This window comes from Lithobates pipiens, unplaced genomic scaffold (assembly GCF_037356315.1).
Source record: "Lithobates pipiens isolate NorthernLeopardFrog02 unplaced genomic scaffold, aLitPip1_a1.2 Scaffold_10, whole genome shotgun sequence".
Lineage (NCBI taxonomy): Eukaryota > Metazoa > Chordata > Amphibia > Anura > Ranidae > Lithobates > Lithobates pipiens.
The window spans coordinates 76,875,261-77,019,439 of record NW_027507686.1 but is presented as its reverse complement, the minus strand read 5'-3'; the positions used below and the strand labels follow the sequence as shown (position 1 = coordinate 77,019,439).

General features: G+C 44.0%; 1 protein-coding gene and 1 long non-coding RNA gene across 3 annotated transcripts; one reads left to right on the top strand and one right to left on the bottom strand.

Moving 5' to 3' along the window:
- Window positions 1-28,888: 28,888 nt before the first annotated feature.
- On the bottom strand, window positions 28,889-84,590 carry CHKA (choline kinase alpha). Of its 2 annotated transcripts, XM_077455951.1 has the most exons (13): window positions 84,165-84,590; window positions 63,065-63,173; window positions 55,278-55,331; window positions 52,104-52,130; window positions 51,718-51,831; window positions 47,656-47,789; window positions 45,886-45,990; window positions 44,932-44,990; window positions 43,580-43,667; window positions 39,654-39,762; window positions 39,122-39,228; window positions 37,067-37,148; window positions 28,889-34,746 (listed from the first exon to the last, which is right to left on the bottom strand). In XM_077455951.1, exons 1-13 carry the CDS (start codon window positions 84,422-84,424, stop codon window positions 34,687-34,689), a joined length of 1,308 nt encoding a protein of 435 aa, XP_077312077.1. In that variant the 5' UTR covers window positions 84,425-84,590; the 3' UTR covers window positions 28,889-34,686. The 2 variants fall into 2 exon arrangements, with proteins under 2 accessions (XP_077312077.1, XP_077312085.1); XM_077455959.1 differs by lacking the exon at window positions 52,104-52,130.
- LOC143933039 (uncharacterized) lies at window positions 48,914-55,878 on the top strand. Its single transcript, XR_013262987.1, has 2 exons — window positions 48,914-49,137; window positions 54,006-55,878. It is a non-coding gene; the product is annotated as an uncharacterized LOC143933039 (long non-coding RNA).
- Window positions 84,591-144,179: the final 59,589 nt, after the last annotated feature.

Genomic DNA, 144,179 nt, shown 5'->3' with positions numbered 1-144,179 from the left:
CATGTGAGGTATCGCCGAGAATGTTAGAGCGAGAGCAATAATTCTAGTCCTAGACCTCCTCTGCAACTCAAAACATGTAACCAGTAAAAAAATATTTAAAGCGTCGCCTATGGGGATTTTTTAAGTAGCGACGTTTGGCGCCATTCCACGGGCATGTGCAATTTTGAAGAGTGACATGTTTGATATCTATTTACTCAGCATAACTTCATCTTTCACTTTATGCAAACATTGGGCTAACAAGTGGTTAATAATAGAGCTTGCAGTCAGTAGTGTTAGGAGTGCGTGCTGTCTGCGTGCTCTGTACCCAGTACATACCGCTATAATATAGGGCAGGCCCCTACTTTCAAACATCCAACTTACAAACATCTCCTACTTGCAAACGCAAGGAGACAGCAGCAAGTGAGATGAAAAAAGATGGACGACAAAACAAATTATACAGGGGTGATAACCCTTCCCTATGTTTTCCAAAAAGCTTAAAGATAGTTTTTTTGACTGGAGCTACACTTTAAAATGTACCGGTTGAAAATGACAAACAGATTCAACTTAACACAACAAACCTACACAGTCCCTGTCTTGTTTGCACCGCCTGTATACTGCTGTTCTGAGTATATAAGGCCTGGGGGCCACACGCATTTCCTTTTTTTAATATGGGTACGGGGTTCCCCTTAATATGCGTACAAGACCCAAATAGGCTGGTAATGGGCAGGGAGGGCTACCCATGCCATGTTTCTCAATGATTTTCAACCATATTGCAGGAACCAGATATAACATTAAAACCGCAAGCAGTTTTAAATGGTGTTATTTCCGTTTAATGTCATTTTGTGCAGGGACTGTTCTAAACACGGGAAACACGTGGCACTTCACAGGCATACTACAGACACCCCGCAGGCACCATATTTAAAGGAATATTTCACTTTTTTTTTTCACTTTAATCGTCATTAAAATCAGTGCTCCCGCCAAAACGGTAGTTTTTAAAACTTTTTTTTGCAGTGACCCATGTCCCCTGAGGCAGGAGGCAGGTCGCCAAACCCTTTTTAGGACACTATCTTGCATATTAGCCGTTAAAATGAGCACTTTCCAATTCGAACGTTCGAGTCCCATAGACTTCAATGGGGTTCTAACGTTCGTACCGAACGCGGGGGTCGTTCGCAAGTTCTGGTGCGAACCGAACCGGGGGGTGTTCGGCTCATCCCTACTCTCCACCCTTTCTCCCCCTCTCCCCCTTCCCCCTCTACCCTACCCCTTACATCCTCCACCTGAGGGCTAGACGCTTCTATTTTTCCTTTAGTCCCGGTCTTAAGTCAAATCTCCACTATTCCACTGATGGAGCGCCATACCCACGGCCTTTCTGCACATTCTCTCCACCTTATAATCTCTTAGGGTAGTATCATGGAATGTGAAGGGTCTCCGTTCTCCTCATAAGAGAATGAAGATCCTTCGCCACCTTAAACGGTTAAAGACTGACATAGCCTTATTACAAGAAACCCACCTCCCAGCATCTGACTTCCATCGTATGCAGAAACTTTGGGTGGGCTCGGTCCTTGGACGAAAGGCTGGTGTCCTCCTCTTGATTCATAGGAGCCTCCCATGTTCCGTACTCTCCACTCACACACACAGACGACCAAGGGCGGTTTCTCTCGACACGAGTTAAAATAGGCTCCAAGGAATTTATGGTCTCCAATATATACGCCCCCAACAGTCCGTCCAAATCCTTTTACTGTCAGCTATCCACTTGGCTCCTTAATACCACCCATATTCCCCATCTAATTGGGGGAGATTTTAACGATATCATGGACCCCGCAGTTGACAGGTCCTCCCCAAAACTCCTTCCTTTGAATCCTCTCCATGCCACCCCCTCCCTGTTTGCCTCCACTATGGAATCCCTTCATCTTACGGACATTTGGCGGCTATCCCATCCGATACATAGGGAATTCACCTTTTATTCCAACCCCCACAAAGTCCTGACCAGGATTGATTATTTTTTGGATCCGATAATCTTCTTCCTCTGATCTCGTATTCAGGGGTAGAAGACATAGCCATTTCTGATCATGCCCCCATAACACTCACACTGGACCATTTAGACCTCCCGCCACACCCTAACATTTGGCTTTTCCCCTCCTTCCTCCACAACAATACTGACTTCAGGGCCTATATGGAACACTCCTGGGAGGAGTTCTCCTCGGCCAATTCCCCTCATTTGAGTGATCCGAACCTCCTGTGGGATGCTGGTAAAGCATTCCTACGGAGCCGGATCATATCCTATGCCTCCACGTTTAAAAGGAATGCCTTGGCCAAGTTCAAGTAAGCTAGTACCAGACTTTATAGAGCTCAACTCTCCATTGCCACCTCCACCTCCTCTGCGGACAGAGATGAATGGTTGGCCGCTAAATCTTCCTTTGACTCCTGGGCATCTACCCTTGAACTCACCAAAAAAGCTTACTTCGACGCCACCCTACACAAATTTGGGAACAAGTCTGGCAAGCTTCTTTTCAGGCTTTGCAAAGGCCCTTCCCGGCCAACTCACATTACCTCCCTTTGTGACAACTCAGGGGCCATCCATTCCACCCCCACTGGCATAAACAAGACTATGCTGGATTTTTACATAGCCCAGACCCAATTGACAAGAACGCAGCCCGCTCTTTTCCTAGACAAAGTGCAAATACCACGCATCTCTCCCACCCAGTTAGAATCCCTGAACTCCCCTATCACAGCCGACGAAATAGAATGCACCATTAGAAGCCTTCCCCCTTCTAAAGCTCCCGGCCTGGATGGTTTTAACGGCGAGTTCTACAAAACTCTCCTTAATATCACGGTACCCATACTCCATTTGGTTTTCTCTGGCATCTGGTCAGGTGGTCCATATCTTCCCACGGGCAATCAAGCTATCATCAAACTCCTCGCCAAGAAGGGAAAGGATCCACTGGAACCAGGTTCCTACAGGCCTATCTCTTTGCTCAACCTGGATGTTAAAATCCTGTCAAAAATTGCAGCCTCCAGGCTAGCGGCCATCCTCCCTGATCTCATACACCCTGCCCAATCGCCCTGGAACCTCTCTCCAGATTTCTTTCCCAGACTGCTCCCCTACGAGGCATCACTGTAGGGTCTATGGAACTCCGTACATCTCTCTTCGCAGACGATGTCCTCATTTTCACATCCAATCCCTCTACTGACATCCTGCACATTAAAAGTATATTTGACGACTTAAGGGTATGTTCAGGACTCCGCATTAATTACTCCAAAATTACTCCAGCAAAATCTTTCCTAATGGCAAACACTCCTCTCCCCCTTGGACGCAATACTCCCTCTTTCAGGTTGTTCTGTCTCACATCACCTACCTAGGGATAAAGATAGGGAAACTACCCTCCTCCCTCTACCATCTCAATTTCCCCCCTCTTTTTACTAAACTTAATCAAACCACAACCTTTCCCGCCATTTTGACGAGTTCCACAGAAGAGATCCTTCCGGATTAATCTTTTATGGGATTGATTGCATTAAAGGCAATTGGAGGGGAGGGAATAAGACCACCCTCATCTCGCAAAATGAAACTGCATGGATATACAGGTTGGGGTCTCTTGCGCCATGGGGCCTCAACCTGGATATAGACCTAAACTGTTTGAGAGCTAATCCGTAAACCTCTCTTCTCTGATGGTTTCTTGACTGTTGTTTTATAGGAGATGTGTGTTACTTACCAATCTGCCATAGATTGGGATCTACATATTCATTTATATTAAGTTAGTAGAATGGTGTTTGGTATTATTACACTTTTCTCTTATTTATTATGTAATATTATAAGACAAGGTTCCTTCTTATATATATCGACTTGTTTTGAAGGCCTTATATTCATTTGGGATTATCCTAAGTGTTGCTGATTGATGATTGCATATGCCAACTTTGATACGTATGGGCATGATTTGGTTCTCCCCTCTTTGAAACATCTAGATAAATGCGGATCCACTAAATATAGGTTGATATAATTACTATTCTTTATTTATATTCATTTTTATTATTTTTTGTTTGGATATGATATACCACTTCTAGTCCTGTTCGCTTTCCTTATAGTCCACCATATAAACTGTGGAGAGATGAAAACTTCTACTAGATTGATATGAGTACTTTTACTAGGTAATAGCTGGATTGCAATGAAGCAAATAGGATGGTTCTTTTTCTTTTGTTAGTGAAATCCATTGCATTCAGCTATCTCAGTTAGTAGTGACCGATTTCTGGCAGTTTTTCAATTTTTTATTTTTAAAAACACTCATTTTTATACCTTTGTTTATGATAACTTGTTATAAGGGTCATTAATGTTATTAATGTTTCTAACATAAAATTATTGTTATCATGTATACAGTCTTTTTGAGTTCCCCTTGGGATAGATCACCCTTATGTGCTGTGTACCCAATAGGTGGACGATAGATGGTTCTTGAATTTATCGATTATTTATTATAAGCTAAGTTTTGAAATCCTTTTTTTGGATATCCTCCCCTCGCCTTCTGGCTTGGAACTGGGTGGTAACAACATGCGGATTGGATACGGTGGTTGTCACTCCTTCAGACACAGGGTACAGCCCATTGTTGTTTGTTTGGGTGTCAATTACGAACGTTGGCCAATCAGATGCTGCTTAATCTGGGCTTTTTCCTATTTGAGTTGTAAGACGTAGTAGCGTGACACCGCCGCTGAAGACGTCAATGACGAAACGCGTTCGACGGAGTTACGCTTATCACGTCAGTTCCGTTCGTTGGAGCGCAGTTGGAGTGCAAGCCGTAGCTGCGTATCCACCGAGCGGCTTCCACGTTCGGATTAATTTTCGCGCTAGAAGGGCTCTATCCCTGGGGGACTTACAAACACTGGAGTGACCATAGACAACAGGTTATATCCTGGGACATTGTTTTTTGGTTTTTAGTCCTTTGTGTTTTTTGGGATAAAGTGCCATTAGCGTATGGTTATTATCTTTCTCTCAGCTTTGTTCTAGGATTTTCTATCTGTTTTCCTGGAACGTTACCATTTATTTATATATGGAGGCTGAGTGATTTTTTAATGGACTGTGGTTCCACATCTTGTCTCAATATATGAGATTTGTTTGTTTTTTTCGTTTTTATCATTTTTTATGTTTTTATTGGTTTATATTTTTGTGGCAATAAATTGATTTTTTATACAAATCACACTATGGAGACCACAATTTTTTTCTTATGAGGATATATGAAATCTCCCCTTGGTTGCGATTGAGGAGCTGGACATCAGCAGGGATTGAGAAAACTCTCTCTGGATGCGAATGAAGAGCTGGATATCGGCAGACTTTGATTTCAAGGCGAATTACCCCTGCAGGGGTGTATTCTTCTGGTGAGTGGGGTACCTTGTGGGGGAACACAGAAGTCACGTTGAAGATTGCACAAGAAGCACTATAGTCACATTTGAACTTTCTGTAATTGCACCATTGAAGATTTTTTTGGAAAATTGGACACTATTTTTGCACTTTTGGTTATTATGGATTGTTTATTTAATTTGGGGGTTAATTGACTCTTTGCTTTTTTATATATTTTTTTGCTTTTTTGTTTTTTATATTTTTTGTTTTTTGTGTTTTCACTTGCACTTTTTTGATACAATTTTGATATAATTTTTATATACTATTAATATTTTGGTCTTTCATATATATGCTTATATTAGCATTTTGCATTTATAGGTTGTATATTTTGAATTTTAATTTCATTAAGCACATTTATATACACCTCCTACTGGCATTTTTGCATATCTTGGCGATAATGCGATTTTAGGCAACAAATTCTTTTATATATATGTCTATATTAGCGTTTTGCACTTATAGTTTGTATATTTGGGATTATAATTTCACTAGCACATTCACACACGCCTCCTACTGGGAATTTGCTTATTTAACCATATTTTGGCGATAATGCGATTTTAGGGAATATTGCTTTTTAGCGATACAGATACAAATCTTTTGTTTTTTTGTTTGTTGTTGTTTGGTTTTTGGTTCTTTCCTTTTCCTTCGTTTACTGGAACTATTTGTCAATCTCAGGAATTAATCTACAGTAGGAATTTTGCTGTTTTTTGGGACATCTGAGTAGCTTGTAAATTAAAAATCACAGAATAGCAGCTTTTTTGGGGTTATACCCCTTTTTATTATATATATATTCTTTAGGATGAATACATGATATATTCGGGATTATATATTTATATACATACATGTAAGGAGTTTTATTTGTAGGTAGCGCCAATTACCCCGCTTACCATATTGTTTTAATCAAGAGTTATCACCTGGATGGATCTCCCCCTGTCACTCATGGGAAGGTGCCACCTTGTTAAAATGATAAGCTTTGCCAGACTGCTGTACCCTCTGCAAACTATTCCTTTATTGCTAAAACATAAAGATGTTTCGGCCCTAAACCCGCGAATCTCTAAATTTATCTGGCATGGCAAAAAGCCTTGTATAGTGTTCAAGAAACTACACCTTCCTAGAAGTGAGGGGGGTATTAGTCTACCTCATATCAGAATGTATAACCTTGCTTGTCTGCTAAGGACCAGTCTAGATTGGTTAACTCAACAATCACGTCACTCGAACTATGATATGGAATCTGCTATGGCCCACCCTTATTCTTTGGTGGCCCTCCTTCACTGCAAATGGAAAGCTGTCCCTCCCCCACATCAACACAATCTTCTGTTGCGGGACACGGCCCTGGCCTGGAGAGAGATCAGAAAAATCCTCAAGCTCCCGCCTTTCATCTCGTCTCACTTGCCCATCCAAGGGAACCCTGGATTCCTCCCTGATCTCCACTACAAATCCTGTGAACTATGGCAGCAACGTGGCCTCTCAAAATTCTCCACACTGTGTAAGCCCTCTACTGGAAAGCCGCTGCCCTTTTCGACTGTATCAACCCTGTTCTCCCTACCTACTTCTCACGCCTTTTATTACAAGCAATGCATCAGTTTTCTTTCCAGCACATGCAAAGTGGAATCTCTGAGATTTAAACCTAGCTTTTTAGACCGCCTATTTCAGAATGGCCAATACTCAATCTCGGATATATACAAACCTCTTTTAAGGGACTTCTCACCACCGCTCTCGTCATCGTCTGTGGCCAACTGGTGTAAAGACTTCCCAGATTCCGACCTAGTTGAAAAACTCCTCTTTTGCCTCCGGGAGGTTCTCCGCCTTACCCTGAATGAAACCTGGAGAGAAACTCAGCTCAAAATTGCTCACCGGACCTATGTCCCTTTCCTCTCCCCCAAATCTAACAAGGATGGAGCCCTTTGCCCTTTATGCTCGGCCCCTAGACCCTCTCTTTCACACCGTTTATGGTCATGCTCCTTCATCTCCTCATTCTGGGATCAAGTTATATCCTTCATACTGGAGGTCACCTTGCTGAAACTGCCCAAGGACCCCCTCCTTTTGATTTTTGGCTACTGGGACCCCTACTGTTACCCTGGTCCTTATCTTCCAAGGCCTCTACCCCTACAAGACCGGTCGTTTACCCTCCCTCCAGCGACTGGATCCTGATTTGCCTACTCATTGCTAGAAGACTTATCCTCAGGAATTGGATTTCTTCCCAAAGCCTGCCCATCTCCCAACTCAAGCAAGAAAATCTTACCCTTTTATTCAGAGAACGTCTCCTCACAGACTTTAAAGATCCCAAATCCAGATCTCGCTTCTTTTTTAGATGGCAAGCTTTCATCTCCTCAGCTCTCTCTTCAGATGACCAACTGCCACTACATACACTCTCCTTCTCCTTTGATGAGCCAATCCCTGAGGAATGGCAATCCAAAATTTTACCCTCCACCCGTCATCGCCTCTGGTTGGTACAATACCCAATGGACATCCTCGGGACTACCTCATCAGGTTTCATTCATTTTTCAGCCCCCCCACCCCCCCTCCTTCACCTGTCTCCCCGGTTATAACCCCTCTCCATCTCATTGACCATTTTTCAGGGGTTAATACACAGATCCATCCAGTTTCCTCTCTTTCTTCATTTGTCTAGCTACTGTATTCTAGCATTAGTTTACGAGAGGACTTACCATTAAATGAGATTTCGTGTGTTAAACAGGCTGTCTACATCCCCACAACGTTAGTTGTTTTGGCTTGTATACCTATCATGCCATTTGTTATCATATGCTTTGTTTGAATGATACATGTTATTTCTTCCTAAGTCTCATTTGCTCTAATGCAGTATTGCCAGAAAAATGACTGATGGTAACCTGTACAAATGTCTTTTGGATTCCCAATAAAAACATTTTGAAAAAAAAAACAAAAAACAGAATTACGCTATTTGGAGCTGTCTTCTCTTTATCCGAGTACATGGTGGAGACGATTTGCAGCGCTGACACTATCCACGTAGGAGGTTGACGGTCATTTAAAAACATTCCAACGGTTGATGTTTTTAACTCTCTGGTGAGTTTGAATCCCAAGGGGGATGCACATTTTGAGGATCTCTGGTGTGAGGTGCACTTCAACAAACTTCACATTTATATCACCACCAGTGTCTTGGACTATCACCCTTTGTTTTACATCTTTTCTCATATGGGAATACATTATGAAAGCTGTTCATAATAATTAATGACAGTAGCTCTGCTATGGCATATATAGGTACCTATTGAGGTGCCAGTGGACATTTACTTTACGTCTATTGGGTGGTCTGGATGACCTCTTTCACGGCGGCATCGATTGGGTGATTACGGACAGGACATGGATACAAATGGACGCTGCAGTAGCAACTCTAGCTGTTATCACCCCCCTGGATGGCTCTGGAGTAGTGATGGACGAACTTCCGACGGGACGTTTCGCGAACGCGAAACGCGAACGGACACAAACGTTCGCGAAAACGACCGTTCGCCGCGGGCTCCATTGACTTCAATGGGAGGCGAATTTCGCAAACCTTTAGGTCGAATTTGCGGCCACGGGGTAATTATTAGGGGGTAGCACGTAGTCCCACCACCTGGACAATAGCATAATACATGTATGAGGTGAATTTGGGATCGATAACTACAAGCATTTTTTTTTTATTTGGGAAATTGTTCTGACAATTCAGGACTATGGAGCTAATGAAGGCAATGGAGGAGAGGGAAGGTCAGGGACCAGGGTAGGCAAACAAGAGGGTGCAGGAGATACAGAGCACTGACAGCAGCACCGTAATACAGAGCACTGACATCAGCACCGTGACATACAGCGCTGACAGCAGCTCCGTGACATACAGCGCTGACAGCAGCTCCGTGACATACAGCGCTGACAGCATCTCCGTGACATACAGCGCTGACAGCAGCTCCGTGACATACAGCGCTGACAGCAGCTCCGTGACATACAGCGCTGACAGCAGCACCGTGACATACAGCGCTGACAGCAGCTCCGTGACATACAGCGCTGACAGCAGCTCCGTGACATACAGCGCTGACAGCAGCTCCGTGACATACAGCACTGACAGCAGCTCCGTGACATACAGCGCTGACAGCAGCTCCGTGACATACAGCGCTGACAGCAGCACCGTGACATACAGCGCTGACAGCAGCTCCGTGACATACAGCGCTGACAGCAGCTCCGTGACATACAGCACTGACAGCAGCTCCGTGACATACAGCGCTGACAGCAGCTCCGTGACATACAGCGCTGACAGCAGCTCCGTGACATACAGCGCTGACAGCATCTCCGTGACATACAGCGCTGACAGCAGCACCGTGACATACAGCGCTGACAGCAGCTCCGTGACATACAGCGCTGACAGCAGCTCCGTGACATACAGCACTGACAGCAGCTCCGTGACATACAGCGCTGACAGCAGCTCCGTGACATACAGCGCTGACAGCAGCACCGTGACATACAGCGCTGACAGCAGCTCCGTGACATACAGCGCTGACAGCAGCTCCGTGACATACAGCGCTGACAGCAGCTCCGTGACATACAGCGCTGACAGCAGCTCCGTGACATACAGCGCTGACAGCAGCTCCGTGACATACAGCGCTGACAGCAGCTCCGTGACATACAGCGCTGACAGCAGCTCCGTGACATACAGCGCTGACAGCAGCACCGTGACATACAGCGCTGACAGCAGCTCCGTGACATACAGCGCTGACAGCAGCTCCGTGACATACAGCGCTGACAGCAGCACCGTGACATACAGCGCTGACAGCAGCTCCGTGACATACAGCGCTGACAGCAGCTCCGTGACATACAGCGCTGACAGCAGCTCCGTGACATACAGCGCTGACAGCAGCTCCGTGACATACAGCGCTGACAGCAGCTCCGTGACATACAGCGCTGACAGCAGCTCCGTGACATACAGCGCTGACAGCAGCTCCGTGACATACAGCGCTGACAGCAGCACCGTAAGCAGCCCCAGGAGGAAGTCAGCACAGCACAGGGATGGTGTGATCCCCTCATAATAAGAACCCCCAGGAGGAAGTCAGCACAGCACAGGGATGGTGGGAGCCCCTCATAATAAGAACACCCAGGAGGAAGTCAGCACAGCACAGGGATGGTGGGAACCCCTCATAATAAGCAGCCCCAGTAGAAATATGACACCGCTCAACCTCTTCAAAGAGGAGGGTAGGGGCATATAGTACGGTGTGCTTTTTTGGGTCAGGGAAGTGAGCCAAATGAATTAAGAAGGTCTGTGTGCTTGATTCCAAAAATTGTTTATAGACATATACATGGTCTACTGATCACATGTGTTGAATTCCTCCGAGATCCATGCCTCATTCATTTTTAGAAATGTGAGGTAGTTAACACTGTGGTGAGCTAGGCGAGTACGCTTATCGGTCACAATCCCCCCTGCTGCGCTGAACGTCCTTTCGGACAGGACACTGGATGAGGGGCAAGCCAACAGTTCGATTGCAAATTGGGCAAGCTCTGGCCAGAGGTCAAGCCTGCCCACCCAGTAGTCTAGGGGTTCATCACTCCTCAGAGCGTCCACATCGGCCGTTAACCCAATGTAGTCGGACACCTGACGGTCTAGGCGTTCCCTGATGCTGGATCCGGATGACACCTGTCGATGGGTCGGCTGAAAGAATGACCTCATATCCGAAGTCACCAACACATCTTCAAACCGGCCTCTTCTTGCAGGCGCTGTTGGATTGGTACCCGCAAATCCTTCTCTGGGAGTGGGAATTGCTCCTCTGCCAGCGCACGCAAAAGCAGAATGCAGCATTTCTCGAAGCAAGGCCTGGAAGTGCTGCATTCTGACAGCCCTCTGCGACGGCGGTAACATTTCCGCCATTTTGTGTTTGTACCGGGGGTCTAAGTACGTTGCCACCCAGTACTGGTCCTTGACCCTCATGCTTTTTATACGGGGGTCCCTATTAAAACACTGGAGCATGAAGGCCCCCATTTGCACTAAAGTGGAAGCGGTGTGGTGGCCTGGCTCCTGCTCATCATCCAGGATAATGTCGTCCTCTTCATTCTCCTCTCCCCATCCTCGCACAACAGGGATCCCAGAAAGGTTTAAAGCATGCTCTTCTTGCTCCTGCTCATCCGCCCCGGCACCATCCTCCTCTGACTCCTCATCAGACTCCTGTTGTTGACTTGTCTCAGATAGAGTAGCCCCCCCTGGGAATTCATCCAGCATTGCGACTTCCTCATCTTCCCGCTCCTGCTCCTCCACAGCCTGATCAATGACACGACGCAATGCACGCTCCAGAAAGAAGGCATAAGGTACCATGTCACTGATGGCGCCATGGCTGCGACTGACCAGTTTGGTGATCTCCTCAAATGGCCGCAGAAGTCTGCATGTGTCGCGCATGAGCAGCCACTGGCGCGGTGAAAAAAAACCCAGCTCCCCAGAACCGTTTCTTTCGCAGAGTTCATACAGGTAGACGTTAACTGCACGTTTCTGCTGGAGCAGCCTATCAAGCATATAGAAGGTTGAGTTCCATCGCGTCGGGCAATCGCAAATAAGACGTCTGACCGGCAGATGGTGTCGCCGCTGAATGTCAGCAAGGCGAGCCATGGCCGTGTAAGATCTTCTGAAATGGGCCGAGATTTTCCTTGCCTGCCGCAAGATGTCCTGGACCCCAGGGTATTTGACAAGGAATCGCTGCACGACCAAGTTTAAGACGTGTGCCATGCACGGCACGTGCGTGATTTTGCCCTGTTTCAATGCGCTAAGCAGATTGGCACCGTTGTCACACACCACTTTACCAACTGTCAAATTGAGCGGTGTTAGCCACTCATCTGCCTGTGAACGCAAAGCTGAAAGGAGTGCCGGGCCAGTGTGGCTCTTTGCTTCCAGGCACAACAGACGCAGCACGGCATGGCAACGTCTCACCTGGCATGTGGAATAGGTTCTGGGGAGCTTGGGCGGTGCAGTGGAAGAGACGCTAGCAGCGGAAAAGGAGGAGGCAGCTGAGGAGGAGAGGGAGGAGGATGGAGTAGGAGGAGGAGAAGAAGAGTCAGGCCTGCATGCAATCCGTGGCGGTAAAACCAAATCTACACGGGTGCCACGGGTTACATGCTTGACGGCCGTCAGAAGGTTCACCCAGTGGGCAGTAAAACTGATATACCTTCCCTGCCCGTGTTTGCTAGACCACGTGTCTGTGGTCAGATGTATCTTGGCACCGACACTGTGTGCCAGAGATACATTCACTTGCCGCTGAACATGGCCATATAGCTCTGGGATGCCCTTCTCTGAGAAATACTTCCTTCCTGGGACCTTCCATTGTGGTGTTCCAATGGCCACAAATTTGCGAAAGGCCTCCGAGTCCACCAGTTTATATGGCAGTAGTTGGCGGGCTATGAGTTCTGACAAGCCAGCCGCCAACCGTTGGGCAAGAGGGTTATCCGGCGTCATCATTTTTTTACGCTCAAACATTAGGCCCACGGAAGCCTGCCTTTTTGCAGAAAAATGTGAGCTTGGCGTGATGGAAGGTGGAGTGGAGGACAATTGTGAGGAGAGAGGAGAAGGAGAAGTAGAAGACGAGGCTGGACGGTGAGAGCCTGCAGTGTGGCTTTGTGTGTTCCGTTGCTCCCACTGGGCTCGGTGATGGCTGCTCATGTGCCTTCTTAAGGCGGTCGTCCCTAGGTGAGTATTGGGCTTACCGCGACTAACGCGTTGACTGCAAAGATTGCAGATGGCAACGCTATTGTCAGCAGCGGACACGTTAAAAAAAGCCCACACTGCGGAGCCATGTGCCGGTGTCCTGGGAGCGCCAGATGTGACCGTACATGGTCGATGACTCGCTCCTGATACATTTGCAGTCTGCTTTGTCCCTGCTGTGCAATGTAAGTCATTGCTGCTTCTCCTCCCTATCTGCTGGTCCATATCTCCCTCTGAACTCCCCTCCTCTTCCTCTCTTGTGGGCACCCACGTGACATCACTAGACACGTCATCATCAACGTCACCTTCCCCACCGCTATAAGTAGAGTAGGCAGCAACACCGGGGACCAACCTCCTCCTTGGGCTGATCTGGGTACTGGCGTCAGACTGCTGAGTAGCGCTTGTTGCTACCTCCTCTTCCTGATCCAATACCAAGAGTGGCTGCGCATCAGAAATGTCCTCTTGATATGGATCGGAAAATAATTCCAGTGACTCAAGCGGAAGGTATGTGGTGGTGGTGGTGGTGGTCGTGTTGTTGGTGGTAGTGTCTTTGGGGGTGCACATAGCAGAGAGTGAAGAAGAGGGTGCAGATCGAGAGGATGAGGAGGGTGCAGAAGAGTAAGGCTGAGCGAGCCACTCAACCAAGTCTGGTGCATCCTTTAAAGTAATTGAACGCACCTTCTGCAACTTCCCACTTTGGCTCAAGCCTGTTGCTCCTGCCCTACCCCTACCACCCCTGCGGAAGGGCCTGCCTCTTCCTCTGCATGTCATTTTTTAAATGACCCTGTGACAAAACTCTTAGTCCCTATACCGCTGAAGGACTGCTGCAGTATAGGTGAGCGGTCAGCAGTGGTGCACGTCAACCCTATCTATTGTGGACCTATAGCGGTCCTTACAGAACAGCAGACTGTACCGCACTCAAGCCTATGTACCGTAGCACCCTATACCAAGTTACCAGTCCTTATAAGAACTTTTGTGGACCAAGCAGGTTGTGTATTAGTGTTTAGCAGACTGTACGTCAGTCCCTATACCGCTGAAGGACTGCTGCAGTATAGGGCAGCGGTCAGCAGTGGTGCACGTCAACCCTATCTATTGTGGACCGATAGCGGTCCTTACAGAACAGCAGACTGTACCGCACTCAAGCCTATGTACCGTAGCACCCTATACCAAGTTACCAGTCCTTATAAGAACTTTTGTGGACCAAGCAGGTTGTGTATTAGTGTTTAGCAGACTGTACGTCAGTCCCTATACCGCTGAAGGACTGCTGCAGTATAGGGCAGCGGTCAGCAGTGGTGCACGTCAACCCTATCTATTGTGGACCGATAGCGGTCCTTACAGAACAGCAGACTGTACCGCACTCAAGCCTATGTACCGTAGCACCCTATACCAAGTTACCAGTCCTTATAAGAACTTTTGTGGAACAAGCAGGTTGTGTGTTAGTGATTAGCAGACTGTACGTCAGTCCCTATACCAATGAAGGACTGCTGCAGTATAGGGCAGCGGTCAGCAGTAGTGCACGGCAACCCTATGTATTGTGGACCGATAGCGGTCCTTACAGAACAGCAGACTGTACCGCACTCAAGCCTATGTACCGTAGCACCCTATACCAAGTTACCAGTCCTTATAAGAACTTTTGTGGACCAAGCAGGTTGTGTATTAGTGTTTAGCAGACTGTACGTCAGTCCCTATACCGCTGAAGGACTGCTGCAGTATAGGGCAGCGGTCAGCAGTGGTGCACGTCAACCCTATGTATTGTGGACCGATAGCGGTCCTTACAGAACAGCAGACTGTAACGCACTCAGGCCTATGTACCGTAGCACCCTATACCAAGTTACCAGTCCTTATAAGAACTTTTGTGGACCAAGCAGGTTGTGTGTTAGTGATTAGCAGACTGTACGTCAGTCCCTATACCAATGAAGGACTGCTGCAGTATAGGGCAGCGGTCAGCAGTAGTGCACGGCAACCCTATGTATTGTGGACCGATAGCGGTCCTTACAGAACAGCAGACTGTAACGCACTCAGGCCTATGTACCGTAGCACCCTATACCAAGTTACCAGTCCTTATAAAAACTTTTGTGGACCAAGCAGGTTGTGTGTTAGTGTTTAGCAGACTGTGCGTCAGTCCCTATACCGCTGAAGGACTGCTGCAGTATAGGGCAGCGGTCAGCAGTGGTGCACGTCAACCCTATCTATTGTGGACCGATAGCGGTCCTTACAGAACAGCAGACTGTACCGCACTCAAGCCTATGTACCGTAGCACCCTATACCAAGTTACCAGTCCTTATAAGAACTTTTGTGGACCAAGCAGGTTGTGTATTAGTGTTTAGCAGACTGTACGTCAGTCCCTATACCGCTGAAGGACTGCTGCAGTATAGGGCAGCGGTCAGCAGTGGTGCACGTCAACCCTATCTATTGTGGACCGATAGCGGTCCTTACAGAACAGCAGACTGTACCGCACTCAAGCCTATGTACCGTAGCACCCTATACCAAGTTACCAGTCCTTATAAGAACTTTTGTGGACCAAGCAGGTTGTGTATTAGTGTTTAGCAGACTGTACGTCAGTCCCTATACCGCTGAAGGACTGCTGCAGTATAGGGCAGCGGTCAGCAGTGGTGCACGTCAACCCTATCTATTGTGGACCGATAGCGGTCCTTACAGAACAGCAGACTGTACCGCACTCAAGCCTATGTACCGTAGCACCCTATACCAAGTTACCAGTCCTTATAAGAACTTTTGTGGAACAAGCAGGTTGTGTGTTAGTGATTAGCAGACTGTACGTCAGTCCCTATACCAATGAAGGACTGCTGCAGTATAGGGCAGCGGTCAGCAGTAGTGCACGGCAACCCTATGTATTGTGGACCGATAGCGGTCCTTACAGAACAGCAGACTGTACCGCACTCAAGCCTATGTACCGTAGCACCCTATACCAAGTTACCAGTCCTTATAAGAACTTTTGTGGACCAAGCAGGTTGTGTGTTAGTGATTAGCAGACTGTACGTCAGTCCCTATACCAATGAAGGACTGCTGCAGTATAGGGCAGCGGTCAGCAGTAGTGCACGGCAACCCTATGTATTGTGGACCGATAGCGGTCCTTACAGAACAGCAGACTGTACCGCACCCAAGCCTATGTACCGTAGCACCCTAGACAGACCAAGTTACCAGTCCTGATAAAGAGCTTTGTGGAACAAGTGAGTTGTGAATGATTAGCAGACTGCAGCAGAAGGGCAGCAGTCAAGTATAATATTCTTTCTATATTTGGAAGAAAGAATATTATACGTGTACAAGCCTATTACCGTACCACTGATACCAGTCCTGAAAAGAACCTTTGTGGAACTAATAGTAACAGCAAGTCTTTAAAATTATCCTCACTGCCTGACACACTGCTTCCTGCCTGTCCCTATACAAATTGGCAAAAAAGAGTAGGCTGGAACGATTAGCTGGAACAGCTCTTTTGTGGACCTGATAGTAACAGCTAATGATGATGATGATGATGATGATGAAGAAAGACTAATCTGGCTGAGCTGTCCCTAAAATAGCAGCATACAGCGCTCTGTCCCTTTATCTAAACTGACAAAAGAAACTCAGGCTGCTGACCTAACACCTATACCAGTCCTGAAAAGAACTTTTGTGTACCAAATAGCTAGCGTTTTCTCTGTCCCTACTCCACACAGGATCCTTTCCCTACAGTGACAGAAGAAAGAATGTAAAATGGCCACCGGATCGGGTGTATTTATAGGTTAGGGGGAATGTCCAAGTGTCCATGAGCTGTCATGTCTCAATTGGTTGTCCTGTAACACATGATAAACGTGTCACGAAAGGTTAAAGTTCTTGTATACATTAAACACGTAAGTCCGCCGGGGCGAACGACGGAAAAAGGCGTTCGAACCCGCGGACGGCGAAAGTCGGAAATTCGCCGCGAAACGACCGCCGGGCGAACCGTTCGGCCATCACTACTCTGGAGTTGGCGGCTGCTTGTTTTTGATGGTTTCCCTGTCAGGTATGGTCCATTCTCTATGTAACAACTCTATTGATGTCTTTTGAATGCTGCCTGTGTTTTGGTGGTCACTTACCAGCATCTGTGGTATTTCCCCCTTTTCTCTTTCTAGATTATATAGTGCCTAACGATTGATTGAGGAGTGCTCGCCTAACATTTTGTGCCCCCTGCTTCTCTGTATTATCAATATGTGAAGGTTATGGGAATGATGCCATTGGTTATTATTTTTTGGATGTGCTTTTGGATGTCAATACCCTCTTTTATAGATATTACTGGCTGCTTAACTAGGTGAGTTTTTATTATTTGGTCTTCTTCATACTTAGACCATCTCAATAATTATCAACAATTTATTACCATGCATTATTTTGTTCCATCTTTATGTAAATATTTTGTAGATCTCTGCACCTGTATACATTTGCTGAGGGGGTTTTACCTGATCACCAAGAAGCCGCTTTGTCGCACTTGTTTTTAATCACATTGCCGCCATTTTGACTATACAGTAAGTTTGGCCTTGATATCTTGCTTCATATACTTATACAGTGCCTTGAAAAAGTATTCACACCCCTTGAAATTTTCTACATTTTGTCATGTTACAACCAAAATCATAAATGTATTATATTGGGATTTTATGTGATAGACCAACACAAAGTGGCACATAATTGTGAAGTGGAAGGAAAATTATAAATGTTTTTCAAACTTTGTTACTGGTGTGCATTTGTATTCAGCCCCCTTTACTCTGATACCCTTAACTAAAATCTAGTAGAACCAATTGCCTTCAGAAGTCCCCCTATTAGTAAATAGAGTCCACCTTTGTGTAATTTAATCTCAGTGTAAATATAGCTTTTTTGTGAAGCCCCCAGGAGGTTTGTTGAGGAACCTTAGTAAACAAACAGCATCATGAAGACCAAGGAACACACCAGATCACCAGATCGGGGATAAAGTTGTAGAGAAGTTTAAAGCAGGGTTAGGTTATAAAAAAAATATCCCAAACTTTGAACATCTCACAGAGCACTGTTCAATCCTTCCAGCAGGACAACGACCCAAAGCATACAACCGGAGCCACAGATGCTCTCCATCCAATTTGACAGAGCTTGAGCTATTTTTCAAAGAAGAATAGGCAGATGTTTCTCTTTCTAGATGTGCAAAGCTGGTAGAGAGATACCCAAAAAGACTTGCAGCTGTAATTGCAGCAAAAGGTGGTTCTACAAAGTATTGAGGGGGGCTGAATACAAATGCACGCCACACTTTTCAACTATTTATTTGTAAAGAATGTTGAAAACCATTTATCGTTTTTCCTTACACTTCACAATTATGTGCCACTTTGTACTGGTCTATAACCTAAAATCCCAATAAAATACATTTATGTTTTTGGTTGTAACATGACAAAATGTGGAATATTTCAAGGGGTATGAATACTTTTCCAAGGCACTGTATATGTATGTGTACACATATATATATATATATATATATGTATATATATATATATATATATATATATATATATATATATATATACACACACACACACACAGGTGGTCCCCAAGTTACAAACATCCGACTTACAAATGCCCTAGTTACAAATGGAGGGAGACAACAGGAAGCGAGAGGAAATCTACCCCTAGGAAGGGAAATTCACTCTTGTAAGAGTTATTATGGGAAAAAGGTACCTCCCCTGATGCTTTATCACCAAGGCTTTGTTTCCACAACAACCCAAAAACGTTCAAAATCCAATTGTCATTGGGACAGAAAGTGAGATGGAATCTTCTGAACAGGTGCACAGACAGCAAAACAAATGCTACAGGGATGTTCCCTTCCCTATGCTACAAATGCTACAGGGATGTTTCCCTATCCAACAGGCTTAAAAATATTTTTTTTTGGGCTGGAGCTACATATACAAAATATAAAATATGAAAAATATAAAATATGTACCTGCTCCTACTTACAAACAGATTCAACTTAAGAACAAACCTACAGACCCTATCTTTTTTGTAACCTGGGGACCGAAGCCTGTGGATGTTTGATACTCCCAGTTGAAGCAATATTAGCTTACTGTGGCTTGTGTTCCAACCTTATATACTGTATATACAATGCTATCTTAAACTACACTATGTTATGCACGCCCCCATAGTTGTTGGCTTGCTCCTCTCACTTGGATTGGGTACTCATCTTGTGGGCCCATTGGGGTTAGATAACTGGAATACATTCTTATTTATATTTATGTGTTTAGCATTTCTACGATGTTTTATATGTTAAATGTATCTGTTTATATACATGTTGCTTATGTTCTTTCTTTTCACGCATAATAGTTCCCTTAATCTCCTGAAGAAGCACTTGGCACGTAACATGTAGAGTGATCTACGCCACAACTCTACTACACATCAAGCACTCTGGAATTAACTTTATCGTATAGAATTCTTTCTCTATGCAGTGCACCAAGTTGATGTGACGTTTATGCACTTTACAGGCAGTATATTCAGCGTGAATTTTAAGCTTAACTGTTTGTGTAATTGTTTATGTATTAGACCCCTTTCACACAGGAGGCATTTTTCAGGCGCTTTAGCGATAAAAATAGCGACTGTAAAGCGCCTGAAAAAATGGCTCATCTGCAGTCCTAGTGTGAAAGCCCGAGTGCTTTCACACTGGGGAACTGCGCTGGCAGGATGTCAAAAAAGTCCTTAGGCCGCGTACACACGCGGGGACTGTTCGCCCAACTTTGTCCGTCAAACAGTTTCGGCAAACAGTCCGCTCAAAATTAGCATGGACGGACATGGCCACACACGACGGACGAACAGTTTGCTGAAACCGTGCGCGATGACGTGAACGGCACGTACGACGGGACGAAAAATACGACGTCCTATACACTGCATTATAACTTTCGGCGTGTAAATCCTTTCTGAGCATGCGCGGAACTTAGTTTGACGAACAAGCCTACACACGAGCGGACTGTTCGCTGAAACAAGGTTTCAGCGGACAGTTTTTCGGAAATTCCGAAAAACCTTGTTCGTCAAACTGTCCGCTGAAACTGTCCGCTGAAAGCCCACACACGAGCGGACTGTCCGCCCAAACACTGTTCAGCGGACAAAGTTGGGCGAACAGTCCGCCCGTGTGTACGCGGCCTAAAAGATGTTTTTTACTATACATTGTGTACTGGTGTGCCTAAAAAGTCCAAGTTCGATGTTCTATTATCTATAGGTGAAACTAAGCATTTGTCTCGTTATTTTTGAAGAACAGGGTGCAAACCAGTGAACCTTTACAAGCCACACTTTGTGGAGATAGATCCTACTCAGACCCAGTTATTTGCAGATGAAATTTATAAGCTGACCCACCAAGTCCAAGCTGCACCCAGCCCCTACAGTTGCTGTTGCATCAGAGGCCCCTGAACCTGATCCAAGGATTCCCTTTCCAGAACATTTCCGCAGCTGGGATTTTTCACACTTTAAAAATTCCTGCAAGTTGTAATGTTGGCTTCATCCTTGGTACTCAGCAATAAGTAAAGACTGCAATGATTCTACTCCAAGAGGATCCATTGTCCTGGGCTGTCAGTTTACTGTCCTGTGACCCTGCCCTGGCTTTTGTGGACATGTTCTTCAATGCTCTAGGGCTGCCTACAGCAGAGAGTAATATATATATATATATATATATATATATATATATATATATATACTCTATTCTGTCCTCTTTGTACCTGTACAGTATGTGAAAGCTGAAGCTTGACCTTTTCCACACACTAAACCTGTGATTACAAACTGGGAGTCCTGTTTTCTGAGATATCCATACCTGCTGGAGGTGTTTGATTTGGAGTCTGAATACCTGTTTTTTAGCTTAACCACTTGCCGCCCGCCAATTGTCAAATGATGGCTGCAAAGTGGTTTCAAAATCCTGACCGGACGTCATAGACCGTCCTCAGGGGCACGCATCGCAGAGATCATTGTTGCGGGGTGTCAGTCTGACACCCCGCAACTACAATCTCGGTAAAGAGTCTCCGATGGAGACTCTTTACCACGTGATCAGCCATGTCCAATCACGGCTGATCACAGTGTAAATAGGAAGAGCTGGTGATCGGCTTTTCCTCACTCGCGCCTGTCAGACGCGAGTAGAGGAGAGCTGATCGGATGCTCCTCTGACGGGGGTCTGTGCTGATTGATTATCAGCACAGCCCCCCCCCCCCCAAAGATGCACACACTGGACCACCAGGGATGCCCAGCACCAGGTATGCCACCCTAGAGCACCAGGGATGCCAGTCAGTGCCACAATGGATGCCAATCAGTGCCCACAATGGGCATCACTGATTGGCATGCATTATTGTTTGGCACTGATTGGCATCCATCAGCACAAAACCATACAATATAATATCGCCTATCAGTGCCCATCCATGCCACCTATCAGTGCCCATCCATGCCAACTATCAGTGCCCATCCATGCCCATCTGTGCCGCCTATCCATGCCCATCTGTGCCGCCTATCCATGCCCATCCATGCTGCCTATACATGCCAATCCGTGCCAACTATCAGTGCCAATTTGTGCCACCTATCAGTGTCCATCCGTGTTGCCCATAAGTGCCACCTATCAGTGCCACATATCAGTGCCCATCAATGCCACCTCATCAGTGCTACTGAATTGGTGCCAGCTCATCAGTGCCCATCAGTGCTGCCTTATCAGTGCCCGTCAGTGCAGCCCCATCAGTGAAGGAGAAAATGTACTTATTTACAAAGTTTTGAAACAAAAAAACATATTTTTTTTCAAAATTTTCGGTGTTTTTTTATTTGTTTAGCAAAAAAATAAAAACCGTAGAGGTGATCAAATACCACCAAAAGAAAGCTCTATTTGTGGGAAAAAAATGATAATAATTTCACTTGGGTACAGTGTAGCATGACCGCGCAATTGTCATTCAAAGTGCAACAGCGCTGAAAGCTCAAAATTGGTCTGGGCAGGAAGGTGTTTAAGTGCCCAGTATTGAAGTGGTTAAAGGCACACGCTATGTGATCTTTATGATGAGGGTCAGATATTAACCTCTTCGCACCCGCCCTATAGCCGAAAGATAGCTACAGGGCGGACGCTAACTGCTGGGAGGCCGCCCCTGGACAACCTCCTGTTTACTCCCACAATGCACGCCGCCGCAGGCACGCATCGGGGAAGTTCTGTGTTTGCTGTGTCCCTTGGACACAGGCAATCACAGATCACTGTAAAGGGCCAATCAATGCGGCCGTTTACAGTGCGATCGTAGCTGCCAATGTGAGATGATCTCAAATGTAAACATATGAGATCATCTCTCATTGCCCTGTCTCTCCCTCCTTACACAGAGACAGCGTGTGAGGAGGGAGAGCGATCTGTGAGTGTTATAGTGTCTAAATCTGTCAGCCCCAGTGCCATCTACCAGTGCCATCTGCCAGCCCCATCTGCCAGTGACATCTGCCAGTGCCATCTGCCAGCCCCAGTGCCATCTGCCAGAGCCATTTGCCAGCGCCATCTGCCAGTGTCACGTGTCAGTGCCACGTATCAGTGTCACGTATCAGTGCCACGTGTCATCAGTGCCACATGTCGTCAGTGCCATCTGCCACATCAGTGTCACCTGTGATCAGTGCTACCTGTTAGTGTCACCTGCTAGTGTCACTTGCCACATCAGCGTCACCTGTGATCAGTGCTACCGGTTAGTGTCACCTGCTAGTGTCACTTGCCACATCAGCGTCACCTGTCAGTGTCATCTGCCACATCAGTGTCACCTGTCAGTGCCATTTGTGATCACTAAAATTGTCACAAAGGTTATATTCAGCCGAGGAGGCATACAATATTCTTGTGGCCGACGAGAGCAACGGGGAGCTCTCCGCTTCGGATTCCTCCTCATATTCAGATTCTGAGTCTGACGTGGACTACGAGCCTGTCCTCAGCAGCAGTACAATGACAGCCTCAGAGGAGGAAGATGAGAGTCCGCCCGTCAGACGAAGGCGTACTGGTGAGGAGGTAGTACCATCCACCAGCAACGCAGTGACATCCACCAGCACCACAATACCTCGGCAAAGGCCAAGTACCAGTGTGTCAACTCAGCCCCAAAGGGTTAGGTCCCATGCCAGCCTTCCCTATTCCCTCCAGAACCCCTTGAGGCTTCATTCTAACTCAGGAGAAGCTATCGTTCCCCCTTTCACTGCCCACCCAGGAGTCCAGGTGGACACACACAATTTTTCCCTGATAGACTTTTTCCACTTAATTTTTACTGAGGACATGCTTGAAATGATTGTGGTACAGTCCAACCTATATGCCCAACAATTTATTGCAAGCAACCCAACATCCTATTATGCCCGTTCCTACGAGTGGAGAGCCCTAACAGTGGAGGAGTTAAAAAAAAATGTGGGCCTCACATTCTGTATGGGACTAAACTGAAAAAATGAATTACGTTCATATTGGTCATCCCGCCCCATCTACCACATGCCCATCTTTTCCTCAATAATGCCCAGGACCAGATATCTCATGATTATGAGATTCCTACACTATAACGACAATACCCAGTGCCTTCCCCGAAATGACCCAAATTTTGATAAATTTTACAAAATTCGGCCGCTAATAAATTATTTTTATGAGATCTTCCCCCAGTTGTTTACCCCAGACCAACACATATGTGTGGATGAGTCCCTGATCAAATTTTCTGGCAGGCTGGGCCTAAAAAAATGTATTCCCTCCAAAAGGGCCCGCTATGGGGTGAAGATGTATAAATTGTGTGACCGAGCCACAGGGTATACATATTCCTTCATGGTATACAAAGGGAAGGACATCCAGCTACATCCCCCTAATTGCCCCGAATACATCGGATCGAGTGGGAAAGTCGTTTGGGAACTCATAAACCCACTCCTGGAGAAAGGCTACCATCTCTATTTGGACAATTTTTACACAAGTTTACCCCTGTTCCGCAACCTTCATAGAAAGAAAACTGCAGCATGTGGCACCGTAAGGATGAACCGGAAGGGCTTTCCTCAAAGCGTCGTCAACAAAAAGTTAAGAAAAGGCGAAGCAGCGAGTTTACGGAACGAGGAAATTTTGTCTGTGAAGTGGAGGGACAGAAGTGATGTGTACATGCTTTCTTCGATCCACAACAATACATTTGTTGAGATCACCAGGAGGAATGGCCCAATACAAAAGCCAACTTGTATCCATGAGTACAACATGTTCATGGGGGGTGTCGACTTCAACGACCAGATGCTCGAACCCTACCTTTCCACAAGAAGAACATACCAGTGGTATAAAAAAGTTTCAATTTATTTCTTTAATTTGGCCATGTACAACACATATGTCGAAAATCCACTGAAAGACCCATACCCTTCCTTGGCTACCAGGAGGAAATCACCACTGCCCTTATATACCCGAATGGCCCACCAGAAAACATTCGATCCGATGTGATTAGCAGACTCTCTGAACGCCACTTTCCTGATAAAATCCCTCCCAGACCAACAGGCCGAAAACGTCAGAAAAAACTTTCGGGTGTGCAGCAAACAAGGATTGAGAAGAGACACCACTTATCATTGTGCCCAATGCCCTTCCCAACCAGGCCTCTGCATAGGTCAGTGTTTCCGCCGTTACCATACTTCAGTGAATTATTAGTGAAGTATGGTAACCATAACCCTCACTTCCTGCCATTTACCTTCACACCCCTTATGCCTCTGCTTGCTCTGTAACTGACCCTGGCTTGTTATTCGACCACGCCTTCTGCCTACTGATTCTGTTTATGCCTCTGCCTGATCTGGAACTGACCCTGAACTGTTATTTGACCACGCTTCTGCCTACCGATTCTGTACATACCTCTGCCTGATCTGGAACTGACCCTGGACTGTTTGACCATGCCTCTTGCCTGCCTCTTGGACTGATCTTGTACCCTCCCAGTGGACTAGTGGGATTCATAACAGGGGTCTCACATATGTGAGGGGCTCCAGAATAGTTTTTCTGGATGAAGAAGACAATTTCATTTGTTTTCTCATTCCTAGTTTAGGGTCTGGAGACTCGGAGGCTTCAAAGAGATTTGGGTGGGAGAAGCCTCTACCCCTATCCCCATTCTGTTCTGAACGAGGCCCTACTTCTGCCTGCTGCTTGTTGGACCTATGCAATCATGCCTCTGCCTGTCGCATGAACTGACCACACCACATGAATGGACCATGTTCCTGCCTACTACCAGGACCAATATCTTGGCACTGCTGACAATCTCTGCCTGCACTGACCTTGGACTGTATATGGACAGTATCCCTGCCTGCTGCCTATATTGACTATGGACAGTATACCTGCCTGTTGCCTGGAAAATTGTGTTCGCTTTTGCTGACCAAGTCCCTGCCTGCTGCCTGGACCAGTGCTATCATCCTGTGGACAACTGCTGCTAAAACCACAGGTAATCCTTTGTTTACTCTTTGCTCAGCAGAATGTATTTTGGGATGTAATTCTTGGTATGTGCATGCTATGTGTCCCTGGAACACCTAATGGTGTTCCTTGCATGTTGGGCCTCTGTATGTGGCCAAGCTCTGTAAAAGTCTCACACATTTGGTATTGCCATACTCAGGAGGAGTAGCAGAACGTATTTTGGGGTGTCATTTTTGCTATGTACATGCAATGTGTTGGAAATATCTTAGAAATTGACAACTTTGCGTAAAAAAAAAAATGCGTTTTCATTTTTTTCCACATTTTCCCAAAACTTCTGGAAAAAAATGAACCGTTCAAAAGACTCATTATGCATCATAGATTATACGTTGAGGTGTTATCTTTCCAAAATGGGGTCACTTTGTGGGCGTTTCCATTGTCCTGGTGCTCCAGGGCCTTCAAAAATGTAATAGGTGGTTGAGAAATGAGATGTGTAATTTATGCTCCTAGAACGCCTGATGGTGCTATTTCAATATTGGGCCTCTGTATGTGGCCAGGCTGTGTAAAAGTCTCAGACATGTGATATCGTAATACTCAGAAGGAGTAGCAGAATGTATTTTGGGGCATCATTTGTGGTATACACATGCCATGTGAGAGAAATAAACTATTACATTGAAAATTTTGTGAGAAAAAAAAAAAATCTTCATTTTGCAAAGAATTGTGGGAAAGAAATGACATAAAAAACCTCACCATGCATCTTAGTAAATACCTTGGAATGTCTACTTTCAAAAAAGGGGTAATTTGGGGGGTATTTTTTACTTTCCTGGCTTGTTCGGGTCGCAAGAAATGAGATAGGCCGCCAGTACATCAGGTGTGATCAATTTTTTATGATTCGCACCACAGCTTGTGGACTCTCTAACTTTCACAAAGACCAAATAATATCCACTAATTTGGGTTATTTTTACCAAAGATATACAGTGGTGTGAAAAAGTGTTTGCCCCCTTCCTCATTTCCTGTTCCTTTGCATGTTTGTCACACTTAAGTGTTTTGGAACATCAAACCAATTTAAACAATAGTCAAGGACAACACAAGTAAACACAAAATGCAATTTGTAAATGAAGGTGTTTATTATTAAAGGTGAAAAAAAATCCAAACCATCATGGCCCTGTGTGAAAAAGTGATTGCCCCCCTTGTTAAAACATACTATAACTGTGGTTGTCCACACCTGAGTTCAATTTCTCTAGCCACACCCAGGCCTGATTATTGCCACACCTGTTCACAATCAAGGCATCACTTAAATAGGAGCTGCTTGACACAGTAAGGTCCACCAGAAGATCCTTAAAAGCTACACATCATGCCGAGACCCAAAGAAATTCAGGAACAATTGAGAAAGAAAGTAATTGAGATCTATCAGTCTGGAAAGGGTTATAAAGCCATTTCCAAAGCTTTGGGAATCCAGCGAACCACAGTGAGAGCCATTATCCACAAATGGCGAAGACATGGAACAGTGGTGAACCTACCCAGGAGTGTCCGGCCGCCCAAAATTACCCCAAGAGCGCAGCGACGACTCATCCAAGAGGTCACAAAAGACCCCACAACAACGTCCAAGGAACTGCAGGCCTCACTTGCCTCAGTTAAGGTCAGCGTTCATGCCTCCACCATCAGGAAAAGACTGGGCAAAAATGGCCTGCATGGCAGAGTTCCAAGGAGAAAACCACTGCTGAGCAAAAAGAACATCAAAGCTCGTCTCAATTTCTCCACAACACATCTTGATGATCCCCAAGACTTTTGGGACAACATTCTGTGGCCCGATGAGATAAAAGTGGAACTCTTTGGAAGGTGTGTGTCCAAGTATATCTGGCGTAGAAGGAACACTGCATTTCATAAAAAGAACATTATACCAACAGTAAAATATGGTGGTGGTAGTGTGATGGTCTGGGGCTGTTTTGCTGCTTCAGGACCTGGAAGACTTGCCGTGATAAAAGGAACTATGAATTCTGCTGTCTACCAAGAGATCCTGAAGGAGAATGTCCGACCATCTGTTCGTGTACTCAAGCTGAAACGAACTTGGGTTCTGCAGCAGGACAATGATCCTAAACACACCAGCAAGTCCACCACTGAATGGCTGAAGAAAAACAAAATGAAGACTTTGGAGTGGCCTAGCCAAAGTCCTGACCTGAATCCTATTGAGATGTTGTGGTATGACCTTAAAAAGGCCGTTCATGCTCGAAAACCCTCTAATGTAACTGAATTAGGACAATTCTGCAAAGATGAGTGGGCCAAAATTCCTCCAGGACGCTGTAAAAGCCTCATTGCACATTATCGCAAACGCTTGGTTGCAGTTGTTGCAGCTAAGGGTGGCCCAACCAGTTATTAGGTTTAGGGGGCAATCACTTTTTCACACAGGGCCATGATGGTTTGGATTTTTTTTCACCTTTAATAATAAACACCTTCATTTACAAATTGCATTTTGTGTTTACTTGTGTTGTCCTTGACTATTGTTTAAATTGGTTTGATGTTCCGAAACACTTAAGTGTGACAAACATGCAAAGGAACAGGAAATGAGGAAGGGGGCAAACACTTTTTCACACCACTGTATAGCAGTATAAATTGTGGCCAAAATTTATGAAGAAAAATTAATAATTTGCAAAATGTTATCACATAAACTAAGAAAAATTAGTTTTTTCCAAATTTTCGGTCTTTTTTAATTTATAGCGCAAAAAATAAAAAACCCAGAGGTGGTCAAATACCACCAAAAGAAAGCTCTATGTGTGGGAAAAAAAGGACAAAAAATTCATTTGGGTACAGTGTTACATGACTGAGTAATTGTCATTCAAAGTGTGAGAGCGCCGAAAGCTGAAAATTGGTCTGTGCAGGAAGGGTGTTTAAGTGCCTAGTAGGCAAGTGGTTAAAAGGTGAGAGAACACTCAGGAAAGCAGGTGAAGGGTCCACATGGAGAGCACCTAATAAGCAAAGTGTCTACACAAGGGATTTTGGACAGTTTTGCACTTTGTATTTTGTGCACCATTTGATTTATTGCACTTATTGTTTAAGCACCTTAAACAGATGGTGTAAATTAGACTGTTCTTGGAGTTTACATTTTTTTACACTGCATTAGTATTAATTATATAGTAGGTAATTTTGTTTTCATGACTGTTTTTTATATTGTATTATCTTTAGCACAACACAGTTTTATCAAATTTTTACAATTGTTTATTGGAGCAGCTCATAGTAAGACCACTTCCTGCAAAACAGTTAGCTGAACATTATTGATTATTATGGAAGCAAACCATTATCTTTTTCTAAAACTCCACTTTGTTAAAGAATATATAACATTACGGGAGCTGTAGGTTTGTTAATTAGTATATATCTAAAATCCATTTGCATGAATTCTATTCACCATCTGTGGTCAAAGTACTTTGATTGCAATCAATGTTACTGTTCTAAAACACTAATGAACAAGGTGTCATTAATCTGAATATTTAAATAGATGCTCAGATAAAATATATTGAAAACATGAAAAAAAAACACAAGACAGATATTTACCATCCACATTTTAATATAAAAATACAGCTTTGCATTTACATTAAAATAAAAAAAGTGCAAGGTAATTTTGATATGCATAACAGATGCAGGAAATACATAGGGAATACAAAAAAAACTTTTGTATATAATGTCAAGTTTTCTAAAACCTGCCTTAGATAAAAATCAAAAAACACTGGTGTTAAAAGAATAGTTAGCAAATAGTGTCATAGCATTTCACAGTATAATTTCTAATGTCACATTATCATTTCTATAGATAAAATACCCCCAGTTAGAAGGAAGGCAGCAAGCCTGGAGTGAGCTATCAACAGCATGATTACATGAAAGTCAAATTGCTGCAATTGGCCTTTATTTGTGGCACTATTTTAGGTCTGTGGATACCCATTGCTTAGCTAGCATGATACCCAATATGGCAGTGCCCTACAGCAATAACACACCCACATTTTGTGTAGATTTTCTTTAATGGCAACCTCTTCTGTGAGGGAAGGTTAAAGTGTTACTAAACCCAGGACCCTGCATTCACTGTATCTGGTCTCCCACAGAACATGGAAATCCAATTATTTTAGTAAATATAAACTGCTAAAAACCTTTTTATCAATACCTGTATATAGTCTTGTGACTTCTATCAGTGTCTGGTTAAAGATTGAAGGAGGACTTTTCATTCTATTCTGACTGTCCTATGAGGCTGCAGGACCCCTGACCCTGTCTGGACAGTGCCTATTGGCCCTGTGCTGATCACATGCACCCTCCCAAGAAAAAAAAAACTCTCTAGCAATACACATCAAACTGGGAATTAGCAGAGTGCCCCTAAGGCTCTGTCTTATCAGGAGATGGATTGTGGACAGTGGAAGAAGGGGAGGATCAGAGAAGATGGGATCCAGACTTTTTTCACAATTAGGCCCTTTCACACAGGCGTATCCCGGGAGGATCCATTTTTGGACATCCGCTTGCTCAGCGGGGATCGCTCCATTGATCCCCGCTGAGCCGGTGGATGACTAGCCTGTCTCTGCACACTGTGCAAAGATGGACTGGTCAGATCTCGGCTTTCCTCTATGGGGGGATCTGATGAAAATGGACCGTCTGTCCATTTTCATCCGATGACGGATGGAAAAATAGGGTTTTCCTCCGGCATCAGTTTCGGAGCATAGCGGAGATTGATGTAATCCGTGGATACCCGCTATCCTGTAGGGATCTATATAGCATCAACAGTTTACGCAGTGCTTTACAACATGAGGGCAGACAGTACAGTTACAATAGAATTCAATATAGGAGGAATCAGAGGGCCCTGCTCGTAAGAGCTTACAATGCAGAGGATTAACTCCTTAGGTGCATGCTTTACTGTATTTACAGACTGAGTTTACTGTTGTGGGTTTAGTAACACTTTAAGGAATACTACCGCTATTAACTCCATACATGTTAATTACAGTGCTTTTAGCACTAGTCAACTGCTGCACCTCCATTCACAACAAGGATTATCTTTCTATAGTTACAAGCAAAACCATATTAACAATATGTGCTTTATAGAAGGAATGCTAAAGTGTAACCCCACACCATTTTATAATATAGGCATGATTAATTGGTTGATCTAGAGAAATTGCCTGAAAAGCTGCAGCAAAAGCATATCTGTTAATCATGCTACTCAAAATGCAGCAATTCAACCTTTGCAAAAAGAAAACCTTTTTTTGTTTTAACATTTTAACATTCTGCTAAAATTTTTGTGAACCAGTACTCAATTTTCTCTGAAAGAAACATAAGAGCTGCCATTTCAGATGTCTGTGATGCCGACTCTCACTTGCTTTAGTACACCGATTCACTAATCCAGAACAGGTACCCATGAGTTCACATATTTTATCCTTATCCACATACTTGTTCCAGGTCAGCAACACACAAGGCGCTAAAAGCCAGTTCAGTTTAATAATGAGATGACTCAAGAAAATAAAATGCTTGGCAGCCTTCAGGTTTCTAATAGGAAAGGTTCAAATTTTCATAACTAACCCTGCAGTCTTCAGCATGCCGAATTGCCTAAGGATATACTTCAAAGTAGGCGACAGGATGAAGCAGGGGCCAAGCCTACTGCATTACTCAGTCCTGTGCAGACAGAAATGTAAATTTAAGCAAAGCCTATACACTCTGACTAGCGAATGCACAAATCATTCTATGCAGAGAGCCAATGTTTGCAATATATCCTTTTACAATCACTGTTAATGGTAAATTGGAGTCACACTGTAATACTATTCCTGAATTGTGTTTAATATCCCTATTGAAGATATTACACACATTTTTTCCATTTAGTTCACTTAGTTAATATTAATACACAGTATTAGTGTAATTAGATCATAAAAACCCACTACAAGACTCATTATAAAATGATTATCAAGCAAAGAATAATGAGCTTACAAATATTGTTTCCATTATTTTATATACACATACAAGAAAAGAAGGATACTTTGCCGGGGCCATGTAATACTGATATACTGCATATCAACCTAACTTGTGTCAGGTCCAGCATAGCACAAGCCATGGCAGTGATCTTTTTTTCAGATCACAGTATAACATTTTCTTTTCTTAAGTAATCTCCTTCTCCCATTTGGCAGTGAAGTAAACCATATCACACTGGTTTTTCCTTCTAGTGCTTATGAAATAACAGGAGAAATATTTAGGTTTGCCTCAAAAGCATTTATGATGGCATATACTACAAATGGTTACTACAGTGATTTTATCAAAAGAAAATGTACTTTAAAATGTTGCTTACAAGAAAAATTATAACATGTAAAATGTAATACAGTGCTAAATAAATAAAGATCACAACTGCTTAAAGAGGACTTACACGTCATCTGAGCACCACAAACCAAAAATGCTATTTAATTCATTTTCAATATTCAATGCTTTCTTTTGATGAGAAGTCACTTTTGAAAAAAAAAATCCTAGCATTTCTGGCTGTGGCCCTCTTGAGTAAGGGCAGATGATTCATGTAGCTTTAACTTCCTGGAATCCATCTGCCATTAGCCCAGGCATGCAAGCAGGAGAGGGTGTGCTTGCCTGAGAAAGCCCCTCTTCCCCTCTGACGGCTCTTGGGATGTATAGCATCATTTGCCTAGGCATGAAAAACAGGAAGTAACTGAAGAAATGTAAAAAAAAAAAAAAAAAAAAAAAAGTTTAACAAGCAATTATGATATACTTTCCTATACATTTACCAATGCCAGCAGCATAAGGATTAAAAATAGTCAATGTTGCTTGAGAGACTTAAGTTACGCTTTAACAACAACTGACATTTTTTATTACAACACAAGATTAACCTCTTGTTGACAATGTCATCATTTGCAATAGAGTAATGCAAACATGGCATCTGTAGAGAAGATGTCAGTCACACCAAGGGCTGGTTTACACCTGCAGGTGTGGGGACAGTAAAAAACAGGCGATCAAGCTTTTGTAGGAGTTCTACTAGTTTTTTCTGGCCAGGTACTGACACGTAAAAGCAATAATCTGTCAGAAAAATCACCTAAAATACAGCAAGAAGCCTCCAATAGTCAGGGTATTTAGCAATTAAATGACTGGCAGATACTGGATATCTTAATGTACTTGATCTGCCAGCGTTTCTGAGACAAATTTGATTCAGCAATATATATTGCTTTCAATACATCAAATACATATCTCCTAGATGTCCTATTTTCCTTGTACACATACAGCTTGCACTGTGGGTTGAATACATACCAAAGATACATATATTCTGCAAGCATCTGGCAACTTTAGTGTTTTTAGAAAGCAAAATGGATGGATAATGGCTAAAGGTGTCATAATGCATAAAGTTTATGCTGCTAAAGACAATACTCCAAATAAAGCATTGGCCATGGGCTAGGAACTGTCATCTAAAAAAAAACAAAAAACGTAATTTAAGCCAACACTAGGATCAACACAAACTAGCCTAGTGTACTAAAATTAAATATTTCACGCTTAAGATGTATTGCCATACACGTCCTGACACGAGACCATGACCCTAATAACTCAGCAATGTCAGGGTAGAATTCCTTTTCACATGCTTACAGTTTTGCTTAACTGGCTTTTAAATTGAGCAATAGGCTAACCAAGTCCTGACTTCAACTTTCATGGCTGGGAATACAAGAACTGACATATTGAAGTGGGTAACAAATAGCTGAATCAGATCAAAAAGGATAGCAAAGCTATAAACAAAATGTAAATCCAGGTAAGTGTAAATCCAGGTAAAAATATATACAAGAATAACATTGTCTCTACTCTACAGAATGTCAATTGCGTATTATACATAAAAAATGACTGCGACTGTGTTGCATTTGCATGGATATTGCACTTTTTTTCTTGCAATGAAATGTATGACAATGTGGCTGCTTGCTGTAGGCAATGGCACCTTTCCTTTGTGCATGAAAGTAGTGTTCAGCTTAAGTGCCTTTGGTTGAATATAAAAACTCATCTATACAGTTCTCCCAAAACACTGCAAACATGTACGTCAGTTTGGGCATTACCTTATTGAAATTGCATTTGAAGTGAAATGCATTTGAAGCCTTGCCCAACATTGGTCTATTGTAATAAACAAGAAACTGTATGTGTTATCTAGTTACTCTGCTTACTGGAATGTGAGTAAAAACTCTCAGTGTAAAAGCCAAAATCAGTTAACCATTTTTACATTTTTAAATTCATATTACACCTTTAAAAAAACATTATACAATATTTACAATTACAATAATAAACCACTTCACATTACCAACTTGGTTTTAGATCGGGGTTGCAAATTATTTTGCACTGGTTTACAGTTATGAGAAAACAGCCCATCTATTTGATAATGTCATATCAAAAATGAGTTAACACTGGAAAATTTGCATGTGATCATATTAAGAAGAATTTCCCACTTAGCACACTCTGTTGAAATAATATGAATGATTGCATTCATTTGGATTGCACAATGCATGCTAAAGTCTTTCCTGTGTAAATAGTTGCCCTGAAGGATTTTTTTCCAACAAAACTGGAGTTTCTCTGATAGACTCCAGTGTATAAAAAATACACTAAAAACACACTATACATGCACAGTGTGGAGCTCTACGGAGAAGTGATCACCTCCAATCAGATAAACACACATTCTAAATTTATCATGCCTAATTAAATCTAACTTTGTGTGCATGAAGAGAAGCATTTGAAAAATGCAGCATAAAAGCCATACAACTTTATCAATCACTAGAGAGGTATCAGGATACTTAAATATTAATGGTTAGAGGATTTCTTCCTTACCGTAAGTAATAAAAATTGGACAACATAAATCTCTCTGATTGGATCAGCACAACCGCTCTCCCCACAAATTAAAAAATATATATTTTTTTTAATGTGGAGCTTGCATGCTGTGGTTTAGTAATCACCAAACATTAAAGTTTTCAATATAAATAGGTTGCATTCTCATATCTGCTCCAGGAGCAAAATGGTGATCTCCCCAGAATGGAGGTATCTGTACAGTTTTGACACAAAAGAAAAATGACTCCATCATTGCAGAAACAAAACTCTGTAAACGTTCACAGTTATATTACATTCAATCTTACAAGAAATGTCCTAAAGAACATTAGAAAAAGTGTTTGAAAGTAGAACTTTGCTGAGCAGAGCAACCAGAACCTGTTTCATTTTCTGATCTGCATAGGAAGAATGAAAGGGAGAGTCTAACTGATTGCTATACAAAATGCATAGTTCTGACACCGATAAAGTCCCCTCATATCTAAGATCTTAACCGCAGTAACAATAGAGATGGGAGAACATCCAGACAAGTGTCCATGCAGAATGGAATTAAAGACCAAGCTTCTTCTTCTGCAGGAAGTAGGCATCAAATCTTGCTGTAGCATAGTCCTTAAAAAAAGAAATCATGTAAAGTGATTACTCAAACAATACACGTGTAAGATGACCACTTCAACATTCCCTGTATCCTATTTTGGTATGTGTTACATTTAAAGATATTACCTCCATCCGTGGTACTACTCTGTACTATTATATGGAAATCAAAAAAATAATAAAACATAACACTCATCTTCCTCACCATGCCCACTCTGCAAAGTAAAATGTTACAAGTGCTGTAGCACAACACAAGGTAGTTACCCAGATAGCAAGAAATTGTGCTGCAAGTGTGAAAATGACTTGGCAAGCTATTGCTAAACTTTACAAGTTTAATGCACAATTGCAGCAAATATGCATTGTATGACTCCAGATCAACTTTCTTTGCAAGCATTCTGCAAGTCGGCTGCAAGTACTGGTTCAGTTATGTTGTGCAATAGTAATCCCACCAAAGGGGTCACTGTGGCTGAATTTTTATGTTGTAGACTTGCAGAGCTCTTGCTGTAGACTCACCGCTGCAACTTTGCTCTTGGTAGAGACTTGCCACACAAATTTGCTACAAATTGAAAAATTGTCAACTAGAACTTGTGCTTCAAGTGCTCTGCAAGTGTACAACTTTCCAGTGAAAATGTGCAGCAAATTAACAGACTTACAATTCAACACTGCCAGAAATTTGTGGCAAGTTATCCTTGCTATCTAGGTATACACCTTTTAGCAAAGACTCCAAACTTGGCTGAAAAATTATGCTTACCAGCAGAAATACTGAGAGTATATAGTGTGTGTTAGGGGCTGCCAAAGCTGACCAACAGTGTTCAACAGTAGGTACAGGCTTCCCATTCATGTCTGAAAGCCTTGCTGTACTCGCTATTTATTTTCTTTCTATGTGATAAAACTGGACTCTAATGCATTCACAATAAACCAATCATTCCTTTTCTGTTGTGGAAGATTTTGGATTGTCAATTGGTCACTTTTTAGTCAAAACCAAATGCTGACAGTAGCCCATGAGAGATACATCTACCTACACTCCTGAAAATGGCTAATTGGTATTACACAGAACTTTAAAAAAAAAAAACCAATATGGTGGTGTCCATCCCATTGAGAGAGACGTCACCAACTTACAAAATTCCTTCCCATAATCTATTTTATATTCACTTGCAAGTTGCCTTTGAACTTGCTAAATAAAATAAAAACGTAACTTCTTTGGGAAGAGTTAGTTCCCTAGCACAGATTTTTCTCTCCTTGCATGTAAGCCTTTCTCTTCTAGGAGTGTTTCACCCCTCACCTCCTCCCATAACATTATTCCATATGTATCTTCCAAAAAGGAGGAAAAAAAGAATACTATGGAGCAGGGGTGCACAACCTTTTGAAGAATGAGGGCCACTTAAGCGACTTGTTAACTGTTAGCGGGCCACAATAAGTGGAACAGATGGATGACAGGTCTGTGTGCACTCCGCATATGCAGAGCGGACACAGACACTGCCCACTCTACTCTATGGGCCCTCCAGATGGAAGGGCATGGCTTCCCTTCTGATTTTTTTAGTGGATCAGATTGGAGGTAGACGGGTGTAAAAGGCCACAAGTCCATTTACATCTGTCGCTCCATAGTTGAGGGTCCAATTGGGTCAGACCGATCGCGTCAAAGGGTCCTAAGGCTGCTTTTAAACTGATGCACTGTGGTTTACCACACCAAGGGTGCAGCGCAGTTCATCTGTGGCTTTCCTGAGGATTAGCTACACTTTGCCATAGACTTCTATTATATCCTGCAGGTGTGGTGCGCTTTCTAAAAGTGCACCAAACCTGCAGATAAAACCAGAAGTCTATGGCTCAGTGCAGGTAATATGCAGGTGCACCTGCGGCTCAGTTTAAAAAGCAGCCCAGTAACCACTGCAGAGCAGATATGCACATGTATACACTGTGATTTTAGTAATAAACTTACCTTTAATAACAGTCTTTCATTCGGGTATCGCTGGCTGTTGTTGTCCCAGGTAGAATACATTTGGTATCACCCCGCCTGTGACAGGAGTTGGCGCTATGCAGAAAGCATCAGCTTATGCAGCTCTGCTCTGCAGCCACTTGCTTCCTCCACCACCAGCTTCATTCACAACACTGATGCTCTGGGATGGCATGCCAACTCTCCACCCTAGAGCAGGAGGTCATGGGCCACAACACAGGGCTCTGCGGGCCACATGTGGCCCCCCGGGCCGCTGGTTGGGAATCCCTGCTATAGAGTGTCATTAAGTGACAGGTCCAAGTCTACGGGGTTGCTGACATCACATCTAAGATAGTGCATGCTTCGGCAGTGTGCAAACAAAAGAAATTATCTAAAAGTATTACTCACCATATAACCAAATTCAATTGAAGAGATTTTTGCCTGTATAATAGACCAGAGGCCCCAGAATAAATGTGATGCAAGGGCGAACCTAAGTTAGAAGCAGAAGCAAAACAATGAATATAATTTAGCAGATTATAGGAAAGCACTTTCTACCATCCCTTGCTGTGGTGTTAAAGATGCCCATGAAAAAAATTCTACTAAAAACATGAGGAAAATGAAATGGCGATTTAGATCTGCAAAAATCTTTAAGTTTAATCGTGGTCTTACATTTCTCATTGCTCTTTAGTCAGAATTCTTTAAATATTATGCACTAGCTCATGTAGTGAGGACACTGTAATACAACAGCAGCAATTCAGCTACTTTTGCTGAAGTGTGCACTGGAGGCCAAATTGTTTTTGGAGGTTTGCCTGTAGTTTAGCTTTAAACTACTTATGTTACTATAGCATTACAAAGTTATTTAAGGGTTTAAAATATGTCCATCAAGTTAACTTCTCAAACTCTAGAAGTTTTGGCCCAGAGGAAGACAAAAAAAACAAAACAAAAGAAACAGCCAACTATGATCATTTTGTTTTAGGGGAAAAAAAATCCTCTCTGACCCTAGAAGAACTTGTGTACTTAAAGAGGTTGTAAAGCCAGAAGTTTTTTTTACCTTAATGCATTCTATGCATTAAGATAAAAAGCCTTCTGTGTGTTGCAGCCCCCCTAATACTTACTTGAGCCCCATCTCTATCCAGCAATGTCCTCGAGTCCCTTGGACGTCCGGGACTCTCCCTCCTGATTGGCTAAGACACAGCAGTGGAACCATTGGCTCCTGCTGCTGTCAAAGTCAGTTAGCCAATCAGGACAGAGAAGGGGCAGGGCTGAACCACAGCTCCATGTCTGAATGAACATGGAGCTGCAGCTCAGCGCGGGTGCCCCATAGCAAGCTGCTTGCTGTGGGAGCACTCGACAGGAGAGAGGGGCCAAGAGCAGCGAAGAGGGACTCAAGAAGAGGAGAATATAGGCTGCCCTGTGCAAATCCACTGCACAGAGCAGGTAAGTATAATATGTTTGTTATTAAAAAAATAAAATAAAATACGAGGAACAACAGTCCTTAAAAAAGGGAAATTTTTATCTTGAAATGTAATGATTTAAAGTTCACATCGATGTTGGTAGCAGAAGAGCATCTAGCTCCTGTTTCCTATAGGTCTGTTTTTCCCATGCCATAGGTAGAGTGAACAAAGACTCATAAGTCAAGAGTTATGGGATATCTCAGTATATGAGTGAACTATCGCACTTAAAAGATAACTTTTTTTTTCTCCATAGCTGGATCGAAATTTGTCACGTTCAGCGGGAATTTCGATCTGACAATGGAAGTCCCCATTCGAGCTGACCTAGTGATCAACTTCTGTTGGAAAATTTGTGCTGCGGCGCTGATCAGTGTATTTCGGCAACGGAGGAATCCCGCTGTAAGCCCTTGTACACACGGTCGGAGAATCCGTCGGAATGTGTCCTATCGGACCGTGTCGTCGGATAATCCGACTGTGTGTGGTATGCATCGGACTGATTCAGTCGGAATATCCGTCGGACCCAATTTTCCAACATGCTGGAAATATTTCCCGACCAACTGGGCCGGTCGGACCTAATCCTATCATGTGTAGAGCATTTTCATCGGACCAAGTGCCACGCCTGCTCAGATCAAATTCCTACATCAAAGCTATTGGCTACTAGCCTGAATGTAGTCCCATCATAACGAAATTGTCATCATGTTCTGAAAGATCGGATTTTTCGCCAACTTTGTCCGACCGTGTGTATGCAACAGTTTCGGACAAGATCCGACAGATAAAATCCGACGGGCAAAATCCGACGGATTTGGTTGTGGAAATCTCCGACCGTGTGTACAGGGGCTTCGAATACAATGATAAAGCATGGAGGATTGCTTCAACCACCTTGAATGAGGGTGGGGAATCCATTTGTTTTCTTTTGATCAGCTGGCTGATGAAATAAAAAAAGAATAATCTATGGCTAGCTTTTCTTACAGTAAGGAAAAAAACATGAACTATAAATTCTAACTTCACTAACCTGTTAACTTCAATTAACATTTCATTCTCGATTTTACTTCTTTCTTCATTGCTCAGGTTCTCAAACCCTGGCTGAAACTCTGCCATGTAGCTGGAAATGAAGTGAAGCTGAAAGACAGAAGAACGCCAAATGGCTGTCAGACACTCAACTCTGGTAATATTCAGACACACAAGAGCCATCAGCTGCTAAAGTATTTCAAGAGAACTATGGGACTTGCAGCTGTCACCATGCCATGTTACATAGGATGCAGATTGGCCGGGATTTTCATGCAACAGCCGTAGACCCAATTGGCCACCTGATATGACCAAAAAGCCAACTTCTGTTCTCCTTCCAAATAATTAAATATCACCCTGTTAATGACATCAGTGGTCTGAGCTCATGAAATAGATAACTGTGCGGCTTATAGTTTATTTTCCCAAATGATAAAGAGATGGTTTTGAAAGAGATAATGAGACTAAATGATAAAAAAACGAATCTCAACTAAGCTAAGTAAAGTTATTTCGAGAACTCACATATTAAATTAAGCCAATACCTGTTGTTTCTTTGAGGGATAATTTGAGAAGCTGGCTTTGAAGAATGGAAACTTCTCGTAGGTGTAATCATACATCCATTCACAGAAGTGATTACCGATATCAAAACCCCTGGAGGAAGAGAATCATGTTAAGGGAAAACTCCAAGTATAAATACAGTTTTAGGATTTAGGCTGTGTCCATAGACATTAACTGAGATGACAAATCAACAGCTGCAGATTTATAGGTTTGCTGATCCAGCATGTTAACAATTTATAATCCTTTCAAGAAGACAAACGTGCATATCTGTAATCTGATCTGCGGCATACCAGGCTCTAACCCACACAACAGATGATCATAAAGCTAAGCAGCTTACAGCAGAGCCTACCTTTAACCTCATCATCATTAGAAACTGATGTGAATGGTTCTTTGTGTGCTGCAAAGTAATATACACTATATTGCCTTTGCATGCATATGAATTTTGCAATCCCAGTCTTAGTCCATAGGGTTCAATATTGAGTTGGCCGACCCTTTGCAACTATAACGGCTTCAACTCTTCTGAGAAGGTTTGTCCACAAGGTATAGAAATGTGTCTATGGGAATTCTTATAGCAGTGCATTTGTGAAGTCAGGTATTGATGTTAAATGAGAAGGCCTGGCACGCAGTCTCCGCTCTAATTCATAATTCATCCCAAAGGTGTTCCATCAGGCTGAGGTCAGGAGTCTGTGCAGACCAGTCAAGTTCCTCTACCCCAAATTTGCTAATCTAAGTCTTTATGAAGCTTGTTTTGTGCACTGCTCCAAATAATTTGGTGGAGGGGGATTATGGTGTGGGGTTGTTTTTCAGAGGTTAGGTTTGGCTTCTTAGTTCCAGTTAAGGGAACTCTTAAGGCGTCAGCATACCAAGACATTTTGGACAATTTCATGCTCCCAACTTTGTGAGAACAATTTGGGGGCAGCCCCTTCCTGTTCCAACATGACTGGGCACCAGTGCACAAAGCAAGGTCCATAAAGACATGGATGAGCAAGTTTGGGGTGGAGGAACTTGACTGGCCTGAACAGAGTCCTTATCTCAACCTGACAGGATCAATTAGAGCAGAGACTGTGAGCTAGGCCTTCTCCTCCAACATTAGTGCCTGACCTCACAAATGTGCTTCTGGAAGAATGGGCAAACATTCCCATAGACACCTTCCTAAACCTTGTGGACAGCCTTCCCAGAAGAGATGAAGCTATTATAGCTGCAAAGGGTGCGCTAACTCAACATTGAATCCTACGGACTAAGACTGAGATGCCATTAAAGTTCACGTGCATATAAAGGCAGGTGTCACAATACTTTTGACAACACAGTGTATATATAGTTTGTGTTATTTCTTAGGGCACAGTCACATTGCCCAAATTTAAATTTAAAGTTGAAGTGTATGTTAGCCCCAACACCTTATCTTCTGTTCAGTATAGCATTGCAAGAGTTGATATATGTGCTTGAAGAGTGCAAAAATACCCACTGATTCTGCTAGAAATCCAGTGAGTTGACAAGTAATGGTGCTCACTGCAGTGTTACGATCCGTGGCCAATTCAAACTATAGACCACCACCCCATTCTATGGGGTTGAGGAAAGAGGTGGCTTTTTGTAGTCCTACACCTCCTGTCTTTAGTTGAAAAACACTGCTCCTTCATGAATCTACTACACTGAATGAATGTTGTCACCCTAGGTGTTACTGGCAGGATTACCAGGTGAAAACAGAATGACACCTAAAAAAATAAAGTAAGAGAACTAATACAGCCAAGACATCTAAGGACTGGTAAGCTCTATATAAGCTCTATATTAGCTCTTTGGTTTAAAGTGCGTCTTCAAGAGGATACAGTATATATGAGCCTGCTACCAGTAGTCTCTTCTGCTGTGAAATGTTGTCATTGTCTTCTCATTATACAATAAGCAATGAATCTAAATATTGTTGCCAAAACAGTCTACAAATTCTAATGCCACGTACACACGATCGGACTTTCCGCCAACAAAACCGTGGATTTTTGTTCGAAGGTTGTTGGCTCAAACTTGTCTTGCATACACACGGCCACACAAATGTTGGCCAACAATTTCGAACGTGGGAATGCATTGGCATACAAGACGTACGATGAGCCGAGAAAAAGGACATTCAATAGCCAGTGCGGCTCCTTCTGCTTGATTCCAAGCATGCGTGAAATTTTGTGTGACACACGATCCGACTTTCCGACAACAGCGTTTTTTTGGTGGAAAATTTGAGAACCTGCTATCAAACATTTGTTGGCAGAAAGTCAGACAGCAAATGTTCGATGGAGCATACACACCATCGGACTTCCCGACAACAAGCTCACATCCAACATTTCCCGTCGGAAAACCCGACCGTGTGTATGCGACATTAGGGAAAATAAGAGTTGGACTCTGTAACTAAATTATGTCACAATCCAACCCATGTTTAACCGCTTCAGCCCCGGAAGATTTTACCCCCTTCCTGACCAGAGCCCTTTTGACAATTTGGCTCTGCGTCACTTTAACTGACAATTGCACAACTGTGCGACACTGTAACCAAACGAAATTTGCATCCTTTTTTCCCCACAAATAGAGCTTTCTTTTTGGTGGTATTTGATCACTTTTGCAGTTTTTATTTTTTGCGCTATAAACCAAAAAATAGCAACAAGTAAAAACAAAAAACATAATATTTTTAACTGTTTGCTTTAATAAATATCCCCAAAATTTTTTAAAAAAAAACGAATTTCTTCATCAGTTTAGGCCAATATATATTCTTCTACATATTTTTGGTTTAAAAAAAAAAAAATCACAATAAGTGTATAATAGTTAGTTTGCGCAAAATATGTGTCATTCTGCCGACATATCGGTATAGGCCGGTCGGCAAGTGGTTAACCACTTCAATACAGGGCACTTTCGCACCTTCCTGCCCAGGCCAAATTTCAGCTTTCAGTGCTGTCACTTTTTAAATGACAATTGCATGGTCATGCTACACTGTACCCAGACAAAATTTTTATTATTTTGTTCCCACAAATAGAGATTTCTTTTGGTGGTATTTGATCACCTATGCGGTTTTAATTTTTTGCTAAACAAATTAAAAAAAGATCAAAAATGTTGAAAAAAAAGTTCTTGGTTTTTGTTATACATTTTTGTAAATAAGTAAGTTTTCTCCTTCACTGATGGGCACTGCTAAGCTACACTGATGGGCACTGATAAGGCGGCACCAATGAGGTGGCACCGATAGGCATAACTGATGAGCATTGATAGGCGGCACTGATGGACACTCATAGGTGGCACTGGTGGGCACTGATAGGCAACACTGATGGGCACTGAAAGGCTGCACTGATGGGTACTTATGGGTGGCACTGCTGGGCACTGAAAGGCATTGATGGCTGGCACTGGATTTCACTGATAGGCATCACTGGCAGGCATTGGGGATGGGCACTGATTGGCAGCTGCCTGGTGGTCTAGGATGGCATACCTGGTGGTCCAGTGTGATGGCCATCCCTGGTGGTCCTGGTGGCATCCTGGTGGTCCTGGGCGGGCATCCGAGGGGGGGCTCAGCTCAGACTCCCCCCCCCCATCAGGAGAGCAGTCGATCGGCTCTCCTCTACTTACGTCTGTCAGACGCGAGTGAGGAAAAGCCGATCAACGGCTCTTCCTGTTTACATTGTGATCAGCCATGATTGGACACAGCTGATCACGTGGTAAAGAGTCTCTGTCGGAGACTCTTTACCTAGATCAGAGTTGCGGTGTGTCAGACTGAAACACAGCAACAACGATTGCCATGATGTGCGCCTCCGGGGGTGCGCATCGGCTTTGTAGCCTGGCAACGTCATATCATGTCTGGTCAGGATGTCACAGCCACTTTGCTGACATCATATTGCTATATGGCGGGTGGCAAATGGTTAAAGAAGCTACCCAACCCAGACTTTATGTGATATCTTACCTGTAATTGTAGCTGCTGTATTCAAAGTCTATAAGCATAAGCTTCTGTTTTTCAGAATTCTCTCTTCCTTCCAGTAATAGGACGTTACCTGCAAGGACAAGCAAGGCAAAGTAATTCCTCAGTAGGTAACAATGAACAATTACATTGGATTGTGAAGTCTTAGGCCGCGTACACACGGGCGGACTGTTCGCCCAACTTAGTTCGTCAGACAATCCGACAAACAGTCCGTTCAAAATTTGCATGAACGGACTTGACCACACACGATGAGCAGACAGTCCGCCGAAAGCGTGCGCGATGACGTGAACGGCACGTACGACGGGACGAGAAATTCGACGTCCAATACACTGCAATGCAACCTTCGCCGTGTAAATCCTTTCTGAGCATGCGCCAAACTTAGTCTGTCGAACTAGCCTACACACGAGCGGACTGTCTGCTGAAACCAAGTTTGGACGGACTGTCTTACGGAAATTCCGTAAGACTTCGTTCGTCAGACTGTCCGCTGAAACAGTCCGCTGAAGCCCACACACGAGCGGATTGTCCGCTGAAACACTGTTCAGCGGACTAAGTTGGGCGAACAGTCCGCCCGTGTGTACGCGGCCTAAGTTAACAAAGTTGAAGTTTCACAGTCAATAGTACAAAGGCAAGTATATGAGCACAGAATTTTGCACATTGTAGTATTCAGAAAGGCTTGTTAGGTTATCTGTGGACTTCAACAATGACTCCCTTTTTTCTACAGAAAAGCTTATTTGTTTTTCTTGCACTTTGAATAGCATTAATGTATGTCACTCATTCTTTTTTGTGAGAGATTTGTTAGTGAAGTAGAGGCTGTATGTAGACAATGCTGCAAAAACCAACACTACCACTGTGCAATGCTGCATTCATTAGATCCCCCACATTGAGGCTATGTTCAAATATATGCAAATTAGATGCATTTTTACCCACATCGAATTTGCATAACATGTGAACGTGAACGGTTTTCACATGATGTCCGGGGCGGCTGCAGTGCGGTTTAAAAAAGGGTCCTGCGCTTTCGTTGGGTCTGGTTCAGGTGCAAATTCGGGGAAAAAATTGTCCCTGAATCGCACCTGAACCACTGAACAGAAATGCGGCAGACTCTGGACTGAAAACCACAGCCGGAGATATGTGAACCAAGCCTAATACATTTCAATGCCAGCAGCAAAGCTAAGGGTGGCCATACATGGATGGAAATGTGTCTGGTCCAGCAGGAATCAGACGAATTTCAATCCAGGTATGGGCAGGCTGGTTGTAGAGAAATTGATCTACCAAGTGACGTCTGTACAACTAGCATGTCTGTTTTTTTGAGGATAATGTATAGCCAGCTTTATTCTTACCTTCCTGGCAGTCATTGTGACAGAATACAACGGGTGATGGGGTTGATTCCAGCAAAGACCTACAAAAAAAAAAAAAAGACCATGCTTTTACATCCTCGCTGATTTAGGAGAGCATAATTATGCCGTCCATATTCTAAGGGATATTTATCCATTACAACATTTACATTTTCCACAAAGTAACACCATATATGCACGAAATATCTTTCTTTCAGCATAACTAATTATATAATAGACGTTTAACAGACAGACCTAAATGACACGTGCACGTTTGGTGCATTTATTCTTGAAGGGGTTTATCCCCATGGCCCAGTGATTTTGAACTATATTTCCCACTAAAGCAGCTCCCTGTCAAATCATTACCGCATGGCCTGTTTCCTCACTGTAACTCTTCAAAACTTCTGTACAGATTGCCTTCTATTCATTTCAATGGAAAGGCTGTATTGCAACTTCCTTAGCTGTTGACAGGCTTGTGAAGTGAATGGAATATTGGCCATGAGTCCATCAGGAATGAGGTGCAAAAGTGGGAAGATATGAAATATTTGCTGATATTAAACTATTTTAGTTAAGTATATAATAAAACACACTGTTAAGAGAGGATAAAAGCCCCTATATCTAAATATTTTCATTCTCTCAGTTTTCATTCTAACTGCTCACACTTTATTATAACATTTTTGTAAGTCAATAAACTCCACCTTATACCTAACATTTTAGTTCCAAAAGGAACCCAAAAAGAGTTTGGAACCCAGGGGTACATGTTCAAGCCTACACAGTGCTGTCCATGATAATACCCTGTTTATTATATGTTAATGCAAACATAGGAATTGCTCTAGCTGTCTCCTCTTTATCTCTATGCCTGGAATTTAACAGATCTACAGGACTGCATGACTTGTTAATGCTTAGATGCTATTTATAAAAATCTGTAACAAACAAGTCTAGTATCAGAACAGGTCTTACCTCAGTGTGTCCATCTCTTTGGGAAGATTGTAGCTTAAAAACTTATTGAGTTTCCTGATATGAGATTCTCTAGTGAATTTGATTTTCAATACTTGCTTTAAGTACCTAAAGGAAAAGAATCAAGTAAATGAGCATACTATGCTAAATTCACTGTACGTTATGTGAATAAACTCTCTACATTCAAAACTGGTGAAACTGTCCTCTATGTTTGCAAGGTTAAATTTTATGGGGTTACCACTACCCATACATCCCTACTTTGGCAAAGTAACATACCACAGCAGAGAGCTTGTAACCCTACTTCTAATCAAAGCTGTTGAATTAAGGAGACCCATTAACTGTGATCCTGCTCTAATACAAAATCTGTTTTATCAAGAAAAAATTGGTGTAAGCCAGCCTGCATATATTTGAACAAACACTTTAGGGCAGCAATTCTCAACCAGGGCTCTGTGGGTTCCTCCAGCGGTTGCCAGGGCTTCCTTGAACTCTGGCTGACTGATTTATGGTAAAATAAAAAAAAGTGTTTGCAATGTCATATAAATGGTGCAGTAATCCTTACAAATAGTTCATTTAATGAAAGTCCAAAAAAGTTAATTCATTTGTTAAGTGTCTAAAACACACCAAAAAAAAAAAAACAGAAGACGTTTATTCAGACAAAATGTATGTAAGGCAAGGCAAGGAAATAGTGGTTTATTGGACGCTGCACAATACGTTTTTCTCTTCTCGTTGGTATACTGTATGACCAGGTCCGAGGATTCCTTAAGGGTATTTGTCTGTGGTGACTTCCATCATTGGTATACACAAGGAGGCTTAAAAACAGAGGTGGCCTATACCTAATGTGAGGGGTAAAGCTCACTGATGTGAATACAGACCTGGATAGGTCTAGTGACCTGGCAAGAGGATATACTTGCCCTGATTTCCTATGGGGAGCACCGGGTGTTGCACCTAATATGAACCGGAGGACACTTGTACATTTGTGTTTATCATTTTTTGGGGTTTCTGGACACTAAACGAATCAATTAACTTTTTTGGACTTTCGATTTATTAAATAGCACTATTTGTGAAGATTATTGCACCATTTATATGACAGTGCAACACATTTTTTAATTTTATTTTGGTATTTTGCTGTGTACAATATTGTGAGTGCTGCTTCAATTGTAATTATTTTAGTTTCACACTGTATACACCGAGTGCGTGTTTTTTTTTATATATATTCCCATTTGATGGTGCCTGCATAACTGTAGGACCACTGCCATTTGGCAAAGCCAATACCATGACACCAGTGTTTTTTTTTTTTTTTAGCTAATTGTGGCCAACTGAACACCCTATAAAGAGAGCATTATTCCTACTGACCACTAATATGAGCGACATTTTTGTCATTTACTCCTTATAAATAAATTTTCGCAAAGGGTTCCTCAAGACCTGACAATTATTTTAGGGATCATAGGCAACATAGGCTCACCCCACCTCTTACAATGCAATACCATTGCCTTTTGGAGAACAGGGGCATTATGCTCAAATTTTTTGAAAAAAGAAGTTTGAGGTGCAGGAGCATTGTGGTGGTCTGGAATAAAACACAGATGGCAAAAAGGTCTGCAATAAGGTTATTTATAAATTGCTTGAGCTGATCAATCAAAAAATGTATGTATGTATGTACGAAATAATTACATATTCTGGGATCATCAGAGAAATCAAATGCATGCAAAAGATAAAACAATATATTAAAATAATAGAAAACAAGATAAGAAATAGAAAAGAGAAATATCAACCTACTTGTCCATTGTCCCAAAAAGCCACTTGGGTTCCTTGTTGAACGGCATGCTCATTCCATGAAATCGAGCCATTTTCTCAGCTATTTCAGCAGATATCTCTGGCAAACCTAACTCATTAGTCTCAAGCTTTCGACTCTATAAAAGGAGGAAACGGTTATAACGAAAATGTTAGCAGGCTTATTTATTGTTTTTAGCACTGGTGTTCCTATTTTTATTTTAGGGGCAAGCATTAAGCCCAGTTACACACTGATGTGGGTTAGAAATCGTGCGAGTTCAGCTGAACTCGCACTATTTCAAACCAGCAATGCAGTCCGATTTTAGGGACGATTTTACAGACATCTGTGTGGGTTCATGCACAGATGTCTATTCAAATCCCACCATGAAGTAGCCAAAAGTAGTACAGGAACTACTTTTGGTAATCGGTGCGGTGCCGCAAACTCATCGTTGCACCGATTCGGCAATTTTGCTGGCAATTTTACATGTCAAATCGGCCCAATGTAAATGTGGACTGAATCTCAAATCTAGGTCTTTATAATTTTAGGTATCCTACTACTTTTATTATTGCACTTTCTGCTTATACTGCTTTTCTATTACATACACAATCTTTCTTCCCATGGTCATTTTCTAATTCTTCAGTTTAGGAGAATAATTGAAAAATGTTTAAACTGGTCAAACTGCTTGCATGTAGTAAATACAAAAACTTGAGAAACGAAACGCCGTTGAATAAGCTTCAAATATTTTTGATTTAAAGATCCACAAAATGTTTAGCTGTTCATATTCAAATTATACACTAGATATTGAGAGTGAGAGAGAAAAGCCCTGAAGAAGTAAACTAATAATTTTTCTCTCAAAAGCAAAACATGTAATAGAGTGAAACTAAACCCTCCTATTCTTTACAACCAAGGAAGCTGCCATCTTTGCCTGTTTGACAACAGTTCGGTTGAAAGTTGACATAAGCACACTAGTGAAAGTAACAGTGATTATCTTATGCATGTCTCGAATGGTAACTGTTTTGTGAAAATCACAATGGCTTGTCAATTGACAAGATTAGTTAAAAGTAGTTCTAGTTAAAGTAGTTCTAAAGGCCTAAGATTTTTTTTTTCCACCTTAATGCATTCTCTGCATGAAGGTAAAAAACATTCTGTGATCATTCCACCCCCCCCCCCCCCCCCGTCTCCAAATACTTACCTGGCTCCTATTTCAAACCCATACTTTTCCCATATGCAGTAACACTGCTCTTTCTTTCTGTAATCAGGAGACACAGTGACAGCAGACGGAGCTCCTGAGCTCCTGTTGCTGTCAATCAAATCCTGTGAGGAGATAGTCGCACTGTGTGTGTGTCTTTGCATGCACACAGCCTGGCTTGGAAGCATGCCCGTAAAGTGTCCCTATAGCACAAAGCTTGCTATGCCCGGGGGCCTTTGAAAAAGTTAACAGCACCAGGATGTATTGACAACACCAGTGGGAGACTCCAGAAAAGGAGGTAAGGAGACGCTCTGCGCAGTTAGCATACCATGTTTGTTTAGAAGATGACAGAAGGAGGGCACCGCTCATAGGTTGACCCGTGAGATCCTGTGCCACTGTATAAAAGCGGGTGCGCGTCTGGTTCGCAAACCAAATCAACAATGCAAAGTAAGGAGAGATGGCAGCACTTCCAGCATGTAAAATCCTTGTCTTTATTAAGAATCCATTAAAAGCCAAGACATGACATGCACATGCAGCACATGGAAAGTCAGAAAACGCATTTCACACTCCTGTACAATGATTAAGCACAAAAGTGTGAAATGCGCTGGCTTTCCATGGGCTGCATGTGCATGTTATGTTTTTGCTTTTAATGGATTCTTAATAATGACACCGATTTTACATGCTGGAAGTGTGCCATTTACATTGCTAGAAGTGCCCCCACATTTAATGTTTTCTTATTTTAATTAAAAAAATACAGCCTTTACATACACTTTCAATCTTGATAAAACATCCACATGTTCTGGAAGGTCAACAATGCCTACATTATACACAAAACATGTATTGTTTAGCTTTTGCTTCTTTAAAAGTATATATATGTGGAATGAAAGTTTAAACTGTTAGGGATCCTACATAAAATTCTCTGTATCCCATTTTTTTGCATTCCAGGCTGTCTCAACTGAGAAGTGTTATGAGAAAACCAATATGCTTTCTTTATTAAGCTGGCCATAGATGGAATGCAATTCAGCTGGTACAGCAAGAACCTCACCAATTTCAGACGATTTATGGCCAAATGTTTGACTTCTCTTGAACTGGATTGTTGCAAACTTTTTCTCAAATCTGTGTTGCAGCTGCTGATTGCATTAGTGTATTCTGACAGCAAAGGAGTCCCCGCTGTCAGAATACAATAGCACAGTGGGGAGGATTCCTCTATTCAACTTGCTTGTGTGGATGGGGAAATCCATTCATGTAAGGCCACCCTTAAACTTCTCCATCAAAAATCATGCACCTTTTAATGCAAGTCGCTAGAGACAATACCAGAATACCGGAAGGGCATATAACCAGTCACTGCTCTTCTTGCCTTTAGTTTGGACAGAAGTGGTGCTGAACCAGAGGGATTTTTGGAATCCTGATAATAAAAAGGATTGTAAGCCTTCCAAGTGTTAGCATAGCAATTAAGGGGGTAAACACGGAGTGAAAATCGTCTGGTTTAGCAGGGACCGGCTGAATTTCGATCTGTGTGTGGCCCTCCCTGTTTGACAGAATTTGATTAGTAGCTCAAATTCTGATGGCCGGGGCTATTGTAAAACTTTAATTCAGTGGCTACAGTATATCCGGGAGGATTCCTCCATCCATCTACCCTTGTGTGAAAGGGGGAATCCGTTCATCAAAAAAGTGTGAAGACCCAGCGTTAGGCTTCTCCGGACCAATAGTTGCATGTCACCAGTTCAGAGACCTTTGGGTAAAAACACAGTACTGACAAAATCCCCCCTTAAACCTCCCCAGATACCCCCTACTGCACCCCAATTTTTTAATACAGTTTCCCATATAATAGAAAAAAATTGGGACAAATACCTGGACCCGTAACTGATGACATTTTTGTTGTTATATTTTTGGTTATAGCAGCCTAGGAGCTCTCTCTCAGAGGGTTTGTTTTCTTTCGTACTAGACAGACTAGCTTTTTTGAATCTATGAGCCAAGTATTTTTATTCTCCTAATCCAAAGATTTTAGCAAAGTGCCTAAAGAATATCTAAACTCTAAAAACAAACATTTATTTTACTGCAACTTGCCAGTCCATATACACTGTATTGCCAGAAGTATTGGGCCGTCTGCCCTTACATGTACATGAACCTTAATGGCATCCCAGTCTTAGTCTGTTGGGTTCAATATTGAGTTGGCCCACCCTTTGCAGCTCTAACAGCTTCAACTCTTCTGGGAAGGCTGTCCACAAGGTTTAGCAGTGTCTCTATGGGACTGTATGACCATTCTTTCAGAAGGGCATTTGTGAGGTCAGGCACTGATGTCCTGAAGGCCTGGCCCATAGTCTCCGATCTAATTCATCCCAAAGGTGTTCTATTGGGTTTAGGTCAGCACTCTGAAGGCCAGTCAATTTCCTCCACCCCAAACTCTCTCATCCCTGTCCTTTTGCACCTCTCTGTGCATTGGTGCCCAGTCATGTTGGAACAGGAAGGGGACATCCCCAAATTGTTCCCACAAAGTTGGGAGCATGCAATGATATGTCAGTGTTTGAAGCCAACCATCTGTATTATTTAACTTGGATAAAAATTGTTGGTGTTGCCAAAAGCAGAGAAAATTCAACATTTCATACCAAGCAACTGGGAAGATGAGATGTCACATCTAGTGGGCTTTATGGTCAATCTTTATCTTTTTATCTACCTAGAAATTTAGTTAAAGTCTACTGATCCTAAAGATTCCACTCCTGAAACCAAACTGTTCTTATTCAGCCAGTTTTTGGCACTTGTTCACTAGAAACCAAGAGGATGATCCAGAAGCCAATGGCATTTACATAATCAGGCATTCCAATACTTCATAATGCTGATTCATATAATGCAAGACCCAAAAAATTCTGTCCCTGCTTACTGGAATGAATTCTTCAAGACGTCCTTGTGGCAAGATCCCATACAGCTTGGGACCAAGGGATCTCTCTGCCAAGATTGCGAACATGACACTCTCCATTACCATGGCTGCAGCACCCTGTGAAGAAGAAATTTGACAATGGTATTATACTGATAAACATTACCAGGAACATGGAAAAAGGATTTGACAGCCTTATGACTAAAAGGCCACATGCTTTAGCTGTAAACCAGGTTAAAGTAAAGTCACTGATGTATCAGGTTAACTGCATGCAGACAGTAGACTAAGTCAATGAAGCATCTAGTCTGCTTATCTTAATCCAGACAGCAACAGAGCAGCCCATTAAAGAAAAACAGCAGACAAGTCAGATTATTGATGCAGGAGGTATTTACCCTTCTTATAGCTTGCAGGGAGGTTACCTGGAGATAAAGGATGTTCTCTAATCAACATTGTATACTCAGCATGTATACACAGTCTAGAAATAACCCTTGAATAGTCTGTACATAAGGACTCAGAAAGTTGAAGGTAAAATGCAGATAAAATAATACATCTGTGTGTACAGAGGGTAAAGCTATTCATACGGAAACCAACCTGTAGAGTGATAAAGATTTAAGAGAAATCAACCATCAAAAACAGCCTGACTGGTTTCACCTTTTTGGGGACAAGCTATCAAATGATCAGAAAAGATTTCTCATTGTAATTCCTCAATGTAAACCTACAACACTATCCTCCTTGAGCTGCATTCTTATAGAATATATGGAGGCAAAGTCTTTGTCTCCATGGAGGAGATTCAACCCTCTACTTGTACTGGTGACCACTGTGACATGGGGAAAAAAATTAGAGGAAATTCAACATTTTAATCTTGTCCCCATAACAAGGAGGTAGGGGGAATCATCTAATGAGGACATTGCTTCTAAGGACAAAGGTCTAAAAAAAAAATTCCACTGAATGGTGGAGTTTTCTTTTAAAAGAGAATGTATGTTTTTCTTTTTTTTTTGCATAATCATATTTACCTAGGTGGATGCAGCATCAAGCCGATGCTGCAGCTGTCACCCGCCATCTCTGCACTGAGAATCGAGCCACCGAACACTGCCGATGGCTCGGTTCTCACTCCTCCCTGAGCAGAGTGGCGCTGTCAGTCAGCATTGCTCCTGCTCTGATCCTCCACGATCATTGGAGCGATGAGCTGTGGAGGGGCTGAGACGCTGAGGCTGCCATCAATCAAGGTTCCAGACTTGGAAAGTCGGGATGACACACTGTCTCAATTGATGGCAGTGACATCAGCGGAGAGCGGACTTCAGACCGCTCTCCACTGAAAACAGGTCACAGGAGTGCAAAACTAATTGCACTCCTGTGACCCATAGGTGAAGCCCAGCCTAAAAAGCTCAGGCTGAACTTCTCCTTTAAGTTTTGTTGCGTTTCTGGAACAAGAAGTGAAGAAATTTCTCCAATGGCACAGACAGCAAAAAAAAAAATCCAGCAGGGAGTTTAATTCTTTCCAACCCTAGTCTAAGCTACGAAAAAATGTAAAAACAGCATTAAACAGTAAACACTTTAAAAAGTAACTATATTAAAGTGCAAAAATCTTATACATAACATCTTACTGCTCATTAGATGTGGCAGTTGCATAATTTTCTTTTTTTTTTCAGGCTAAAAAACACATCAAGCGAGTACAAAAAATACCTGTTGATCTTGCCAGAAATGCAGTGACCTTGTCACATTCAGTGAGATAAAATCAAAAGATTATATTCCTTCTGTAAACTACTGATCTCACCATCTCTCATATAAAGGAGATGAACAAAAGTAAATATGGCTGTATTCCAGCCTGGACAGTTTCCTCTAAAGATACACAGGTGGATTGAGCGCAGCCACCCAGGAAGTGTGTTACTCCCATGTTCACCAGGTGACAATAAAAAAAAATCCTGAAATAAGAAAATCAAATGCATCCACCAAATCCAAGAACTGGTAACCTGAAATATAAATGTTGTTTTTTTAGGGTTCAGAAGTCAAGGTAGAAAGTGCACAACCCCAACACTGGACAGAAATTAGTTATAGCTTGACTATACTAAGAATATAGGAAGGATGTCCCCATTCATGACAATTCCAACTCACTGCTAAAGATAAATAGATTGATATGGGTAACAATCTTGTGGTAGGTCCTGTCTACACAACAAGCCAGCTTCCAGCATTCAATTGCAGGTAAAATTCCTACCATCCAAAATGGGGTCAATTAGTATGAGATGCACACCTGATGATACCTGTAAAACACAGAATATTTTTTTTTTCTCCACCAGGACCTGGTGAAATCAAGACATGTCTTTTCATCCATCACTTCCCTACTGGTCAATGGAGCACACAAACAACATTCAGTATAATTTCCAGCTTCCATGGCATTGAGCCAAAAACCGATGAAGCACAGTTCAAGAGTTCAAGTCAAAAGAAAAACACAGGAGCCTTTGATGCATAATGAATCCAACAAAATAATGCATATAAACTTCAAATCAACTGTATCACATGAATTATGCAACTCATGTGTCTGGGTATTGAAGCACAAAATCAATGGCTGTATGCCTTACGGAAGTTTAATTTGAAGTACTCATACATGCTTTTCCCTAACCAACAAACTGAGAGACCCTAAATGGCAAACTCAGAGCCCCTAAACGGCTAACTCAGAGCCCCTAAACATGCAGTACCATCTGACCAAATTTTAGCCCCAATTTCCAAAGCTTTACTAATTATTCCCCAAGCTGAATTTATCATATAGCTCAGAAAATTATGTCAGAGATCCAATCTCTGTACTTGGGCTTCAAATGGGCCACTTAGGCCACAACTTGGGCAACTTAAGGGGAAAGGCTAATGGACCAAGCTGCACATGCTTCAAAGTTTCCTCATAGTCAGGTGGATAAGCAAAGAAATTCTTAATTTTGTATATAAAATAAAATGGTGAAATATTAGTAATTAATTTACCTTTGACTGTTTTTTACAAAAAGTATGCACTGAATTGAGATATCTGGTCAAAGCCCAATAGATCTAGTGACCAATATTAGCATATGATACCTTTTGTTTAAAAGAAGTAATAACTCTGATAACCTAAATCTGAATTTCAAACAAGAACACAACACAAATGCAAGTTATTAAACCGTGCAAGGTTAGAGCTCAAGTAAAACGAACAAAAGGTGGCCAACACCCTATAGTCCAGTTTTATACATCAAAGACCATACACCTCTGAATTATTAGTGCTGAATCAAGGTAGTCAAGGTGTCAATGGTCAGACTAGAAAATATCAAAATACACTGAGCTAAACAAAATATGACAGATATAGCACACCTATAATCCTTTCCCCCCTAGCCTAAGTGTCTTGAACCGTCCCGTTCTTCCATCACTCAGGAAAGGGTGACAAGCACACTAGTGTACAGATTATTATTTTTGTTATAGTATTTTTAGATCCCTTCCTGATCAAATTATTTCCAGCTAACTGAAGTCATGACGTTTACTACACATGATCTATGACACATTGTATCTGATTTCAGAGTAGAGCATTTGACTCTGATACAAAAAGTACTTACTTGAAAAAAATTCTCCCTCTGCATCTCTTGATTTTCACCCTTGTTACAGGACATCTGTTGAGATCATAAAAAAGCTGTTATTTTAACCATAAAAAAAACCCACCACAATCCAGGTTAGTGCAGAAAGAAATAAAGACACAGAAATTTCACATATATATATACTTGCGCGTATCTTAACAGAAAATACCAGATTTAGCTGCTTAAATTGACAGAAAAATACTGCTAAAGCATTTTGCAAGGGACATAAACTTATCTTTGAGATAAAAGCTTTCACAAATGCACACAAAACATTTTTCTTGAGTACATGTCTAAAAAGGATCAACTAATAATAAGATTTTTACACATTTTTTTTTTTGCTTGTTGCCAAGTACTTAGCAAGGCTGACTTCTACAAGTATTTTAAATGATCACTGTAAATGCTAATTTACAAATGTTTAAAACATTTTAGCTGTCAGTGGCCTGTTTGAGATGCACTGCATTTTACTGGAAACCCTTGACGCAAACCGCTGCATTTACAAAATATACTAGGCAAATAATCCTTATTTAAAAAATAATAATAATTACAGTTATTTTTAGCTGAGTCCAAAGAGATTTGAAAATTACAGTCATATGGGTAAAAAGATATTTAGTATTTGTGTAAAAGCTTTGTGAATTGAGCCTAATGCGTTTCATGCATTTCCCTTCAGACCATAAAAAAGCAGAAGGTGTGTAGAAAACTAAGCCAAAGATTAGAATATCGTGCAATGCGGTACTGTCTGAAGATCCTAAATGATTAAAGTAGTGCTGTAGTAAGGATAAGTTGCCATTTAAGCAGTTTTCCTACACTTCATTTTTAACAGCAATTGAGGACTCGATCATTAGGAATTAAGTTTTGCTTATGACCATACTGTATAAAATCTTGTGTCCATTAATCTGAGTCCTGCTGACTACTTAAAGCTAATCTTGTAGGTTATTTTTCCAATTATGACACAATTCCTCCTTGCAATATTAACTTATTAAATTCTAAATAGTTATCAAAATTCCTAGAACATAAGATAAAGAATGAAGCAGAAAACAGCAGGTCATATTTATAACCCAGAAAGCCATTTATTGAACCAACCATAAGAAATATCAGAAATCAGGTATCAGAAGAAAAAATATATTTCTTTTTTTTTTACATGCAACAGAAGTTGCAAATAAACTGCCCCATGTAAAAAAGATTTTTCATTCAGATAATAAATTGGAGTCAATCATCAATTCTGTTCAATAAACTTGCAAGTTAATCAGCACTAGGGCACTTCTTATAATTAAAGAAAATATGCCCTTTTATGTGCACTTAAAAAAAAGCATTACATATTAACCTATGCATTAAGAATATTTGCAAAGGTAATCAGAATGCTTAAGCAAAACAGATAATTAATTGCCTGTGATCAACTTTGGCTACGATAAGACTCCATGTTCTTGATTAATCAAATGCTACACATTGCCCATTATAAAAACCTGGTTTCTGATGGCAGGTGGTATCAATCACCTCATGGGGGGATGTAGGACACCAAAATAAACTAGGCAATTTCAGAGGTATACCAATAGAGTGTATTTATTTGTGTGAGATTGTAATACATGTATAATATAATCTATTATAAATGATATAATCCATTATTAACACATTAAAATCTCTATACGGTCTAGATCATTTTTTGTAATTTTAACTAGTTCCTATTTGATGTTTGTATAATTCGCAATCAAAAGATGTTAGTATATTGAAATGCATTATGTATTTTTCTCCCCTCCAACATTTAAAGCTAAAATAAGGAATATTTAGGTTTATGTAATAAAAATGAGCAAACCGTTCGGGTGGGGTGGTTGGAGGAATGCGTCTCATTATACGTGACATGCTACTGTATCTTCAGGACCAGGGTTCCTCACTTTCAGCTGCCTTTGGGCTCATCCAGGAGTTTGGGGACTATTCTGGTTTTCACATTAACTGAGCTAAATCATCCCTTTTTCCTATTGATGATAATGTGATGGTTTCCGAAGAATGCCCCATCCCATTATCCAGGACTTTCAAATATTTGGGGATCCACGTTCAGCTCCCCATCTATAAGTTCTAGAAGGTCAACTTGACACCGATGAGGAGCATTTTGCGAGAAGGTACAAAAATGGCAGGCTCTACCGCTTATGGTAATGGGCCAAATAAATATATTTTAAATCAGTTTTTCTTCCTAATTTTTTTGTACATTCTTTCGAATTGTTCTGTTTTTGTGCCGAAGAGAGTCTTCCGGGCATAGACTCTATTGTGGTGTTTTTTTGTTTTTGATCTCACTCTCCTAGGGTATCTTTAGCTGTATTGAAATGACCCATTAATATGCCCTCCCGGATTTACGGATTCAAGGCACATGAAATATTTTAGAATTAAGGTCACCTCACTAGCTCATTTTGGTCCTGCAGCTCCCCATTAAAGGCATTTCAAAATAGACTAAGACATGCATCATAAACCAATGCATATGAACATTAATATGTAAATCTTAAAAGAATGCTCCAATTTCAGAGGTCGCATACTATACCGTGTATCGTGTCTGTCACCTGGTAACCAGTGTGTGCAAGGCACGATCGCAAGGGCACGCCTGCAGCAAAGAACACATGCACATACAACTAAAGAGGTATAACACCCCACCCCATCCATAATCATCATTCCCCCATAATAACCCACCCAGTAAGACTTAAAAAAGAAGCCATAAAACCAAGAAAGTATTTTTTAGAATATATAAAATATGATGTTGCACCTTATAATGTGAACTTTAACATGTTGGAACATTAGTAGGTAATTAGTATAAGGCAAAGATATCAAGATTTCCAACACCTTAAGGTCAATAAAATAGTTGGTAAATATTTTATCCTAAACTTCAATAAGTAACAAAGATGACAGTGTTACATAGATATTAAGTATAAAAATCAGGCTTTATATTGACTAACCAATCAGATGACTGGACCACTATCAAAGGATTTAAACTTCAAGTTACCAACCAGAATAGTGTGCAATGCCGGTGTCTTGTGCTTAAGTCCATATTCTTATCCTTACCTAAATTCCTAGTACAAAAAAGAAATAGATAGTTGCCTGCTCTCTTAATAAAACAGGATAGAAACATGGTCTTTTGCCACGGAAGCAGTAAAAAACAGGCCAATATTAAAATAAAATTTTTAAAAAAAGCTGTTGGAAATTGAAGATAGGCTATGTTGATACAAAGCCAAAGCATTGAATGTGCATGGTTTAATGTAACACTTTATCTGTACAGAATATATTACATAGCAAAGGGCAAACTATACTGAAAATACAATTCTATTTCATAAATTCAATTTTCTGAATGTTTACTTTTTGCATTTGGTTTATAACCATCTCACCCACAATACATATAAATTAAAGTTGTTCTAAAGGCTGAAGGATCTTTATCTTAATGGATTCTCTGCAATTAGGTAATAATCTCAATCCAGCACTATGCACGAGAGCAGTGGCTCTCTCCCTCTTCATAGGCCGAGAGAGAGCCATTGGCTTCTGCTGCTGTCAATCATAGTCAGTGAGGAGGAGGGGCAGTGCCAAGCTGTGCTCTGTGTGACAAGCAATACACAGAGCGCAGCTCGGGAGCAAGCCTACGCGATTGCCCCCACAGAAACAGCTTAGGCACTCAGCAGGGGGAAGGTGCCAAGAGCGCTAGTGGGAGAGATGAGAAGAGGATTGGGGCTTGCACAGAGCAGGTAAATGTGACAGGTTTGTTATTAAAAAATTGGGGTTTTCAGTCACTTTGAAAATAGCTACCATATATATATATGGGGGTTTTAAGTCGTTTACACTTTGGAAAACAAATTGGATGTGAATTTAACAACAGATTTAAAAAAAAAAAAAATACAGGGGCGTTTTCTGAAGCCCCAGTCCCTTTCTTGACTGTTTAATTAGCTCATGCTACCAAAAAATAAACAATTGTTTTGAGGTTAATAGCTAAATGAAAAGAAGAGCAAGAAATACATAATTTTGAACAATAAGCTTGTCATAGAGAAGGAGAAATCTTCCCCAGAGTGCGGAACATCTGGCTGTCCTTGGTTGTGCTGGGACCCATCTGTGACTACTATTCAATTCACCCAGTGAGAAGAGGTGATGCTTGCATGGACACTACCTTCATTCAATCTTGAAAAAGGATTGGCTACTTAGAAAATGTCTGTCGGGACAGAGCGAAGATTTACAGCATTAAAGTGGAACTTTAGGCCGAAAATTAAGTCCAGCTAGATCAGTTCAGGGTGGCTCCTTTTGAAGGTATAGCTATGTACAACATTAAAAAGTGCCTATACTGTAATACACTGTGTAGACAAAAAATAAACTCAGCGCTTGTTTGAGGAGAGACCCTGGAGATGTACACAGATCAAATAAATGTAATTAAAAGAGTCTCTCAATAGGAGGGACAAAGTCCATAGCAACAGTCTCTAAGATGAAGAGGGAAAGGAATCCATGTACCAGCACTAAGGGCAGCCAGTGTAAGGGCCGGTTCACACTGCGGGCGATGCGAGGCGACACCGACTTGCCTCGCCGCGACCTGCCGCGACCTGAGCGGCGATTTGCAAATGACTTCTGTATAGAAGTCAATGCAAGTCGCCCCGAGGTCGCCCAAAAGTAGTACAGGAACCTTTTTTCTGAGTCGGAGCGACTCGAGTCGCTCCTCTCAGAACGGTTCCATTGTACAGAACGGGGGCGACTTGTCAGATTGCGGCGAGGCAAGTCGTGTCGCCTCGCATCGCCCGCAGTGTGAACCGGCCCTAAAGAGCTAGAAGCAGTCTCTGCAATGCAACAAAGGAAAAGAAACACAGCACATCTCTAAGTGCAGTATTGGTAAACCATTTAATGATAAGTCAAAAGTGAAACTACTCACAAAGGGAGCATAAACACAAGCATGATAGTAATCCTACAGCAAAATCCGGTGATGGTTTTCTCCTAAACGTTTGTGTCCCTGAAGTGCAGCTGACAGCTCATGCAGGTGGATTACAGCATTCGCAACCTATGAGAACAGCAGGGAACACAGGGGCAATCGGAGATGACATCATTCTGGGTGCAGGGTGAGAGGAGGTGGCTTCACATTCGGATCATGTTTGCTCCTTCCTCAGGCCTTCTCACTCTGCACCGGGAAGTGAAGTCATCTCCGATCGCCCCTGTGTTCCCTGCTGTTCTCATAGGCTGTGAATGCTGGAATCCACCTGCATGAGCTGTCAGCTGCACTTAAGAGACACAAACGTTTAGAAGAAAACCACCTCTGGACTTTGCTGCAGGATTACTATCATGCTTGTGTTTATGCTCCCTTTGTGAGTAGTTTCACCTTTGACTTATCATTAAATGGTTTACCAATACTGCACTTAGAAGAGCTGTGTTTCTTTTCCTTTGTAATACACTGTGTCACCCTGATCTGCACATGCACAGTTGCTCTCCATTATTAGGAACTGCTGAGTTTATAGAGGCAATCTGCTGACAGACTTAAAGTGAAATTAAACCCCCCTAACCTTTACAGCTAAGGAAGCCGCTTCTGTAACTGCCATGGTGATCAGTTATGACACCAGCCGTTTGATGGTTTGACAAGAATGTAACTGTATTTTTAAACTGTTAAATCAATGTGTTTAGTTCCGCTTTATGATTTACTGCTGTTGCAGGGGCTCTGGGCTTCAACAAAATGGTAGCTTCCAGCAAGAAGAAGCAGGAGCACTGCTGGAGGCAATTTACAGCACACATTAATTTTAGTAGAATAATTATTAATGTGGAATATACCGTATGTACTTTTCTAAAGAACGTTATTTTTTTTTATCAAGTTGTTATGGGTAAAGTTCTGCATTAAAGTCTTCCCAAACTGCCTGATCTTCATGGGTGCGCTGCATCAGGCAGTTGGATCAGGGGTGGAATGGAGCCAATTTTAAGATGCAGCCGGCATTGGCCCTAAAGACATTGTATACTATACATTTTGGCCATAGAGTTATAGAGTTATTATACAGTTAAATATACATATTTCCTTCTACAATTAAACAAATAAAGGTGTTGTAGATCAGCTCTATATTGGCAATAATGTGTATTGGGGAAGATGTTATCTGGTATCTCAAACAAAAGCTTGACCCATGAGTACTAAGCAGGTAAACCAGTTATGCCAGTCTTTAGTATTGTAATATGTCTACCAGGGAGAGAGGAATGAAACTGTAAGCCTGCCCTGACTTTACACGGGTGTGGCAATCAAAGGAAAAATACCAGAAATCCTAGGAGAGTTATGCATCTGTGTGAAACTTTTTTTTACAAAGTCAAAGTCCATGCCACACTGCTCAGTTATTCTAGACTTTGACCTGTGACTAAAATGGAAAAATACAGAGCCATAAATACAGGTGCTGGCAAAGTCACTTACAGCTATAAATACTCCAGTGTAGCATTAAAGCAGAGTCAAACTTAGGTAAAAACAATGACTACTTGTCATTCATAAAAGCATGACGTGAGCACCCTGGAATGTTCTGACTAATGGAAACGTGATTCTTTCGACCAGCCTAAATTTTATCTCTGTATGATAATTTACAGTCTAACTGGCCCCTAAGCTGCAAGTACTGCACTGTATATTCTCTTGGCACAAAGATTTATGGCTGTCATTTAATGGTACAAAGTTTGAAGTTTATATTTTAAAAAGTTTGATTTGGACTATTCAGAAACCCAACGCGTTGCATTAAGACAATTAGGCCTATAGGGAATTGCACAATTTACAATGAAACTTACCGAGGGTGAAAAGCCTAACTTAATATGTTAAAGCACCTTTACCTCTAAACCTGGCATGACCAATCTACGCATTCCAGACATTTCTTCCGAACTACAACTCCAGACATCCACAGCCAGTATGACTGAATCTGGAAAGCACAGGATCATCACCTTTGCAAATCATAGTCAGGCAGGCAGTTCACATGTTGGTAAGCACGAACATTATACACACACTGTGCATTGGTAGGCTCAGCACAAGTTAATGATGTATCAGTCACAACTTGTGTTTACGTTGGTCATGTGCCTATTACGCAATATTATTATTATTATGGATTTATATAGCGCAACAGTTTACGCAGCACTTTACAACGTGATGGTAGAAAGTACAAATACAATACACTTTAATACAGTAGGAATAAGTGAGCAATACACTCATCTGATATTAAAACAGTGTACTTTATGCAGTACAAGTTGATTCACCGGATATTTAGTAAGTTCAGTAATGCAGTTTATAGTTCCATGAAAGTTCTACAAGTGACAATTACATGTGCCTAAAAAGATAATACTATAGTAATGCCACCTTTTTGCCGAAACAACTTCTGTATGTTCGGTTTGTCTTACTTTTCTTTACTACTCATCACAGTGCATTATATGTCTATACATGATCAGCCAACAAACTGAACATTCGGGATATGAGCATATCCAGATAAAGGGTTTCATTTCCTCAATAAATATCCTTGCAAAGATATGTTTTTCTTTAGCATGCATTTTGGGCTGTTTGATAACAGAGATATGATCTATAATACGGTAATAATCTAAAGTCAAACACAAAAGTGTGTGATACAGTACATTACAATCTAAGGCGGAAGCACACAATTTGTGCTACAAGTATCCAAACAGCGAAGACACTGAATGGCCTATATATCCTATTTGTTTTAGAAATCTAACACCTACCGACAATGGGCACAGACAAAGGGCTAAGCATTATACTTACCCTACAAAATTCCTCCTTACCTAAAAGAATACAGTTAGGTTTTTGGTCAGTTTTCACCCACCTGTAGAATAGCGCCGTATAGCCGCAGTAGTACACTCCTCGGCTCATTGCCTAAGCACTTTTCGTCATCCGGTAAAGAGCAATGAAAGAGCATGTTGCTTAGGCCACCACTGTAGGAAAAAAGATGATTTGATTAAACATAATGACACCTCTGAGAATGAAATTTGTATTTCTACATAGAAATTTTGAACAAAGTCAGTTGTGGACCGTCCAAAACAAAGATAAGGCATGCAATTATGTGGACAGCATCGGTGCCCACTTTGGAGTGGAAAAACATGTGCATTGATTAAATGAAAGCATTACAAAGCAAACTACATGACACAAAAATAGAAAATTATTGTCAAAACTAAATATAACTACAATTCCCTATGGAAGGGCTTAGGCCGGCCATACACGGTTCGAATCTCGTCCGGTTCAGCAGGAACCAGCTGAGATTCAAACCATTAATAGGAGGCTGAATGTACCAAGTTGATTGATTGACTTGGGTACAATCAGCCTGCAAGATTTTCCTGTGATTATCGCAAGTGGCTGCTATAGCCGCTAGCGATGATTACCGTCTTTCTCCAGCAGGGCCCGCTTCCCATCCTCTCACCAGGAGAAGACAATTGCTCAGCAGGAGGGATTCCCCTGCCAGCACTGTCTGTGTCGATGGGAGAATGGAGTGAATTTCTTTCCTGCAACCTATGGTTGCAGGAAAGAAATTCACTTAGTGTATGGCTGGCCTTAGTTTCCGTTCAGACCTTTGTGATAAGGGAACGCATTAATGTGCAATAGAACAGTGCGTAGCAATGCATTCCACTTTTGTTTGTGCAATGTGATGCAATTCTAATGTGCACTAATGTGTGCTGTACTGCCAGAAAAAGTACATAGCAACTGGTGAGCGATTTATGTAGACGTGGTAAGGGATAATGTAATCCACTGTTACAATTAATGGCACTGTACTTTTTAAATAGGATCATAAGTGAACCTTTTATCCTGTTTAGTGGGTCAACTTTACAAAAGAACATTGTGACCTTGTGACAGTAACTTTGTTGTCAGGCCAAAAGACCTAACTCCATGTATAACTAGATAATCATATTCCCTGACCTGTTTAATAAGTTACTACAAAGGTAGTTTACAATGTCACAGAAGTATATATAGGGAAAATCTGTTTATCTCAGGCTGGGAATTGATTAATTGAGAATTCATTTGAGTAACAAAAATGCATAAGTGATTGCAGTGATGTTATACTTTTTGAGACTTTTACATTCTCTGCAGCACAGGAGAATGTCAAAGTGACTTAGGATGCACAGGGTCACCTGTATACCAATAGTCGACCTGGTAACAGAATATACAATATACATACATTTCCAGCAGCAAATGTCTTATAGTACAGCTGCTTCACTGCTCCCTGACTGTGGCATGTATTCTACAATTCTGTGAGTGTAATTCCCAGTTTCCTCTTGTAATATCACCTTTCCTCCTCTAGTGTTACGGCCTTTCCTACTCCTGTAATACTTCCTTTCATGCTACCTGACTGCAGTATGTATTCTACAATTCTGGTTGTGTTTAATACCTGCCCTGTCTCCTGTAATACCTCCTTTCCTTCTTTAGTGTTACAGTCTTCCTTCCCCTTCTCCCTTGTTACCAAGTTCCTTCCTCCTGTAATACCTCCTTACCTGCTGCTGTGTTACTATGTTCCTTCCCCCTGTAATGCCTCCTTCCCTGCTCCTGTGTTACCACATTCCTTCCCCCTGTAATGCCTCCTTCCCTGCTCCTGTGTTACCACATTCCTTCCCCCTGTAATGCCTCCTTCCCTGCGCCTGTGTTACCACATTCCTTCCCCCTGTAATGCCTCCTTCCCTGCTCCTGTGTTAGCACATTCCTTCCCCCTGTAATGCCTCCTTCCCTGCTCCTGTGTTACCACATTCCTTCCCCCTGTAATGCCTCCTTCCCTGCTCCTGTGTTACCACATTCCTTCCCCCTGTAATGCCTCCTTCCCTGCTCCTGTTACCACATTCCTTCCCCCTGTAATGCCTCCTTCCCTGCTCCTGTGTTACCACATTCCTTCCCCCTGTAATGCCTCCTTCCCTGCTCCTGTGTTACCACGTTCCTTCCCCTGTAATACCTCCTTTCCTGCTCCTGTGTTACCACATTCATTCCCCCTGTAATACCTCCTTCCCTGCTCCTGTGTTACCACATTCCTTCCCCCTGTAATGCCTCCATCCCTGCTCCTGTTACCACATTCCTTCCCCCTGTAATGCCTCCTTCCCTGCTCCTGTGTTACCACATTCCTTCCCCCTGTAATGCCTCCTTCCCTGCTCCTGTGTTACCACGTTCCTTCCCCTGTAATACCTCCTTTCCTGCTCCTGTGTTACCACATTCATTCCCCCTGTAATACCTCCTTCCCTGCTCCTGTGTTACCATGTTCCTTCCCCCTGTAATGCCTTCTTCCCTCCTCCTGTGTTACCAAGTTCCTCCCCCATAATACCTTCTTCCCTGCTCCTGTGTTACCATGTTCCTTCCCTTTGTAATGCCTCTTTCCCTCCTCCTGCGTTTCCAAGTTCCTTCCCCCTGTAATACTTCCTTCCCTCCTCCTGTGTTACCAAGTTCCTCCCCCATAATACCTTCTTCCCTGCTCCTGTGTTACCATGTTCGATCCCTCTGTAATACCTCCTTCCCTCCTCCTGCTTTTCCAAGTTCCTTCCCCATAATACTTCCTTCCCTCATCCTGTGTTACCAAGTTCCTTCCCCATAATACCTTCTTCCTTGCTCCTGTGTTACCATGTTCCTCCCCGCTGTAATACCACCTTCCCTCCTTCTGTGTTACCACGTTCCTTCCCCCTGTAATACCACCTTCTCCTGTGAAACCTCTTTCCCTCCTGTAATACCCCCTTCCTTGCTCCCTGACTACGGAATGTATTCTACAATTCTGGTTGTGTTTAATATCTGCTTTCCCCTGTAATACCTCCTCAAGTGTTCCTGCCTTCCCCTGTGAAATGTTCTTACCTCCTCCTGTGAAACTTCATTCCCTCCTATAATACCAGTTTCCTTCATGCAGCAGGAAAAACAGGTATTCAACCAATCCAACCAGATGAATATTTGCAGTACCCAATAGCATCAAAGCATTGACGTTTCAAAACATATGCCAGCTGAAAAGACACACGTTTTCTACATCTCACTGCACAGTGACAATTGCCATTACTATACTGCAGCTGACAATGGCTTTCCTTGCAAGAGTCTGTTAAAGTTGAACTCCATCAAACTAAACACACAGTTGAAATACAAACATGTGAACAGTGTTTCCTGGTAAAAGATTTGTAATTCTGCCAATCTTGTAATTGTGCACTCCAGTCACACAGAAGGTGACCTCTTTTTTCCACTGCAGTAAAAGAAATACAGCTTGATCACCAGGTCCAAACTTGTGATTAGAAGCATCACACTGAGGTCATCTCTGCTCTGTCTGTGAGCAAGTTTCCACTCCTCGTTCACATACAGTGCAGTCCAGCAGAGCCGGACTGCTTCATGCTCTGGCCCTCCTTAGTCTCAGCCCTGCAGAATGCACAAGCGAATATAAACCGAGGTTTAAAAGATCCTTCTAGATGTATTTTAAATACAGATAATGATTAATATACAACCGCCATAATTTATGTCTTCTATATCTGCCCAGAAACCTGCTTTAATGTAATATGTTCCACAGAGTAGGAAACCATGTTAGCCACAAACAGATATGGCTTTGTGCAGTCAAGTTGCTATTCTGGGTTCCTGGAAGCAATGGAGAGAGCCCAAATGACTCATTCATACCATGTCTGCATAGATAAACACAAGCTCAATGCAAGAGCACACAGAAAACCATTGCTTTCTATGTGGGCTGTTCACGCCATAGAGATGTGTGCTTTGAGATGTATAGATTAACAAAAGGTTTTCCAATTTTGCAGAGGTTCATACTAGCATACTATGCATACTAGCTCATTATGCCTTTGTCTTACAGGGTTTTTTTTGGGGGGTGGGGGTTTAGGGTTTACAACCATGTTACCTATACCTGAAAACAAATTTATGTACTGCAGCTTGTCAGTCCATAAGCCTAGTACACACCATGAGTTTTTGTTATGTGTACACATGGGCCAAATTTAGGCCGATTTTTATTGAACTGGCCGATGTCACTAGACATTCGGCCCATGTGTACTAGGCTCGTAAAGTCGCTTTAAAAAAATAAAATAAAAATATGGCATACTTGCCTGCTCTGTTGCAGTTGGTTTTGCACAGAGCAGCCTGGATCCTCCTCTTCTTGAGTTCCTCTCTGCTTCTCCTGGCCCCTCCCTCTTGTCGAGTGCCTCCACACTAAGCAGCTTGCTTTGGGCCGAGCCGACCTGCAGCTCCGTGTCCATTCAGACATGGAGCTGCTATTCAGCTCCACCCCCTCTTTCCTGATTGGCTGACTTTGATTGAAGGCCTAGGGATTTGTGGACATCGCTGGATACAGATGGGGCTCAGGGATGTATTAGGGGGTGCTGGGGCATCTGCTACACACAGAAGGCTTTTTATCTGAATGCATTCAGATAAAACAAAGTCTTCCTTTACAACTCCTTTAAATTCAAACTCCAGGAAACATAATAGTCCTCCCATGCAGTGGAGCTGCACCCGCACTGCAAGGGTCAACTGCAAGTTTCAGTCTAGGAACTGGGAAAAGCAGTTATTTAGCTGATTGTCCACTCCGACCACATGAGGCTCTTCCCCGTGCTCTGGCAGTGGACTGTCCCTCAGAGTCTTTATGTCCAGTCCAAGGCTGTAGGCCCTGCATCCGTCTTGATGACATCAGAGGACCTCAGATGCTCGAAGCATAAGGCCCCGTTCACACCTAGGTGATTTTCTGCTTAAAGCTTGTAGCTCTTAAAATGCTCAGCATGCCAAATCCCATTCATTTCAATGGCCCCTGTTCGCATCTGAGCGTTCAATCATCTGAAGCAAAACGCCTGAAGCTCAAAAAAGTACATGAGCTTCTTTTTGGCACATTAGAAGCATTTTTCCCTATAGACTTCAATAGAAACGCCTGACTTGAGCGTTTTACAATTGTTTTCTGCTCAAATAGCAGCTCTCCACCCCTAAGTTCCTTTCCTCTCCTCTCCCTAGTGCTTTCTATTGGCCAAAACAAAAATGCCTGGAGCTGTAAAACGCTTCTAATGCACTTTAAAAAAGCTGCAAAAAAGCTTAAAAAAAAAAAAAGCCTGAAAAACGCCAGTAGATCAATACGTTCAGGTGTGAAAGAAGCCTAAAGGAGAAGAGGCTTCAGGGGCAGGTCTAGCAGTGCAGAGGAGCCTGGACATAAACAAATGCAGTCACAACATCTATTATAAATGATACAGTTTTTTATCCATGCACTTACAGTATATTTAAATTTGAATCCTGCAAGAGCAAATTGCAAATGGATCTGTATTAGGGCAGCTGAATATTGTAAAACAAACAGCCCAAAAAAAGGACTAGATGAATATGTCTGAGATCAGTAAATGCTGGGGGTAGTTACTGCACAAACGTATTCAGTATTTTAGCATGCTTGCTGGGGGCAAGATCATAAGGCCACTTGCACACGGTACTGATATTTGAGCTTCTGCTTTTTTGGACGTAGTTTCAGGCGCTTGTTTTGCACAAATTTGTGCATATTTATGCATGTATATACGCGTTCGCATTCACAGTACCTTCCTAGGGAAAATCCATCCATATTTATGCTCATATGCAAGTATTTGCGTGCACTGGCACAAAATACTGATCGAGAGTGCAGACTTTTCTATTTTTTATTTTTTTACTTAGACTACGAAGCATTGGTTTACTCGCTTGTGTGTACAGGCAAGTTGTAAACAATGGGCTGCATTTTATATGTGTAAAAGACACGCTGTACTGAGCTTTTTTTAAGCTGCAGTGTGCAATAGGCCTTATGGTCATCCCATGTAATCATGTACGGTACTCAAAAACTCAACTCTGAGCCTAGAAAAAGGATCCGGTCCCAACTGAAGGTGTGTCCTAAGACTGGACAAGGAGTCCTGGTGTGAGATCCCTTCAAAATGAGTGTTAGCCTAGAGAGGATCTCCGTTTCCTCCTCTCCCAGTCACCTTATTCCCTTTGCCCTATTTGTATCTATAATCTATGTATTGTATATACAAATGTAGATGTATAATTTACATTAGTAAATTAACCAACGCTAATTTTAAGATCTGGTCAGTGGCGACTGATGGGTTCTTCTTATGGAGGGGTGGCAAACAAAGAACAACCCTCCCCCCCGATGGCATAGCAAGCAACTGAAAAACATGACCCCCCCGGGCATTCCAGCACTTACCCACAGGGCTGTGGTGTCCTCTCCTCCTCCTCTCCTGGAGTGCGGGCAGCGGCGGCTCCAGTGTCCGATCCTCCAGCTGCTTCCTTCATTGCATGTCTCCTCTTCCGACAAAGCACTAGGCATCCAATAGGATCATCTGACACTTTGGCCAATCGGGAAACAGGTCTCACAGACCTACCTCCTGATTGGCGGGGAGGAACTTTAGTGTGAAAATAGCAAAAATTCTTTAGCTATGGTCACAAAACTGGGTGGCCTCGGAGCTCAAAGCTCTGTGCTCTGAGGCCACCCTTTTTTGAAGCCTATTAGAGCCCCTATCTCTAATCAAGTGCTTCAAAAAACACCCACCCCACATTGAAGTCCATGGTCTGGCGCCGCCTATATGTAGATCAGGGGATTGGACGCTTGGATAGGAGAGGTGCGCCCTCTATGGATGGACTGTCACCAGGGGCGGACTGACAACTCATGGGGCCCCCGGGCAATAGGAGATTATGGGGCCCCCAGGCAATCAGAGATTATGGGGCCACACAGTATACACAAACACACACACACACACACACAGTATACAATGGCACAGACATGTTTCTATTGGCTGAGAAGGTACTGGAGAGGTGGGGCAGCTATATTCTCTGTATTTGTAGACCAAAAGGATATCGGTAAGGGACATTTTAAAGACAGATGTAAAAAAAAAAACAAATTTTTTACATACTGTCCCCGGTTTTACTGAGGCTGGCAACCCTGATGGGGACCCCTAGTGGCATGGGGCCCTTGGGCAGTGCCCGAGTGGCCCAATGGTCACTCCGCCCCTGACCGTCACTAGATCTGGTGGCCCTTTCATTAGAAGCAAGGCACTCCAAACAGAGCACATTGTACTGACTGGTAGGTTGTAATAGATTACATATTTGTTCCCAGGTTTAATTATCCTTTCACTATTGTTTTGGCAAACTCCCAAACCCAATAAAAGATAGTAGGCTCTCGGGGTATGGGTGAGTCTCAGCCAGGGATCCTAAATTTCTTATGTGATTCATCAATTATACATTACATCTATATTTTAGCCATGATAAAATAATTTAATACTTGGTTGACTGCCTAAGATTAAAGCTGGGGATAAAGTTAACTAGAAACTTTGATGTCTGGCCAAAACTTTAAACTGATTTTGCTTTCCATATCAACTCGACATCGCGACTGCCCAAGGGTCCTGAATCCCAGGGATGTACTGGAACACATAACCAATCAACCTTGTCCAAAGAATGCCTTGATTTGTTGAAAAAAAAATACAAGGTGTCCTATGACTGGTGGTGGTGTTGAGCAAGCTACCACATGTGGTCAGTGTGTAGTGGGGTAGCCGCTTGCACAGAACCTAAACAGGACCTGGAAGATTGTGCAGTTATCACTGTGGCAGTGCCAACTAATACTGCAATTTTCAGCTTGCCCAGCAGCCCCTCAGGTATGAGATATGCATACTGACATTGTGCCAAGCTGAATCAATGTAAATATGCAATAAAAATCAGTCCTGGAGTTCAGCTTTGAACATACTGTAAGCAACTATAAAAGTGCTTTTAGGTGATCACGAAGAGGGATGACAAGGCCTTTCCCTTTATGCAAATTATGATATAATTTTGAATATGTGCTTTGAGGGCTTTCTGATTCCATATTCTCACAGCCACCCTCAAATTTTCTATATCTATAAAGTAGTATTAAACCCCAAAACAAATACACAATTAATATACTGCAGCTTAGCAATCCTTAATTGTGTTGGCTGCATTAGTGTTCTTAAGTTAGACTTTTTTTTCATCTGGTTAGTAACACTTACTGTATTAGGGTGTCTCTACTCTGGATGAAGGAGCAATGGTGACACCTTTGGATATTAGTACTGTCAGTCTGGGGACAGAGTAGTGTTATGCCGCGTACACACGAGCGGACTTTTCGACGGTCTTTCCAACTGACTTTCGGTGGAGTTCCGATGGACTTTCCGAATGAACGGACTTGGTCACACACAATCACACCAAAGTCCGACGGATTCGAACGTGATGACGTACGACCGGACTAGAATAAGGAAGTTCATAGCCAGTAGCCAATAGCTGCCCTAGCGTCGGTTTTTGTCTGTCGGACTAGCATACAAACAAGCGGATTTCTCAATAGGAATTTCCGGTGAAAAAATTTGAAACATGTTCTATTTCTAAAGTCTGTCAGATTTTTGGACAGCAAAGGTCTGATGGAGCCCACACGTGATCGAATTGTCCGCCGGATTCGTTCCGTCGGATCTTTGCCTTCAAAAAGTCCAGTCGTGTGTACGCGACATTAGGGTGTACTCACACTCAGACTAGTTAATCTAAACCGCCCCCGCGTTCAATTCTTCCCGCTCCCCAATCACACTGATTATTAAAGGTCAAGTTCACCCTTTTAAACAAAATAATAAATGCACATCTTTTTGCAGGTAAAAAAAAAAGTGCATTTATTCATTTTTTATTAGGCACCCACAGAGCATTGCGCCAGTGATCAGCAGATCATGGGTACAATCTCTGGCTCCTGCAGACTGTCAGGCCGCGTACACACGCGGGGACTGTTCGCCCAACTTTGTCCGTCAAACAGTTTCGGCAAACAGTCCGCTCAAAATTAGCATGGACGGACATGGCCACACACGACGAACGAACAGTTTGCTGAAACCGTGCGCGATGACGTGAACGGCACGTACGACGGGACGAAGAATACGACGTCCTATACACTGCATTATAACTTTCGGCGTGAAAATCTGAGCATGCGCGGAACTTAGTTTGACGAACAAGCCTACACACGGGCGGACTGTTCGCTCAAACAAGGTTTCAGCGGACAGTTTTACGGAATTTCCGAAAAACCTTGTTCGTCAAACTGTCCGCTGAAACTGTCCGCTGAAAGCCCACACACGAGCGGACTGTCCGCCCAAACACTGTTCAGCGGACAAAGTTGGGCGAACAGTCCGCGCGTGTGTACGCGGCCTCAGTGTACTGAATGACAGGAAGAATTACGGCACTACCTAGTGCTTATCAGTGCCCTGGTAGTGCATTAAAAACTACAAGCAATCAGCCGCAATGGCCGATGGTAGCTGTAGTTCTCCCATTCGCAGAATTCTTTTTTAGCAGAGACCCTAGAGAATAAAATGGCGGTTGTTGCAATATTTTATGTCTCGCTGTATTCACGCAGTGATCTTTCGAACACAATTTTGTATGAAAAAATACACTTCAATGAGCTAAAAAAAAACTAAACAGTAAAGTTAGCCTAACTTTTTTTGTATATTGTAAAGGATGAGGTTATGCCGCGATAATTGTGATCTCTATTCTAATCAATGAAAATAGTGATTCTCATTTTATCCAGAATCGTGCAGCTCTACACTACACAAACAAACTGGCCCAAGAAGCTAAACAGCACCTGGGGCTGGTTCAGAGTGCTAGCGTACCCTTGGACTTGACTAACAAACTGGAGCCAATCTCCAACTAACACTTTTTATCCATTACAGCAACAGTTTTGTAACTTAGGATAAAGGTTTTACATAAATAAATAAAAGCTGCTCAATGTAAGCACCCCGTCAGTGTTATGCCAGCCATAGATGGTCCAAATCCTTTTGAGAGCCGAGATTCAAACTGTGTATGGGCAGGCTAAATGTAAGTTGACTGACTGATTAACTTGGGTACAACCAGCCTATCGGATTTTACTTGCAATTATTGATGTCTTCTTCTAGCAGGGGCGGCTTACCCAGCCGGTGAATGACAATGTTTCGGCAGGAAGGATTACTGCCTCAACACTGTCTGTATTGATAGGGGAATAAAGAAAATGTCATTCCTGCAACCTGTGGTTGCAGGAATGAAAGAAAATGTAAAACCACAGTTTTAATTGCTGCCTGTGTGCCTGCTGAATAGATGACTTTATTACTGGTCCTGCTGACCACGTCTCTGGTATGGGAATTCAAAATTTTTGAGTTGTCAAAGAAACAGGAATTCTTCCAATAGGGAAACTCATAGTGGTGACAACTATCATAGGTGGATCGAAATTTGTCCAGTTCAGCATGGACAGCCGAATTTTGATCCATCGGCAGGCTGGTTGTAGAGAAATTGCTATCTCGATAGTCTTTTGAACAACCTGCCTGTCGGGTTCTTGTTGCACCATCACTGCAACTGGCTATAGCTGGAAACACCAATCATTGTATTCTGACAGCGAGGAACTTTTCCTGCTGTTAGAATACAATAGTTCAGAGGGAGGGATTTCCCCATCCACGCCCAGTCTGCTGATGGAGGAACTGAATCATCAGGTTCAACAAAAAAAAATGCATCCTCTGTGGCCTTGCGTAAGAAGGGAAATTCCATCACTTCGAAGAAAAGGCTGTTTGATCCTGTCTTCTCTGATCCCCTTTGTTTTACTGTTCCCAATCCATCTGCTGATAGAGCAGAGCCCTAGGAGGCATGCTGCACATGTTTAGTTTTGTTTGTATTGATAGAGTTTTTTATTTTTTTGGTTTGGGGTGCATGTGATCAGCACAGGGCCTATCAGAACTGTCCAGGCAGAAAGCCAGGAGTCCTGCAGCCTCATAGGTCAGTCAGGGAATGAAAACTCCTCCTACAAGCTTTAACCAGTGCTGGAACGGACACTGACAGAAGTTACAAGACTGCCATATATTGCTGAGAAAAGGTATTAGCAGTTTATATTAACTTAAATAAAAATTGCATTTCCATTTTCTGTGTACTGTGTGAGAGCAGATATAGTGAATGCAGGGTCCTGGGTTTAGTAACACTTTAAGGCCACATTTGTGGCAAGAGCAAGAAAAACAGCCATTAGCCCTCATTAACACTGAGTGTGGGTTTGAAATTGTGCGAGTTCAAACTTGCCTTTCAGTGCGATTTTGGGGGGCCATTTGAAAGACATCTGTGCAGGTTCATATATTAACTGGTTGACAATATATATACTGACAATATATATATATATATATATATATATATATATATATATATATATATATATATATATATATATATATATAATCACTATTCATCCCTCCCTACGGGTGATCTGGCATTAGTCGGGAGTGTCTGGACTGTGGATGTAGTCCTTTGTCAGATCCCATTTTTCTCATCTTAATCCCACTTTGTCTGGGCCTTAGGCCCCATGTACACTGATGCTGCTAAACGGACGTTCAGATGCAGTTGGACACTTTTTTCAACTGCCCCTGAACTCATTCAATGTTATCTTATGTGTACATAAGATATTATGTGTACACAGCTTTGTTTACTGTCATTTTTAGGCAGCTGCATCTATAGGCCTTTTTTTTTTAAGGCAACAAAAATTAGTTCAGATGCCAACATTTTCGACGTTTCAGACACCAAACGCATCTAAGCGCGTTTAGCTGCGTTTCGTTTATAAGCGTTTTTCATTTTTGGACATTTAAAAAAAAACATTTTTGTTACAAACGCTTCCAAACGTGGCATGTAAATGCGGCAAAATGAACGTTTTAAACATGGGTTACTATCAGTCAATTTAAATTGTTCAGGAGGGGTTGTAAAAACGTCCCGTGTACATGAAGCCTTAAACCCCATACACACTATCAGATTCTCTGCTGATTTTTGTCTTCATATTTACCAAAACCATGTAGTGCAAGGGTCTGCCTGATTGCATACACATTGAAACACCTAAGGTTTGACCTCATATTCTATGGTTTTGGTAAATCTGAAGACAAAAATCTGCAGAAAATCTGACAGTGTGTATGGGGCTTTAGACTCACAACATGAGGTAGGGCCCCCTGGTTTCTGTTTTAGGGAATGTCTCTTGCCTCTTTTTCAAATGCAGCCATAGATTTACACAGATATATGGAAATAGCCGCGCTTATGGAAATAGATAAGAACAGCAGAAAATATATATATAAGGAAGGGGATAGGTGCTACTGCACAGAGAAAAGAAGATATAAACAGGTTGCAGCCGCCCCTAAGTACATGGGCTTTTGTTAAAGTCCGTGTCTAAAAGTTAATATAAGTGGTTATTGGGGGCTATTGGTGCTACCTCAAAGTGATGATTATACTGTTAAACCTCCGGTAAGTGACCAGTATCAGTACTCAAAGCTAATTTTGTAATATAGGTACAGAACTATCCCTATTGTCCATATGTATATATATATATATATATATATATATATATAGCTATACTAATCGTCTATATATATATATATATATATATATATATATATATATATATATACTGGTGACACCAATAGTGTACATCTGCCATACGTATATGATAGCCTCCACAAATTAATATAAAACTATATATGAAAAGCCTCAATTCAGAAGTTATCCAAGCCTAAAAGATACACAGATATAGCGATAGAAAGATAAATGGAAAAATCAAGACTAAGAAGCCCTTAAAGTGCTATGTGGATAATTATGGTTAGTTCTACTACATGTAGAAATACAACATAAAATATTCTTATAATTAATACTTACACCTATTCCCCCTATAGATAATAGTCAATAGTGCAGTGCAGACCCTATGTGAGCTTATCACTAAGAATACCAACTGATATGGGTTAAACCAAGGGTTGTATAAATCAACAGCCTCTACCTAGGTGATATCTATACAATCAGACAGTATATATATTCAGACCGCTGCTGAAGACGTCTCTGACGAAACGCGTACAGCGTCATCACGCACATTACGTCACTTCCGGCTTGTCTTACCCGCTGAGGCACAGCTGGAACGCACGACGCTCGCCCGCGAGTTTTTCTGCAATCCGGTGTATTCGCCTAACCAGTACTAAGGCTCATTGGAGACTGGGGTTTTTTCATATCCTCACATTGACCCTTACTGGTTGTTGCTTTTAATCTCATATATTTTTACGTATATGTACTTTATACCTACACTGATGCTTTGTATATAGCAAGTTCTTTTGGGGATACAGTGCATATAGAAAGTAGGAGAGCAAGTCTCCATCTATGTACACCTCCACTGGGGCTCCAGTGAGGTGTTAACACTAGCCTCTCTCTTTTAACATCTGCCTAATAGGGATTTATTTTCTATCTTGTCCTTAGGCATATGTGTTATGTCCCCCATTGGCTGAAGTGTGTGGTACTGTTATTCTATTTTTATTTATTTTTTACTATTTTTGATGTGTGACACACTTGTATATTCAATATATTTTTTGTAATTTTGCAATAAAATAATATATATATTTTTTTACCCTTTATGATGGGCCTTTTTTTGATTTTCTAATACCACCTAACAAACCTCAAAAAGACTCAAATGGTATATGTGGTAAAAGGTTTGCCCTGAAAAATAGCCTGTTTCCTGGGTATATGACATACTACACCATGAGAGCTGGTTTTTCTCCTTTCTGAGGAATTATCGCACCTGGCAAAGACCTTTTCCTGCACGAAGAATTAGACCCTGCGGCAGAGTGTGGAGGTTAGAGCTGGCTGGTGGAACCCTCAACAGCGCATAGCGGAGCAGAACCTATATGCTTGTAACCCCCTAGGGGGTACGTGGATCTGGTGAGTGGGGACCCAAAAGGGGAAACAAGCACGGAAGTCACTAAAGAAATTTATAATATCACGAAAGTCACCTTCTTTGTCTTTTCTGAGCTGGAATCTTGCACATTGTTGGACGTTTATCAGAAGAATTATTGTTGACTATTTTTACTTTATTTCACTTTATTCTAGCTCTATTTTGATAGTCCTATTGCACTTTTTGCATTTTTTATTTTTATTTTTTCCATTCATATTTGTGTATCTTTTATATCTTTTTCTACCTGCTACATGTGGATGGGAAGGTTGTTGTAAATCCCAGTATAGTTTTCATTATTTATATAAGGTTCACAAATAAGGTGCACATATATATTTTTTGTGGTATAAAACCCTCTTTTTCTGTTTTTAGAGATATATATATATATATATATATATATACTGTCTGATTGTATAGATATCACCTAGGTAGGGGCTGTTGATTTATACAACCCTTGGTTTAACCCATATCAGTTGGTATTCTTAGTGATAAGCTCACATAGGGTCTGCACTGCACTATTGACTATTATCTATAGGGGGAATAGGTGTAAGTATTAATTATAAGGATATTTTATGTTGTATTTCTACATGTAGTAGAACTAACCATAATTATCCACATAGCACTTTAAGGGCTTCTTAGTCTTGATTTTTCCATTTATCTTTCTATCGCTATATCTGTGTATCCTTTAGGCTTGGATAACTTCTGAATTGAGGCTTTTCATATATAGTTTTATATTCATTTGTGGAGGCTATCATATACGTATGGCAGATGTACACTATTGGTGTCACCAGTATATATATATATATATATATACGATTAGTATAGCTATATATATATATATATATATATATATATATATATATATATATATATATATATATATACATATGAACACAACAAACTTTGAGTACGGATACTGGTCACTTACCGGAGGTTTAACAGTATAATCATCACTTTGAGGTAGCGCCAATAGCTCCCAATAACCACTTATATAGATTTACATAGGATATATTTTGTCAATAATTGTTGTACTAATTAGTATTTTTTTCTCTGTTTTCATTGCACAACTAAACTTGTTGAAACATAGGTCTCAAATGTAAAGAATCTTCACGTTCTTTCCTGAAGAAGCCATATGGCGAAACATGTAGAAAACCAGAACGTTACTACAGTAAACTATTGTCATTTATTTTGTATATTTTGCATATATACAAGGCTATGAGTACACTGCATATACTGTTTTTATTGATGTAGTTCATTTAATAAACTTTGTATATATTCTTCTTTTACATCTTGTCCGTTTTGTATGATTTGCACCTTTAAAATCCCATATCTCTTATATGTTTTTCTTTCAGATGTCTATTGAAGTCGTCCCAGAAGTCGCCAAAAGTAGTGCAGGAATTACTTTTGGAAATTGGTGCGGCACCGCAAAGTTGGCATTGCACTGATTGGGAAGGGGTCATTGCCGGCAATAGGCTGCAATTTTGCATGCGATTTGACATGCTAAATTGCGCCGATGTGAACCGGGGGGGGGGCTTAGGCAGATTCTGACTTTCAGAAAATAAATCTAATGTCTTATGGGAGGCTGTTAAAGCAAAACTAAACTCTTCTCTTCTCTCAGCCAAGGAAGCTGCTATCTTAGCCGCTGATCTGCAGGTGCCAAGGTGCGGCACGTGTAATCAGTTATGACACCAGACATTTAATAGATGAACAGTTCAGTTGCGACAGCAAGACTCTGAGACTGTTATTTTTGGCATGTACTTGTAATGTAACTGTTTTGTGAACCATTAAATTGAAGAAACTCATCATCAGCAGCAGGCAATGACCAATGCAATCGGCATGAATATTTTTTCACTTATCACCTGATATAGAAATGAGTCATGGGCAGAAATAAAAGGCAGCTGACACACCACTACGCAATATGAAATTGTGACAAGTGTACAATAAGTGTCTCTGATTTCAGGAAGGAAGTTCTGTAGAGCTGCAAAGAATTTGGTGAAAGCAACAATCGCATATACAGATTAGAAATAAAGGGAAGTCCAGATGTTAAAATCAAATACCCACACAGGAAATGTACAGTTGGGTACAAGAGTATGTTATAGTGCAAATACAATTGCAGTGGATGAAAATGGCTTCTGCCAACAAAGACAATGCATTCCTTCTCGATCTCGAGCCCCGATTCACACCTGAGCATGTTGGATCTTGAAGCGCAAAGCTCCAATACTCCATGATTTTACACTGTGCCTGTCCACATATGAGCGCTCAGACGCTTGTTAGCCTGAATACTAAAAATGGAAAGCTGAACTCAAGGCACAAAAACGTTCATTGAAATATATTCCTTAAAAAGGATATAAATCCTCATTTGGGGAGATTTACCAAAATTGGAGAGTGCACAAATCTGGTGCTTCGCATGGTAGCCAATCCGCTTTTAACTTCAGCTTGTTCAATTAAGCTTTTTTGCACTTTTGATTTATTTTTATTTTTTATAGGCGGTCCCATTAAAAGTCTATGGGGCTAAAAACGCACAATTATGACCCAAAAAAGCTTGTGTACTTTTTGTATCATCATATTACAGGAGGCAAGCAATACAATGCTCAGGTGTGAACGGGCCCATTGAGAATAATGGGAATTTTTCATCTAGAGCGTTGTTGTGCTATAGGAATCGCATGGCAAAATACTAAACTGAGAAAAGAGCCTAAAATGTATGGGGCCAAAAATGCATGATTCTGCCCCGAAGAAGCTCTTTGCCTTTTTCAACACCCCCCCCCCCCAAAGCACCCTGGATGCTCTGCCCGCCGCTGAGCTATTTTCCTATCCCAACACAGCACACAGCTCCGGTGCGGTTCACATGTGGCTTATAGTATGAATCGGGGGTTACACACAGCCACGATCTGCACAGTGTGTAGCTGGTTACTGCAGCTATAATGCCAGTCCAAGCAGGAAACTGCAACACAGCAGCCAGATACACAGCATGAATGTGTATAAAGCAAAGTGATCTCAGCTGTGTGTAATGTAGGCAGAGTTGTGTGCTGTGCTGGGAAAAGAGCTTTACCGTGTGCCCTGCCAGCGGTGATCCCTGTCCTCTGCCTCCCCAACCGTGATCCCTGTCCTCTGCCTCCCCAACCGTGATCCCTGTCCTCTGCCTCCCCAGCCGTGATCCCTGTCCTCTGCCTCCCCAGCCGTGATCCCTGTCCTCTGCCTCCCCAGCCGTGATCCCTGTCCTCTGCCTCCCCAGCCGTGATCCCTGTCCTCTGCCTCCCCAGCCGTGATCCCTGTCCTCTGCCTCCCCAGCCGTGATCCCTGTCCTCTGCCTCCCCAGCCGTGATCCCTGTCCTCTGCCTCCCCAGCCGTGATCCCTGTCCTCTGCCTCCCCAGCCGTGATCCCTGTCCTCTGCCTCCCCAGCCGTGATCCCTGTCCTCTGCCTCCCCAGCCGTGATCCCTGTCCTCTGCCTCCCCAGCCGTGATCCCTGTCCTCTGCTTCCCCAGCCGTGATCCCTGTCCTCTGCTTCCCCAGCCGTGATCCCTGTCCTCTGCTTCCCCAGCCGCGATCCCTGTCCTCTGCCTCCCCAGCCGCGATCCCTGTCCTCTGCCTCCCCAGCCGCGATACCTGTCCTCTGCCTCCCCAGCCGCGATCCCTGTCCTCTGCCTCCCCAGCCGTGATCCCTGTCCTCTGCCTCCCCAGCCGTGATCCCTGTCCTCTGCCTCCCCAGCCGTGATCCCTGTCCTCTGCCTCCCCAGCCGTGATCCCTGTCGTCTGCCACCCCAGCCAAGATCCCTGTCCTCTGCTTCCCCAGGCATGATCCCTGTCCTCTGCTTCCCCAGCCGTGATCCCTGTCCTCTGCCTCCCCAGCCGTGATCCCTGTCCTCTGCCTCCCCAGCCGTAATCTCTGTCCTCTGCCTCCCCAGGTGAGATCTCTGTCCTCTGCCTCCCCAGCTGTGATCCCTGTCCTCTGCCTCTCCAGCCGTGATCCCTGTCCTCTGCCTCCCCAGCCGTGATCCCTGTCCTCTGCCTCCCCAGCTGTGATCCTTGTCCTCTTCCTCCCCAGCCATGATCCCTGTCCTCTGCCCTAATTACCTCCTGTACGCTGCCCTACCAATTCCTGTACAATCCACTGCTGATCCTCTGTACACTTCCCTGCAAACTGCCGACCCTATCCTCTGAACCAATGACCTTCCATCCTCTGCCCTCTTGACATTGTTAACTGCACCCCCACATCAGACAGGCTAGATCTGACCCTGCTGTACAGTGTAATCAGATGGTAGTAGCAGTGAATATACTGTACAATGATCATATGGTAGTAGAAGTGTGTATACTGTACAGTGATCTCTGGCAGTAGCAGTTTATATACTGAACAGCATAATCAATGGTTATAGCAATGTATAGATGGCAGTGTATATACTGTACAGTGATCAGATGGTAGTAGCAACATACATACCGTACAGGGATTAGTGGTAGTAGCAACATATATACTGTGCAGTGATTAGTGGTAGTAGCAACATATATAATATACAGTGATTAGTACAGTGGTAGTAAGTGTATATACTGTAAAGTGATCGGTAGTAGTAGCAGTGTGTATACTGTAGAGTGTGATTAATGGTGGTATAGATGGCAGTGTATATACTGTACAGTGATCAGTGGTAGTAGCAGTGTATAGATGGCAGTGTATATACTGTACAGCGGGGGTCAGCAACCTGTATATCTGCCAGTAGATCGTGGTCTGACCCGCCATTCCAAAGCATCAAACAAAGTGCAATTCAGAGGGACTACTTGTAAAGTTGGAGCTGTAGTAGGGAGCAAGAGCTGCATAAGCCGATGCCTCCTCTGCAGTGCCGCCTCCTGTCCCATGCAGAGTGATATCAACTACACTCCACTTCTTATACCAGGTAGCGGTCTCCAGAGTGGTGCCAGCAGCATGAAAAAAAAATACCTTTAGGTCAGTGTGACGAAATACACTGGGCATAATAGTATAGGGCTGCTTTCACACGGATGTGCTGTGGTTTACCCACACCATGGGTGCAGTGCTGTGTACCTGCAGCTTTCCTGCGGGTTTGCTGCGCTTCGCCAAAGACTCCTATTATATCCTGCGGTTTTACCACCCCCAACTTTACGTGTGAAGTAGTCCTAAAATGCCACTGCTGAATGCAACTAAGGGCTCATTCAAGAGCTGCCCCTCTGAAAAGCAATCCGAGTGTGTGTTGATAGGTGGTGAGAAGGCGGTATATTGCCTTCCCACCACCTGATTTAAACCCATGATTGCAGTGCAATGCACACGTTTGCTACACTGTAGTACTGCAATTAGAGGTTTAAATCAGATGTGAGGAGGCGACACTGTGCCCAGTCATTTTTTACTTCTCCTGTGTTGTTCAGGTAGATCTTCACCACTTTAAGGTTGCCTACCCCTGCTGTACAGTGATCAGTGGTAGTATAGATGGCAGTGTACATACTGTACAGTGATCAGTGGTAGTATAGATGGTAGTGTACATACTGTACAGTGATCAGTGGTAGTATAGATGGTAGTGTACATACTGTACAGTGATCAGTGGTAGTATAGATGGCAGTGTACATACTGTACAGTGATCAGTGGTAGTATAGATGGCAGTGTACATACTGTACAGTGATCAGTGGTAGTATAGATGGCAGTGTACATACTATACAGTGATCAGTGGTAGTATAGATGGCAGTGTACATACTGTACAGTGATCCGTGGTAGTATAGATGGCAGTGTACATACTGTACAGTGATCAGTGGTAGTATAGATGGCAGTGTACATACTGTACAGTGATCAGTGGTAGTATAGATTTCGGTGCACAGAGGTCAGTACACAGATGTCAGCGCATTGATGGCAGTGTACAGATGTCATTATATAGACCAGTGATTCTAAACCAGGGTTCCTCCAGAGATTGCTAGGGGTTCCTTCAGCATTGGGTAATTTCAGCCTCTGAGATAGGTATCCACTGACACCATTGATCTTTCTAACTAACTATCTGTAAGGAGATAATTCTTCCCAATGACTACAATTGTAAGGACCATTCTGCCCACTGACCATCACACTAATGTATCACGAGTTGTAGATTCCTAATTTTTAGCAGAGGTTCCCCAAGACTAGAGAACTATTTCAAGGGTTCCGCTGTGTTGAAAAGGTTGAGAAAGGCTGGTATAGATGTTGGTAGTATATAGATGGCAGTGTACAGATGGCAGTATATAGATGGCAGCGTATAGCTATCAGTGTACAGATGTCAGTATACAGATAGCAGTGTACAGATAGCAGTGTACAGATAGCAGTGTACAGATGGCAGTATATAGATGGCAGCGTATAGCTATCAGTGTACAGATGTCAGTATACAGATAGCAGTGTACAGATAGCAGTATACAGATAGCAGTGTACAGATGTCAGTATATAGATATCAGTGTACAGATGTCAGTGTACATATGTCAGTATACAGATGTCGGTATACAGATGTCGGTATATATATGACAGTATACAGATGTCAGTATACAGATGTCGGCAGTGTACAGATGTCAGTATACAGATGTCAGTATATAGATGTCAGTATATAGATGTCAGTATACAGATGTCGGTATACAGATGTCGGTATACAGATGTCGGTATACAGATGTTGGTATACATATGTCAGTATATATATGTCGGTATACAGATGTCGGTATATATATGTCGGTATACAGATGTCGGTATACAGATGTCGGGATATAGATGTCGGGATACAGATGTCGGTATATAGATGTCGGTATACAGATGTCGGTATACAGATGTCGGGATACAAATGTCGGTATACAGATGTCGGTATATAGATGTCGGTATACAGATGTCGGTATACAGATGTCGGTATACAGATGTCGGTATACAGATGTCGGTATACAGATGTCGGTATACAGATGTCGGGATACAGATGTCGGTATACAGATGTCGGTATACAGATGTCGGTATACAGATGTCGGTATACAGATGTCAGTATACAGATGTCGGGATACAGATGTCGGTATATAGATGTCGGTATACAGATGTCGGTATACAGATGTCGGTATACAGATGTCAGTATACAGATGTCGGTATACAGATGTCAGTATACAGATGTCGGTATACAGATGTCAGTATACAGATGTCGGTATACAGATGTCAGTATACAGATGTCGGTATACAGATGTCAGTATACAGATGTCGGTATACAGATGTCAGTATACAGATGTCGGTATACAGATGTCAGTATACAGCTCCTGTGCAGTGCTGATGTGATGCGAGTCCCTGGTCGGGGTGTAGCACTGACCGTATGACAGTGATGTGGAATCGCTCCTCCTCCAGGAACCTCCAGGCCCCGGGCAGGAACTGCTTACACCATCGGTACGCCTTGCACTTAGTCCGGGGGTCGGGCTCGTCCTCGGGCGCTCTGCAGTTCTCCTCCTTCTCCGGACTCTCCACCACCCCCGGCTCCCCGATCCTCTGGCCGCTCACCAGTCCTCCGGCTGAACTGATCAGTAAGCCCAGAGAATCCGGCAGCTCATCCCCGCAGGAGAATTTGGTCTTCATGATGGGAACAATGAACAGGAGACACGAGGATTGCTGTGTGCGGAGAGGGCGGAAATGCTCTTATTTATTATTCGTATTATTATTCGTTATAATAGAGAAGAATTCGCTAGTGATGGGTACTACGTCTCTCTCTCCTCACACTATCAGATCTCGTCTGCTCTGTCAATCCCGGATTCCGTTTTATATGTATTCACAACGTCACAAAGGCTGAGGGGTGTGAGGCCCCGCCCAGTGCCGAGCTGTGATAGGAGGAGGAGATGTGGAAGGTCTGGCTGCTGAGCTGGGATGGTTTCCATGGAGACATGTATGGTCACCTTTACTCTACACCCTGACTCCATCATCACTGACAAGGCTGCTGCAGTTCCCATAGTTACAGAGCTGTGATTGGCTGGAATCAGGGTGGATCCTCCAACTATTATAGACTCAGAATGAGGATACAAGGTATAGCAAAATCCTTTTTTTGTATGTAAAGAGGTATGGACTGCAGAGGAGGAGACGTCACTCAGTACAAATCATTAGGATGGCCAGGTCACAAAAAGGAACTGGAGAAAGTGCAGAGAAGGGCAACCAACCTGATGTCAGCTATGAGGGAAGATTAGAGCAGGGGTCTCAAACTGGCAGCCCTCCAGCTGTTGTGAAACTACAAGTCCCATGAGGCATTGCAAGGCTGACAGTTACAAGTATGTTACAAGTATGCCTCAGGCAGAGGCATGATGGGACTTGTAGTTTTGGAACAGCTGGAGGACTAACAGTTTGAGACCCTTGGATTGGAGGAACTGAATGTATTGTCTCTTGAGGAGAGGCGATTAAGGGGAGATATAATCAACATATACAAATACATAAGTGGTCCATATAGTGAAGTCGACAAGAGGTGGGCAAGAGGGACAGCTGCCCAGGGTGCAGACAAGCAAGGGGGCAAAAAATATGTGCAGGGTGGTACACCCATGCTATAGCATGTATTAACAGTGAGGAATTAGGGTGCAATTGTGGATCCTTGTCCGCCATGTCCCGGTACTGTTATTCACTTTAACCACTTCAGCTCTGGAAGATTTTTACCCCCTTTCTAACCAGAGCACTTTTTACAGTTGGGCCCTATGTCGCTTTAACTGACAAATGTGCGGCCAATATATATTCTTCTACATATTTTTGGTACAAAAAACGCAATAAGCGTATATTGATTGGTTTGTGCAAAAGTTATAATGTCTGCAAACTATGGGAAAGATTTATGGCATTTTTATTTTATTTTTATTTATTTACTAGTAATGGTAGTGATCTGTGATTTTTAGCAGTAGTGCGACATTGCGGCAGACAGATCGGACACTTTTGACACATTTTTGGGACCTTTGACATTTATACAGCAATCAGTGCTATAAAAATGCACTGATTACTATGTAAATGTCACTGGTAGGGAAGGGGCGCTTCAAGTTGTTAAATGTGTGTTCCCTCAGTGTGTTCTACCTGTATGGGGATAGGACTGATTGGGGCAGGAGACCTATCATTGTTCCTACTTTGTAGGAACAAACGATAGGTCTCCTCTCCCCTCACAAAACAGGGATTTGTGTGTTTACACACACAAATCCCTGTGCTGGCTCTCGTGCACGCCATCGTGTGATTGCCGCCAGCCATGCGCATCGGGTCCCCCGCCTGGCAGAGAGTGCACACCCTCTGGTGACTCTTAAAGGGGACGACATACCCGTACAGGGTTTTGCGCCGCCATGCCATTCTGCCGCAGTATGTCTGCGTGACGCAGTCGGAAAGCGGTTAAAGAGGAAGTAAACCTTGAAGGGTTTTACTTGCTCTTTGTTCCCTGCAAAGTAAAAGCATAATGGGCTAGTATGCATCGCATACTAGCCCATTATGTGCCACTTACCTGCAGAAGAAGCCTGCGATGTCCCCGCTGTGTGGCTGTGTCCATCTTCAACCCCTTTTCCTTCCGGGGCTGTGGACTACGACTCTGTTACTGTCCAGAGTCATGTGACGTCAATCCCGCGCATGCACGCGGGAGCTGACGGTCACTGCACAGGCACTATAGGAACGGCCCAATCGTGCCCTTTCTTGAGTGCACATGCACCGATGACGTCAGTGCAAGCGTATATGGCGAATATCAATAGCAAGCTGCAAAGTATAGTATAGAGTGCCCCTAAAGCAAGGCAGAAGTTTTTTTCTACCTTGCTTTAGGGGCACTCTATACTATACTTTGCAGCTTGAATCACTCACTTCCTGCCCAGGACTACATGTCCCATGAGGCATTGCTCCTCACACATTCACAAGTCCTCAGGCACTTATTGACAAGTATGGACGGTCTACTGAGCTGTATGTGTGCTGAACTGTGTTTCCTGATATGTAAATAAATAATGCATTCTGTATGCAGGCAAACAAATCGTCTGCCCGATTAATTGACAACTATTTTCATGAATTGATTAGTTGTTTTGGCCCTATCCCAGTTTGTTGATGTGCTAGAAATGCATAGTTATGCTCATATGCAGCAGGGTGCAAGTACTAGTGCTTCAGTACATTTTGGTGATCTGGAAAGCACCAGTGGCCTAGTACATCCTGGCCTTTTTAGCATCCAGGGCCGTCTTTAACATTGATTGGACCCTGGGCAAAACTTTTCTTGGTCCCCACCCCCCATGCAGTTTTGCTCTCCACCTGCTTTGAGACATACAATAAATAGCAGCTAGACTCAAAATCAGTTTACTGAATCAGATCAGGCAGCTATTGCGATTGGTTGCCAGAGGTTACAGTGTATCATTGCCGCTCACTGACTGGTTGCTATAGGTTACAGCACACATTACAGTTCACTGGTTAGTTGCTAGAGGTTACAGCACATGATTTCTGCTTGCTAGAGATTACTGCGGATATGACCTCAGGGGGGCATGATATACATATCAATGCTGCCGGCCGGCGCTTTTTACATGAATGCCAGTAATTTACATGTAAACACAGGGTCTGCAGGTGAGTCACCTGTACACAACAATAGGGCAGAGCTGGGCAGCATTAGTAGCAGACTTCACACTGAGATATTGGACAGCACAGGACTAAAAAACTCAAGGGAATTTAAACCAGGATAGTTGGCAAGTATGAGGCAGCTGCTTTGGGCCCCACAACAATGACTTGGCCCAAGGCAGCTGCCCCTTTTGCCCTACCTTAAAAACGGCCCTGGCAGTATCTCTTGGTGACGTGGCGAGCATCAGAAGTGCAGTACAAGCTGGTGAGGTGGCTAGCACTAGTAGAAGAATGCAAATGCAGAATTCAAGCACAGGCCCGTAGCACACATAGTAGCCTTTCAGTGGTGCTTGCAAACCCTAATTTGTATCCCCAGATTCAGCAGCACCTGTGTCCCCCACCCCCCCACCCCCCATTCATAGCCAAGCCTGAGGCTCAGGTAGAAATAGCAAACTTAATAACGCCAAGAGCTGCACGTTCAATTAATCGTCAAGAATCGTTATCACAATTTCCCCCCCATTACGATCTTGATAAAAGTGTTTGCTATGCAAAGAATTCTCTCTGTTCTTCTGAAGCCACAGCCTTCAAAAGAAAGGAAGAAAACATCCAGCCAGTCTGCCAAGAATTACAACATTCTTTAGCAGTTTAACTTTGTAACAATTTGTCAATGGACTAGACTGTGTGTAAATGAAGAAAGTTTAACCACTAAACCTTTTTCTGACATTTGTTGGTTTCAAGTTAAAATCTTTTTTTTTTTTGCTGGAAAATTACCTAAAACCCTCCCAAACATTATATATATATTTATTTTTTAGTAGAGACCCTAGAGAATAAAATGGTGGTTGTTTTGGAAAAAATTACTTTAATCGCTGCCAATCCAAATTCATACCTTGCCAGACCATTTGAGTGGAAACCAGTCACAGTTTCTGAATGTCAAACTTTTTTGGGCCTAACCCTCAACATGAGCACAAGGCCCCTTTCACACTGTCAGACCATTCAGGTCCACCTGTCTGTTTTATTGGCGGACCTGAACGGGTGCTCCATGTTAGTCTATGGAGTGACGGATATCAGCTGTGACATAAAATCAGACGGATGGCCCTACATTCGTATCCGTCCCTAGCGGATTGGATTGGGTGAGATCTGATGAAAACAGACATGCTGTCCGTTTTTGTTCGATCTCTCAATAGCAATCAGTGGCACTCCACAAGCCCCTACCCACTCAGTGAGCACAGAGGGACCTGTCATTCGCTGGCTCAGCGGAGATTAACGGAGAGATCTCCCGCTGAGCTGGCGGCTCCTTGGCAGTGGATCCGCCTCGTGAGAATGAAGCCTTACAAAAACAAAGAAAAAATTGCAGTCTTATTGGTCCACAGACCCGATTCATCGTATGCCCGTGTTCTCTGCTTCAAGTGGCAGGCGTAGATATGAGCATATAACGCGTTTCATGTATTTCAAAGACAATACACTTGGGGTCACCCTAACTATTATCAGCTCCACAAAATTCCGCCCCCCCATAATTTATCTTTCCCAAAAGTTTGCAGATGTGTATATACCCTAACAAAACATCTGCGTAGACGAGTCCCTAGTACATCATACTGGCAGGCTTGCAATTAGGAAATTACTCCCCAGCAGACGTGTGCGGCGTCAAAAAATTGTTTTGTTTTGTTCCGTTCCATTTCGTATTAAAAATCGTATTTCGTAATTCGTGTCCGAAATTCAATTTGGATTCGTAAAAAATAAGAATTTTCGTTAGATTCGTAAACTTTTCGTAACAATTGCAAATGTTCGTTATGATGAATTTATCATTATGAGGGGCTCCCACCATCCTGTGCTGTGCTGACTTCCTGGGGTTTTTAACTTCATCATAACGAATAATTGTAGTTAACGAACATTCTGTCCGATTCTGTTTTCAACGGAATTTGGATCCAAAGTTTGTATATGAAATTCCGTATTTCATACAGAATTTGTATGCATAAAAATTTGTATTTCGGATTTGTATGAATTTCCAGAAATTCACACAAATTTTCGATTCGTAGGAAACTAATCGCACATGTCTACTCCCCAGCAAGAGTGCCAGATATAAGATCCTACTGTATAAGCTATGTAAGAGGGCTATACATATCGCTTTAAAATTTATGAGGCAAAAGACACTCAATTGGAGCCCCCCAGATGCCAAGACTGCATGGGGAGCAGTGGCAACATAATATGGGACCCTTGTTCCTTATGAGGTACCATTTGTACGTAGATGACTTTTACACAAGCCTGACACTTTTTTAACATTTGATTATAAAAGAAAATGGCTGCTGTGGCCCCATGCGACCCAGTCACAGGGGCTTCCTCTAACGGCTCGTTAACACCCCATTTAGAAAGGGGGAGAAAGCCTGCTTGCAGAATGATGAACTACTCACAGTGAAGTGAAAGGACAAACGAGATGTATTCATCCTGTCTTTCATGCACCCAGACATGACAGTCCAAATTAATACGGCATTAAAAAGCCTCTCTGTGTCCATAAAATAATCTTTATATGGGAGGAGAAGAATTTAACAACTAAATGTTGAAGCCATTTAGTGTGCCGCAGAGCTAGACATTGGTACAAAAAAGTGTCTGTTTTTTTATTTCAATTGGTTCTACATAATGCTTTTGTAATTTGCAAAGCAACTGGAAGAACTGGATCTTTCCTAAAATGAATTTCTAATCTCATTAGAGATTAGACATGTGCACTGACAATTTTTTTTTTGTTTGTTTAATTTTATTTATTTTTTTTGGAAATTCGAAAATTCTGAAATACGAAAATTTGGATTTTCGAATTTCCGAATTTTCAGATTTCGGATTTTCGAATTTCCGAATTTTAGAATTTAGAATTTTTGAATTTCAAAAATTTGAAAATCTGAAAAAAAGAAAGACTGCTCTGACAAAAAATGTATTTGTTTTCGTTTCATTCTTTTTTTTGCTTTTTTCGTAAATTTGAAAATTCAGAAATTCAAAAATTCGGAATTCAGAAATCCAAAAATTTGGATTTTTGAATTTCTGAATTTTTGGATTTCCAAATTTTCGAATTTCTGAATTTAAAATTTCCAAATTTCGAATTTTCGGAATTCGAGAATTCGGAAATCCAAAAATTTGAAAATCCAGAAAAATTGAAAAAACTGAAAAAAGAAAGAAAATCTGTGAAATTTGAAATAATTAACTAATAATAACTAACTATTAAATTATAGGTATTGGAATTTCCTTTCAAATTTGGCTGTTTGCGAACATAACGAATACAAATTTATCTGAAGTTACAAATTATCCGAAATAACAAATGCCTCATCTAAACAAATGGAATGGAACAAATTAATAAATAATAATAATAATAAAAAGGTTTTATTATTGTTCTTTATTATTATTAGATTGTTACGCTCCATTCTTTTACGGCATTCGTTATTTCAGATAATTCGGAACTTTGGATAAATTCGTACCCGGAAATTCCAATACCTATAATGTAATAGTTATTATTTCAGGTTTTTGAATTTTCAGATTTTCAGTCTTATTTTCAGTTTTTCAAAATTTCCAAATTTTCTAATTTCCGAAATTCCGAATTTCCAAATTTTTGAATTTCCTCATTTCAAATTTTCCAATTTCTGAATTTTCTGAATTTTAGAATTTCCGAAAATGAAAAAATTTCCAATTTCTGTAATTACAAATCTCCGAATTCCGAATTTTTCAATTTCCGAAATTCAAAATTTTTGAAAAATTCGGAAATTTGAGAATTCGGAAAATTGAAATTTAGAAATTCGAAATTTTCGGAAATTTAAAAATTCGGAAATTTCTGAATTAATGAATTTGTTAAAATTTTTAAAAAATTCAGTTCGGAAATAAACGAATTGCACATGTCTAGTCATTTCAATCTTTAGCAGTCGTATACATGTGAAAAACGTTAGCTTCATTCTAATTTGCGCTCTTAACCCAACTTAGTGTTATCTCAATGTTGCACTATTTAGCTTTTTTCCCTAATTTTGCTGCCAATTGCATGCTGAAAAATTGGGGTTCAAAGTCCAAGTTCCCTTGCCAAAAACCTTGAGGAGTCTGCTATTCTAAACAAAGTCATTTTGGGGTGGTTTCTGGGATCCTGCCACTTCTAAGCCACTGTAAATGTGGTTTGGTGCCAAAAAAACGGATAGGTCATGGTTCCCAGGTCTATTTCTATCCATTTACTATAAATCACATCACATATTTAAAATGACTGTTTTTCTACTTCCTGGTTGAATGAGTCGCTGGTGATGTAACCCTGGTCTCACAGATGCATCCTGGCAAGTTCTGGTATCATGATCCAAAAGGCAGACCGAGAGTTCTAAGTAGAGTTCCAGGAAGTAAAGGAGAATGGATCGATCTGCCCTCAGTCAAAATGGCCACCGTGAGAAGTATACAAGGAATGAAACTCCTGTAAGAATCAGTTTCTAAATATTTTTTAAAGGTGCCTTTGTGATAATTTGTATGATAAAAATGAAGTTCCTCCAATTTGTCACTAACACTCTTAGCCCTTGTACACACGGTCGGAGATTCTGACGGAATGTTTCCTATCGGACCGTCTTGTCGGATATTCCGACTGTGTGTGGTCTGCATCGGACTGTTTCTGTCGGGAAATATCCGTCGGACCAACTTTTCCAACTTGCCGGTAAAATTTTCCGACAAAATGCTCCTATCGGACATACTCCGATCATGTGTAGCCTACTTCGATGGACAAAGTGCCACGCATGCTCCGATCAAATTCCTAGACAAAAGCTATTGGCTACTAGCCTGAACGTAGTCCCGTCCTAACGAAATAGCGTCATCACGTTATGTACAATCGGATTTTACGACAAGTTAGTCCGACCATGTGTATGCAACATCACTTCCGGAACTCTTCCGGAATTAATCCGTCGGAATAACTCCGACGGATTTGGTTGTCGGAATCTCCGACCGTGTGTACAAGGGCTTACACAGCTCCCAACTGTGCCTGATTTGGAGCAATGTCCCTCTGTTCCTCATTCCTCCTCATTTGTCCCTCATTTTGGTTTGATCTATATAGATGTATATAAAATGCACTTTTTATCTACCAAAAAGTGTTTCCCAGTGCTAAACCTCTCATCTGATTTCTAAATTTGTAAATTCCAAAAGCCAATAGAAAGGAATAGTAGTGGTAAAAAAAAGCACTTGTGGGTTTAATCAATCTTGTTTTTTTGTACAATTCTCCTTTAAGGGGGTGTGGAAAGGGGTGTGTTCTATACCTGCATACTTTTGCTGATAGGCGTCCCTCATTGCCATCTCAATAGATTGGGAGGTATGCTCGTACACAAGCTTCATATATTAAATGTTATACCTTTAATTGCAGAGCATGGAATAACTGCTCCAGGGCATTACAGGACATTACATTAAGGCCATGTGTGTAGTGTGCAGCAGCAAATTACTAAATGGCAATGTGCAGTGAGTACATAAACACATTCCAGACTGTACAAGGAAAACAGTTTTTAAGAAATTGTATAATGTAAGGCATAGGTCCCCTGGGAGCTGTGGGCCTTGGGTGGCCGCCCAAATAGCTGCCTTTACTAAAACCATTCAATCTGCCTGAAGCACTCCCATTTGTCATCAGGATGTAAAATAATCCCATAGCAGGTGCACAGACCCATTATCCTGAGTACAAAGATCCCACTAACTCAAGTTTGCAAGATATTTAAGAAAACGGTTATTTTGTTTGACAAAGAATGTAAAATATTCCTTGTGGATGGACTGCCCCTTGAGACCTATCTGTAACCTCTTCAGGCTCCAGGCACAGTTCCACATGTAACGTGGATTATCTACATTTCAGAGATTTCCTGCAGATACAGCCATACAGTTGGAATACACTTCCACATATACACTTTTTCTGGTGCCCTTTTTGTCTCTATTCTGCTTTGTAGGTGACATTTGGCACAAACGCACTATTCAATTAAGGTCAATGAACCTTGCTTTCTATTACAAGGCCAAACTACATTTAGTTGGGTGATGTTTAACTGATTGCAGATAAAATAATTATTTGATGTGTCAATATTGCGTACTGGCAGAACACTGACAGAACACGTTCATTGTAGAATCATCCAATAAAAGCAATATATAAGAAAGTGAATTTAAGACGTATATTTACCCCTTTGGTGAAACTCTGAATAATCAAATTGATGCTTGATGACTGGTATATTAGATCCCGCCATTATGATTTCTATTTTGGAAGGAATGTAAGAAACAGCTTTAATATGTAGCACTGACCCCCGATGGAGCGGCTGGTTTGATTGGGCTTACCGTTACCCTCTTGACCTTGTGTACGTCTAGGGGTTTCCCAAGGTAGATGGCCCAAAGAAAGGCAGAAACTGACACTGGATCCACTTTTGGGATATTTATTTGACAACAAGTAGACAAACAGTCTCTCAAATGAAGGATAAAGGGTTGGGTAGGAAGTTCAGGTACTCTTGGAACTGCAAAAAAATAGGAAGTCTCTCACTATAGAAATCCAGAGAATTACCGCTCACAAATGGATTGTCACAGCTACCGGATAGACCTCCTCTCACTAGGTCTAGCAGCTGATAGAGTGTTTAAAGCGGAGCTCCGCCCGTTTTTCTTACATTACCCCAAGACAGTTAACTCAATGCCTAATGTAAAAACGGCACTTTTTTTTTTTCACTGTACCTTCGTTTTGGAGATAATTTCCTGTATGGTGTGTATGTGGATATTGGTGGGTTCAATGCGGCTAACTCGTAATTTCCTGATAGTCGTACTGGCTACTGGGAGCTTGTGTAATTGTTCCCAGGAGTCAGTGCAGCGGCCTGGCGCGAGTTATCGCATGATTTCAGCTACGTTGCCATCACAACGGGGCGGGACTTCCACAGCCGCCGCCTGTGCGATGGCAACCTGAGCTGTTGACGGCGCTACAAATTCAAGTTACTGAGCATGCGTGAGTTTGGAGATACAACGCGCAGTGCATGCTGGTCGATCAGCAGCACTGTATCCCAGAAGAGGATGCCTGTGGGCTTCACATGCCCACAGGCAAGATGAGAACGGCCGAAAAAAAAGATTTAAAAGTTCTTATTAAACAGAAAACTGACATCTTTAAGCCCTTGTACACACGGTCGGACATTCCGACAACAAAATCCATCGGATTTTGTCCGACGGATTTTGTCCGAAACTGGTGTTGCATACACACGGTCGGACAAAGTTGGCGGAAAATCCGATCGTTCGGAACGTGATGACGTAATTTCGTTAAAACGGGACTACGTTCAGGCTAGTAGCCAATAGCTTTGGTCTAGGAATTTGATCTGAGCATGCGTGGCACTTTGTCCAATCTCAATTCTCTAGAAACGATCGGACATGTTGTTGGAAAATTTTATAGCCCAGCTCTAAACCTTTGTCGGTCGGATATTCCAACGGAAACAGTCCGATGGAGCCCACACACGGTCGGATTATCCGACAACATGGTCCGATCGAACATTTTCCGTCGGAATGTCCGTCCGTGTGTACAAGGGCAAAGACATTAGAACTGGAACAAGTGAGTTTTAATTTTAAATAACTTAATCTATGTCATTGCAGCAAAAAAAATTAAATAAATGATTTAGGCAGTGGAACCCCGTTTTAAATAAAGCAAAGTCTCTGCCACAGACTTGGATGTAGAACACTTGTGAATGAAGTCTCTGCCACAGACTTGAATGTAGAACACTTGTGAATAAAGTCTCTGCCACAGACTTGAATGTAATTGAGGGACGTAGGTAAATTTAGAGCGCTATCATACGGTACCAGTATCTCGCAGCCAGTCCGGCGATACCGTATGAGTGTAGATTGACTTTGTGTCTTTCAACTGAGCCTCCAGGCTCCTTCTGAGAAGCCAGCCTTATGAGACCTCCCCTGGTTGCATCTCCAGTTGCTGGACCTCTCCACAGATGAGATGACACCGGACCACCTTCGAATCCTCCTCCCAGTTACTTTGCCTCGGGCTAGCCAGCCCAGAGACTCGGAATTGGATGGATACGCACCCCAGGCCACGAGGGCCATGGGGGCTGGTCAGGAGGACCAGGACCAAGCAGACAGAAAGATCTTCTGGACTGGAACCCAGAAGCACGTGATGTCAGTACCTTAAGTACCCTCTCCCAGAATGCACAGCAAGACGACACTCCCAATACGCCTAGCTCAACTGTGTTCTCACACTTGCCAGTGGTGACAACGACACCTGTGGCCAAGCAGAACCCAGTGCAATCCAGCTAGACTGGTACTGAAACCATAATTTAGTATAATTGACCCTAAAACCCAACTGTGGCTTTAGGAATTTTAAATAGAAAAAAAAACATATAGCACGTGCTCTTCAGGAGCCGGCGCTACATATAATTCTGTTTAGTCAGCATATTAGCCTCAGGCAGTATTGTATGAGTGGTTCCGACTTGACAAGGGTTGAATTCTTTTTTTTATATTTTTGATTCTATTAAAATATAGTAATTTGTTTAATACCACATTGGGTTCCATGATTAACCTCTGTTTGTGACTTAATCTACTGGTCATAGTAGTTTGGAGGCAAGAAAAATGAAATCACCCTTTCCAGCAAAAGCACAGTCCTACCCTGCGTGAATTTCCAGTGTTTGAAAAATATAATATGTCACCATACCCCCCAATGTTCTCAGATGGGAATGAGGCACACCTATCAGCAAAGGTATACAGGAATAGGACACACCCCTTGCCACACCCCCTTAAAGGAGAATTGTACAAAAAAAATAAGATTGTGAAGAGGAGGGGAACAAGGGGAGCTGGACTTTGTGTGAAGAACAAGATAGCAATAGAATTGATTGATGAATATGTAGGAATAAAAAACAAGATTGGTTAAACCCACAAGTATTTTTTTTACCACTACTATTCCTTTATTTTGCCTTTTGGAGTCTACAAATGCAGCAATTTAAAAATCCAATGACAGGTTTAGCACTGGGAAACACTTTTAGATAGATATAAAGTGCATTTTATATACATCTATATAGATCAGACCAAAATGAGGGACAAATGAGGAGGAATGAGGGACAGAGGGACACTGCCTTGGACTCTTTAAAATGTTTCTTTCTTACAAAAGAAAACAAACACCGATTAATAGATCAAGCACTGTGGAATTCATAAACTGTACAAGCATGTAGGTGGGAACAAGCTTTAACCAGGTAGAATCAGACCTCATGATTCCTTATTTCGTTTGCTGAAAAGTATTTAAAACCTAATGCAAAAAATGTCATGAATATGTCTATAGTGTGCTACTGCCACCTGATGGTGAAAATGCAGTATCACATAAATACAACCAACAGAGCCATAAAATACGCTAGCCCAGTAGTACTGTAGTCAACTCTCATGATATGATACGGGGGCCTCATTTGTGGCCCCTGACGTTACAAAAAGGGCTACGCATAATAATATTAAGCTGCCATAATTACATGCAACAGGTCACACTACAAGAATGCTAAAATAGATAATCAGACTGTGAACATACTGTAAAAGTTATAGAAGACTGCATTATCAAAAATGTATCAGAGACACAATACATGAAACTTCTAGAGACCGGCTTTTAAAGCCCAAATCAATGCTTCTATATTTATGCTCCCTTCCTAAAGAGGAAGTAAACTCTCCCACTCTGATGCTTCTTTTTATTAAGTCCATTATAATAAGTAATTATCAGACTATAGCCACTGTAATCCAGCCCAAATCACATATTACTTACTGTTTAAAGAAACTTTAAAAAACTTGTTTCCGGAGGTAAGGCAGCGCCATCTTAAGTATTGTTTTTTGAGTCCACAGTGGAGTGTATTTCTGCCCTTACATTGAGCACTTCCTGTACTTTTAACCAAGCCTCCTTCTCAATCCAACGTTTCTATGGCAACCCTGCTTCCCTGTTCATAGCTGACTTGTTTTATTTCATAGTATTTACTTGTGCCGATTATCTAGTGTTTGCCTATGTCAGTCTTATCAGCTTCAGCTGATAAGACTGCAGTAATGCTGTCCCATCCCCTGCTTTACACTGCATGTGATATCACATGGTGTGTACGAGGAAGCTCTGAGTGATTATGCAATCTCCTGGGATTTCAGTGTTGTGTGCCGTAGGAAGTCCTGATAACAGATAGATAAGCACATAGAGAGTGTGCCGTAAATCAGGGGAGATCTGGGCATGCTCAGTGACATCATTCTAAAGAACAAAAAGGATTACAATACTAAGCAAGTAAGGAGATATCTACAAGCAGTGTTCATTAGTGTTCATTAGGGTTTTTTATGCTGATTTACATGGGACAAAGTTGTGGGAGAGAGTTTACAACCACTTTAAGCCACATTTCATATAGCTCTCAAGATCGATTATAAAAGATCAAAAGAAAGAAACACAAAAAGAGAATGGGGGGGGGGGGGAGAGCTGGTGAAAAAGCAACAAACCAAACCATTTAACTACTAGAACCAAGTCTTAATATATTTTTATTTACTCACCTGAGTAAGCATCTAGGTAGGAAAGATACAGACTACTGTATGCGCCAAGGGGTGCATGCAGTCCTGTGCTACAGGTTGTGAAACATGGCACATTAATCAGAGAACACGCTTCACTTTGACGCTACTCTTTAGAACAATCCCTCTAGTAATAGTCCAGAAAACAGAAGGTACGGAGACACCATCAAAAACATCCCAGGTCAGGCAAGCTCTAGTACTGATGCACAAGGGATAGCAGCAGCAACAGTTACCAGTATCCTACTCTCATCTCTGTATTCACAGTGTCACTAAATACTTGCATGCCTCCTTCCAATATCAACAATCATGAAAACTTCCATGCTACCTCTAAACCACTAGAAACATACACTATATTAACGAAAGTATTGGGACACCTGCCTTTACACGCACATGAACTTTAATGTCATCCCAGTCTTAGTCCGTAGGGTTCAATATTGAGTTTGGCCACCCTTTGCAGCTATAACTGCTTCAACTCCTCTGGGAGGGCTGTCCTTAAGGTTTAGGAGTGTGTCTATGGGAATGTTTGACCATTCTTCCAGAAGCCCATTTGTGAGGTCAGGCACTGATGTGGACAAGAAGGCCTGGCTCGCAGTCTGTGCTCAAATTCATCCCAAAGGTGTTGTATCGGGTTGAGGTTACAAGTGCATACAAGTTAAGTTCCTCCACCCCAAATTCACTCATCCATGTATTTATGGACCTTGCTTTGTGCACTGGTCCAAATCATTTGGTGGAGGGGGGATTATGGCGTGGGGTTGTTTTTCAGGGATTGGGCTTAGCCTCTTAGTTCCAGTGAAGGGAACTCCTAAGGTGCCAACATATCAAGAAATTGTGGATAATTACATGCTCTCAACTTTGTGAGAACAGTTTGGGGAAGGTCCCTTCCTGTTCCAACATGACTGCGCACCAGTGCACAAAGCAAGGTCCATAAAGATATGGATGAGCGAGGTTGAGGTCAGAGTCCTGATCTCAACCCGATAAAACACCTTTGGAGTGAATTCGAGCGAAAACTGCGAGTCTGGCCTTCTCGTCCACATCAGTGCCTGACCTCACAAATGCGCTTCTGGAAGAGTGGTCAAACATTCCCATAGACACACTCCTAAACCTTGCGGACACCTTCCTAAAAGAGTTGAAGCTGTTATAGCCACAAAGGGTGGGCCAACTCAATATTAAACCCTACGGTCTAAGACTGGGATGCCATTAAAGTTCATGTGCCTGTAAAGGTTTCCCAATACTTTTGGTAATATAGTGTATATTGTGATATCCTAGATCAGGGTTAGGCAACCTCGGCACTCCAGCTGTTTTTAAACTACAAATCCCATCATGCCTCTGCCTCTAGGAGTCATAATTGTGATTGTCAGGGTCTTGCGATGTCTCAGGCTTGATTCACACTAATGCATTTTTTGATGCATTTTGCATTTTGCAGAAATGCAGGGAAATTTTTTAACATGGTTTCCTATGGAACATGTTCACATCAATGCATTTTTGTGCCTCTGCGTTTTTGGAAAGGGTCGAGGACTTTTTTTCATGCAAAATTCTGCGTTTTGCATGTAATAGAAGTCAATGGACCCCCATCCAAAACGCAAGTACCGCGTTTTTACCGTGATTTTGGCGCGATTTGCGTTTTTGTTTTTTGCATTTTTTTTACACTGTATAAAGCTGGTTGCTAAGCAACCACAGCGTAAAAAAAAAAAAAAAACCACTAAATCGCGGTGAAAACGCATGTCCAAAAACGCAGCAAACACCACAAAAAGCACTGCAGAAACGCTCAAAAGCAACATGCATAGATGGGAATCGAGCCTTATGGGACTTGTAGTTTCACCACAGCTGGAGGGCCGAGGTTGCCTATCCCTGTCCTAGATAATTAAAGGGTGCTGCTCCCATACATATGCATTCCTGCAAGTAAGCTAAATTCTCATTAATAATTATGTAGTGATCCCCTGACAACTGAGTGAGATCGCTATGTGATAAAAATCTATTAATAACTCCTACCTCGTTCATTAAATAAACTTGTATCCAAACTACAAGGTCAAATTGTAAAGTAAGCATTCCAAATGTAATGGCAATCCGCATTCGAATTGAAATAACCAAATCATCCATATTATGATGCAAGTCTATAAAGAAAACACTATAACAACAATACTAAATAATCAAGTCCCAAAGGCATGCGTTTATGTGTCCAAATCTCTTCCTCTGCTGTGTGCTTAAACAATTTTGTACATCCACCCCATTATGCAAAGTGCATGCTGCCTGCTTCACTCCAATGCGCTCACCTTATGGCATAGACCTAAGAACATATCTTGTTAGGTCCAATTTACTTTTACCCCCTTGGGGTATGAATATGTGTAGTGTGTTTTGTGTGTGTATGTATATGTATGTATGTATATATATATATATATATATATATATATATATATATAAGAAGGCCAATATGGTCGCCTGAATTTATGGGAGGAGCCCGCAGGGGTATTTAACCAGCCCGTTCGTCTGTGGTCTTCGATGGTTCCTGTGCACAATACCTATTACGCCACTAGGCCGACTATTCGAGACAAGCGTTCGAGAGATCCCGCATGCGTCAGTCCCATCTTCGTAGTTTTGTTTCTGACTCCGGTGTCTCCGTGAGCTTTGTGTCCGTGAGCTTCGTCGTTCGTAGGTTGCCATCTTACGAGGTCTTCGTAGCAGTCGTTGTCGAGTTGCAGTTGTCGTACAACGTTTCTGGTTCGGCTGTTGCAGGTAGGGCTTCGGCTCATGTTTTTTTTTTTCATTTCACGCTTCGTAAATTACCATGTCACTAAATTGTGATATCTAAACAACGAATTACTCACAACATTTCACGTAATCCGTACGTATATTTCATTTCGCACCGGCGTGTTTTGCATGTTCATATAAACTTTCTTACCATGCGTCACAAAACAATTCACTCGCTTGTGACAATTCGGTCGATGCCACATCAGGCATTCGTTTCGCAAACATTTCAATCATTTTCAACCAGTTCAGTTGTTTTAATCGTTATAACCATTTCAAAGCATTTCTAATAATTTCTAAAAACATTTTAAAGCATTTCGAATCACTTCATTCATTTCTGTCACTTACCGTGCTCCGATTCAAATCCAGTCGCATCGTCGATGCACAGATTGGTGTGCCCCAGTGGATCTCGGCCTCATTTCAGTACATACTCCAGAGACGGATTCATTTGTCAGTCGTGGGTTTGCTCGTTGATTCTTGTCTTTGTCATGGCATATCATTTCTTGTCACTTATTACGCTCCGATACGAATCCATTAAAGATGCACTGATTCGCTCCGGGGTGCCCAGTTGTTTGGCCCCATTTCAGTACATGCTCCAGAGATGGATTCACTTGTCAGTCGTAGGTTCGGTCGGTCACTGATTCTTGTCTTTGTCATGGCATATCATTTCTTGTCACTTATTTTGCTCCGATACGAATCCAGTCGCATTTGAAGATGCACCGATTCGCTCCGGAGTACCTATCACATTCCAACACAAATCTAGTCACATCTACACACCAGAGTCCATTTCATGCTCAGTCTCAAACAGTGGCATGGCGATCCGGGCCTCTGTCATGGCAGAACAAATCATTTCACTGTCACGTACTGCGCCCCGATTCGAATCCAGTTGCATCCACGATGTACCAATTCATCCCGGGGGCCCCACCTATTTGGCCTCATTTCACCAATTGCCTCATTTCAGTACATGCTCTAGAATCTGGTTCGCTGTCAGTCGCAACTGCGGCAGTCATGCCTCAGTTATGGCAGATATTCATTTCATTCAAAGCAAACATTTCATTCATTTCATTTCATTCCGACTCACTGTCGCCTGTTGAAGTCACCATTTTAGTATTTGTCTAAGACAGGTAATCAAAACTTTCAACAAGCTTTCACCTCTCATATTTCTTCAGGTCAGTCGGATTCAGTAGGTACACCCTGCACCAGCTTGGACGGTGCTTCCCCAGGTAAAAAAAAAAAAAAGAGAGAGGTGTACACTTCGCTTAGGTACATATGCCGTTAGGGAGCAAAAGAGAGACTTGAAATTTATGTCATCCTCAATAGGTTTCTGTCAGTCAAGACTCAACCCAGAGGACAAGTCAGCACATCCAGGCATTAGGACAACTGAACTATGTCCCAGGACAGCAGTGAAGAACCCACGGGCCCCTTTGTCCCCCTCTCCAGTCTCAGAGAGTGGCAGCGTACAGTCACTTAGGGGATGGACCATCCCGAAGTTGACCTCAGAGCTGAGGCGTAGAGGCGTGCCCTTTTCTGCTACAGCCGGGAAAGCAGAGCTCTTCAGGCTTCTCTTTCCTGCACCAGCCACAGCAGGATCCAGCACTCAGCAGGCGTCCCTGGATTCGATCTCATCTGCCATATCGCAACTGCATACCTTGGTGTCATCTCTGACCGCATCAGTTTCTGAGGTTCAGAACAGAGTAGCACTCCTGGAGACCGCCCGGCCGTTTCTGTCCCTGACCCTGCCATAGTCCAGGCTGTTACAACTCCTTCTGCAGGTACCACAGGGTGGAGTTCCGTAGTGTACTCTTCCCACTTGGTCCCAACCAATATCAGGAAGGACATCCTGGAAGGCAGGGACATCAACCCCGCCTCTCTGCTTATCTCCATACATGACTTGGTGGAGAATAAAGCATATACTTGGGGGTACGTGTCAGTAGTCCTTAAGGCTAAAGACCCCAGGCTTAATAGGAAGCTATCAGTGCCGGAGTTCACGTTGGCCTTCAGTATGATGAGGGATGTCATATGTTCAGCTTCTCCCAACAGAAGAGAAGAGTTGGATCTATACCTCCATACTGTGGTAGACCTGGGCTACAAGTATGGAGGCTTTGGGTTTTATGACTATCACCGCTCCTTCTCCGCCAAAGCAGCAGCCAGGTTTTTGCAGTTTCAGACGCCCACAAATTGGAGCATCATGGACACGGAGCTCTTCTGTCACCACTTTGCTGGCCTTCAGTCACCACTGTGTGCAATCTGCCAGTCGGCTACCCACACCGCCACTTGGTTCGCCAACGCGACAACCAGTCGACCCTCCGAAAGTCCCTCTACCTCCGGTGCAGTTCAGGGCCAGCAGGCCCCTGCATGTATGCCCCAAATGGACAAATTTGGACGCCCAGTCTGGACCGTGGGAGGGGCAGCCATCTGCAATAATTTTAACTATGGTTCCTGTAATTTCAGCCAGTGTCGCCTGCTTCACATCTGTACCCTATGCCAGAGGGCTCATCCTAGGCTCCTGTGCGAGGTCAAGCAACTGAAGAAGACATGACTAAGCCAGGTCAATGTCACATGGCTCGGCTTCTATCTTTCCACACATCCCACTCCCTCCCTGGCACCTCATCCAAGGTTTCATGGAAGCTGGTCTCATTTCTCTGCCTCACACTACTCATGAATGCAGGAACCTACGTTCAGCGGCCACCGAATGAGCAGGCCATAGACCGGCTCCTACAGACCGAGATAGACCGGGACTTCATGATAGGCCCTTTCACTCAGCCCCCCTTCAAAACATGGAGAGTCAGCCCTATTGGGCTTGTCAAGGGCAAGTTCTCCAATAAACGTCTACGATTTGTCAGCGCCTCATTCCTCCACCATCCCCAGTCTTAATTCCCTTATCCCCTCCGAAGAATTTTCCCTCAAATACACCTCTGTGGATATGGCAATCCAGGCTATACTCAAAACAGGCACAGGTACCTGGCTCTCCAAAGCTGATATCTCGGACGCCTTTAAACTCCTTCCTATCCACCTGTCCCTTTGGTGCTGGCACACCATTAATGGAGGGAAGCGTATTACTTTGCCATCAAATTGACCTTCGGGTCAAAAAGTAGCCCCTGGCTGTTTGACACATTTGCGCAATCGCTCACATGGATCCTCTTACACCCCAAAGCCCAGTGTCAAGAGGTCATCCATTATCTAAACGATTTCTTACTAATAGAGCCGCCCAGCTCATCCCCAGGGGACCTCGACAAGCTAAGGATTGTGTTTAGAAATCTCAATGTTCCCATCACTGAACACAAAGTCGACGGTCCAGCACAGACGATCATGTTTCTTGGTATCAATCTGGACACTTGCACTATGCAGGCCAGCCTCCCCCCAGACAAACTGACCCGCATCGGGGCGGTCCTCCGAGACTTCACCTGCACCAGAGGGTGCACCAAAAAACAACTGCAATCCCTTCTTGGGATGCTCAATTTTGCCATGCGCATCATCTCACAGGGTCGCTCCTTTGTGTCCTGCCTACTAGTGTACCTTTCCTGTACGCAAGATCCCGATCAAGTCCTCAGTCTCGACACCGAAGCAGTAGCGGACCTCTCCATGTGGGAGAAGTTCCTTTCCACCTGGAACGGTATTATCATTATTCATTCCTCCCTGTTACCCCAGATAGTGACAGACGCAGCGGCGCCCACAGGCTTCACTGCAATTTTTGGCCATCTCTGGTTTGCAGATCCCTGGCCACCACAGATACTAGCTATACCCGGTTTCACCAACACATCTTCCCTTTACCCTATAGTGACAGCCGCACAGCTCTGGGGACCATAGCTGGACCAGGCATACCATGGCCTTCACTACCGATAACCTTGCCACAGCAGAAATTATAAATAAAGGCAGGTCCAAATCCCTTGCAGTCATGTCCTTCCTGCGTAGGCTGGTACAGCTGTCATTACAGTTTCAGTTTAATATTTATTGTTAATTTGTTCCGGGCAAGCGCAATCTTGCAGCAGATGAGCTCTCCCGTTTTAACTACACATAATTTTTTGAGCAGATGCCCGGAGCTGATCCTGTATCACCCACTATCCCGGGCCTGGTCTCAGCTCACTCTGGACTAGCTCAACATCTGCAGACAGCAACTCGGCTTATCAACTCCTCACTCTCCCACAACAACCTCAAGGCCTACCAGACACCCTGGAGGGCCTTCAACAAGTTCTTGACACATCATTCCAAAGAAACGTCTAGTATCAAACAGATACTGGCCTTCATTTCACACTGTCATACTCAGCTAACTCTATCCCACAACACCATTCGGCTATACCTAGCCAGTATCCAACATTTCTTGTCCCTTCGGGACCCCTCAAAACCCTCCTTATTTATGTCTCACACAATACGAGCCATTCTACGTGGCATTCAGAAGCTCCAACCAGTGGTCAGCGCCAAACGCCTACCTATAACGGGGGACATCTTTAGGGGTATTTCAACCATCCTGGCTACATCTCCATTCGGTCTCCTCCCTAGTATGGTCCAACAAGCAGCCATGTACCTGGCCTTCTACTGGTTCTTATGACCCAGAGAATTCACTGTAGCAGCCCTACAGGCCAAGTGCTAAAATGGTCTGCTGCAAAGGCCATTTCATTCTGCATCTAGCAGTTTCCAAAACCCAGAAAGTTGGCTCAGGAACAGATATCCACTTCTATAGAACCAATAACCACTGGTGTCCAGTTACCACACTAAATCAGTTGTTGTTACTACTGCCCGAGTAACCGGACTCTAGTCCCCTTCTACCCTTTCCTGTCAAGCTGCTAAACACCAGTCAATTCATGAAGCACACGAGGATACTTCTCCGCAACTTTCACTTGAACCCTAGCCAGTACTCTGGACACTCATTTCGTATCGGGGCAGCCTCAACAGCGTCCTGTCATGGGGTCCTGGACCACGTTATTAAAAGACTAGGCAGGTAGTAGTTTGCCTGCTTCGCCTTTGCCAATCTCACTCAATGATTAAACTCAAATCAATAAAGAGCTATTCCCTACCTGAATGTTTTTGCCCCCTTATTTTGGTATACCATATGTTAGACCAAGGCACACTTTCAGGTCCATTTCATGTGGTAAGTTTTATGTTAACCCTGTATGTCATCCATATCTGTATCGGCCATAGGGCTCTGATCCATAAATAAGAAGGCCAGTATGGTGGCCTGAATTTATGGGAGGAGCCCGCAGGGGTATTTAACCAGCCCATTCGTCTGTGGTCTTCGTTGGTTCCTGTGCGCGATACCCACCCTCCCACTCCTTTTTAGGGCATTTCTCAAAGTATTCATACTCCTCACAGATTACTAATTCACTCACTATTACACTATTACTTACTCACTATTTCATCTCATTTCATATTTATTTAATTTCATTCCTCATTTCTTATCTAGGGTATGCCCCCTTATTTTGGTATACCGTACATTAGACCAAGGCACACTTTCAGATCCATTTTATGTGGTAAGTTTTATGTTAACTCTGTATGTCATCCATATCCGTATCGGCCATAGGGCTCTGATCCATAAATATATATATGTGTGCATGTATTTTATATATTTATATATGGTGTTATATGTAGGCATTCTAAGCCCACGTACACACGGTCGGAGATTTTGCCAACCAAATCCGTCAGATTTTGTCCATCGGATTTAGTCCGGCGGATTGTGTCCGAAACTGTTGCATACACACGGTCGGGCCAAGTTGGCAAAAAATCAGATCTTTCAGAACGTGATGACGTAATTTCGTTACGATGGGACTACATTTAGGCTAGTAGCCAATAGCTTTGATGTAGGAATTTGATCTGAGCATGCGTGGCACTTGGTCCGATCAAAATGCTCTACACATGATCGGATTAGGTCCGACCGGCCCAGTTGGTCGGGAAATATTTCCGACATGTTGGAAAATTGAGTCCGACGGAGATTCGGACGGAATCAGTCCGATGCATACCACACACAGTCGGATTATCTGACGACACGGTCCGATAAGACGCATTCCGACGGATTCTCCGACCGTGTGTACAGGGCATCTCTGCAGCCGCACATTGGGGCAATGTCTCACTACCTGTGATGAGCGCAGCGCTGCGCCGACTTCCTGATGGGCTCAGCACGTGGACCATGCAAACACGCCTGAACTCATCCCTACTGGAGAGCTGGGGAAATCACTAAGCCTCCATGTACATGAGTTGTTTAGGCCCATTCACACATGTGTCCTGTGCAGGGCTCTCTTGTGCATTGTGTGCATCCCTGTGCCAGTGTTCTATTCATTTCTCTTGGTACCCAAACCTGCATGTCATATTAGAATACAGACGCTGCAACCTCACGTCCCAGTAGAAATGAATGGGGTGCTGGCACAGGGATGCACACAATGCTCATGCATCCCCATGCTGATAAATGGCAGCCCTGCATGGGAGCCACATGTCTGCACCTCATCTTAAAAGGTCCTTAATAAAAACAGAATCAGAAAGAACAGTTTTCTTCACAGCTAGAACTGTCATATCATGCCGGAAGGAAGGTTACCTGTTAGCTGAGTAGTGGCAGCCTCAGCAGCTCTGAGACATAGGAGAGAGACACCACTCACTTTACAGTAGGACTGGAGAGGAGGGGACCCGAGGGAAAGGGCACGGGAGGGGTCACCTCCACATTGTCCAGAGCAGGGAGGAAAAAAACAGGAGGTGGGGGGCGGAACTGGTGATGTCACACAAACATCAGGACACTCCGAAAGTAGGAGTGATAGAAATAAATGGAGAGGGGAAGAAGAAGCCACTGTCCAGGCAAGTAGAGGAGCAGGAAGATGTATGTATCTGGAAATATAGGAAAGCATTCATATGCTTTCCCAACCTCATGTGCCCCGTCCACTCCACTCTACTGTCGCTCAGGGACTTGTACAGTGCACTGTGCAGGTGTAGTGCTATTATCTAGCCTACACACAGGAACAAAGCCGCTCTCTGCCTACACTGTTAGATTTGGCGCTGGGTGTGGTTACACCCGGCAGACAGCGCCCTCTTCCTCCAATTAAATCATTGCGCCCAGCGCAGCTGCCCGTCCCACCCACCCCTAGTACCGGCACTGCATACAAGTCTATTCTACACCTCAAAAGGGGTTAAGGTGGTATTTGTTAACCTAATCAGTAATCACACATATAAAAGGGGACTTGTTGATGTTAATATGCAAGAATGCAAATTAGGGCAGTTTATGACTGCAGCTGTTCACGGCTAGAGGTCATCTTCTGTCACTCTGAAAGACAGAAGCAGATCAAAGCATTTAATGGAAACGGCCAATTAAATTGCTTAGCCATTCAGTGTATTGGGGATATAACATGGCGTTCAGTCTATTCACTCGGTGTGTAATTATGGAGGCACAGGTCTAGGAAACATGGAACTCTGAAGGCTGGTATTCATTGTCATATATACTCTGTTGGATTTTGTCATCTGTTGCAAGACTTTGTTCTGTGTTGGAAGTCAATAAGTGCATCTCTCTGGAAGAATTGGGTTGCTGCAGAAGAATACTTACATCATCATTCTAATAACTACTAATTATCTACCCACTTTAAATCATATCACTACAAAATGGTGGTCTTTCTCTTCCTAGATATCCTTAAACGGTAATGGCCTCCTCGGTGGTAATACTTGGTTAGTGCCTCTGTCTCCTCTGCTGCCAGCACACTAAAAAAAAAACAGGGTGGCCTCTCTATCAGGAACTCTATCAGGTACCATGAAACATACAGAGACAGAAAATGCAGTTAAAATTACACTTTTTAATATAATGGTAAAAAATGGTACAAATAGAAAACGTAGTCAAAACATAGCCAGGGTATGGTAGCCAAAGCGTGTAGTCAGAACAAGCCGGTAAATCAGGAAGTCAGAGATCAGCGTAGTCAGAAGCAGCAGACAGGATCAGGAACCAGAAGGGACGTCAGCCAGGCAAGTCTTCAACAGGAACACAGCAGAGAGTCTCTTGATATGTTTGACCAAGGCAAAGGCACAGGAGAAATGAACCAGACTCTGGTTTCCAGAGACCACCTTCCACAGAAAGAATGGGGTGGGGGTGTTACTGATATAAGGGGGAAACCTTTATATCAGTGCCCCCTTATATTATTGTATTGTCAGCGCTGGCTTAGCCCTTCCTTCTCTGGGCTGGCTGCTCACCTGTCGGCTAATTGCCAGCTCCCATCTCTCTCCACAGTTACCCAGCTGTTCCTCATCCTGCTCGTCTGACCTGCTTACTTAAGGCTGTCCAGCTCACTTCATCTCTGCCTTCGCCTTGGTCACATAACAATAAACCATCTCCTGTGTGCCTGGTTTAAGACTGGCTTGCTGACATCCCTTCTGGCTCCTTATCCTGCTTGCTGTTCCTCCACTTGGATCCCTGACTTCTGGCCTGGCTGATTAACCGATCTGGTTATTGAACTCTGGCCTAACTGACTACTCGATCCGGTTACTGGACTCTGGCTATGTTATGACTACACTTACTCTATTTACCTTTTTATTAATAAACAAGTGTGATTTAATTGTACTTCTGTCTCGGTCTGGTTCATGGTTTCTGACATGTATTCACTCCCCCTTACATCAGTGACCCCCCCCCCCCCCCCTCAGGTGCACTGTGCAGGGCTCAGTTAGACGGCTCCAGATTGGTGGCTCTGGTTTTATCCTATAGTCTCCACACGTCCACACACGTCTGACTTCTCTCATGACCCCCATCCTGGCAGCACTCCCACTCTTAACTCCTCTCCAGACTCCCCCTCAGAGACTGCAGACATGATATAAGACAAGAGATGGTCAGAGGTTGTGAACATGATACAAGTGATGTATAGAGACTGAGGACAGAATAAAAGAGATAGTTAGAGACTGAGGACATGATACAAGAGATGGCTAGAGACTGAGAACATGATACAAGAGATGGGTAGAAACTGAGGACATGATAAAAGAGATGGGTAGAGACTGAGGACATGATACAAGAGATGGTCAGAGGCTGCAGATATGATACAGGAGATGGTTAGAGACTGAGGGCATCATACTAAAGATGGTCAGAGACTGCAAACATAGTACAAGAGATGGCCAGAGACTGCAGACATGATACAAGAGATCAGTGCAGCTTCCCTGTGCCCATCAGTGCAGCCTGCCTGTGTCCATCATTGCAACCTCACTGTGCCCATCAATGCAGCCTCACTGTGCCAAACCAATGCAGCCTCACTGTGCCAAACCAATGCAGCCTCGCTGTGCCAAACCAATGGAGCCTCGCTGTGCCAAAACAATGCAGCCTCCCTGTGCCAAACCAATGTAGTTTCTCTGTGCCCATGAATGCAGCCTCACTGTGCCTACCAATTGCAGCCTCTGTGCCTACCAATTGCAGCCTATGTGTTCACACCACTGCAGCCTCTGTGTGCCCACCAATTGCAGCCTGTATGTGCCCACCAATTGCAGCCTGTGAGTGCCCACTAGGGATGAGCCAAACACCCCCCGGTTCGGTCCGCACCAGAACTTTCGAATGGACCCCAAATTCGTACGAACGTTAGAACCCCATTGAAGTCTATGGGACTCGAACGTTCGAAATACAAGCACCGGAGGACAGAGGAAGGAGAGTGCTGCAGTTACCACTCAAAGCAGCCCCAGGGCAGGTGGCCCACCAGGAAATTTCCTGTTATCCCGATAGGCCAGTCTGGCCCTGATTGTGGTACGAAATATAGCAATGTAGAAACTGCTTCAAGGCTTGGTTGGCTGGTTCTGCCTCATTGGACTGCGGGTGATACGCAGAGGAGAAAGAAAGCTGAATTCTTAACTGTGCACAAAAGGCATACCAGAACCTGGAGACAAACTGACTACCCCTGTCCGAGATGATAACCTTAGGTAGCCCATGTAACCAAAGCCTGCCATATTACCAGCCATCAGCTGTGCAATCTGTTTCCCTCTGAGGGTTCTTGGTGAGATATACATCTTCCGCCCAGGCTCTGGTGTCTTGAGGCTGCTACTGATTTCCATCTCCCCACCCTCACACAGCTCCCGTGGGGGGGGGGGTTTGTTGGCATGGTTGGCTTTTCATGAATTAATCCTTTTACCTTTATGGACATTTTTGGTTTGAAGTGGCTTTTCTAATTTAGGGTGATATACCAGCCCATATACAGTAATTTTCTGACTACTTTAAAAAGAGTCATCCACACTACATCAGCAGGCCAGGAGTGTTTCATCAATTGCATCTACCTTTGCTTCTCCCAAAGAAGCGAGACTCTTCTCGTGAAACGCATCAAGACCTAGCACAGCTATTTCAAACTACTGACAGGAATCTTTTTGACACATCCAGGTCTCATTGAAAGGTTGATTACACGAATGCAAAATTTACCACTATAATAACATTTAATATATCTTTTCTTATGTATCACATGTTGTTTTTGAATGCGCTTTAAATAAATCATTTATAAATTCTACTTGGTATGTTTTGAGGTGTACTCTTTAAAAGTCCCATAGGCATTTTGTTTTTTGTTGTGTGCGCACTATTGTGAGCAAACTCTGCCCAAGGTAAGAGGTCTGACCAGTTGTTATGGTGGTACGAAATATAGAAACGTAGAAACTGCTCCAAGGCTTGGTTGGCTAGTTCTGCTGCCCCATTGGACTGCAGGTGATATGTAGAGGAGAAGGAAAGCTGAATTCCCAAAAGGCTTACCAGAACCTGGAGACAAACTGACTACCCCTGTCCAAGGTGATAACCTTAGGTAGCCCATGTAACTGAAAGATCTCTCAAGCAAAAATCAATGCCAGTTCTTTGAATTTGGGCAACTTCTTTAGTGGAATACAATGTGACATTTTCGAGAACCGGTCAACCACTATAAGAATAATGTAAACAGGGAGTTTTGGGACTTTAAATGAAGCACCTGGATAGTGGAGGTGAGTTTTAACCATATTTAGATGTTTATTAATTGTTTGTTCAGTGGAAAACCATACATTCTAGAAATGGAACATATTCATAATATATATCAACATCAATGTAATAAAAACACAGTATATAGTATCCACATGACAACATTTAACAATGATAAATGCAATAAATAGATGAAGTGGCATGGTAGTGCCCATGACAGCCAGTCCTGCATTGACAGGTAGGCCCACATGGTAGGTAAGCATCCACTAAAAACGATTAATATTTAATTAAGTATACAATTCATAATAGAATGAATATGATTCCATATAAAATATAATATAACTGGGACATCAAAATCAAAAGCTCGACGCGTTTCGTGGGTGACTCCCCACTCATCAGGAGCTGATGCTACCACAGAATTCCTATGAGATAAAAAGTGTATAAATAATATAATACCTGTATTAATGGAAATTTCATAATTGTATATAGATATGGTTTAAGCCAAGCAAGCTCACCGGTCAGGACGGCAAGTGCAGTGCGTGGCGGTGGATGCTGAGCGGACCAGGGACAAATTCCCTCCACGGGAACTGAGGCGACATGAAGATGGATGCGATGTCAGGCAAACCTGGAAAATACACCAGCGTAGGAGAGTGTACCATAAAGTGGGAAGTGTAATGGTTGTTGAAATCAAAATATCTGAGGGCAAAATATGAGTTGTGGGTGTGCTGTAAGAGATGGTGTAGTGACGAAGAGATTGAAAGTTGAGCCCCAGAGAATCCATAAAAGTAGGTGAACAAAAAAATAATAAGTGCTGCGTGGTGAGTGTAAGGAAATAGATATAGTCTTGTGTGGTGTGCAATTGAAGAGAAAAAGTAATGATCATGACTGTGTCCATGGAAATATAAGTGCACGACCGGTGAGCTTGCTTGGCTTAAACCATATATATACAATTATGAAATTTCCATTAATACAGGTATTATATTATTTATACACTTTTTATCTCATAGGAATTCTGTGGTAGCATCAGCTCCTGATGAGTGGGGAGTCACCCACGAAACGCGTCGAGCTTTTGATTTTGATGTCCCAGTTATATTTTATAAGGAATCATATTCATTCTATTATGAATTGTATACTTAATTAAATCGTTTTTAGTGGATGCTTACCTACCATGTGGGCCTACCTGTCAATGCAGGGCTGGCTGTCATGGGCACTACCATGCCACTTCTTCTATTTATTGCATTTATCATTGTTAAATGTTGTCATGTGGATACTATATACTGTGTTTTTATTACATTGATGTTGATATATATTATGAATATGTTCCATTTCTAGAATGTATGGTTTTCCACTGAACAAACAATTAATAAACATCTAAATATGGTTAAAACTCACCTCCACTATCCAGGTGCTTCATTTAAAGTCCCAAAACTCCCTGTTTACATGTATCTAATTACGGGATGGAGGCACATATCCATGCTTCATTTAAAGTCCCAAACCCCCCCCCCCCCCCTCTACTTGCACTATAAGAATAACTGTGTTGCCCTGGGAGTTGAGTAACTCCACAATAAAATCCATGGACAGGTGGGTCCAAGGCCTCTCTCCACTAGGTGTAGGCTGTAGGAGGCCCACTGGAAGGTGTTATGGTGTCTTAGTCTGAGCACACATGAAACAACGGCTTTGAAGGCGGTCACATCAGCACGGAGACTAGGCCACCAAAATTGTTAAGAAATAACTCAAATTAGTTGATTCTTCCCTGCGTGGCAAGCTGCCCTAGGTGAATGATATCTGGAGCAAAGCAGTGCGAAGATTCTCAGGGACAAAGCAGCGGTCACCAGGTTTCTCGGGAGCAGAATGAATCTGAGCGGCAAGAATTCTGTCACCTAATGGTGAAGTGAGACCAGTACAAACAGTGGCCAGAATATGATCAGGAGGTATCACAGGAACAGGAACCGACTCCATCTTGGAAGTAGAAGAAAACTGTCACAACAATGCGTCAGCCCTTAGATTCTTAGTACTGGGTTAGAATGGTCAGTCAAAATGAGGACTGGCGCAGTGGTACCTTCCAGTACATGCCTCCATTCTTTAAGAGCTAAGATAATAGCTAACATTTTTCTATCCCCAATCTCGTAATTGATCTCTGCAGGAGACAATTTCTTCTAAAAAGTAGCCATAAGGATGCATAGCGCTCTCAGAGGTAGGATGTTGAGACAGAAGGGCTCCTACTCCAGTCTGAAGGGTAACATAGGATCAGGATATACCAGCACAGGAGCTGAAACAAAGGCAGCCTTGAGAGACTCAACTTCTTTAATGGAATCCGGTGGCCAATTCTATGGGTTATCATCCTTTCTGGTCATATCAGTCAGGGGTTTGACCAGAGAAGAGACGTTATGGATACATTTCAGATAATAATTGTCAAAGCCAGGAAAACATTGTAGCGGATGTAGAACTACGGGTTGAGGACACTGTAGAACTGCAGATAGTTTCTCTAGGTCCATTGAAAAACCGGTAGTAGAAATGACATAACCCAGAAATTTAACCTGTTCACAATGGAACTCGCACTTCCCTACAATACAGGTTATTGTCTCTCAGCCTTTGGAGCACACGGGAGACATCTGTGTGGTGGCTATCTAGGGATTTGGAATATATGAGAATATTGAGTGTTGCAGAGACCAAAAGGCATTACGAGGTAATCGTAATGTCCTGTGCTGGTATTAAATGCAGTTTTACATTCATCGCCCCCTTGATCAACACGAGATTGTATGTTCCTCTCAGATCGAGCTTCGTGAAATACATTGTGCCCTTGAGGTTCTTAATCGTGATGCGATTGGGACCCCTATAATCGATACACGGTCTAAGTTCACCACTCTTCTTTTTCACAAAGAAGAAGCCAGCACCAGCAGGAGATGAGGGTTCGCAGATGAACCCTCGAGAAAGTGCGTCGGCAACAAAGCCCTCTGAGACAGATAAAGGGTACACCCAGCCACCAGGGGGCATGGCACCAGGTTGAAGGTCAATTGTGCAATATACGACCTGTGTGGAGACAAACTACTGGCTTGACCTTTGTCAAAGACATCGCTAAATTTGTGGTACTCCTCTGGCAAGAAGAGTGAAGAGGTCCACAAGACCTTTGCCACTTTCCGAAAACATGTTTTACTGCATTGTGGCAAATAGGAAAGAAACTCAGCATGAAGCCATTCAAAAGCCTCTGTAACCAAGAATAACCAATAACCACCGGGTAATGAGGTAAAGAAATTCCTTGAAATTGAATTATCTCATGGTGAAGAGCCCCTACGGTCATGGTTAATGGAGAAATCTTATGAGTCAGCTGGGTAGGCTGCAGAGGTCTCTCATCAGTAGCCCTTAACAATGGCAAGTGGAGTGGCACAAAGCTGCAGAGGAATTGAGTGCTTAGACACAAAGGCACTGTCTATGAACAGACCTGCAGCCCCAGAGTTGACTACAGCCTGTGTCACGATGGATGACTCAGACCAAGAAAATGTAACCAGAACTAAGGGCTTATCCTTCAAGATAACTGGGGATGTAACAACACCAACTAAGGTCTTTCCCCTACAGGACCTCAAGGTGCGGTCGTTTCCTGGACGGGTAGGACAAGAATTCAAAAAGTGACCTGCCTTGCCACAATAAAGGCTCCTCTTAAAGGCCCTCTCTTCTGCAAAGAAACATGTGAAGCCCAACTGCATGGGTTCCACTTCACTGGCTGACTCGGTAACAGGAGGCATGGGAGGTGAGGGAGGCAAGGGTATAACTGCAAAGCTCAGAGCTAAATGTGCAGGAGGCTTCTGCAAGCTCTCCTTGAAGGAAGGTCTCTCTCGGAGTCTGGAGTCAATGAGAATGGCAAACATGATCAACTTCTCCATATCCATAGGTATGTCTTGGGCTGCTCTCATCTTTGATGTTACCGAGAGAGCATGAGAAAAAACAGCCACGAGGGCCTCATTGTTCCGAGTGACCTCTGCTGCCAGAGTACATAGTTCAATGGCGTAATTGGCAACCGTTCTCGTACTCTATTTGATGAACATTAGGGTCTTGGCAGCAGAAGTGGAGCGTGCAGGAACATCAAATACCCTTTTAAAGGAAATCACAAACCCCGGGTAACTTAGGACAATGGGTTTTTGTGTTTTGGGTTTGTGCAGGCCAAGGCTCTATCAGAAAGCAAAGAAATTTTGAAGCCTACTTTGCTTCTGTCCATAGGGAACCGCCTGGGGCAGCATCTCAAAATATATCACAACCTGGTTGAGAAAACCTCTGCATTGAACTAGATTGCCCCCAAACCTCTGGGGGAAGCGGAGCAGAACCAGAGATACCTCTTATAGAGGTAATATTCAAGGCAGGTGCCTGCACAGAGATGCCATGCAACACAGTTGTTTTCCCGAAACAGCCACAGTGGGAGGATCCAGGTGAGCAGTGTAAATCAGGAACATCTGTAACGCTATGGCAAACTGATCTATGCGGTGATCCTGCTCATCCAATCTGGAAAAAATATTACCACTAGGTGAATTGCCTGCATCTTCTGAATTCATGGCCTTCGCCTACTGTCAGGAACCATGAATCAGACAGAGACAGAAAATGCAATTAAAATCACACTTTTTTAATATAATGGTAAAAAATGGTACAAATAGAAAACGTAGTCAAAACATAGGGTAGGGTAGCCAAAGCGGGTAGTCAGAACAAGCCAGTGAATCAGGAAGCCAGAGATCAGTGTAGTCGAAAGCAGTAAATAGGATCAGGAGCCCGAAGGGATGTCAGCCAGGCAAGTCTTCAACAGGAACACAGCAGATAGTCTCTTGATATGTTTGACCAAGGCGAAGGCACAGGAGAAATGAACCAGGCAGTTTAAAAAGCCAGAAAGAGCTGGCTGTAGGCTGGAGTGACAAGCAGGAAATGATCACAAGGTGAGCCACAGTGAAATGATGAGTGCTAGCAATTAACCACTTAAGGACAGGAAGATTTGCCCTCTTAATGACAAGGCCATTTTTTGAGATACAGCATTGCGTCGCTTTAACTGTTTTTTAACAATTTTGCGGTCAGGCAATGCTGTACCCAAACAAAATTGATGTCCTTTTTTTTCCCCACAAATAGAGCTTTCTTTTGGTGGTATTTGGTCATCTCTGTTTTATTAAACTTTTTGCTCTATAAACAAAAAAAGAACGACAATTTTGAAAAAAAAACTATATTTATTACTTTTTGCTATTATAGATATTCAAAAAAAATATGTAAAAAAAACCGAATTTCTTCATTAATTTAGGCCAATATGTATTCTGCTACATATTTTGGTAAAAAATTTATAATACGTGTATATTGATTGGTTTGCGCAAAAGTTATAGCGTTTACAAAATAGGGAATAGATTTATGGCATTTTTATTATTATTTTTTTTTTACTAATAATGGTATGATCAGCGATTTTCAGCAGGACAGATCGGACACTTTTGACACTTTTTTGAGACCATTGATATTTATATGGCGATCAGTGCTATAAAAATGCACTGATTACAGTATAAAATGATACTGGCAGGGAAAGGGTTAAAACTAGATAGGCGATCAAGGGGATAAATGTGTTCCCTGGAGGTGTTTCTAAGTTTGGGGGGCTGACTGAGAGTACAGAGAGATCGCTGTTCCTAATCACTAGGAACAATCACTCTGTACTCCCCTGTCAGAAGGGGGATCAGTTTGTTTACACTGACAGATCACAGTTCTGGCTCTCTGTGGAGCAATCGTGGGCAGACATTGCGTCCACCGGCAATGAGCATCGGCTCCCCCGCCGTGCTTTGGGCGCATGCGCGCTCCCACTGTAGCTGTTAAAGGGATCGCTGTGGCGATTTGTGAGAAGAGCCCAACCCTGACACTCTCATAGTGTAGTATATCACAAGATACAAATTTATTAAAATAATTGCACTTACATAAAAACTGAGCTATTGCACCTTTAAAAAAAAAACTGTGTGCAGCCAACACTCGGCGGCTTCAGCACCACCCAGCTCCTCCCATGCACTGTCACTACCCTTGTGACTTCCTCCGAGAAAATGAATTGATTTGAACACATAAACACATCCTTCCAATATCAGACAGACATTTCTCCAGTGCTCTCTCCAGATGAGATCATCAGTGAAATCCCTTGGTTAGTTCCAGATTCTTTTAGTGAACAGGCCCCCCCACCTTTATCAGAATTGGGACCTCGATCAGGATAAGTAGAATTTTAGCTGGGATGCCTAAAGGAGCAGCAGCCCTTCAGGCTAGGAACATATCATTCTGGACAAGAACAGAGTAGGTCCGGACCCCAAACTATTTATGCAATTCCCCAAACACCTTCTGAGCATCCTTCCCCTGGGATTGGCTATAAATATTCAGGTTGCTGATTTGCCTTTCCAGCCCACATTCTATAATGCTCCAGAAGACAGGGAGAAACAATCAAACCTGCAACCAGTGGAGTCCAAAATAACCCAAAGCAATCACAAGCCGCTCCACTGATTACAGGGGAGCCCAAAATAACTAAATTTACTTAAAGAGGATCTCTGTTAAAAAAAAAAAAAGAAATTAAAAGTCAGCAGCTACAAATACTGCAGCTGCTGACTTTTAATAAATAATTGGACAGTCACTCACCTGTCCCAGGGTCCAGCAATGAGGGGGAACAGAGCCTCGCTTGTCTCCCCCTCCTCTCTGTGGTGCCAGCATTGTAACTGTGGGCGCCTGGCTGTGGCTTCACAGCCAGGCACCCACTATGCATGTGCGAGCCGCACCACGCACCGTGACTGGCCGGGCAATCATCTGGGACCTGTGACGTGTCCCAGATGATTGCCGAGAGGGAGGGGGAGAGTGCACCAGGAGGAAGTGGGTGCTGGGACCCTCTGAAAAGAGGGTATCCGCCCACCCCCAAAAAAAAGGACATGCAAATGTAGCATGTCAGGGGGGTCACCTCCCTTAAAGAGGAAGTTCAATTTTTGGGTGGAACTCCGCTTTAACTTTCCTAGCACCTATCTACATCAATACTGATGGCTTAAATGGGCTTTTTTTAATTCTTTTAATTCTGCTCATGTAAAATTTCTCACAACTTTGAAGAGTCAAATACTAAAATATGAATGCAACTTCCAGGGACAGACAGAGACAGATAGAGATTGGAAATGCTTCAGGGAAGCCCACACCTATCTCCTTTGATATAGAGGGGCCGTACACATTTGTGACAGTTTGTGTAGATCCCACTCCAGATTACATTATCCAGTTACAGTAATTTAGAGCATGCACCTCCCTGACAATTACTTACACTTCTCCTAACCCAGCTGTGGTGATTATTGATTCTACGATCACTGTTGTGGTGACCTATATGGCCCAGCCTGTACATCTATACCGAGCTACCTACTGTATGTTTAATATCACCAAGTCAAGAGACATAAATTTAAAGGCTGATTCACTCCACAATTTCTGCATTCTGGATGCGTTTCTGAATATGCGTTTTTTATGCCTTCAGGTGCGTATTTATGCGTTCTGGTGTGTTCTTGATGCATTTTGCCACATTCTATACAGAAAAAATGCAGCATGTTCTACTGCACTGGAAATGTATCACACTGGCGTGAACTTGGAATACATTGAAAATGCTGTTCATACATTTTTTTATGCATATTAAAAATGCACTGGTCTGCATCTGGTGTGAACCAACCATTAGTCCAATTCCGAACTTGCTCCACTGTACAGTGAGGTTGTCCTAACTGAGCCCTAACCAAGATCCCCTGTACTTTATCCTTTACCTAAGGTTCATAAAAATTAAGATGATCCTCTGGGGAGACCCACTTTCTCCAAAAATGTATCTCTAACTGCAATAATACAGTAAGTGTGTATATAGATTACATTCTAAGCCCCCGTACACACGGTCGGAGAATCCGTCAGAATGTGTCCTATTGGACCGTGTTGTTGGATAATCCGACTGTGTGTGGTATGCATCGGACTGTTTCCATCGGAATATCCGTCGGACCAAATTTTCAAACTTGCTGAAAATATTTTCCGACAAACTGGTCCAATAGGACATACTCCGATCATGTGTAGAGAATTACCAGTGAATATGACCGCTGTAAAAATTAGGTTTATAAAGGCACTTATGTCAGAAATGTGCATTTTGCAGGTTTATTCAACTAGTTACTTCAGTGAACTCCCATCTGGGCTACATAGTATGGAACAGTCATTTTGCCAACTGTGATTCCTAGGGAGTGATATGCCTACTAACTTGAACAGCTAATAAATTATACACAGGTAAGGCTTTTAAAATGTTAAAGGATAGAGGGGTATAATTTGGGATAAGCCCCTCCTACAAAGAGAATATAGGTGGATCTATCAGCTTAGATAAAAAGTCCACACCTAATCAGCAATGCATGATGTTTTCATTTCTCCTTTTTAATACTGTTGTCATAATGATAAAATAAATAATATGGAGCTATTTACATAACTTGGTCACAAATAAAAAGAATATATCTGTCAACAGTCCAACGGTCCATATGAAGCAACAGTCATATGTACAGTAAATGAAAATATTTTTAAGTTACTCATTCATGAGTTTAAAGGTCGAGCCAACAAGTGATATTGTGAAACCGATATCTTTATTCATCCCTGTACTTTGAGTAGACACATCACTGTTGCCACATCTTTTACTTTATCTTATTTGGTTTTTAGTGAGTGTGTTTAAAGAGTTCTACAGAAAACAAAATGTACATTGTATAAACCAAGTGTGAATCCCCAAGGGACATTATAGGCCATAAGTAACAAAACCAATTATGGAAATTTATACATAAAAACATTTTTTTTACTTTATTTATGATAAATCATAAAAGTAATTTAAAAAGAATCACTGCTCTATCAATTATTTCTCACCAAGATTACAAAAAAGTAGTGAGATGGTACTCCACAATTCCTGTTGATATTACAGTAGGCCCTTCGGGGACCAATCAACAAGAAATCCACTGACGCGTTTCAGAAATTGATTTCTCTCTTCAGGGGTGTATAGTATGCAGAATATCATCATTCTGGAACAAAGTGTATGATGGATAAGTACCGTATTTATCGGCGTATAACACGCGCCGGCGTATAACACACACCCCAAGTTTAAGAGGGAATTTTAAGGAGAAAAACTTTTAGGAGGGAAGTTTAAGGGAAAAAAAAACTTACATTTAAAGGCCCATCAATGCAGCCTTATCAGTGTCATCTGCAGCCTTGTCCACCATTACAGCCTTGTCACGCAGCCTTGTCCACCATTGCAGCCTTGTCCACCATTGCAGCCTTATGCAGCCTTGTCCACCATTGCAGCCTTATGCAGCCTTTTCCACCATTGCAGCCTTATGCAACCTTGTCCACCATTGAATCCTTGTCCATTTTATTTGCCTCTTTTTTATTTTTTTAAAATGCCACCGCCGAGATACAGAGCCGGTGTTCTGGCATATAGTGTCCTGCCTTCATATACTGTCCGCCCCATACTGCGCATGCGCAGCGCTTGTACGGAGCAGAAGAAGCTTCGGAAAATCTCCGAAGATGAACGATGCCTGCACCGTGAGTCGAGGTGGTAGCCCCACCATCCAATCGGACATAGGGCTGGCAAAATTAGAGGGTCCCTCGTGGGCTCGGCCTCGCTGCGCTTGGCTCTTTTTATTCCAACTCTATGTCCACTTGGAAGGTGGGGCTAGAACCTGGACTCACGGCGCAGGCACCGTTTCTCTTTGGGTATTTTCGGAATCTGTGTGTGCTGTGTACTGCGCATGCGCAGTACACAGCGGACACTATCCGATGGGGGAGTGTATATGACAGGACACCGGATGTGTATCTCGGCGGCGCGTGGTAGTTCCCGGCGGCCTCCGCCCGCCTTCGGCTCTCCTCTGCAGCTTTCGCCACCTTCGGCCGCCGAGAAGAGCCAAAGGCAGCCGAAAGCCGCCCAGAGGCTCAGAACTACGGGGGATCGGCGTATAACACGCACCCGTGATTTTCCCCTGCTTTTAGGGGGAAAAAAGTGCATGTTATACGCTGATAAATACGGTACATATATGGGCACATACAGCACTTAACAGTATAGCTATCGAATTACAATCACGGTGTGGTAGATCACAATCCAACTTCTAAACAGCCGCCAATTTAAAACCAAAAAGTTGTCAACCATGAAGCTGCCAAAAGATCACACCAGCAATCCCAGTCCAAGTGAATTAGGTCCATCTGAATGAACACCAAAAGATGGGAATTCATAGTAATAATATATACAGACCGTGTTACATTATAGTACAGTCAACAACAAAAAAAAGGCCAAATGTAAAATGAAATAAAAGTTGTGCTCCCCTATGCTGGAGTTTTTTTATAAGGTACCTATCGAAGTTGTACAAATGTCCTTAAACATGGCTCTAACCTTTCCATCCACTCAGGGCCGGAAATCTCCCAGTATCCCAGAACGCTGCCTGCCCTGGGGCCGCTTTTAGTTGCAGCTGCATTGGTGCTTTCTACTGCGGATCACAGCGCTGGCTGGCTCTGTGTTTGGTGGCCGCGCTGTAACACAGCCCCGCCCCCCCAGACCAGCTTGTGTGATAGAAGATAGAATCAACTTTCCACCTATCACACAAGCCAGTCTGGGGGGCCGACGAACACAGAGCCAGCCAGCGCTGTGATCAAGAGGATGAGATGCTGCCCGTGCAGCCCGCCTTGTGTGCCTGGACAGGAGGATCAGCAGGGGGGCTGCATATAGAGGAAATGACCCTTCTATATTCCTCCATGCAGCCGCTGAATGCTTGCAGGAGGGAGAGGAGAATCAAGCATTCAGCAGCCGTACCCAAATTAAAAAAAGTAAAGGCGTGGGGCCTCCAGACCCTATATACCCAGCAGTATGCAGGTGGTGCAAACAAGACAGGGACTGTGTAGGTTTGTTGTGTTAAGCTTTTTTGGAAAACATAGGGAAGGATTATCACCCCTGTATAATTTTTTGAATAATAATAATAATTTTTTGAATAATCACCACCGGATGAGAAGGCAGACAGAGACAGAGAGGGGGGGACGGATCGCACACGGAATCCAGGTATGGGAAGACCCAGGAAACACGGAGCACAAGATAGCTCCACCAATCAAGGGAGGCAGCGCAGGTTGAAGTATAGATGGTGGAAGGTGGATGAAAGGGTGAGTGAAAAAGAAGGGAGATCTGGCTGACTGCCACCCTGAGGCCGAAAAAAAACATCCAGACAGCACTCAGCACTCAGTGGATTCCACACCAAACATCCGTCTCTCCAGGAAAATAAATCTTCAGCAGAGGAGAGTGTAATAAGTGTGGAAGGGGGAGTGCAGAGCACAGAGCAGCTGACCATAAACTAGTAAGCTGAAAGTTTCTTAAAATGTCCACACTTCGATAATCACTGATAATCACAAAACACCCTAAGCATAGGCATATTATTGTGGGAGATTGGTCAGCATTGACTGCAGGATGGAAGAGCCGGAGCACGCCCTACACATGTCCACTCACATCTCAAACCTCAGTGTTGTCACATGAAAAGATATAATAAAATATTTACAAAAATGTGAGGGGTGTACTCGCCTTTGTGATATACTCTATATGGTTAGCATCATCTAGTGCTGCCTTCAAACATGCTCACTTATAACATGCTGAATATCAGTGATGAAAATAAGTTGCTGAAACTGAGACCTAAAAAGGGCTGATTCCAACTCAACTTATACATATATTATTTCAATGGTAAATTTTCAGTAAATTTAGCTTCTTTAACCCAGTACTAGTCGGTGCTGGGTGACTATCTTCAATAATTTCATTGTCGTAGATATTTTTCCCAACGCAACTCTCTTTTATTTAAATGTATTTCTAGGCACAACCTTTTTTTATTTGGACAGAGTGGGGAAAGGTAAGACCCGCCTAACTTTATATTGTTGTCTATGTCCTCATTGGGGAGATTCAGCCCTCTATTTGTACTGGAGGCCATTGTCATCAGGTAAATAAGTGAGAGAAAATCACAAATTTGAGAGCCATCCCAGGAACAGAAGGTATGGGGAATCTTCCAATTGGGACACTGGTTCTTGTGATAATGAAGAGGGGAATTCTTCTCATTGTGAGAGACTTCCTCTAACTTCCTGTTGCATTTCTGGCACAGAAAGTGAAGAGAAATTTCCTCAGACAGCAATAAAAAAAACAAAAAAAAACAAAACGGCACTCAATGTTGATGGGGGAATCCCTCTCACAGTGCTATTGTGTTCTACTGGTGGGGGTGGGGGGGTGGGGGGAGCCTTCCCTGCAGACAGAAAACAATGATTTATATCTCATCCTACTTATCCCACTGCACATTCAGTCACTTACAATTCTACTTCCTCCTCTCCTCCTCCTTTCTCTGTCAGGGTCCCCCAAGGTTCTGTTCTTGGACCTTTCCTATTCTAGAGCTACACCTCCTCCCTTGGTCAGCTGATAGCCTCCCATTGCTTTCAATTTAATTTCTATTCTAATGACAACTTAATCTTTCCAAAACCAAGCTCATAATATTTTCTCCCCCACGTGCCCCTTCCCCTGACTTCTCCTTCAAGATTAATGGCACAGCCATCAACCTGTCTCCCCACCATGCCAGGGTGCTAGGTGTAATCCTGGACTCCGAACTCTCCTTTCAGCCCTACATCCAATCACTGTACAAAGCTTGCGGCCTCAACGTACTCAACATCTCCAAAATACACCCCTTCAAACCACAAAGCTTCTAATTCACTCTCTGGCCATCTCTTGACTGACTACTGCAATTCTCCCTTTATTGGATTATGTTTACATAGGCTATCCCCCCTTTAGTTCATCATGAATCCTGTTGCCAGACTCATCCACCTTACCAACTGTTCAGTGTCTGTTACCCCTTTCTTAACATCCCTTCATTGGCTGCCACTCACCCAACTAATTAAATTCAAAATACTAACAAAAACTTACAAAGCCATCTACAACTCAGTCCCCAGCTACATCATTACCTTATCTCAAAATACCAACCAAATTGTTCTCTTTATTCCTCCCAAGCGCTCATGCTCTCCAGCTCCCTTGTCATCTCCTCCCATGCTTGCCACTAGGACTTTGCCTGAGCCTCTCTCATCCTATGGAACGTCCTTCCCAATCTGTCTGGCTAACTCCTACATGACTGTTAATCGATCCCTGAAAACCCTTCTCTTCAGAGAAACCTTTCCCACCTCCACCTAACAACTGTATTTCCACATTCAGCTCGATGCCCACAGTTATTGTCTTTTGTATAATTTTACTCTTGCTTTAAGATTGTAAGCTCTAACAAGCTGGGCCTTCTGATTCCTCCGTTATTTAATTGTATTGTAACTGTACTGTCCGCCCTCATGTTGCAAACCGTTGCGCTATATAAATCTTGCCAAAAATAAGATGATTGATGGATCAACTTCAGTACAACCAGCCTGCCCATACATGGATTGAATCTCTATATTGGATCCATCTATGGCTGGCTTAAACCACCATGGGGGTTAGACTTAAGGCCTGTACACAGTCAGAAAATGTGTAGATAAACTTCGTCTGATGAATGATCTGCCGCTTTTCTGATTATTAGTATGCTGCTCTTTACAGGCAATTACGAATTTTCGGCAGACAAAAACCTGGATGTGCAGGCTTGAAAATTTTTGTCTGATGCGACCACAATGTCTGATTTTTCTTTTCATTAGTACTGTTTTCTGACAAAAAAAAAAAATCTGAAGAGCAAGACTAGGCATGCTCAGAAATGAAAGAACACATACAAAACAATTAAACACATTATGTCACTTCTGACATTGAATTCTGTTGTCCGAAATTTTTTTGATGGTGAGTACACTCTTCACTTTCAATTTCAGACTAGCATCAAACAAAAAACTGACCAATTTATCCAATAATCTGACCATGTGTACAAGGCTTTAGTGTGGTGTAATGCCATTAATAAGAACTGGATGCAGTCTTTGTGGAAGAGAGCATCCACCCATCAAATCTGGGCAGCTTTATCATGTACAGGACTCGGGTAGCCATCACCACGTTGTGTGGGAGCAGTTACAAAGCCTGATGTAGTTCAGCACAGTACTAATCATGGCGTTATTCATTTATTTTTGAGTATATGCTCACAAATGAAGGTAATAAATTCACAGTGATTGGTAGTGTCTGATTTTATAATTGAGCACTGGTCTGATGAAACATGTTTCCTTAAATATTGACTGGTACTGTACATTGTTGGATAATTTCTTCTTGACGCCCTTATTTTTGAGTCTTATGAACCCCACTTCTTTGTCTAATATAGGGATGAGCTTCGTGTTCGAGTCGAACGCATGTTCGACTCGAACATCGGTCGTTCGTGCGTTCGCCGAATTCCGAACGTTTGGGCCGTTCGCGGCAAAATTCGTGTGGCCCACAATGCATTGCGATGGCGCAATGCATTGCTGTCTCACGATTGGCCAAGCATGCACTGTGACCCCGCATGCTTGGCCAATCGCAGCGCCAGTAGCGAGGAGAGCAATGGTTGGCCACAGGCATCCTGCCTGTGGCCAATCATAGCTCAGGCTGTGTAGTGCACGCCCCACACTATATAAAGCTGCCTTTCAGGCGGCCTCGTGTAGTGTTTGTTAGCATCTGAAGCAGTGGGTGTTCTGTGTACCTTCAACACAGTTACACACCAATCGTTTTTGGCTGATTTACTATTTTGCTCTTGTGTAGTGGTTACTGTCTGTGCCCTGACCGCAGTATACACCACTATATTCACCTCACCTATATAGCTAGTGATCTAGCTTTAATAATAGAGCTTGCAGTCAGTAGTGTTAGTGCGTGCTGTCTGCGTGCTCTGTACCCAGTACATACCACTATATACACCTACATAGCTGTTCTCTATTTGAGCCCGATTGTCATTTGCTGGAGTTATTGGAAGTTGTGTGTGCCTCCAGCACAGCACAGTATACATCTGTATATACCCCTTTAACTCTGCTGTTTTCTGGTTATTGTCTGCGTGCCCTGACCGCAGTATACACCGTGATATTCACCTCACCTATATAGCTAGTGGTCCATCTTTAACAATAGAGCTTGCAGTCAGTAGTGTCAATCAGGAGATAGTGCGTGCTGTGTGCCTGCTCTGTACCCAGTACATACCGCTATTATCCACCTACATAGCTGTTCTCTATTTGGGCCCGATTGGCATCTGCGGGAGTTATTGGAAGTTGTGTGTGCCTCCAGCACAGCACAGTATACATCTGTATATACCCCTTTAACTCTGCTGTTTTCTGGTTATTGTCTGCGTGCCCTGACCGCAGTATACACCGTGATATTCACCTCACCTATATAGCTAGTGGTCCATCTTTAACAATAGAGCTTGCAGTCAGTAGTGTCACTCAGGAGATAGTGCGTGCTGTGTGCCTGCTCTGTACCCAGTACATACCGCTATTATCCACCTACATAGCTGTTCTCTATTTGGGCCCGATTGGCATCTGCGGGAGTTATTGGAAGTTGTGTGTGCCTCCAGCACAGCACAGTATACATCTGTATATACCCCTTTAACTCTGCTGTTTTCTTGTTATTGTCTGTGTGCCCTGACCGCAGTATACACCGTGATATTCACCTCACCTATATAGCTAGTGGTCCATCTTTAACAATAGAGCTTGCAGTCAGTAGTGTCACTCAGGAGATAGTGCGTGCTGTGTGCCTGCTCTGTACCCAGTACATACCGCTATTATCCACCTACATAGCTGTTCTCTATTTGGGCCCGATTGGCATCTGTGGGAGTTATTGGAAGTTGTGTGTGCCTCCAGCACAGCACAGTATACATCTGTATATACCCCTTTAACTCTGCTGTTCTATAAAAAAGGCATCTGCAGGAGTTAGTGGGTGTTGTGTGCCTCCAGCACAATATAAACTACCCAACTACTGTTTTACCCAACTCCCTTCAGGCCATTACCATGTCTGGAAGGCCAGCAAGGAGAGGCAGACAGGCGCGAGCCGATAAAAGAGGGCAAGCAGGCTCTGTGTCTAGAGACAACAGTGCTGGTCGTGGACGCGGTGCATTGTCATCAGCACGTGGCCATGGGACATGCTTGTCCTTCTTTTCTGCAGCTGGACATGTTGAACCGCAACATGCCAACGACTTGGTAGAGTGGATGACCAAGCCCTCTTCATCCTCCTCATCCTCTCTCACCCAGTCTCAGGGTAGTAGAAAAGCAGCTGCCAACACATCGTCGTCCCTCCTCTCAATGTCATCATCAGTGACTCCTTCCCTAGACCCACCACGTCCTCCTGAGGAGTCTCCTGAACTCTTTGAGCACAGTGTTGGGTACATGCTCCAGGAGGATGCCCAGTGTTTGGTGGGCTCTGATGATGACACTCAGCTAGAGGAAGGCAGTAGCGTGAGCACAGAGAGAGGGGATGCTCAAGAAGGACAGCAATCTGGCAGTCATGTTCCACAAGCTGCAGCATACTGCCAGGTTTGCTACAGCGATGAAGAGGGAGGGGATGATGAGGGCACTGACTCCACGTGGGTGCCTGGAAGGAGGGAGGAGGAGGAGGAGGAGGAGGAGGCACATGTCCAACGAGGCAGGATGCCCTCCGGGGGCCAGCTTAGGGGCAGCACACCGACTGAATCACACCGCAGAGCTCCGCCTGCGCAGAGCGCTTCCTCTGCGCAGAGCGCTTCCTCTGCGCGTTATTCTAAAAGTTCTTTGGTGTGGGCCTTTTTTGAGACGAGTGCATCAGATCGCACCGCTGCTATTTGCAACATATGTCTCAAGCGTATCTCACGTGGCCAAAACATCAGCCGCTTGGGCACCACATGCTTGACCAGACATATGTTGACCTGCCATGCAGCTCGTTGGCAAGCATACCTCAAAGACCCACACCAAAGAACAAAGCGGACCTCTCCTTGCTCCTCATCAGCTGGCATCTCCAACCCCACTAGACCTTCAGTCCTCTCTGAAACCTGCTCTGAGAGGAATGAAGGTGTAGAATTAGGTGTGTCACAGCCAAGTGCTTCCGGGAACTCTGCTAGTGGTACATCCACGTCCGATTATAGCAGACAAATGTCCCTGCCCCAGCTGCTGGACCGGCGGAAGAAATTTACTCCCAGCCATCCACATGCCCAGCGGTTGAATGCTAGCTTGGCTAAATTGCTAGCACTTCAACTGCTGCCTTTTCAGTTGGTAGACTCGGCCCCCTTCCGTGAGTTTGTACAATGTGCGGTTCCTCAGTGGCAGGTCCCCAAACGCCACTTTTTCTCACGGAAGGCGATTCCGGCTCTCTACCGGCATGTGGAAGGCAATGTCCTTGCCTCGCTGGACAGGGCGGTCAGCGGTAAGGTGCATATTACCGCTGACTCATGGTCCAGCAGGCATGGACAGGGACGTTACCTGTCTTTCACGGCCCATTGGGTCACTCTCCTGGCTGCTGGGAAGGATGCAGGACAAGGTGCAGTAGTGTTGGAGGTTGTTCCGCCACCACGCCTCCAAAATGCTACTATTGGTTGTGACACACCTCTCTCCTCCACCCCCTCCTCTTCTTCTTCCTCCATGGCCTCTTCCAGTGCTCTGTCCTCAGAACCAGCGGTGCTCCGTAGGCGTTGCAGGGGCTACGCAAGTACGCAGGCAAAACGATGCCATGCCGTGCTTGCGCTGGTTTGTTTGGGGGACAGGAGCCACACTGGGGCGGATGTTTTGTCAGCTCTGCAGGGGCAGGCCGAGAGGTGGTTGACGCCACGCCAGCTTAAGCCAGGAATGGTGGTTTGCGACAATGGCACCAACCTCCTCTCCGCCCTCCGACAGGGACAACTGACCCATGTGCCCTGTGTAGCTCACGTCCTTAACCTGGTGGTGCAGCGGTTCTTGGGCAGGTACCCCGGCTTACAGGATGTCCTGAAACAGGCCAGGAGAGTCTGTGTGCATTTCCGCCGATCATTTAATGCCTGTGCTCGGCTGGCTGAGCTCCAAAAGGAGTTGAACCTGCCCAAGAACCGCCTTATATATGACATGCCCACCAGATTGAACTCAACATTGGCCATGCTGCAGCGGCTGCACACGCAGCAGAGGGCCATCAATGAGTACCTGTGCGACTACGGCACCAGGACAGGGTCAGGGGAGCTTGGTTTTTTCTCACCACGCCAGTGGGGCATGATCAGGGATGCATGCACTGTCCTGTCACCGTTTGAGGAGGCCACAAGGATGGTGAGCAGTGACAGTGCATGCATCAGTGACACTATACCTCTTGTCCACCTCTTGGAGCATACGCTGCGTGGAATAATGGACAGGGCACTTGAGGCAGAACAGAGGCAGGAAGAGGAGGACTTCCTTGCCTCTCAAGGCCCCCTTTATCCAGACAGTGTTCCTGCTGTGCCACCCATCACACAGGAAGAGGGTGAGGAGGAGGAAGAGGAGGAGGAGGATGATTGTGTCAGCATGGAGGTGGAGGCTGGCACTCAGCATCAGCAGCAGCAGCAGTCTTGTAGGGATGATTTACAGTCCCAAGAAACACGTGGACTTGTGCGTGGCTGGGAGGAGGTAGCTGCGGATCATGTTGTCCTTAGTGACCCAGAGGACTCCGGACCGAATGCCTCAGCTAACCTACGCTGCATGGCCTCCCTGATCCTGCAAAGCCTGCGGAAGGATCCTCGTATTCTTCGGATCAAGGAGAGGGACCATTACTGGCTGGCCACTCTACTTGATCCACGGTACAAGGGTAAGGTTGCCGACCTTATCTTGCCATCGCAGAGGGAGCAGAGGATGAGACATCTCCGGGAGGCCTTGCAGAAAGCTCTGTGCAACGCGTTCCCAGAGACTGGGAGGTCACAAACTCCTGGTCCTGGACAACGTGTTGCTGAGGCATCAGTCAGAAGAAGCGGTGGAGAAGGTGGCCGTCTGACTGATGCTTTCAGACAATTTTTTAGTCCGCAGCCCCAAGGTATGATTGGTTCCAGCACCCATCGCCAGCGTCTAATTTACATGGTGCAGGAATACCTAGGGGCAAGGTCAGACTTGGACACCTTTCCCACTGAAAATCCTCTGGCTTACTGGGTCTTGAGGATGGATCACTGGCCAGAGCTTGCACAGTATGCAATTGAGCTACTGGCCTGTCCTGCATCCAGCGTTCTTTCGGAACGCACCTTCAGTGCTGCTGGTGGCTTCGTTACCGATCACAGGGTGCGCCTGTCCACCGAATCAGTTGATCGACTGACCTTCATCAAGATGAATCAGTCTTGGATCACCCACAGCTACCAAGCACCTGAAGCTGATGTAACCGAATAATTTTTTTTGAAATACCACATCCCTTCAAGACTGCCTATGCTGATGCTGAGTGACTGTCCTGTTATGTTGATTGTCTATCCTCTTCCTCCTCCGCTGATATGTTGGAAGAACATTTTTGGTTCTGGGTGATGCCAGCAGCCCAATTTTTCTGCCCCTGTTTAACAGGGGCGTTTAAGTACAATTTTTGATGCAATGCTTTGCAGCAGGGCTAATTCCTGCAATAAAACTAGAGTATATGGCAGAGGTTGCAGTGTGATGGCACCAGTGCCTAAGGCCCAATTTTTCTGCCCCTGTTTAACAGGGGCGTTTAAGTACAATTTTTGATGCAATGCTTTGCAGCAGGGCTAATTCCTGCAATAAAACTAGAGTATATGGCAGAGGTTGCAGTGGGATGGCACCAGTGCCTAAGGCCCAATTTTTCTGCCCCTGTTTAACAGGGGCGTTTAAGTACAATTTTTGATGCAATGCTTTGCAGCAGGGCTAATTCCTGCAATAAAACTAGAGTGTATGGCAGAGGTTGCAGTGTGATGGCACCAGTGCCTAAGGCCCAATTTTTCTGCCCCTGTTTAACAGGGGCGTTTAAGTACAATTTTTGATGCAATGCTTTGCAGCAGGGCTAATTCCTGCAATAAAACTAGAGTATATGGCAGAGGTTGCAGTGTGATGGCACCAGTGCCTAAGGCCCAATTTTTCTGCCCCTGTTTAACAGGGGCGTTTAAGTACAATTTTTGATGCAATGCTTTGCAGCAGGGCTAATTCCTGCAATAAAACTAGAGTATATGGCAGAGGTTGCAGTGTGATGGCACCAGTGCCTAAGGCCCAATTTTTCTGCCCCTGTTTAACAGGGGCGTTTAAGTACAATTTTTGATGCAATGCTTTGCAGCAGGGCTAATTCCTGCAATAAAACTAGAGTGTATGGCAGAGGTTGCAGTGTGATGGCACCAGTGCCTAAGGCCCAATTTTTCTGCCCCTGTTTAACAGGGGCGTTTAAGTACAATTTTTGATGCAATGCTTTGCAGCAGGGCTAATTCCTGCAATAAAACTAGAGTATATGGCAGAGGTTGCAGTGGGATGGCACCAGTGCCTAAGGCCCAATTTTTCTGCCCCTGTTTAACAGGGGCGTTTAAGTACAATTTTTGATGCAATGCTTTGCAGCAGGGCTAATTCCTGCAATAAAACTAGAGTGTATGGCAGAGGTTGCAGTGTGATGGCACCAGTGCCTAAGGCCCAATTTTTCTGCCCCTGTTTAACAGGGGCGTTTAAGTACAATTTTTGATGCAATGCTTTGCAGCAGGGCTAATTCCTGCAATAAAACTAGAGTGTATGGCAGAGGTTGCAGTGTGATGGCACCAGTGCCTAAGGCCCAATTTTTCTGCCCCTGTTTAACAGGGGCGTTTAAGTACAATTTTTGATGCAATGCTTTGCAGCAGGGCTAATTCCTGCAATAAAACTAGAGTATATGGCAGAGGTTGCAGTGGGATGGCACCAGTGCCTAAGGCCCAATTTTTCTGCCCCTGTTTAACAGGGGCGTTTAAGTACAATTTTTGATGCAATGCTTTGCAGCAGGGCTAATTCCTGCAATAAAACTAGAGTGTATGGCAGAGGTTGCAGTGTGATGGCACCAGTGCCTAAGGCCCAATTTTTCTGCCCCTGTTTAACAGGGACATGTAATTACAATTCTTGATATAATATTTCACAGGAGGGCCCCTTCCTGTGCCCACCCAGAGTAACTGTGAGGACTTATAGTGTTGTGGCACCAGCACCACAACCACCAAAGGTCAATTTTTCTACCACTGTTCAACAATGGCATGTAATTACAATTCTTGATATAATCGTTCACAGCAGGGCGCTCCAGCGCCCACCAAGAGTCACTTTGAGGGCTTACAATGTTGTTGCAAAACCAACACCTTGTTCCGCCATTTCTGCAGAGCATATAGGGCAGACCCCTACTTTCAAACATCCAATTTACAAACATCTCCTACTTGCAAACGGAAGGAGACAACAGCAAGTGAGATGAAAAAAGATGGACGACAAAACAAATTATACAGGGGTGATAACCCTTCCCTATGTTTTCCAAAAAGCTTAAAAATATTTTTTTTGACTGGAGCTACACTTTAAAAATGTACCAGTTGAAAATTACAAACAGATTCAACTTAACACAACAAACCTACACAGTCCCTGTCTTGTTTGCACCGCCTGTATACTTCTGTTCTGAGTATATAGGGCCTGGGGGCCACACGCATTTCCTTTTTTTAATATGGGTACAGGGTTCCCCTTAATATGCGTACAAGACCCAAATAGGCTGGTAATGGGCAGGGAGGGCTACCCATGCCATTTTTCTGAATGATTTTCAACCATATTGCAGGAACCAGATATAACATTAAAACCGCAAGCAGTTTTAAATGGTGTTATTTCCGCTTAATGTCATTTTGTGCAGGGACTGTTCTAAACACGGGAAACACGTGGCACTTCACAGGCATACTACAGACACCCACCAGGCACCATATTTAAAGGAATATTTCACTTTTTTTTTTCACTTTAATCGTCATTAAAATCAGTGCTCCCACCAAAACGGTAGTTTTTAAAACTTTTTTTTGCAGTGACCCATGTCCCCTGAGGCAGGAGGCAGGTCGCCAAACCCTTTTTAGGACACTATCTTGCATATTAGCCGTTAAAATTAGCACTTTCCAATTCGAACGTTCGAGTCCCATAGACTTCAATGGGGTTCTAACGTTCGTACCGAACGCGGGGGTCGTTCGCAAGTTCTGGTGCGAACCGAACCGGGGGGTGTTCGGCTCATCCCTAGTCTAATATTAATTTATCCACATAGGTACAGTAAATGGTCATTCTCTAGTCATGTTCTTTCTGCTATACTTGAAGCTTTTTGCATATTTATCAACCCAAAAGTAAATGTTCAGATGCTGACCTCTTAGATCATGTTTTCCCCCTACGCCTACAGCAAAAACATTGTTTACAATGCAGTGCTTCCTGTCATTGTTTTAAATAACTAAACATTAAATTCTAGAATAAATATCTATGTAATCTGTTACTCCAGCTAAACACACTGCCAATATTCAGATCATGTAGATCAGGGGTAGGCAACCTTTTGAGCTCAGTGTGCCAAAAACTTCAAATGCTCAATCACCAAAAGGATTTTTATAAAGTAAATGCTGTAAACTACTTGACTAGTAGTGAGAAATTAACATCCTGAACTCCCACACCTCAGATCAGCCCCAATTCCTGCACCTTCACACCTCAGATCACTGTCAACCTTGCAAAACTGTTTCGCCACTGTAAACCCCTGCTCATCTGCCCCACCACTGTAACTCCCTGCTCATCTGCCCCACCCCTGTAACCCCCTGCTCATCTGCCCCACCACTGTAACCCCCTACTCATCTGCCCCACCACTGTAACCCCCTGCTCATCTGCCCCACCACTGTAACCCCATGCTCATCTGCCCCACCACTGTGCTACCCTGCACATCTGCCCCACCTCTGTACCATACTGCACATCTGCTCCACCACTGACACCCCCTGGACATCTGTCCCACCACTGTACCACCCTACTCTTCTGTCCCACCACTATAACCCCCTGCTCATCTGCCCCACCAATGTTCCCCCTTTCTCATCTGCCCCACCACTGTACCTCCTTGCACATCTGCTCCGCCACTGTACCCCCCATACTCTTCTGTCTCACCGCTGAACCAACTTCTCATCTGCCCTAACACTGAACTTATCTGCTCATCAGCCCAACCCCTGTAACTCCCTGCTCATCTGTCCCACCAATGCACCTCCTTTCACATCTTCCCAACCGCTGTACCCCCTGCTTTTCTGTTCCACCACTGTAACCCCCTGCACATCTGCCCCATAACTGTACCCCTCCTGATTTTCTGCCCACCGCTAAACCCCCTTCTCATCCCTCCCGCTACTGTACCTCCTGCACATCTGCCCCAATACTGTAACCCCCTACACATCTGCCCCACCATACTACCACCCTGCTCTACTGTCCCACCACTGTAACCCCCTGCTCATTGGCCCCACCACTGTAACCCTCTGCTCATCTGCCCCACCACTGTAAATCCCTGCTCATCTGCCCACCACTGTAACTCCCTGATCATCTGCCCCACAATTGTAACCCCCTGCACATCTGCCCCACCACTGTAACCCCCTGCACATCTGCCCCACCACTGTAACCCCCTGCACATCTGCCCCACCACTGTAACCCCCTGCACATCTACCCCACCACTGTGCTACCCTGCACATCTGCCCCACCTCTGTACAACCCTGCACATCTGCCCCACCTCTGTACTACCCTGCATATCTGCCCCACCTCTGTACCCTCTGCTCACCTGTCCTACCACTGTACCACCCTGCTCTTCTGTCCCACCACTGTAACCCCCTGTACATCTGCCCCACCACTGTACCACCCTGCTCTTCTGTCCCACCACTGTAACCCCCTGTACATCTGCCCCACCACTGTATCACCCTGCTCTTCTGTCCCACCACTGTAACCCCCTGCTCATCTGCCCCACCAATGTTCCCCCTTTCTCATCTGCCTCCCCCCACTGTACCACCCTGCAGATCTGCTCCACCACTATAACTCCCTGGTTATCTGTCCCACCACTGTACCACCCTGCTCACCTGTCCCACCACTCTAACCCCCTGCTCACCTGCCCCACCAATGTTCTCCCTTTCTCATCTGCCCCACCACAGTACCACCCTGCACATCTGCTCCAGCACTGTAAACCCCTGCTCATCTGTCCCACCACTGTACCACCCTGCTCATCTGTCCCACCACTGTAACCCCCTGCTCATCTGCTCCACCAATGTTCCCCCTTTCTCATCTGCCTCACCACTGTACCTCCCGAAACATCTGCTCCGCCACTGTACCCCATGTTCTTCTGGCTCACCGCTGAGCCATCTTCTCATCTTTCCTAACACTGACCTTATCTGTTCATCTACCCCACCACTGTAACCCCCTTTCTCATCTGCCCCACCGCTGTACCCCCCTGATTTTCTGTCCCACCACTGAACCCCCTTCTCATCTGCCCCAACACTGACCCCCCTTCTTATCTGTCCCCCCAACTGTAACCTCTTGTTCATCTGCCCCATCACTGTACCCCTCCTGATTTTCTGTTTCACCGCCAAAACCCCCTTCTCATTCCTTCCGCTACGGTACCTCCTGCGCATCTGCCCCACCACTGTAACCCCCTGCTCATCTGCCCCACCACTATAAGCCCCTGCACATCTGTCCCACCCCTGTAACCCCCTGCACATCTTCCCCACCACTGTACCACCCTACTCTACTGTCCCACCACTGTAACCCCCTACTCATCTGCCCCAACAATGTTACCCGATTTCTCATTTGCCCCACCACTGTACCCCCCTGCACATCTGCTCCACCGCTGTACACCCATGCTTTTCTGTCTCGCCACTGAACTATCTTCTCATCTGTCCTAACACTGAACTTATCTGCTCATCTGTCCCACCACTGTAACACTTTTTCACATCTGTCCCATCTCTGTTCCCCCTACTCTTCTGCCCCACCATTGTAACCCCCTGCTCATGTGTTCCACTGATGTATCTACTTTCTGCTCTGCACCCCTCTGCTCTTCTGTCCAACCACTATAACCCTTTGCTCATCTGTCCCACCAATGCAAATCCTTTCACATCAGCCCCACCGCTGTACCCCCCCCTGCTCTTCTGCCCAACCACTGTAACCCGCTGCTCATCTGTCCCACCAATGCACCTCCTTTCACATCTGCCCCACCACTGTACCCCCCTGCTTTTCTGTCCCACCACTGAACCCCTTTCTCATCTGCCCCAACACATAACCCACCCCCCCTTATCATCTGTCCCACCACTGTACCTCCTGCACAGCTGTCCCACCTCTGTTCCCCCTGCTATTCTGCCCCACCACTGTAACCCCCTGCTCATTTGTTCTACCGATGTACATCCTTTCTGCTCTGCACCCCTCTGCACATCTGCCCCACCTCTGTACCCCCCTGCTCTTCTGCCCAAGCACTGTAATCCCCTGCTCATCTGTCCCACCAATGCACCTCCTTTCACATCAGCCCCACCGCTGTACCCAGCCCCCCTTATCATTTGTCCCACCACTGTACCGCTCCTGATTTTCTGTCCCACTGCTAAACCCCCTTCTCATCCCTCCTGCTACTGTACCTCCTGCACATCAGCTCCACCACTGTACCGCCCTGCAAATCTGCTCCACCGCTATATCCCCATGCTCTTCTGTCTCACTACTGAATCACCTTCTCATATGTCCTAACGCTGAACCCATCTGCTCCTCTGCCCCAAAATTGTAACCTGCTTTCTCATCTGCCCCACCCCCATCAATGCACCTTCTGCACATCTGTTTCACCTCTGTACCACCCCTGCTCTCCTGCTACACCACTGTAGACCCCTGTTCATCTGTCCTACCAATACACCTCCTTTCACATCTACCCCCTGCTTTTCTATCCCGCCACTGAACCCCCTTATCATCTGCTCCAGCACTGAACCCCCCTGCTAATCTGTCCCACCACAGTAAGCCCCTGCTCATCTGCCTCATCACTATACCCCCTGCTCTCCTGTCCCACTACTGAACCCCCTTCTCATATCTTACACCACTGTACCTCCTGCACATCTGCCCCACCGCTGCACTCTCCTGCTCTTCTGTCCCACCTCTGAACCCCTCCTGCTCATTTTGCCCACCGCTGTACCCTCTTCTTATCTATGATATGTGTGATATGCAGAGTGGTAAAAGGAAGCAGAGAATGAGATACATCTACCTGTCCTGGCACACTCATCCTGCTGATCCACCTCTCGCATCCAGCACATGTGCTTGTATGTGATGTTGCATATAAGCATCTGGAATAGATGCACAATGATAAGCTCAGGTCAAGGGCTTTTTCTGAAAGTAATGGGTTTGTGTGCAGCATCATAAGTTGGGCCCCCGCAGCAAAAGTTGGGTGTGATTTTCATTGCGGCGTGCGGTGTGGGGAATTCTGAAATTGGAATGCATTAGTGTCTCGCTGACACTTCCCTGTGCTGCTCTGCTGATGGGGAGGAAGCCGTGTGCTGGCAAAAGAGGCTTCGTGTGCTGCTTGCGGCACCCGTGCTGAGTGTTGCCTACCCCTTATGTAAATACTCCAACCTGGATGCAGTGAAAAGAATGTTCCTTTTACTGTGCATGTAGACATGGGCGTCCGCAGAACTTTTTCCAAGGGGGGGCATCATTTTAAGGCCGCTCATGCTCCGCCCCTTGGCAATCTCATGAAAATATTTCCACTGGTAATACATATGTGTTATATAACAGATAATTCATCTTCACTTTGTATTGGAAGTTACTCTGGTGGCTGCGTACCATGCCCATATAGCCTAGAGAATGTACATCTTTTTACATTGCAATACATCTGTTGTGGCCATCATTTGATCTCATACTGTCACTGTATAGGCTGTTTTCATAAAGATAAAAATATGGCAACAACAGATGTATTGCAATGTAAAAAGATGTACATTCTCTAGGCTATATGGGCATGGTACGCAGCCACCTGAGTAACCTTGCGGACGCCCATGCTTTCAAAAACCAGCCCTGGAAAAAATGTCATACCAGCCTCACAGCATTATTATACCAGCCCAACAGCATAACGTCATTATTTTCTTGTTCATGAAAGGGAAAACCATACATTTTACCAGTTAATAGTGGTAAGTGATCAATCACCAAGGGGGACCCCAGGAACTCAGAACATGGGGGGGGACCACCTTCTGCAGAAAGAATACTCGAAGGTAAGGGGGGTGGGTTACTAATATAAGGAGGAAACCCCTTATATCAGTGCCCCTTACATTATCGTATTCACCCGCCCCTTACATCAGTGACCCCCCCCCCCCACCGACTGGCCTGGCGGTGCTTTCACTGACCTCCTCTCAGGTGCACTGTGCAGGGCTCAGTCAGTCGGCTCCAGCTTGGTGGCTTTGGTTTTATCCTATAGTCTCCTGTCCACAGTCCACACAAGTCTGACTTCTCCCATGACCCCCATCCTGGCGGTGCTCCTACTCTTGACTCCTCTCCAGACTCTCTACAGGAGATGGTCAGAGACTGCAAACTTGATGCAAGAGCTCAATGCAGCCTCACCAGTGTCCATCAAATGCAGCCTCACCAGTGCCCATCAAATGCAGCCTCACTGTGCCCATCAAATGCAGCCTCACTGTGCCCATCAAATACAGCCTCACTGTGTCCATCAAATGCAGCCTCACTGTGTCCATCAAATGCAGCCTTACTGTGTCCATCAAATGCAGCCTCACTGTGTCCATCAAATGCAGCTTTACTGTGTCCATCAAATGCAGCCTCACTGTGTCCATCAAATGCAGCTTTACTGTGTCCATCAAATGCAGCCTCACTGTGTCCATCAAATGCAGCTTTACTGTGCCGTGAATGCAGCCTCACTGTGTCCATCATTGCAGCCCCTCCTGTGCCCCATGTCCCAGTCTGCAGTCCCTGTCTGTGGGAAGGTGTGTTGTTGATGCTTGGTACGGTACCTTGCATGCCAGCAGGATATCCATGATGGCCAGCAGCAGGCAGGGTCTGTTCTCGTTTTGGATGGGGACGGTGCTCCTTCCAGAGGATCTGTCTGCTGTGAGATGGCGTGGTCCCTGGCCACCTGGACCTTCAGCTGTCATTTTCCAGCCCCAGTCAGCCTGTCCTCTGGTTTTGGGGAAGTGGAGAGTACTGGGTGGGAGTTGTAGAGAAGGGGGAGCAAAGAGTACTGGCGGGGTTGGACAACACATGGGTGGGGGCAAAGAGCGAGGGGGAGTGGAGATCACAGGGGTGGGGAGTGGAGAGCGCTGGGGGGGGAACTTGAGAGCACTGGGGGGGCCAATAAGAACAGGGGTAGAGAGCACGGTAGGCTGAGAGCACTGGGGGGGCTAAGAGTGTAGGGTGGTGAAGAGCACTGGGGGGCAGAAAAACAGGGGTGGAGAGCACGGGGGCTGGAGAGGACTGGGGGGATACAAAGAGCAGGGGGGAGTGAACAGCAATGGGGGGGAGCTTGAGAGCACCAGTGGGGGCCAGAAAGAACAGGGGTGGAAAGCACGGGGGACTGGAGAGCACTATGTGGGGTGGAGAGCACTGGTAGGGTTGGAGAGCACATGGGTGGGGGCAAAATGCAGGGGGAGTGGAGAGTACAGGGGTGGGGAGTGGAGAGTGCTGGGGGGAGCCAAAAAGAACAGGGGGGAGAGTACGAAAGGTAGAGAGCACTGGGGGGGCTGGAGAACACCAGGGGGGCAGAAAGAACAGGGGTGGGGAGAATGGGGGGCTGGAGAGTGATGGGGAGAGCTGAAGAACAGGGGGGAGAGCACTGGGGGGAGTGGAGAGCACTGGGTGGAGAGCACTGGGGGGGGGGGGGAAGAACAGGGGGAGAGCACTGGAGGGTAGAGGAGAGCACTGGGAGGGGGGAGAGCAGTGGGGGAAGTGGAGGGCACTGGGGGGGGGAGGAGGGAGAGCACTGGAGGGGGGGAGAGCACTGGAGGGAGTGGAGAGCAATAGGGGGGAAAGAACAAGGGGGAAGAGCACTGGGGAGGAGAACAGGGGGAGAGCACGGAGGGGCGATGACTGGGGGGAGAGGAGAGCACTGTGGGGGGGGATGGGGGGAGCACTGGGCAGAGTGGAGAGCACTGGGGGGAACAGGGCGGGGGAGCACTGGGGGGGGACAGGAGGGGAGAGCACTGGGATGGTGGCTAGAGAAGGATGGGGAGAGCTGGAGAGCAGGGGGGGCAGCAAGAACAGGGGAGGAGAAAAGTGTGGGGGGGGGCAGGAGAGTGTGGTGGAGGAGAGCACTGGGGGGGCAAGGGGGAGAGCACTGGGGGGAGTGGAGAGCACTGTGGGGGGGAGGAGAGTGTGGTGGTGGAGGAGAGCACTGGGGGGGCAGGAGAGTGTGGTGGTGGTGGAGGAGAGCACTGGGGGGGGGGTGCAGGCGAGTGTGGTGGTGGAGGAGAGTACTGGGGGGTGGCAGAAGAGTGTGGTGGTGGAGGAGAGCACTGAGGGGAGGGCAGGAGAGTGTGGTGGTGGAGGAGAGCACTGAGGGGAGGGCAGGAGAGTGTGGTGGTGGAGGAGAGCACTGAGGGGAGGGCAGGAGAGTGTGGTGGTGGAGGAGAGCACTGGGGGGGGCAGGAGAGTGTGGTGGTGGAGGAGAGCACGGGGGGGCAGGAGGGTGCGGTGGTGGAGGAGGGCACTGGGGGGGCAGGAGAGTGTGGTGGTAGAGGAGAGCACGGGGGGCAGGAGAGTGTGGTGGTGGAGGAGAGCACTGGGGGGGGGGCAGGAGAGTGTGGTGGTGGAGGAGAGCACGGGGGGGCAGGAGAGTGTGGTGGTGGAGATGAGCACTGGGGGGGGCAGGAGAGTGTGGTGGTGGAGGAGAGCACTGAGGGGAGGGCAGGAGAGTGTGGTGGTGGAGGAGAGCACTGGGGGGGCAGGAGAGTGTGGTGGTGGAGGAGAGCACGGGGGGGCAGGAGAGTGTGGTGGTGGAGGAGGGCACTGGGCGGGCAGGAGAGTGTGGTGGTGGAGGAGAGCACGGGGGGGGGGGCAGGAGAGTGTGGTGGTGGAGGAGAGCACTGGGGGGGGGGGGCAATGAGAGTGTGGTGGTGGAGGAGAGCACGGGGGGGCAGGAGAGTGTGGTGGTAGAGGAGAGCACTGAGGGGAGGGCAGGAGAGTGTGGTGGTGGAGGAGAGCACTGGGGGGGGCAGGAGAGTGTGGTGGTGGAGATGAGCACTGGGGGGGGGGCAGGAGAGTGTGGTGGTGGAGGAGAGCACTGGGGGGGCAGGAGAGTGTGGTGGTGGAGATGAGCACTGGGGGGGGCAGGAGAGTGTGGTGGTGGAGGAGAGCACGGGGGGGGCAGGAGAGTGTGGTGGTGGAGATGAGCACTGGGGGGGGGGCAGGAGAGTGTGGTGGTGGAGGAGAGCACGGGGGGAGCAGGAGGGTGCGGTGGTGGAGGAGGGCACTGGGCGGGCAGGAGAGTGTGGTGGTGGAGGAGAGCACGGGGGGGGCAGGAGAGTGTGATGGTGGAGGAGAGCACTGGGGGGGACTAAAATGGCTTTAAAAAAGTAATGGGAAGGGCTAGAGGGCTGCAAATGGCAGCAACATGTTGTTAAGAGCATGGCAAGTGTTCTGCAAACGAATGTGGATAGGGAAATAATTTAAAATAACATAAAATACATAAAAAAATGCTGTCCTCTGTGGGAGGTGTATCGCCTGTGTCCTCTGTATCCCCCCAGCCACGCACCAGTGATGGCCATGAGCTGGTCTGGGTGCAACCCTGCTGTGAACATGGTTCCTCCTCCTCCATCTCCTCCCCTCATCCTCCACCTTGTCATCCTCCAGAACTGTGCCCTTGCTGGACAATTGTGTACCTGGCGTTTGTTGGTGCAGGAACCCACCCTCGGAGCCACTTGTGAATGACTTCCCTGAAAGCCTTGGAAATGATCCCTCTTCCTCCTCCTCCTGTGCCACATCCTCTTCCATCATCACCTGAAGCGTTTTTTCAAGGAGGCATAGAACTGGGATAGTAACGCTGAGAATGGCGTCATCGGCACTTGCCATGTTTGTGGAGTACTCTAAACAGCGCAACAATGCAGACAAGTCTTATAAGGACAATTGTAGACACTTACTCAGGTCAAACTGGATGGACTGGTGTCTTTATTCAACCTTACTAACTAACTATGTAACTATGTACAGGGATAAGGTCTTGCATGGAGGCCCAGTTATTGGTGATGAAATGGTACTGTTCCACAGAGCGACTCACGCGTGCGTGCTGCAGCTGAAACTCCACTATCGCCTGCTGCTGCTCGCACACTCTGGCCAGCATATGCAAGGTGGAGTTCCACCTTGTGGGAATGTCACATATGAGGAGGTGAGCGGGAAGGCCGAAGATACGCTGCAGCGCTGACAGGCGAGCAACAGCAGGATGATAACTCCAAAAGTGCGCACAGACGGCCCCCACTTTCTGCAGCAGCTCTGGCATATGGGGGGTAATTTTTAAGGAACCTCTGTACTACCAAATTCAGTACATGCGCCAGGCAAGGGATGTGCGTCAAACCGGCTAGGCCCAGAACTGCTACGAGATTTTGCCCATTATCGCACACCACCAGGCCGGGCTTGAGGCTCACTGCCACCAACCACTCATCGGTCTATTGTTCCATGTCCCTCCACAACTCCTGCACGGTGTGGGGCTTTCCCCCCAAACAGGAAGGTTTTAAAACTGCCTGCTGTCGTTTACCCCTGGATGTGCTGAAGTTGGTGGTGAAGGTGTTACGCTGACCGGATGAAGAGGCGGTAGAGGATGAGGAAGCGGAGTAGGAGGAGTTAGCAACAGGAGGTAAACTGAAGCGCCCTGCAATCCTTGGTGGTGGAAGGACATGCGCCAAACTGCTATCCGCCTCAGGCCCAGCCGCCACTGCATTTACCCAGTGTGCTGTTAGGGAGCTATAACATCCCTGACCACGCTTACTGGTCCTCGTATCCGTAGTTAGGTGGACCTTGCCACAGATGGGGTTGCACAGTGCACACCTGATTTTGTCCCCCACTTGGTTGTGCAGGGAATGGATGGCTCGCCTGGAAAAGTAGTGGCGGCTGGGCACGACATACTGTGGGACAGCCAATGCCATCAGGCTTTTAAAACTCTGCGTATCCACCAGACAGAATGACAGCATTTCAAAGGCCAGGAATTTTGAAATGCTGGCATTCAGGGCCAGGGATCGTGGGTGGGTAGGGGGGTACTTCCTTTTCCGCTCCAGTGTTTGGGAGATAGAGAGCTGAACGCTTCCATGGGACATTGTGGATATGGTTGGTGACCCAGGTGGTAGTGTTGCTGGCAGATCCTATGTTTGCGGGGTGGCAGGTGCCACTGTCACTACAGAGGTGGATGAAGAGGCCGAGACTGCAGCAGAAGAGGAGGCAGGATGAGCCAGAGATCTTTCTTGGTTTTTGAGGTGTCTACTCCACTGCAGCTCATGCTTTACACTTAGATGCCTGGTCATGCAGGTTGTGCTCAGGTTGAGAACGTTTATGCCTCGCTTCAGGCTCTGATTGCACAGCGTGCAAACCACTCGTGTCTTGTCATCAGCACATTGTCTGAAGAGCTGCCATGCTAGGGAACTCCTTGGACCTGGCTTTGGTGTGCTCGGTCCCTTGCTGCATTGGGCAGTAGCAGGCATACTGTCTAGGGGACGGACGCTCCGCTTTTGCACCCTGCTCCCTCTTCTGCTGTGCTGGTGGCTCTGTGTGACCACCGCCTCTTCCTCTTAAATACACAGGTCACCTGCATGATGTTGATTCCATGAGGAGTCGAGGACCTTATTGTCCTCCACATCATCTTCCACCCAGTCTTCACCCCTGCCCTCCTTGTCAGTCTGCACAATTGCGAAAGCAGAAGCAGTTGGCACCTGTGTTTCGTCATCATCCAAGACATGCTGCAATGGTTGTCCCATGTACTCATCTTCAAACATAAGTTGT

Bases quoted from the DNA above. Each gene is read 5' to 3' on its own strand.
- CHKA (XM_077455951.1), bottom strand. From the start codon at position 84,424: ATGAAGACCAAATTCTCCTGCGGGGATGAGCTGCCGGATTCTCTGGGC. The intron at 51,832-52,103 runs GTAAATACCTCC...TCTTCTTCACAG, and splicing joins CCCTGCAAGCTATAAGAAGG to GGTGCTGCAGCCATGGTAAT. The intron at 39,229-39,653 runs GTATTGGCTTAA...TCTGTCTTTCAG, and splicing joins ATCCCTCAAAGAAACAACAG to CTTCACTTCATTTCCAGCTA.